Below are 144,179 nucleotides of genomic sequence, written 5' to 3'. Positions count from 1 at the left end.
GTATAGGACCAAAATGTTCAGGACAACTCTTTGCCTGACACCAATAAAAATGTAAAGGCATGCCAAGTTAAATGCAAATGAGGAGCTTGCAGATACTTCATTTGGTTTAAAAGCAAGTAAAAGGCACCTCGTAACTGTATTAAATCAAAGGCCACCACCTTGCAAAGCTTGCATTCATACAGCTGTAGAATACCCTTGGACAATGCAAATACACTGGACTGTCAACCTACAGTAACCGTCATGGGATTGAATGGGATTGTAGAGTCTGAACAGTGTGAGACTCTGAAAAGGGGTTGAATGCCTCACATCATTTAAGGGGATAAAGCCAGACAGACAGCACAGGCTGCTGCAGTGATTAAAGCTTTTTTTTTATTATTTTTTTTTTTTAGCTATTATTATTAATTTTCAACTATTTGCTCGTCACACTTGGTTAACACTTGTAATGGTTAGGAACAATACACAGTCAAATGCAATCTCAATTTCCATTAATCTTGTAATCCCTTTTAATAAACCTGTTCACAAGAACCTGGCGGAGTGTGTCCCAGGAGGCCGGGTCTCATTGTAACGTCCCTTGTATACCCTCAGTACCACCACTGGTACCTTATTTTCACATTTATTATATACTGTACATACCAGTGGGAGCTAATTGTAATACATGTTGTCTGTTGCCTGTACATTATATGTACTTCTGTTAGCTGGAGTTATAGAACAGCCTGCATACCTGCATTACAGGGTGTAATGATGCTGAAGGATGCATGCGTGCATGTTAAGTTTCTCCCAGGAAGCCCTTGATGAAATTACAGCTTATTATACACAGTTGGGTGTAATGTAAAACAGGAAACGTTTACTGCATTTTTTACGTCTATAAAGTATGCATCTACGGTATATAAACTCAATTTAATAATTAAGCTAATTTTGCGGCATGTTTATTTTGCAGATTTGTAATAAAAGCTAAATTAGTGGACATTTCTTGCCAGCAAACATTTGATGATTTACAGTATATCGCCGCATTCTGCTAACACTTTTTAGGCTGCAGTAATTACATATTGCCTCTGTATATTTTTATATGCAGTTCCACTGATTTTTATTTAAATTATACACCTACTGAAACACATGCATATAGCACATAGTTCTTCTTACCAACAGCAATCCCTACTTACTGCACGTGTGTATGCGAGTCGGTGTGTGTTTTGTATTTGTTTGCTTTTCAGTGTAATTCAGTGTTCCTCTCCAGTGCTGGTAGAGGTTCATTGTTAATTACAGTGAGTGCTTTGTTCTGCATAAACTCTCTTTCTTCTAGAAGATGATAGTGGCTCACTGCTCTTGACGTTCACATCAATAGCAGCTTGAGGATGATGGATTCCTCTGCGCTCTCTGTACAAACCACTTCGTGATTATTAATTATACACTTCTTATGATACCAACAGAGCTGGAGAAAGGTCAGGATGTACTTAAAGGAAAGAAAAAAGAAAGAAAGAAAGAAAGAAAGAAAGAAAGAAAGAAAGAAAGAGAAAACACATCAAAAGTCTGCATTTGAAAGACAAAGAAAAACACACACACACACACACACACAGCATGAGATTCTTTTTTTTTTGTTCTTTTACAGCTAGATGTTTGATGAGACCTGGTCAGAGCACATTCAGGTTCCAGCATTTGGCACACAGCTCTCCATTGTAGGGTGTTTATATATTGATGCAGTCAGGAGGGTGCCAGGGTTAAACAGATAAGTGGCTATTATTCCATTATCTTACAATTCCAATTGAATGCTTCCATCATCATTATAAAGGATAGCTATGGCAGCCAGAAGTGCCCACAGTAAATTTGATAAAATGTTACCCTACAGAAAATAGGTCCGATTAACCTACCCTGTGCACCAAAATATACCTTCATTGTCCTGGCTCTTGGCAAACTATCAACTAGGATGAGTCAAAGGATGAACAATAAATATCATGCCTTACTCATAGTCCTATCTTAACACTGATGTTTCCATTGTTCCATAATAGGATGAATGACAGTAACACTTGAAGAAGAGAACTGCATGTTTAGCTGGCCATTTTTACATTTTAAGATTTGTCTTGTGCAGGGAGTTTGACTGTAGGGTATTCAGAGGTTCTAGGGAGATGTTGCTGTACTGCAGAACGGTAATAACTGATAAATCCATCTCATTTTCAGTCTTTCTTCAGCACCGGAATCGACTGTAGTATTGAGAGCTGCTGAAGTCTGAAGTCCTGAAGCACTGTGATATATGGCATCTGAGATTAATTCAATTTACTGAACAGCTTTGTCGAGACCCCCTTATCAACATCAAGGGCTTTGCACATCTGGAAATTATTCCTTGATCGTTTCAGACATCCATACCCTCATCATTTCTGCAGCTCAGAGTGGTGGAGAATTGCACCAGCTACTACTGCGTGAAGGTTGAAAGCAGCAGATAGCAACGGGCTCTAGAGACTGGCTATAAATCATACAGAGGTTCTGCCACTGCTACTAAAAACCTGCATGGTAGTCGACCATATAACTAAGTCTGCAATACTGAAAAATGCATGAACTGTGTTTTATCATGTCAGTATGTGTATATATGGACTAAACTCTAAATTGTTCCTCACTGAGTTCAAATTCAGATGCTTTTATACATGTGGACAGGTTAAATTGGCAATTGATTTTCCAGTCAGCTGTTGACTCTCTTTGGTCGTTTGGTCTGAAGGATGCCTGATTGCCATTGCAGCGAGGTCAGCTGACAAGATTGCAATTGCAGCCTCATGAAAATACATTGTTTGAAAATGGGATTATTGACTTCAAGCACATGTATTCTTTTCACAAAGGCAAATTGTGCTGTTGATGACTTGGAGTAAATAGCTTTGAGAATCTGCCTGTTAATTACAACAGGATCTTACCTAATTAGTTGAAATCCCCCGTATATATTCAGTGAGGTAGATGAACTGTTTTAGTGTACGCCTTGGCCTGGTACACATGTGTAAATAATGTGAAGTTCTGAATGTAATTCCAGTCAAAGCCTGAGCGTGTCATGTCTGTCAGTGTTCACTTTAAAGGGAGTCAGCAGAACCCCCCTCCCCACCCACCCATTCGGTAGAATCAAAGCAGAGGGGGTCAGATGAAGTAACAGGACGACATTGTGTTTTTCTGGCGTGAGATTATTACATTCTAAAAAGTGTGGCTCTGCATCTCCTGGTTTTTCATATCATGAAATATATTTCCTAAACTGCTAGCTGTGCATGGCGGAATGGGTGACAGGTTGAGGACAGACTGGCTCATGTGAACATAAATAAAACAAAAATAACAGCTTTACCTTATGCATGAAATATAGGATAGGAATTTTAAGCAATACTAATACTACTACTACTACTACTACTACTACTACTACTACTAATAATAATAAATAGCTGCTATCCTTGCAAGATTATAGATCATGCCAGCATTCTCAGGGATGGAAATAAGACTCCTATCGCATAGCAGTTTCACTCCCTCCAGGTTTTACTATGAGCTTGATTAGCCACATCGTGTAGGTAACAAGATCAGGTGTGTCTTATTAAACTCTTAGTAAAATCAGGTGTGGATCAAACTGCAATGCAGTGGGATCCTTAATCCCTGCCTTTTCTTGAGTCAGTGTTTCTAGTATGCCAGTAGATAGAATTGGACCAATCTGTGACTTACCCCATTAAACAAGACAGACGTCCAGTTACCATGTGTCATCTGTGCTGCAAAAACAGCCATGCCAGTATTTTAATAAAGACACATCGAGGGAACAAATTAGTCACACTCTCATAAAGAATTTCAAATGTATTTTTTTTTGGCTACACTGTGAAGCATATTTTTATACAGCAGATGGAAATTTTAACTGAATTTGCAATCAAACTTTTTTTTTTGTTAGAATGCCTAGAGGGCAGTTGAGTGAATACTGTTCCAAGAAAACATAATGATGTAGTGAACCGTAAAGGGCAATAAGTAATCATCAAAAAACAAAACAAAACAACAACAAAAAAAAAACACTTTTGTAGGTAGTCTGACTGGAAAATTAATTAAAACTATTGTTGAAGAAAAAGAGCATTTGAAGATTACAAATGTTGTGAACAAGATGATACAGTTTGCACATCATTAAAGGAATATAATTTCACAGGATAGAATCTGAGTTATGTTTTTAGGTCACTGGGCTAGATTCTCAAAGCTATTTACTTCAGAAAAAAAACACACCCAATAAATATACTAAAGCAGAAATAAATAGCTCAGCAGTTTCATTTAGGGACTTGTGGGTTGTCTTAAGTTGTTAATTATTCAATATAAATTTGCTTTTAGTGTTTTATCCTTTCAGAATCATGATTATAAAAAAAAAAGATTGAATTTGGGCCATAGTTTTTTTGATGTTATATTTAGATTTTTGATTTCTAGCATTAATGGTGTTTGTTACTTTAAACAGCTACCAGAAATAAACGCTACTTAAGCGCCCAAAAAACAAAAAGGTTGTGTAGTGACTGGGAGCTGTGTTCCTGGGGGTGACAGCTGGATGGCATGAGACACGTTGACAATATACTGAGCGCAGTACACAACAGTGCATGACAGAGGCCCGGGGCCCTGCCAGGGACCTTGAAACCAGACAGAAGCAACGCTAACAAATACAAGTTCAACTTCCTTAGTCTCAGGATGGATTGAAGATTCAATAGAACCAGCCAGGGAAGACCTAAGGGCTACCAAGGTGGCAGTGTGGCATGAATCACTGCAAGAATGGTACAGCGACTGGCTGCAACTCATCACCTTTAAACTGCTCCCATTCAGTGGCTCCCAGCTTTTATAACCTTCTAAAAAATCACCACCACTTGGTGCTGCAGAACCCACATTACATTTCCCCATCACCACCGCGTTTACCAATGAGTCCTGGTATATTTAGTTTCATAATTTAAAGGCATGAGCGTGAACATTAGTTATATATGTATAACAATGGGGTTCCTGAGGAGGACTGTTGAAATTTTACTTAGCTGTCTTTTATTGATCACATTGTAGAAATTAAAAAAATATATAATGAGAGTATGTATATGGAGTTACTCTTAATTGTCTTTACAAAATGCATACTGCGTGTGTCCTATAAATACCCAACACAAGCAAGGAAACAGTCCCCCGATTCTGACACCAGAAGCAGGATGGAGGATTGCAGAGAGACGTCTGGGGTCACCCCAACACAAGCAAGGAAACAGTACCCCGATTCTGACACCAGAAGCAGGATGGTGGATTGCAGAGAGACGGTGGGGGTCACCCCAACACAAGCAAGGAAACAGCCCCCCGATTCTGACACCAGAAGCAGGATGGAGGATTGCAGAGAGACGGTGGGGGTCACCCCAACACAAGCAAGGAAACAGCCCCCCGATTCTGACTTGAGAATAGTAAGAGCCACAATGCAGCAGGAAGCTGGTATGAATTGATTGGTTCCTCTTTAAGTGAACCTGCTATTTTATTGGGTATCAGCACCTTAACTCCTTTGTGATTGAAACTGCAATTTAGTTCATCTTCTTGTGATTGCCCACATCAGCATTTAGGTTCAGTGAGCAGAAGCGTCTGTTTAATTGCCTGAAATTGCATCCTACTCTCTCAATCCTCATCAATAGAAGGTCACATCATAAAGATGAAAATAATTTTAATGCAGTGTTTGCTTTTTTTGCCCATGTGTTATACCTCTTAAACATGTATGTAACAGCCACTGAGGAAAGAGAGCCTGCAGACTATTAGAATAAGCAGCTAATGGCGTTCTTTATTTCAGGGATTATTGGGAAAAGAGTTTATGGGATGTAGATGGAAGAAATGTCATTCACGAACAGATTCTTGAATTAAACCAGTTCAGGAAAAATGGCATCTTAGATGTGATGTCTATTCATTCATTCTATCGAGGAACCACTTCCTATACAATACGCAATGTACTAAATCATATTACAAAAAATATATACGATATGTTTATATATGTGCATGTATCCACATCTCAGACCAAAGTCCAAGGGAAGATCCTAAAATACAATACAAATAAAAATAAAGCAATCCAATGCTTTTTTTACTTAAAACTTGGTCTGAATTATCAACTGGTCCAACCTCATGGCAAAAGCATAGAGGTCACGGCTACTAATGTGCTTCTTTTTTGGGAGGAGATCATAAAACAGAATGTATTAAAGGGCTTGATCATTTATCATTCTGAGCTGGCCATCTGGAATAGCATTGTGTACCTCAATAAATGTTTCATTAAGAATTATAAGTACTGTACCTGTGGGTTGTAGCCACGCCACACACAACAGTTATTTGGTTTTTTTTTATATTAAAATGCATGCCTGCAATGTTATTCTCTCCAAACATTGGTAAGAAACCTTGGCAATCCCTTTAGACTATGCATAGACTGGAAGTAATAGTCATCAGCTGGGTGTTGGCAATTGCATTCCTTCTTGGCAGTACAATTAGAAGAATGGAAAAAGCTATCAAGAAGACGTTTTATGCTCACTTTTACTGCCAGGATAAGCCTTATCTAGACTGTGGAGGTGGAAAGCAGAAACTCCACTAGCAATGATTGCTGTACATTGCAGTCTGAGTCGTACCCCTGAGCAAAACAAACACAGTGATTCACAGCAGCTAGAAATAAAAAAACACAAAGAAAAATAATTGAAAACAGTCAAGTGAAACATAGGCAAGGTAAACAGCATGTGTGCCTGATTTACCATTCTCCTCTTCTTCTTCTTCTTCTTCTTCTTCTTCTTCTTCTTCTTCTTCTTCTTCTTCTTCTTCTTCTTCTTCTTCTTCTTCTTCTTAACACAATTAGAAGTGTTTGTCCAATAAATTACTACGATGTATTTTGTATACTAAAACTCTTACTTAATCAAGATATCTAATAGTGCTAAATTGAGCCTAGTTCTTAAATTAGACAGTTCTGTCATTGTTATACCTCTAAAAGTTCATCAGTAACACATTCAATCTCATGTTTATAGAGACTCATTAATGGTTCCCCATATCTGGGATTCCCTGAGGTAACCAAAGCCAGCTTCGGTGCACAGCAATCCTATCTCTTAATGGTGTGCATTGTTGTAGGTCTCTAGACAAATGGATTGCTATCAGCTGATTTCTTTTAAAACAGGATGGGCTGTAGTCGTACCTCTTCCAATGCTGTAAGGTATATAAATAAAACACAGGAGATTATTCGTTTACAAAGCAGGACTGATGCACAGTGATATCACAGGATCGATCCCAGCCAGTGATGTAATAAAGTGATATAGCTATGCATGTCCTGTTGTCCTTTCTCCTATCATCATTGCATGTTGATATTTCATAGCTGTGTGTTTCTGTGGCTTTAGTTCCTGTAGCTGCTAATTTAACATATTTGTTTCTTGAGCTCTTCATTTTAATTATATTTCCTTGTCATTGATGGTGATTGTTTTGTATTGTGGCACATCTCTGTGTATTCAGTAATTCTGTGTCTGCTTTCTGGTTATGGTCTATTCTGTACGACAGCAGCCCTCACTATGAGAATGTATACAGTGGGGACCATCTGTGTGCCGTTTGACAGTTATTACTCTTCATTTCAGTGGACAAAAGGGTCATTTGACATTTAAGGTGGAACCAAATGATTGCATCAACGTTATTCATTTATACCTGTTTAAGATTTCAAATAGCGCATTATCTATATCCTATATTGATTAGCTATCAGTAAGAATGAAATCCGACACTGTTACTGCTTGTGAAGTTGATTTTAAAGCATGCCCTGATCTATAGGAGCCTAACTGTGAGGACTTCAACTTATAATCTTTGGTAAATATTGCCCTAGTTGTTTAGTGGTGCAATCTGACGGACTTGATTCAGCCCAATTCATATATATAAAAAAAACAAACAAAATAAAAATCTAATTGCTATATTGTCCAGAAGGGAAGAGTTGAGTTTTACAGGTGTTGTCTGAAGAGGTGTGTCTTGAGGAGGCACCGCAAGGTGGTCAGGGACTGGGCAGTCCTGACATCCATAGGAAGGTCGTTCCACCACTGCGGGGCAAGGGTGGAGAAGGAGCGGGCTCTGGAGGCAGGGGAGCATCACCTTTGCATGCTGTACACCTGTTATGAGGGGATAAAAAGACCTGATCATCACACAAGCTGATCACAATCCAGTAATTATCACCAGGAAAAAAATACTATACATGATAATAAAAAACAAAAAAATACAGACTGTTCCCCAAGTACAGATGAATTGCTTTCAAAGAAAACCCAAGGCTTGTTCTTAAACGGCAGCTCAGCATGAGATTGTGTGCTGCGCTTTCCTCTCCTTCAATGACAGCCCATCTGGCAGGATGTGAGTATTTTTAATGGCTTCATTATAGAACTATAGGAGCTTTTATCTCACAAGCTGTGATGGGAGGGAAGCTTCGCTGCCCATAAAACAAGCAGCATGGTGTTACCCATAATTCAGAGGGTGTAAAAGCAGTGGCCATCTTTCATTAGCACTGCAGAGGCTGTACAGCAGCAAGGCTTGCCTGGATGAAAACACTAACATGACAGCCAGTATCATAATTGTGGCATAACCCATTATGATCATGACTTTGAAATGGCATTGACAACCAAGACTACCAGGCTGTAAACACGAGCGGAAGAAAGAATTATAGACAATTATACTAAATCGTATTTAAAGGGTAACACTGTACTTGTCAGAATGTTGTTTTATTTTGGCAGGTCGAATTTGGTTGTTTTTATCAAGCATTATTCTATGATACATACCAAGGGTTTTTCTCTCTGTTCTCCACCAGGATATGTGCTGTCTGTTTGTTACATTCTTCCACAGTTATACACCACTTTCTTTATCTGAAAGATCACAGCTCTTTTTGATAGACCAGTTTATTTCCCAAAAGACAGTTTTAGCTGCAGGGGCACATGCGTCTTCCCCCTTGATGAGTTCTGATTCAGCACAGGAGGAATAATACATTCAAATTAAAACTGACTGACTAAATAAATACATTATTAAATAATTACTTATTTGTGTAGACTACACCCATTAAACTAGTAACTAGAGTATAAGGATCAAGTAATGTCCTTTATTAAAACATCATTGAAACACAAAGAGGACAATTGTAACTCTTGAGGTCCCTTCTGACATCACAGGTTTAAAAAGTGACCTTGAGTGAGTAATAAACCCATCAGCTTTGGGCATTATTACTCGCTGTCTGGCACTTTTAATATTATGTGCATTCAACTTTGAATAAAACGTAAGTAGGTTGAACTTCCTAAATGATGCCAACATTTTCTATCTATATCTATATCTATATCTATATCTATATCTATATCTATATCTATATCTATATTATTAATGTGTCCTGGTCTGCACCCAGTGAAGATGAATGATTAGAAAGGCTGCATGTACTAAATGACTGAGAGAGTGTGTGACAGGGCAGCTGACTCAGGGACACAGAGACTCATTGAAATAAAGCCTGCCCCCTCCCTCCCCCCACTCCTCCCAGTCCTTGATTTCTTGTCAGACTCATCCAGCCATCTTCCATCCATCAGTTTCTCAGACCTTCATCAGCAGTTGTTTAAAGACTTTGCTGGTATGAAACGGTAAACAAATTCTTCTGCTGTTCCGGTGCAATAGTAATAATCCATTTTAAATGGTTTCATACATCCCAAGGCAATCAAGCACTTCACAAACACAGCACACACTTTCAAATGCACTGACAAACTAGAAAGGAAGCACAAGCCTAAAAAGAGTAGGTTAATTTACTTTTAGAAATACCAAAAGAAGCTTATTAAGTTCAATGACATTCAATGACAAATGTTTCTGACTTGAATTTTAGCAGTCTTCAGTATTTTTTGGGGGGCCATAAACCGTAAAATCCCAATGATAAAAAAAAAGTATTTTGGTTGCAAATGTTTTTTCCCTTCAATATTTAATAATCATCTATTTAAATACATATTGCATTTGTTTCACTAATTATAATTTTTGCTATTTTATCATAAATAAAACCAGAACTCATTAGCTGCTAATTGCATCCAGAGAGCTCTGTTAAAGCCCTTTAGCACCTGCTTCTCTCGATTCACAAAGCCCTTTATATGCATATTTTTCAGTATTTAATTAAATCTACTTCGACCCTGTTTTTAACTGCAGTTATAACCCTCTACAGTAATAAACAACTTTCATAAAACAGATATAGTGCTTGTGATTGCAGTATCACCAAGAGAATCCTTAAATGAAAAAATAGCATTTCAAATCTGAATTTCCACTTGGTTAAAACTTCAGCCGGGTTAAGTGTGAATAGTTAAAAGAAAGAAGGATCAAAAGAGTTTTCCTACGTTGTTGGAGTTTGGAAAGTTTGTATATGAATATGAGATATTTGAACAGTACCACACAGAGTCAAGATAACACACAACATACTGTACATACAACGCATGCATATGACAGCAGTATTCAAAATACATGCGCATTTCCCAATTCTTCCATAAGAACAGAAAATTGTTCACAACGTGAATATAATGTCTATAAATACATTACAACAGATCCTTAATATAGTGTTATCAATGGATAGAAATGTTCAAGGTTTGTTTTACAGACTTGATCATACTGTATGGCAAGCATGAGTGAGAATTACTGTGTAATATTAAAAAGATGACTAAGTGTTTGGTATGACTGCTGCTTGGAGAGCTGAAGCCCCAGTTATTTACTAAACATGGTGTTTGATGTAATCACTGCTGTTGGCAATGAGATTGCATAGCAGATCTTATTTAGAAACCCTTGGCTGGCTGTTAACAGGTAAGGCAGAGACGAAATGCAAAATCCTTCTGTGCAGATTGACTCGTACATTTCATTTTACTTCATAAAGCCACCGGTAACTTCAATTTGGCGTTCCCGTTATTTATTTATTTGAAATTGAGATAAACAGGTGTACTGCCAAAGGAAGCATGTACGAGATTCTCTGAAGAGCTGTCAAAACTGTGAAATCGGTTTTCTTCAGAGAAGTAATTCTTTTTCTTGGGATAAATGTGTCTTTTGGCTTCATAATATGCCCTGGCCTGCTATGTTTCACCTCGGAAGACAGGTGTGTTGACAGGAGCTGTATTGTCTTCCATGGTAAATGTCAGCTTTGTCACCAGTAGAGGACCTGATATTGTTTCCAGTATCTGCTGCGTTTATTAAATTGCTGGACTGCCATGATGTCAGCTAGCACAGTACAGAGCAATATTAAACAGAGGGCATGATGTCAGCTAGCACAGTACAGAGCAATATTAAACACAGGGCATGATGTCAGCTAGCACAGTACAGAGCAATATTAAACACAGGGCATGATGTCAGCTAGCACAGTACAGAGCAATATTAAACACAGGGCATGATGTCAGCTAGCACAGTACAGAGCAATATTAAACACAGGGCATGATGTCAGCTAGCACAGTACAGAGCAATATTAAACACAGGGCATGATGTCAGCTAGCACAGTACAGAGCAATATTAAACACAGGGCATGATGTCAGCTAGCACAGTACAGAGCAATATTAAACACAGGGCATGATGTCAGCTAGCACAGTACAGAGCAATATTAAACACAGGGCATGATGTCAGCTAGCACAGTACAGAGCAATATTAAACACAGGGCATGATGTCAGCTAGCACAGTACAGAGCAATATTAAACACAGGGCATGATGTCAGCTAGCACAGTACAGAGCAATATTAAACACCAGCATGGTGTATAATAGCGGTGCTTTAAAACAAGCACAGGGGCTGTGTTCAACCAAAGCCTGTAAAAATACATTTTTACAAAACTAAAACCAAACTACTGAGCCAGTTCTTTCTTTCTTCCTTTCTTCCTTTCTTTCTTTCTTTCTTTCTTTCTTTCTTTCTTTCTTTCTTTCTAACATGTTATTTTGTTCTCCTTCTCTTCACACAGTGGTAAAAAACAAGAGTTGCAATAAAACAATTCCCTGATCCAGGAATGAAACTCAGTGATGTTCCACCTGAGCGATTTGTTGACAGACATTGTTAATAAACTGAAAAATCTGGAGGTCAGCATCTTAAATCTGTACTCCTGGGCTTGAACCAAAAGGGAATTATTATTATTTTTTTTTTAAACTGCACAGAATGGAATGTAGCCCTCATACAGTTCAGAACTCAGAATGCAGTGTTTAGAATTATTGAAGACAATTTGCGGAAAATAATAGTAGGTAGGTGCAATACAAAAAGTGGTTTCATTTTTATTCCAGTGCACAAGGTTTGGCAGTAAAATCTCTGATGCCCAATATGTTTGAACAGATGTAAAAACAAAGAAAAAAAAGATATTCTGAAGCCTTACAGCCTGCATTCCCATGTTTGCACATTTATAAATATTTAATCAGAGTGGTATCTGACTAGTTAGTAAATTAATATTGACATTTTAATTAATCCACAGCTTAAACCAGTGAAACACAACTGGTGTTCTCTCCAGTAAATAATGTCCTAAAAAAGAAAAATATTTTTAATAAAGTCAATATTTGCTAAAAATATCTGCTAAAAGCTTAAGCTTGAAAGAGTGAGTTACTAACACTGGCTGATTATTCAATGAATTGGTTTTGTGTAGGTTTTCGCAGGATCTTTCTAATGCAGCTTCACGGAAGAAGAACACGAAAAATGGGCCAGTGATCTAATTTGATTTCTTTTATTGTGCCAACAAAAATAAATAGTCATCTCAGAACAGAATGTAAATAGAACCATTTATTACCAGAAAAAAATAGTTGCAGAATGATATATATTTTTTATTTTAATAAAGCCAGTTTTCCATACCACTTTAAGTGCATTTCCAGCATTTCATCATAACATGCTTTAACTGCCTAGGAAGCATTGCTTCCAACATGTGCCGTCATTTGTAACACACCAATTTAATTCTCCATGCTTCAGACTATTCGATTTCACTTTGTCCATAATTTTGCAAAATTGCATTATTGTAAATCAGAGCTGATTCGGATTCCTTTCCATTGAGAGCGTGATTCATCCCTTTGTCCTTCTGTATGATATCATGACTGAAGCACTCAGTCCCTGTTCCTTCTTCCATAAGCCATTGAAAGATAAGCACCTTCACTTTAGAATCCCTTTTACAGTGCAGTAAAACTGTTAGATCAATAGCTCCAGCCAGTATAAAAAATATTACAAAGGAATCACCCTGTATTTACAGTACAGTATGTGCCACCTGGTATCTACTGCACACCCTTTAAAAACGTGCATGAACTTACAAATGGCAAAAGCACCTTTTTATTAAAACTTTAAATCAAAGGAAATTGAAAGGTGTCAGAAATGTAGCCGCATTGCTACTGTAGTCCTTGATACCACTGTTTGGATTTACATGCATTTCAAACTCATTCCTCAGCGTGTAAAGAGCTGATACTGGTGCTCAGTGCATTGTGTCTGAAATGGCTGCCCTGGTATCAAAGTGTTGAAAAAACAACACACACACACACAACATCATTAAAACCAGCCTGTCTCCTGTATTTTAATTGCATGGCAGATTAAAATTTCTCTCTGTACCCATCATTATATTCATGGATCTTGAAGGATTGTAGGAAAATGATGGCTGGTGCATTTGTTAAGCATTTTGAGCAATGTGTACAGTATGATGTAAGATGTCTTGATTCATTGTAAATGTCATTATTTCTGGAGCAGCAGTGTGGAGTAGTGGTTAGGGCTCTGGACTCTTGACCTGAGGGTTGTGGGTTCAAATCCCGGTGGGGACACTGCTGCTGTACCCTTGAGCAAGGTACTTTACCTAGATTGCTCCAGTAAAAACCCAACTGTATAAATGGGTAATTGTATGTAAAAATAATGTGATATCTTGTAACAATTGTAAGTTGCCCTGGATAAGGGCGTCAGCTAAGAAATAAATAAATAAATAATAATAATATTATTACAAGAAGGGTTTTACAAGATTACTAGTGCTTGCTTTCCACTGCATGATTGAATTAATGCTGCTTCTCCTTGCCAGGATTCCTTTGATGCAATATGTCTAAAAAAAGACCAGAGTAAGCTTATGACAAAACGCTTTTAGTCCACAAGGTGGATTAAAGGTTGTTGATGGAATTCTACAATTACATATACAGACATCAAGCATTTTAATTCATTGGGCTGACAAACCGTCTGAAATATCACTCTGTTGTATGGGATGCATTTCTTGAAAATAATTGTGTCCGTCAGCCAAATTTAGACTTGCATATTTCACTTTATTATGAGAATCAAATCAGTTAACATATTCTACAGGAAATACTGACACAGTTGAGTGGATGTTCTTACCTTCTGCATGCTTTGTGGATTCATTTAGGAGGAGACTTTATTGGACACAATTAAAACAAAAAAAAAACAGTTTTGCATGGAAATGAGTGCTTGCTTGTTTGCAATCACATGTGTTATTTGCATAATTGTATTAGGTCAATAGTATGCAAATGTTTGTGCTTCCTCTTAACCATTTGGGTCTAGTCATTCTACTGATTTCACATAAGCTGGAGACTTTGAGGCTCGGAGCATTGCTTTGTAGAATCCCAGTAACCCCGTATTTAGTTTTCATAGGGTTTTCTTCATTCTCACATTCAAGACCAACTGGAATTGCTACATGTCAGTTTGAGTAATTTGCTATTTATGATCAATATTCGTTGCACTAATTAATTATCCTCAGACATCTTACTAGAAACAAAGATAATCACTACCGTGATGAAGATCAAAAATAAATCTGCTCAGTATATTAATAGATTAAGAAAATATCTGAGTAAGATAGATCCTCTGAGATGCAGAGTATCCGAGGACAGAGAGAGCACCCCCTACTGCAGGAGTGTCCAATCACGGTCCTGGAGGGCCATTCCACTCCAGGTTTAACAGGTCAGATGAGACAATGAACTACTTTAGGGTCTGGATGGAGGTTTAATTGGTTCAGTTAAACAATCTAGAACATGGTTGGAGCAAAGAACTGAACTGGAAGTGACTTTGGCCACTGCTGCCCTAGTGAATGATACACGTATAGCAACACCAACCCTTTAGTGTCATCTGTATAGCACCACAAACGCTTCTTTTTATCGGGCTTACTGGCAGTTTCCCAATCACTGTGTCTTTTGGTTTTCATTCCAACTGAGTTCTCAATTACTTCATTGAACCCTTAATTGAACTATTCATTAGCTTACTTAGACCTTTTTTTTAATTGTTTTCAGCTTTTAAACAGTTGGAGATTTCAAGTTAACTATACACTTATAAGTAACTTGAAATTGGTAACTTTTTAGGAGCTGAGAACAATTAAAAAGGTCTAATTAAGCACATTATTAGTTCAATTAAGGGTTTAATTAAGTAATTGAGAACTCAGTTGGAATGAACACCGGAAGATACAGTGGGTCCCCAGGACCAGGATTGGGAAACCCTGCCCTATAGTCTGTGGGTGTTGATTGAATCCTACAATGTGCAAGTGTTTCGTAATACAATTCTTAAATTCCCTCCCACAACATCTATACTGTTAGTTAGAACGTTTGAAATAAAACTGGGGACCCCACCATATATCTTGGAAACACTAACTCTGCAATCTTCAAAACAAGGAGTTTCTATTCCTCTCAGGGCTGAGATTAAAAGACCAAGTTCAGTTATGTTTTGACCTTTAAGGTACAGTACCCAGGGTACTGTACATCAGCCCTGGATCAGGATTTAAGGGTTCTTGATGAATCCAGTTGCTTTTTCCTGTATTTTCTAATTAAAGGAATAAGTCTGCTTTGGCAGAATGAAGCAATAAATTACCTAGCTCTAAGGTGCATTCCCTGCACAGCAGCATTTCGCTGTCAAGGAAACTGATTGAGTTCCACTCGAAATTTCTGTTTAGTAATGCAGGTTCAGGACTTTAGGCTTGTGAAATTAACTGCTGTAAAGAGGCATTCAGTCAACTGGCCAAGCAGCGCATAAAAGCTGTAATGTAAAGTCTGATTCAATTTAACCCTTATAAGACATGTTCCTGTTTGAAATGCAACACAGTCAACTCTGTGAGCTGAAAATGAACAGAAAAACAGAAGAGAGGTTTGTTTTCCTGTATTTTATAGTACTGCCATTTCCCAAATTTAAAGATGAAGAAAGCATGTCGTGAACAACATTCTGAGCAGCTTTGTCAATGCTTCAGAAACAATATTTTACTATTATTATTTCAGTGTGGTAATCAGGAACACTATTTTTCCAGCTTCCCTGGATCTTTATTGTAGTGTAACATGTATCTCTTTAAAGTGTAGCAATCTATGTATCTATTATATTTGGCTCATGGTCCGAAGGACTGTACAATACAGCCTAGCTGTACTAGTTTTGCACACTGTGATGTACAAAAGAATATAATATACCTACCAAAGAACTAACCCAATTTTGTAGTGTTTGGCAGGGCGTGTTGAGGGTAATGCTGGGATTTGTAGTCATCATAGAGGCCGATGGAAAGGACACATTATGGAGGTGAGTTCTGGAACTCTAAGCGTGTCCAAGCTCGTGGGATGTTGCTGAATAACAGCGTACCAGTGGCTGCATACTCCCATTGTAATATCCGCATGTTTGCTTGATTTATTAAGCACTTTGACACACTTCAGTGAATGAAAAGTGCTTCATACTGTTCAAGAGATTATTGTTTGTAATAGGTCCACCATGACCACTCAAGGGTAGATATCACACCAAGTGAAATCTCAGTACAAAAAAGTCATAGAGCTCCCCTATGGGGCTATTTCAAACAGCAGAGCAGTTAAGATAGGTGCAACTGGGAAAGAGTGATTCGATCCTCAGCCTTGATGGTGGTTAAACACTTAGGGTCTTATTGGTGACCTGCTTTCCTTGGTCAATTCTGCATGTTGAGAAGAACCCCCTTTGGAGCCAGGCTTTGCCTACAGATCCCATATAGTTGAGACATGAGTTCTGAGCAGAGTGGCCACCAGTGTTTACTGTATAACTTGACGTAAACAACACTGGAGAAATCCTATGTTACACCGAGCCAAGCAAAGCAGGCATTGTTGTAAATCATCGTTGGAACTTCGTGGCAGTTTCATCGGGGGGGAGATGAATGTGTCGTTTAAACGGTTTGGCATTAATTAAAACTGTTTTATAATGGTATTTCAATTTTAATGATTAAACATCAGTGGCATGCATAATTCACATTGCAAGCAGGGCTTAGATTGGCTCTCTAATGTATTGCTGGAAGTCATAAATGATAGAAAGAGCAGGGCTTTATTATACATGCTTATTATGGCATTCCAATGGCAACAGTTGTGCTTAAAGTGTAAGGTTGTAAATATCTTCATAATTCTGGGAAACATTTTACATTAAGTATCTCTAATTATTGTGTATTTATAAAGTAGTTACTTAGTAAATACACATGTACTTGCGCATAGTTACAATGTCTAAATCTTAGGGGTAGGGTTAAGGTTAGGGTTTTATCATGCAAAAAAGATTACACATAAACTACATTGTAACTGCATAATAACGTTGTAATTATGTGTAAGTACACATGTATTTACTAAGTATTTACTATGTTAATACACAGCAATTAGACACAGTCAATGTAAAGTGTCACCTAATTCTGTATGTTTTAACATGATTGTTTTAGCATGTATAAAGATAAATTCAGATTTTAACTGCAGTGAATTTGAACTTACCTATCTGGGTTCATTGTCAGTCTTTGCATTCCTTCTCCTCTTCCTCATCTTCCTCTTCTTGCTTGGCTCCTCTGTTTGTGTTGTCCTTCCATAAGTTAGAAAGAGAGACATAAGAAAAAGTCCAATAAAAAAAAGTCTATTTGAAATAGACTATTCCTCCTGTGGGACTGTAGAACTTTTTGCTCTGTCATCTAATCTCCCTCTGAGAAAAGCTCTGTTTTCTTCAGGCGACTTATCTGAGCAAACAAGTAAAAGGGAAATCCACATAGAAAATGTTATTTTATGATCTGTCAGTTCAGTTCGTGTCTCTGTGCCTTTAACCAGTTGTGAACATGTTCTTCCTTTAGCTATTTTAATGACAGGGCATGGAATGCACGCTGGTAATGCGCATTTATCTTCATATCTAATAATGTCAACATTTCACAAAGAATCATTCTCTCAGAATGAGCTGGAAGAAATGCAACTTGAATTGCCATTCATCTGTTCTAACATTCGAAAAAGAAGACGTACGATAAACTGTCTCAAAATAATTAAAGTGCATGCGTGATTTCACATCTCTCTATCTATCTGTGTGTGTATTGCATCTATCTATCTGTTTATCTATCTATCCATCAACCTGTTACTGCTCAGCATGAAGGATTGCGGGATTTGCTTTTAAATGAAAGTCTTTCACAATGTATTATTTGTTTTACTGCGCTGTATTAATCAGGATTTGTATTCGCTAGTGTTAATAATACTAGTTATCTTAAGGTTCTTAATTAGTTATCATTAAGGATCTACATTTGTATGGATTTGTGCTGTAATCGTTCCAATTTCTATTCATCTATTGTAATTACTGTAGTTAAATTAGGGATTTTATGTAGTGTGTGTTACTGATTTGCGCAATGAAACTATTTAGACTACTTAGCTGTCAGCCCTAGGACATCTTTGTAACCAAGACATTTGTTTTCCCCCCTCTATGCCGCTTGACTATAGTACCCTTGTATAACAGGATTTACCACCTGTGGTCCAGCAGCCAACGTGCCCCAGAATTCTAATTTCAGAAGAACATATAGGATCAGTCAGCTCCATCTAGGGATCACAGCATTGTGCAGCTTGGTTAGTGTTACATTGCTTGCCAGTGGCAATAACTCAGGGGATGAATAATTAAATGCTGATGAAAGGTTGGAATTCCTCCTGCTGGAAGATGCCTGTGACACCCTCCTGTCACTGAACTGGTCCCATCCTGAAGGCTAGCTGTTGTAATGGAGCCATAAAGGAAGGAGTGAGAAATGTGCTGACGTTGTTCTGTCTAATGGCCAGTACCTGTTATGCTTTTGTATGAGTCATTAGCTAAAGAAAAGGGGCTGCAGTGGTACGAACATTTACTATAATTGAAACATTTATTACACACAGTGTGCTCCAGTTTTTTAGTTTCTTTAATAAATAATTTTTGTCATTATTGCAGTAAAAAGCCAGAGGGCAGAGAGAGAGAGAGAGAGAGAGAGAGAGAGAGAGAGAGAGAGAGAGAGAGAGAGAGATGGGGAGCGTACTAAGGGTTCTCTGATTTTCTGATGAATTGCAAATTGTGAATGCAAACCATTAATGACCTGCTAAGATTATAGGGGCATGGCTACCCCGCTCTGTTGTGTTACAATTATTATTGAAGTGCTTTGTGCACCAATGACATACATTTCATACACAAAGACTCATTTTAAAGGTATCCATAAGGTATGTGTTAAAAATAATCCAGCATACTGGATAGTCAATGATATGAAAGCTACTAATCTTTACTTAATTTCAAAATGAGGCTAATACTCTCATTAGTTCATTTGGCTCTTTTTCCATTCCAGTTCAACGCATGGCAGAGAGATGGTTCATCCTTAATGACTGGGTTCATCTGTAACCTTGAATCAGCAGGGGAGTCATATCGATAATGAATGGAAAATCTGTAATATCTTCAATCTGGGCCTGATAATAAATCATATCAAAACATTGTCGAGAAATGAATTTGCATAATTTATACCAAAAGCTGAACAATTTATTAAAGTGCCTCATTACCCAATGTAGCAGAGTATGGATTTTTATTTTTATTTATTTATTTATTAATTAATCAATTTATTTATTTTATTTATATATATATTTAAAATCAAACGCTGCAAAATTCCAAAGAAAATAACCCCAGAAAGCCAGGGTTCAATAAAATCAGTTCAGAGTCACAGCTACCTGCTGTAAGGCACTTCAGCCACTCTTGTACAAGAAAAAAATATATATACCTATATTAATAATTTGTGTTAATGTTTTCTGTGATAGTAGTACAACAGATTATTTTTGGATATTGCTGCAATATAAACTACTTTGTATCATTTGGTTTGGTTTTAAGGTATGGTGACATATGCTCTTTGTTGTAGTGTATATTTAATAACACTGTATTTTAAGTTTCGCTAATGTAGTAAACTGTGATTACATGTGTTATTACATACATTGTAAAAATATACAGTCTTGTGTACGTACATTTACAAAAGACAACTGTCAACATTTCTCACTAACTACACAACCAGCTGTGTAATTACTGTGTTGTTACAGTGTAATGACAACCAAGATAGGGACAGTCTTACAATGTATATTTTTGGTAAAAAAATAAAAAAATAATGATAATCACATTTGTTGTCACAGAACAATTGTATTTTCTGTAGTACTGCTGTATATTTTATTATGTTTTTCATAGAGTAATATTAATTTACTAGCTGTTTTCTAAGTTCACAGTACAAGGCGATGTAATTATACCTTTCTGATCCCCAGAGCTGAATAGCTCACATAATATACAATAAGGCTCAGGAGCCTCATGGGATAGCATTGGAAAATGAGCAGCTATTGCTCACCACTACGTGTCAATGTCGGCATTTAATCTAAGAACACATTTTCATTTTCAAAGCTAGTGATAAAATAGAGAACTGGATTCTTGCATAGTACTGGAAGAGCAGCACACATTTATTACATATTTTGTTAATTACATTGTTAATTATTAAAACCAATGATTAAACATTCAGGATGCAATCCATGTTTTTTTTTTGTTTTGTTTTATAGTGCTAATTACCTGAAGTGAACTTACAAAATAAATTCCCTATAGCCAGTGGGTAATGGGACACGAGAGAGCCAGACCCTGTGGTACTGCTAATGAATCTAACAGCGCGTTTCCAAAAAATATCTGTATAGTCATTTGTTAAACTGATGTCGAACAATATCTTGGAGCCTTCTGGTTTATATGCATGCATCTTAACAACATTGAAATTCATGCCATCTCAGCACAGAAGCTATATTGTCACACTTGGTAATCTTTTGCTTTGTTGCAAAGTGATCCATTTTATAGCTGGAAAAGCAATATGAAGATTTCCTGGTAACACTTTAAATTCTCTCTAATTACGGTGTATTTACATAGTAAAAACTTTTAAATACATGTGTTATTATGCACAGTTACAATATTCTTAACTTGTACATCTTTTTACACTATATATATAAGTGCACAATTGTATCAGAAAAGGGTTAGGGTTAGGGGGGTTAGGGTTAAGGGGGTTAGGGTTAGGGTTAAGGGGTGTAGGGTTAGGTTTAGAGTTAGGTTTAGAGTTAGGGTTAGGGTTAGGGTTAGCCTTTGGATTAGGGTTATATCATGAAAAAAAACCTACTATGTAAATATATTTGAAATTTGAAAAAGGCTCCTGTGTACCAAAAGGAGCAAATAAATTACAGCATATGAATTATTATTAAACACATAATCTGAATTATTAAACAAGTAATCCAACATGTTTCTTTGTTTTATTTGTGTATATTAAATGGCTGTGCTGTCAACTAGCTGAGCACGCTGCTACAGTTTTGTACGTATAAAAAAACGTGAATACAAAACCGGGACAATTTTACTGTTTAGGCTGAAAACTGGGACCATCCCAGTTAGTCCCAGGATGTCTGGTAACCCTCCTCACAAGTAAATGTGTAGCAAAAACATGTGCTGTGTAATGTGTGACATGTAGTGAAACAAATATAGTGAAACAGCAAGCAAGCAAAAAAAAAAAAAAAAAGCTTAATTATAAAAACAAAACCTAAATCTCTTTTTGAAAGAGTTGTGCCTCCCAACACAACAGCTGTGCTCAACCCAAGCTTTTGGTCCCAGGAAATGGCTTTTGTTCTTCACTGCATGCAAGCACCTGCGATTCTGCTTGGAGGAAATATTTAATTTCATAAATTCAGTTCTATCCACAATGTGAACAGCGTCATTTACTGGAGCATGTATTACAAATATGGCAGCGTGGCAAGTGGAATGAGCTGTAACATCCCTCGCTGAATACAGAGCGACGGTGTAACTCTTGAGAAATTAGATTCTAGTTACATGGTCTTTTTATGTTGATGATGCTGCCAAGGTGTCAGGATATGTCATTTAACAGAGAAACAGTGGAAATACTCAGTGAGGTATATCTGCAAAACCATTTAAAATGCAAAAGAAGCAATTATGACAAATAGCATCAGTGCAGAGAAACTAGTGTAGCGTGCCTATGAAGCACCTCATGATTGAGCGAGACTCTCAGTTAAAAGGACATTTGCTGAAATGGTTTATATAGCTCATTGCACTGCATTTTTATCCATCTCTAGATAGATTCACCCTAACAGAGTCTATCTTACATTTTACAAAAGTAAACAGCAGCGTGACAAATGGTTCATCTGCAGACAGTACACGGGAGTAGTCAAGTCATACCATCTCAGCCGGCTCTGCATACAGTAATATTACAAAACACCAACCTCTGTTTTATCTTAGCAAACTCTTACTTTTGCTGGGATTCATCAAAACATTTCCGATTAATAGCCTGCATTACCGTTTTGTCCTTGAAATTTCAAATGAGTTTTCATTAATACTGTAGTCTACTGGATTTGACCATAACATTCACAACATTTTTGCTATTCAGGGGCATGTTTTGGGCAAGTTCTCCAATTTTAAAGTAGAGAATCAGAAAGTCATGAAGGAAGGTGGAAAAGTTTAGGCAGATGGATGCAGAAAAGCCCCAAGCAATGGCATTTGCTGAGAAAGCCATAGACCACTTGAGTTATAGCCTGCTAATGAATTGACCTTCAGGCCGGCACATACTTAATCAGCAAATTATCTGAATCCAAATGGTATATCATTGTTCGGGATAAGTGTGTACTGTATACATACTAGAGAACGTCTGTCTTTTTTAAATGTGATTAATGCTGGAGCACAGCCATAGGATATAATAGACTTGAGTCTGCTTCACCTGGATTATTAATGAGGATCAGATCGGAAAGGAAGGTCCCTAAAGGAAATCAGATAATATTTTTGAATTAACTCCATGTGTGAGGCGTAATAAAGATATCAGCTGTTTTAGTTGCAGACAGTGATCCTCGTTTTCTATTCCGCATTTTGACTACTGCAGCGCTTTCTGCAGCTTAAACTCCCACAGTCAGCTCCCCAGTCATTTCAAAAGGCTGTACAGGATCAGGTCAGTGAAGTAATACAGCTCTGCATCGTGCACTGGGTTAGAGTGGTACAGTGGAATATAACATGCTGTGCATTTGCAATAAATCTGGGGGCTTTTCTTAGATTACCAATAGCTAACAATTCATAAAATATATAACGGGGGCAGTTTATTTTACTCTCTCTCTTTTTTTAAAAAAGCAACATATGCTAAAAAGTTTTGCGAATCAAGCCCATAAAATAGACATCTTTAGATTGTGATTGTAACTTGGCAACTCCTGATGAAAATATTGTGTAGTTACTTAGAAATGCTACCATGCTGTTACCTGTAGTTGCACCTGGTAACAAGAAGTTATGCACAAAGCCATTTCTATGTAATTACACTGTAGTTACCACAAAAGAGCAGAAACCATTATGCAGTTATTGCAAGGCAATTACACTGTAATTCACGCCCTGTACTATCAACAGCTCTGTAGTTCATTTGCTTGCATATGCTCATCTTTAATCTTGAATCCTGATTGCATAAATTATTAAAGTATTAAAGCATTTCACATGGCTTTCCACGTCTCCTCCCTGAAGTCATGATTTGATTAAACAGATTAACTGACAACCCTTTGCTGTGACACAGTGTCCCAGTCGTGCAGCCTGTTTGTGAAACACACTGTGCTGCTGCTCATTGATGGCAGGCACAGACATTAATGACCGAGCATTTCCAGTGTCATGTGACTTAAAGCTAGTTGTCTCATGAGGTCATAATAATAATCATATTAACTGCACAGGAATGACAAAAACAGCAGTGAAAATGTAAATAGCAATCCACCACAGTTTATACTTATTTATTTGTTTATTTATTGAGATGGTTGAAATGATATACATGTGGAATTTATGCAGCATGTATTTAAAAACAAAAAAGGCAGTCTGATCATCTTGAATTGATACACTGTAAACTCATCCCTGCACTCTGTATTCCTATGGGGTTCAAGGAGGACGAGACACCAATGTGTCATAGAGCATGTACAGTAAATCAAAGAGGACCATTTTTTTTTTTGGATAAAATAGCATTTAAATTCATGGCACATACTCTCAAAAGTAGCAGAACTCACAGGGGGAGAGAAAGAGGAGCACACTCCCTTTGCAGAGAATCTAGGTGTCTGGGGTGATTTATTACCTTTCTCTTGGTGAATGACAAAGAATGACAGCTTCTTTCTTAGGCATGACAGCCTTAGCATACCAAACTGCTGCAGAAAAGAAATGCACATAAAAGGAAGAAAAATGACATTCATTTTCATCCCCCCATTGCAAGGACAGGATATTACTTGGAATGAACAGAAGGAACCCTCCCTGCTTGAATGAGAGAGGGAGGGGGTGGCTGTACTTTATTTCACTGTTAGCTCATTTTTAAGGCAGGGCACTGTGACCAGAGATATGCATCTCAAAGGAACGTTCCTGCTTAAATGATGAGTTTTAAAAAAAACAAAAAAAGCAATGTTTAGCTAATTTTAAACTAGGTCAGTTGCAGAAATGTTAAACCGAGCATGAGAAATACTATGCAATACTACAAAGTGCAGTGTATTTATGGAATCAGTCAGTACTGTTCAGAACTAAACCGCATCATATTGTCAGGTTGTTCTGATCACGTTTTTAATCGTGCTGGCAGTCTGGCTCCACTATATCTAAACCGCATCATACTGTCAGGTTGTTCTGATCACGTTTTTAATCGTTTTGGCAGTCTGGCTCCACTATATCTAAACCGCATCATACTGTCAGGTTGTTCTGATCACGTTTTTAATCGTTTTGGCAGTCTGGCTCCACTGTATACATTTTTGTATATGTGCTCTTTTTGTTTTTGTTCACATTTGAAACATTTGCTCCAATTTCCTCTGGGAAATCAAGATCTATCGGTTCTTTTCCAGTCATTTTCCATTCTTGTTATAATGGAATGGCACAAAGAGTTTGTCAGGCAATCCATCAGTGTTCTCAGTGCACACTTTGACAGCTCTCTCTTTGCTCAGATGTCACAGCAAGGCAGGTTTGACTGTTTGCCACCATGTGCTTGCTGCCTTAAACTTGCCTTCGAGGGGTGCCTTCAGATCCCATTACTGACAGAAAGACGAGCAGCGATCCCTGATCTCCTGATCTGATCTGTAATGAAGGGGAACGGAAAAGTGTCTGTGTGTATCCTTAAGCATAAGCACTGATTTCATTACAAAACTTTACTGTGGTATACCCTGGTAAAAATTATGGAACATCACAGATTAGTTAGGGGAGTAAAAATTTGGATACACTTTTTTTTAAGAGTGCCCAGGTAATTTACCCCTGATTTCCTCCCCAATTTAGAATGTCAAATATTGTGTTCCCCTTCACCACAGCAATTCCGCACACAGCTGAAGGTTCTGTGGACATCCTCTGATCCCACGACCAAGCCAGCTTCTTCTTCTTCACCCAGGAAACTTGAGAGCGGATGTCAGTGAGCTACCGACCTCTGGAGGACAAAGGCCAGCCCTGTAGGTGTCTGCTTTGAGCTCACTTGGCGTCTGGCCATTAGGGTCAGCTGTAGCACGGTGAGGAGAAACAGTCCTGGTTTTGCCTCCCTATCCCAAATTTGTCGCTTGTAAATAGATTATTTTAAAAAAATGTGCAATATTTTATTTAAAGCAAAGAGGTAAGTTTAAGACAAAGTGTATAGACAAGTGATTGTTGGCTAAAAAAAAAGAATGTTTTATGATCTTTGATTGCTTTGGCAGCCTCTGTTTTATTCTTTTTCCATAAGCAGTGTTGTTTAATAACACAGTATGCATTATATATGCTTTCTGTGAAATAATATGGCAGTATGGCAATATGAATAAGGATTCAAGCAGATGTGTTTATTATTATTCAGAAACCACTTATAAATAATATATTAGCCTCAGTAATAATCCAGCTTGTGTATTTCATTGTAAGTAGTGCTATGAATGAATTGATGATACACAAATATAATGCTTATTAATGTTTGATGTTTAAATTTTTTAAAATGCGAGAAACTAAATAAACAAACACAACTGGGAGCTGGCAATTCTGATATGGGAAAATTGAATTGGTAAAAAAAAAATAAAGAGACTACAGGGACATGCTTGAAATGATCCTCTTGTTACAAGCACTTCTGCAGAAACCCTTCTCTTGCAGAGTCTTGCAGTTTCTTTGCCATTGGGGAGGGTAACACTGCGTCCAGACCTCGAGAAAGACTTGCTGTCTCCCAGGGGGTCTTGGGAGCAGTGGCTCTCACTGTCCTTCTCTCTATGAGGGAAGTTAGCAATTTTGTGGAGCTGTCATACCGTGTCATTCAATTTGTGCAAGGCACCACTGCATCCCCAGTAATATTCTTTAATAGGATTTTCAACTGGCTCTGATGGGTTTCGACACAGCTTGTCTCTTCTTAGTGGTATTGGGTGTTTCAGGGCTGCCACTCATCGTTCTTCCCTCTCAGGTAGAGCAGAACATGATCCCCACTGACACTACCAATAGGCCCTTTCCTGTCCTCTTTAGGTATTGATGGCACTGTCCATTTTGCTCCTCCTCGCACCCGTTTGGCTTCCTCTGGTTTCACTTGGTATTCCGGGCCTGTCAGTCCATGGAAAAAATCTGTCATTCCACGTTCGTTCCTCGCGCTGATGGCAGTGGATCATTTCTATTGAAATCCATTTCTATCTTCTTCCTCTGACACCAAGGAGATTGTTTTTGTCCTTCAGCTCCTGCCAGGGGGCATTGAACCTCCATTAATCCTACCCTGTGTTTATTTTTTTCACAGCGACCACGTCTGTTACACCCTCGTTGGACCCGTGCACACTGATAGATCTGTTGAATTTCTGAGCACACTGCGGTAATATCTTATCATTTGCGTGACTTGACTATTTAAATAAAGACACGGTTAACAAACAAAATGTCTTAAACATGAAATGGTTTCTTGTTCGAACTGCATACTGTAGTTGAACGTCTTTACTGCTAGCGGCAGTGCCCTTGTTTGTGCAGGATGAAGATTGGTGTAGTGGGAAAACCAATCTCCCTGAGGTCATTTAACTAACGGTCCATGACAAGCTGTGAGTCATTAGAAAACATTTTCCAAGCTCCCTTATTTGAATACATGCACATTTTTGGGATAGATTTCAAAATGCAGGTAGGCTGCTTTACATTATTCACACTATACTGTATCTAGTCCTTGAGTTACATAGCAGCATCACGTTTGTTACATTATTATACCTCCTTCATTTTTATATTGCCAGATTACTGTTTTGACACTGTCTAAATATATGTCATTTCCTATATTTAGGTGCAATCCAAGCATATTTCCTAGTATGTATGTATACCTCATCTAACTAGAAGCTTAATGTACAGCACTGCATTACTGGAAGTCCTTCCAATAAGTACGGTAACCCAATTCCTGTTGGAAAATAGTGTACAGCATTCCCAGTGGTTTACATTCTGGGACCCAACACCAATACAAAACAAACAAACGCTAACACTTTACATCAAGTGTCTCTAATTACTGTGTATTTGCATAGTAGTTACTTAGTAAATACATGTGTACTTTTGCATAGTTACAATGTACTTAATGTGTGCATTTTTCGCATTGCAATATGTAAGCACACAACTGTATCAGAAAGGTGTTAGGGATATATCTTGCAAAAAGTTGACATTGGACATGTTTTGCCATGTACAGTTGCTTCTAAAAAATGCTGTAACCTCTACACATTGAAGAACCCCCACCCAATCCCATTGTCAGTACCAGAGGGCTAGACTGTGCCTGACTATTTTTAGCCACATAGGAGTCCGATCTGAACTCACTGCCATAGTAGATTTACATGATTTCACCCAGGGGCTGGTGATTTCGTTACATTTCCATGAATGAATTTGCTCTGACATTAAAGTTTCAATCACTTGAAGCAGACAACTTTTGCAGCCTTATTCTTTTTCCATACACAACACCTCCTGGTGAATGTTATGGGTCAGTAAAACCACCGAATCTCTTCAACCACTCCACAGTAGTGTTTTGCATGATATATTGTCTGAGGGAAAACAAACAAAACAAACAAACAGAGATCATTTAAACGGTGCCTGGTAGCTTTAACAATGTTGTTCTGCTGTAGCACTACAAATAAAAAAATGGCGTCTTGGCATCTCTTCATTTTGGCAACCCTTTGCAAAACAAAACAAAAAAAAAAGGTCATGCATGACTTGTCAAGTTCTGCTCTATGCTCCATTATCAACTGTCACCATCCCAACACGTACCCATATTTCCATTCTGTTCCTAATATAGTGTAGGTAGTTTCATGTTACTCAGGGGCTGTCAGCTCCCATTAGCTTTAATGCAGCCGTGTTTCTAAGGTTAATGTGTTTATAAATTAACCTTTTCGGTCAGCTAATTACGTGCCTGATCTCTGACTTTCTCTCTGTTGAAGGAATCATAGTTAAATCATAAGAACCAGGAGGTATTGATGACATTTAGATTAGGAGTAAACATAAGTCTCTGTTGGCTTGGAGCAACTATAGAACAGAAAGCCTTTTCACATCTGTCTGGAATCCACAGTGTACATGTCTTCAAGAAGTCGAGTTGAGTTGATATTGCTGGCTATGCTGCGGTCATCGCTGTCTGTGTGGTGCAACGCTTGGATTGTGGCTCTCTGTGTGGTGCAATGCTTGGATAGTGTTGCCTTGTGGTCATTGTTTCCTGGAAGCAGGCAGTCATTCTGCAGCCTAGGATGTGGGTTTAATTGTTTGTTTGTCTTTGACGAGGCCCTTGCTCATATACACATCCCGCCTCCAGTGATGGTTCCTCTTTAAGGCTGCTGCAGTTCCTTGGAGGGAGTTTTCAAATATGTTTTGACCCTGTGGAGAGAGTTACCCAGGCTGGTTAGCTCACCCAGCATTTTGGATGGATCCTCTGCCTTTATTATGTTGCTATCTGATATAGGCACACATGCAGGACATTAATAAATAAATACACTGTAGACCATACTGAAGTAATGAACCACAGGCATGTTTGACAGCACATATGTCATCCCGGCAATATGATTGATGACTTCATAAAGCAGCTCAGAAAAAGGCTACAGGTGTTTTTTTTGTTTTGCTGTAATGAAACTGTAATCAGCTGCTGTATCCAGGAGGTGGCCCCTTTTCTGCTGCAGTTGTTCATAAGGTGGAAAAGATTTACGGAGGCAGTAATAAAAAATTTAAAAATTATTAAATGAGCTGGCAACACAAAAATGAAACCGGCCTTACCTCTACTTGAAATGTACAAAAAAAATATTTGTAGTGATTTGATTTCTTACATTTCTGTAGTTGTATTGGACTGTACAGTTGTTTTTTTCCAGTCATATTTCTGAAAGCCCACATCACAGAGTAGACTGCTGAACTTTAGTTGCAATATAAATCTTACTGTAGACGGCTGTCATTATGATGTGATGTAACCTTTATAAAGGAAAATATCAGCTCAATTTATTAACTAATATAGCACGCCGTTATAGAATTCTTCAGCAGTAAGACATCATTAACACAGCAGTAATCATCTGGAAGCCAAGATTCCTGGTGGCCCTAACACATTTTAAAACAGAAGTTAGGATCTACTTCATTAGGCCCAATACTGAAAAAAGAAAATAACACAAGTTTCAGTAAACCACAGTTTCAACTAATAATCTTTATTAGGAAAATTGATTTCCAGGAAGATTTGTTATTTTAGCATTACTGAAGATGTTATGATTATGTTTTTGAAGTTAATGACATGGATAATTGCATCTTTAAAATTGCTATTGGGCATACATTCGTTTTTTGAAGCACTGAGGGGAAGTTCATTAGAAAAGTGTGCGTCTAGCTGGGGGATGTCAGTTTAATCACCTCACCATCCAAATGAGAGCATGAGAGACGTCTCCCATGGGTGTTTGTGTGTAGCTATGGGAGGAAGGCCACTGAAACATATTATCTTGTTTTCAAACAAGTATGTGAACATAATAATGTTGTACACTCTAATTTAAAGATGTTATTTTGATCCCTTTTTAAATTCCTTGTATCTGCAGCTGCCATAAGGCACAAGTGCATACTTAATGATAATTAATGAGTTCCCAGAGTGGTCAACAGTAACGTCCAAGACACATAATTGTCTAAAGAAGGTGACCTTGTGTGATTGAAACAAATGGAAACCATCCCTCTTACAACTAAGCATTGTGGTAGAGAGCCGAGAACAGAATATGTATGGGGTGCTGTAGGGCTATCTGAGGTTCAAATGGGGCTTTCTATATCACTTATTATACTGTGGGATGCTGAAGGTCCGCCTCAATGGGAAGGTGTTAAAAATGTAATATTCAATCAAATTACATTTCATGTTTACCTTAATTTCATACTAGGCCAGCTGCAATAGAAATAACACCGTCATTAATGAAAACATCAAACGTGTGACATTCAATTAACTGTAGTAGAATCTAGAGCTTCACACACACACACACACACACACACACACACACACACACACACACAAAAGCTAGCTTTATATTGAAGACGCAATGCTGGACAAAACAAAACACAAAATATATAAAAAATGTGTATTAAAATCAGAAAAAACATAAGAAAAATGTAATCAACACTGCACTCTACTCAACAAAACCTAAAAAAAAAAAAAAAACATAGGTAGTTTATCTCGTAGTTATAAAGAAACCTAATAAATTTAATGACAAACGTGTATTCACGTCTATTCCCTTTACTATGTCTAAATTTAACACGATTGAGCATTTAAATGTTACACATGTGGTTGAATCTTGAATATCCTGTCTAGCAAAACAAATTCTGAATGCTATTGGACATCCTGCATATTTTCTAATCCTGTGAACAATCACTTTTAATTTTGACTGGCAAAACCAATCAAGAATACTGTACATTGGAGCCATGACTGTCATACACATTTTAGAACAAAAGCCATGCTAATTTGTTAATGCAAACCACTGCTCTAAATACTCGGGTCATGCTGGGACTTATTTATTCAGTCACAATAGTACAATATCAGAACAATGCAATAGTAGCTACATAATTACTGCTTAGCAGCTAACCTGATTCCATGAAGCTCACAGCTAAGAAAGCATTACCGAATCTGCTGTTCTGTAGTTTTATACAGATTAGGACTGAAAACTAAACAGCAAAGCAGTATGATGCAAATAAAATTCACTTTAGGAAAATACCTTAAATGTACACTTCATATAAAGCGAATTGTGTTGAAAATGGAAGAGATGTGTTTATGAAGAAATATTTGAGAATTACCATTACAGTGACCACTGACTGGAAAGATGAGATCCATTACCATCCAGACTGCCTCCACGTTTGAGTTCAAGCCTGCTAGTCACGTCAAAAGGAATCAAATTTAATTAAGATTGACTTTTAAGGGCTCCTGGGTTCATAACGATACAGTTTTATTGCATGCACGAGTTTCACCTTTTAACCGGTTATATTGCGACAATTTGGATATCCTACCGGAATTATTTTCTCATGAAGCACACATTAAATATTTATTTAGAATTGTAACCTTTCATCTTCTCTACTCACTTAAAGTTACACCCACATAAAAAAGGGAACAATAAACAAAAGATTACTGTAAATAATTAATCATTTGTACTGCCGCACACTGTGTGTGACGTACACCAATATGTGTGTGAATACAGGTTTTAATATTTGTATTTCAAAAATCTGCAAACTGATCTTTTTGTAGACTTTTCAATAACAGGGCAAAGGCATTTTTCATTTGGTTAACAAAACAACTGCTCAAATTGTCTTCATTTATGATATCTTTTGACCTGTGTATTCTGCTTTAAAAAATGTAATTAAATGTCATATGAAAAAGCAGTGAGAGTTCCTTTCTATTCCCTTCACAATAAATCAAACTAAAACAGGGCAACACACAGAAAATAAGAGTTATGTCAGCACATTTGAAAAGTTTAGTGATTTTTTTATTTGTATTTTCTAGGGTTCCATTTGGAATTACCTGTCAGAGACAGTTTCTTAAATGATATAGTTACATTTAATGTCCTGATGTTCGTTTTGTTCAATATAAGAATTTTATTCTGCAAGAGGGAATTGACACAGTACACTTTTTCATCAAAATATGTTACAGGTAACCATTTACTGCTCTCAGTTACAGACTGCGATTGGCCAACATAATTCGTTAACATTTCTATGATAGGGCAGGAAGAGCCATGCAACAGTGGGGTGTAATAAATATGTAATAAATGGGAAAGTACCAAAGTGTTATACACAGCAACACTATTGTAATTACCTTGACATTGACATTGAAAAACATCTTATTACCTGGTGTAATTACATTTAACAATGCCCATGTAATTAAACACTTACCTCCCTCATCCCGCTCATCTCATTGGTCTAGCTGACTGTTTCGAAATGTTAAGAGAATAATATATAGAGAAAGACAATAAGAAATGAAATAGAAAGAACTTTGCTGATACTTGGTTTAACGTGAAAGTTTAGAAACAGTCATGAGACATTCACAGCTCTTCTGAAAAGCATTTGAAAACAATGTACACAGCAAAGTACTTTCACAGTGCATCCTCGAAGGAGAGCTGCATTCCTTGCTGGCCCTGAAGGAGTTAAGCGGTGTTTTGGAAGTGAACGTGCACGCTGTTGTGTAGCGAGGGAATTAAGCCTTGTTGTGATTTAATGTTCATCTTCTGGAGTCTATGACAATGTGCGGTCTTGGATTTATATCACAGCACCTGATTTACATATTTATTGGTGTGTATCGAGATTGCAGTAGCCCCAAAGTGATCCTACAACTAAAACCCTCTCAATTTATTTTACTGAGGGTATCACAAAAGGTAGGGTGTAAAACGATATGTTATTATTATTATTATTATTATTATTATTATTATTATTATTATTATTATTATTATTATTATGCTAATAAAATACATACATGCTGCATTGATTTTTCGTCAGTGGAGCATTATTTTGTATCTTTCAGTACACTGCATGGGGATGGACAACGGGGAAAACATACCAGATGCAATTTAAAATAACCTATAAAAAATGATATATATAGGGAGGGTAATTTCAAAGACATATGAGGCCCAATTCGGAAGTACGTGTTTCTGAATGCCTACAGAAACTCCCTAAAGATGCATTTACTGAGATGTGCATTTGTTTTCTCAAAAATATTTACCAACTGGGACGTCTAAAGGAATTTGAATTGGAATTTGGTTGTGATGCGATACTGTTGTTTGCCACCCTTTTGTCAGCTGGACTGTAGGTTCAATAGTACTGTGCTGATGCAGTACCCTTTGAAAATGAACTTGAATTCAAATCCTTTTGCTGTGTTTTTTATGATTAAATACTTTCAAGGGGATATTATTTATTGAATTTTCACTTAGGTCCATTCATAGTAAGAGGCCCATGTTCGACAGTGGCACTAATTACATACACCACACCCTTTTTTCTTAGATGCATATGCTGACAACTTTTACGTCCATGAATAGGTTTTGTAGTGACAACCAACATAATTGCTCAATTTCGGTACAATATTCCAGTGTATGTACAGTATTATTTCCATTTTCTATGAGATTCTACCACAGGAGTTAACTGTTGTTTATTTATCATTACCAAAGTGCAAAGTCAAACTGCTGCAGTGTTGTTTTCAGTATTCTGCTCAGCCTCAGAGTCCAAGCCCATTGTGGTTTGCAGATGGTGTCAGAGAGAAATACGAGCAGTGCTGTCATGCTTGGCTGCTGTCCTACCATTTCCCCCCTCTCTCTCTCTCTCTCGCTCTCTCGCGCTCGCTGGCTCTCTCCCCTGATCAAGTGCCACTTAAGCTGCACGTTTCCACAATATAACCCTCTTCATCAACATAATGGGATTCTAACTAGGACGCCACACTGGTTCACTCAACTCCTGAAAGGCACATGTTAAAAACTGTAGCCCCTAAAGTTAGCATATCTTGTTATGTTCCTAGTTCAGAGACAACTGGAAACATGCAGAATCCGCGCTTTTAATCTGTCAAGCTTTTTTTTTTGAAAAGGCAATTTGAAATCTGTTAAGATGTACCAGTGTTACATAGCGAGGTTGAGCGATTATTTGTGAAGATAATATTCAGCCAGAAGGCAGATCGAAAAGTGTCATATTTGGGCTAATCCCAGAGATACAGTATCTCTCGTCTGCTGTGCACTGAGAATTACAGATACCTCATATCTTTCTAATAAATGGAATCATCAATGCACAGGTGCAGAGCGAGTCCTACAGTGCAGTATTCTCTTTCTGATACAAACAGCCTGCGAGAAGCCATCAGGGGCCGTCAGACAACGGGGGGAGAGCAGAAACAAAGAGATTACTGATCTCTCCTTTGAGGTGGTATTGATTTCTTTGGATGCTGATCGTTGTTGTACCTCAATATGCATACAGTGTATACCACAAACAGTATATAGTATGGAAGGATGTAGACACTAACATGGCTTCAGTGATGACATCATGTTTTATTTTATACATGCTTCTGTAAGACACTAAAGCTGGTGGTCCTTTGTTAAATAACCAGCCTTGCTCTGTTTAATCACTGTCATGCTGTGTCATATACTTCAGTCCTGTTCCTTTATTTTGTACTTTATTGTGTCAAGTGATTCTCTTACCCTTGGTTTTATGGGTTATAAGCTCCACAGGGCACCATAGAAATCAATCTTCTATTCTCAGCACCTATTGTCTATGTCCTGGTGCTATGCAGTACAAAAAAAGAAAGAAATATGTTCTATAAATGCAATTGCTAAGTGACATACTGGGACTGCATGTATGCTGTAGGCTGTAAAAGTAAGAGATGAAGAAAGGTTTTCAGATTATTTTGTTATTCCATGACCAAATATTATTCAGGTGTGCTCTCCCTGTAGCACAAGCAAACCAGATAAGCATTCATAAAAGTCTTTTTGTAATGACTCCTGCACACTGTTGCTGGGACTGATATTAAAGTAAAACCCTCTCAGTAATAATAAAGAAGTGATAACACATTGCAATTATGTGTAAGTGCACATATATTTACTAAGTAACTACTATTTAAATACACAGTAATTGGAGAGACTAATGTAAAGAAAAACTAAAAATGTTACAAAAGTAGGAAGAGTCGTAGGTGCATATAGCAAACCTTCATATACGTCCTGAGCTGGCATGTGTAGCATACCGCCATAGAAATTCAGAGCTGTACATGTACATGCATATTCCATGTTTTGCCACATTAAAGCCCAAAGTGTATGGAAATTATATTTGAACTTCTTTGGCACTTTGTGATGTTAGAAATCACCACTCATCTTGGCATCTCTGCAGTCTTTTGTTTTCTTTGCAATAACCGCCAGCAGATTCTAGTATGCCAGTCCATGGTTCTAGAATAGCCAATCAGTAGGGATCCCTTAGCTTTGAACAGACTCGTATCGTAGCTTGAATTCAATAATAAGACTAATTTGATGGAGGGACTGTATAGAACCACTTCTTAACTCACAGGGAACAACATACTAGATTACGAATACAGTGCTGTTCTTCACAGGAGCAAATTCTAAATGAAACCGTCCCTGCATGACACGCTGAGAGGTTGCTTTTGTTTTGTTTGCTTATTTATTTAATCTGCTCAGTGCACTGACATCTCAGTTTTCTACACTGCTGGTTTATTCATTCTCATCAAACATGGGCTGACATTAAAAACATTCTCAATGTCATTCTCCCTACTGTAGAGTTCAAGCCCGTGTGTCACAAATATGCTGCAGTACTGTTTCCTATTCATCTTTCTAGCACAGAGTAACCGTCTTTGAACGCATGTCTGTGTTCTGAGCCAGGACAAAACCAATTGATTTTATTGTCCTCGGTCTCTCGCCTTAGGAGAGGAAGGTGAGCCACCACTAAGACAACACTAAGACTTAAGAGAAACATGTTTCTAAGGACATAGTTTAGAAAATATATCGTTAATGTTATCATATTTCTAATGTTAATTTAAAACCAATAATATACTATTAAATATATGACAGCTAGTGAAATGCCCTGGCCACTTGGCAGCTTGAGAAATGGAATTGAATGTGACTACATTGATAGCAGCAGCTTGGGCTGCTTTGTTTTGGATGAAAAGACAACGGCTTCAGTCTGTGATCATCACTGAGGTTAGGTGCTGTTACCTGGTCCGCAAACTGTGTACCTGGCAGGGTAAAAAGCGCCTGTTATTTTTTGTTGTTTTTTTTCTAAATGTTAATAATAATAATAATAATAATAATAATAATAATAATAATAATTATTATTATTATTATTATTATTATTATTATTATTATTATTATTATTATTATTATTATTATTTCAATGTAGCAAAATGATAAACAACTTGAAATGTTCATTTAATTGCTCTACATGCCTCTGATTGGTTTTCCCACTAGGTTTTTTTTTAAATTAACATTTGTTTTTCTTATTAGAAGTGCAAATACCGAGAAAAAAGAAAAAAAAGAAAAGTAAATTGGGCTAAATCTGTTTATGAAGTCACTGAATAGCTGTGTGTACAGTACTTAGATCCCAGTTGTATGTAATCTAAATGCGAAATACCCTGTACTTGTACTCTTAGCATTCTACAGTATCTGCGATGGTGGCAGTGGACAAATACCAATACATCACTGTGTTCATATGCAGAACAGTACTTCCACTGCCGTCGCTAAAATATTTGTTTCTGCAAGCAAGGCTTTTCAATTTAATTCAGAGGACAAGGACTGATGGATGATGTCTGTTGCACAGCATCTGATAGAAACTCCCATCGTTTCCTTCTCTGCTGTCATACTGTATCTCTAAGCACTGGAGTCTCCCTGAGCGTGTTCCACTCCCTGAAGTCGGCAGTGATGTATTGCTGCTCCCAGAATGGAACACTGCATTGTTTTAGTGAGTGGGCAGGGATAGCTGTGGTGTTGTGGATAGACTTGGGGAAATTAAGTCAGACCTGCCTCACTTCATTCCCCATCCCCTGTATTCAACCACTTATGGATGTATGCCCAGTAAAGACAGTGCTTCTACCAATTCCCAGTCACTGCTAGCGTTCTATAAGCTCTTCAGCAGCGTGGCAGCCAGTCTGTACCTGTCACTTTGCCAGGGTGAATTTGCACAGGTTTTTTTTTTTGGTGCTTTGCTGTTTTTCCATGAATTTCCTATCTGTAGCTATTGCTTCGTCATGCTTTGGCTGCTATTTATTGCATTTCAGCAAAGCTGCATGAAAGGTGGGATACGGAAACACATTTTAATAGCTAGTGGGACATTAAATTAAGCTGACTGAGGCATTTGGTTTGGAAGATTGTTGCATTTGTAAAAAAAAATCCATCACTGGTGTTTATCTTTGGTGAACACTCACAGCCATGGAGAGAATACTGCACACCAACAGGAACAGAGAGAAAAACTGAGCAGCCACCAGAGTTTCTGAAATGTACTTTTAACTCTTACAAAAGAATCCTCCCTCATTCTACTGACAACGTATAGGATATCCTAAGCTACTTTCTCAACAAAGGAGACAATACGTTTGAATCGACTGGGTTTGAATGAATGCTGAGGCCAATAATAATAATAATGTGTGTGTGCGTGTGTGTGTAACGGGGAGTGTTGTGTGATATACTGCAGTTATGGATTGTATCTTTTGTTGGTGAGGTGAGATTAGGTTAAAAGCTCTATAGCCATCGAAGCAGACAAACGTCTCTTTTGCATTGTGGTTGAGAAGCTCACAAAAAAGAAAAGTCCAATTACACTGCTGAGCAATTTCAGAGGCAGGAGAGAAAAAGATTAAATTGCACCACAGCACCTATTATAGGAGTTGGGATTTCAACCCACCACAAAACGAACACTCCAAAAGTCAGAAATGGATCATTTTAATGCCAGTTTAATTTGAGAAAAACAAGCCAAGTGGGCTTTCAAAAACTTCTGAATACAATGCCAAGACATAACATGACGTACCAGAGAGACTAATTTATTAGCCTTGCAACCATCTGCAGCAGAGTTTTATCAGGTTGGCTCTCCTCATGCATGATATTGTAGCAGATCTATTTAATTTTTTTACTGCAGCAGTAACTTCTGCGACATAAATGAATCAAATGAGCGGTTTTCATATTCAATCCTTTCGGATATGAAGAACACATGATAGGTAGCTGTCCATTAAGAGTTCTAATCCACTGCCTGACGCCTGGCTCCATGATTCATCTGCCCTGGGTCTGATTTTAAAAACAACACTGATTTTAAAAGATGGGACTGATTTCACGCTTCTCGCCCCTCAAAGCATGTGACCTACCCCTTTCGAGTGAAACAATAAAGGGAATCTTGGTGATGTAGTGGTTACTGCTAAATCCTTTCACCTTTAAAGACCTGGGTTCAAATCAGGCTTCTGATTTTGGTGGTGCCAAGAAGCTCTTAGCGGGCAGCCGTGTACACAAGAGGATCAATATAGTAATGTGCACATTTATTAGAACGCACCATTGCTTTTGTTGTTTTGATTTGTTGTGCATATTAAATCAAACCACTGTAACTGAAAATCTTGGAAAATTGTCAAAATAGACAAATTAGTGATCTAGTTACTATGTTCTAACCCGAACCTGGAGAGATCCCCTTCCAGCAGATCCAGCAAGATCATAGCGCTCGCCATAATGTTGTTGGATAGTTGGAATTGAGTTTCAGCAGCAATGTTCCAGATCAATGTTTTCACAGTTTATATTGGATAAAGCTTCATCACAGTATGTAGCTCAGAAGACACTACTGTGCACTTGTATGTGAAACGGATTTGACGGTTGATGGTTCATGGAGTGTGTCTCATCTCATTATCCTGAGCGTCAATCCTCTACAGATGTGAAGGATGTTTCATGATTATTGTCCAACAGGATTTGCACTAGAACTCAATTCAAAACGGGCCATGTGCTGCACCAAGGTAGAGAGGGTAGGATTTGTGCTGACACTGGAAAGGGATGTGCGAAAAAACATGGATTTACTGTCTAGAATTCCCTTTTCCTGAAAGTGTTACATAATAAGCAAGTACAAAAATAGCAATTACACTTTTGGAGACATCCTCAATAGTTATACCAAGGTAGTTTACACCTTCCATTATATCCAACAGAGATGCATCTCCTGCCTCTGTGATTTAGTAAGTGGCAGAACAGCTTTTTGGGGTTTCAAGTCATTTTGCAGTTGTTCATTGGTTGAACAGGGGCATGGCTGCCAAAGGCATGACTGCGTCTAACCCAGTGATTGGCATATAGTTCTGTACACATGCCATGCACAGAGATCCCTGGGGAACCCCTAGTTCCATGGCCCACCAAATAAGAGATGGAGTTGTTTTTGCCACGCTTCAGTTCTATGGATATGAATTGAATCATTGAGTCTGTATGTTATGTCAGCAGAGTTAGTATTTCTCTCATTTACTGAGTTGTATAGGAATTGTTTAACCATTTTAAAAGCTGCTTTTAGATCACACAAAATGAACTCAGCTGTAGCTCAGACTGTTTATACAGTGTTCTAACCCACACCTGGACTTCTTACTTGAATTAAGTGTAAAAAAAATATGCAGCATGCAGTCCTTTTTAATCCTTAACTTTACCTACATTTATCCAATGTTCTTCTAAAGGCGATACATAGATTTCATTTTGAAGTGCCTGAGATGGGTCACACTTCAGCATATGATCCATTTATAAAATATCTATTTGTTATAAGGGTTTTGATGAAGTAGAGTATTAACAGTTTATTACAATAACATTGGAATGACTTTAGTAGACTTTAGCAGTTTCCTGTCTTGTTATTAAGTAAATAAGGTTTAGTATAGTCTCTGTTACATATAACACTGTATTGCTCCAGCCTGCTGTTAGAATTAATAACTGTCAAATATTGTTTATAACACCCAAGGTAACTCATTTAAAGATTATTACTTGCTTAAAATGAATCCTAAACACATGTTACCGATTAATTGTGTGGTAAGTGCAGAATGTGTCATTTACTTTCCTGTTCCTTTACATTTCACAGTTCTTGCTGAAGTGCATATTTAAAAGAAGTAGACACAAAAAATCTGGTATGAATTTCTAGGCGTTGAGACAAAGGAGCAGGTTTAGAAAATGCTGTCTATAAACCGCCCAGTAAAATAAGCTACAGTACATCTCATCTCATCTCACAATGTGCAGGTGTGATAATGCATTAACACCAATTCTGACCAATCACTACTGTAGGAAATGGTTAGGATGTGAAGCCCTAACACAGGTAGGTGTGAAAAGTTGAAATCTGCACAGTAAAGAAGTAACCCAATGACCTCTCCATTGGGAGAAAACATCCAAATTCAGAAAAGTGTATAATCATGATGTGGGATTCAATCACTTGCTGTACAGTAAATTATGCGCAATGTTACTTGGTGATAGCAATGAGACATCTTGTAAACCAATAAAGTGTCTGTCAGCTGGGGGGTTCACAAAAAGGATTTATTTAAAGGTTTCTCACAAACACATTTTCTGTGACATTAAGCCCTGACTTCTGATTCAGTGGATTCAGTGAATTATCCATGGGATAAAAACTGTTGAATCTTAATGTCATTGAGGTATCACAGACCTGGGCCGTTCTCATTGATAAATAGAACAGGATTACAGACAGCTTTCTGGTACATTCTCTAATTCTGACATGGATAAGAACACTAGTTTAACTCAAGGAAATATTGCTTGATATTACTGGAAATTGCTTCTGAGTACAACTCTTCATGTTTTGCTTGTTTAATTAACGGAATAGGTTGACAGCCATAAATGTTAGTTGTTTCTGTTGATCAGAAAAGTAAATTGAATGCACAGAGGACATCTTTCCCACACCGCTGTTTTACATGTATACAAAATATACTACACTAACCAATTGGCTTGTGTGACAGAGCACTATTTTAAACTGAATACAAGTGTAAATCATATAGATACAATGGCCTTGCAGCCTTGCTAGACAGTAGTGAATGTCTTATTTTTTTCACTGAAGGAAATGGTTATTAAATTGGGATTAATTTTCAATTTAAAAATATCCAAACAACATATATATATATATATATATATATATATATATATATATATATATATATATATATATATATATATTGACAATAATCCTCTGTGCAAGCTTGGTGATTGCAGAATGGGAATTATTTACCAGGAGCTGATTAGAGCAGCAAAATGCTTCCATGCACAGTCAGCACTTTCCACAAACAATAAATTGATAAAACTGAAGCAGGTTTATTAGCTAGTGTTCTACTGCATTATATTGCATTAAATACCCTCCCAGTTGCATTTTTTAAAATTGTTTCTCATGACCATATATAGTAATAAAATGCCATGCTATTGCCACTGTACTTAAATAATGCATATTGAAACCATGGGCTTGCCATTCATTGACCTAATTCAAAATTACATTAAACCGCGATGATCACGCTCTATTAAGGTGTGGATATGTTATTAAAATCTCAGCCAGCCTCCATAAGCACCTGGGTCGATGAAACATGATTCATGATGTGTAGTGGAACCCAGATTCAGATCTGCAGAATTAATATGTAATAGTTTTAGATGACCCAGTACACTGCCAGCGAGCATCTGAACCTCTGTGCATTCATGGTTACAGAGCTTTTAACCTCATCTCATCTCACAGACAGGGGACAGGACAGAATCTGTAAGGACAGTGCATCACACAACACTGCCCGTTACACAAACATATGTGACTATGTAAATTATCCTATGTACATTGAGAAAGAATGTATTTAATGACCTGCTAACATTAGAAACATTGGCTGAAGTAAAGCAGAGTAATAACATAATATACTATAAAATACATAGTTCTGTCCTGAAATATAAATGGTTTTCACAAGCATGTCTTACCTGTCACTATTGATCTCAACTAAGATACCCATTTTCATCAATGTTTAAACAGTGGCATTAAGCATTTTGCTCTTTCCAAGTACTGGAGTCCTTCAGGATACAAAGTGTCTGTTTATGGTCTTAACAAGACTGGAAACCATCACAGCTCCCTTGGGTAAAACCTGAGCATGTTTGGCTTTTTCTTTTTGCATTGAAGGAAATGGCAGCTTTATAGGTGTGGAATTGGGAGTAAAGAGCTATCTGCTTTCTGTTCCATGCAGAACATTTTATAGCTAGAGGTTTATAGTCTGTCAGGGCTGCCCTACATATGTTTTCATAAAGGGATGAGTGGTGGAGGATTTTTGATTCCATGAAGGTGAGATTTAGGTCAGCAGCAACATCGTGTAAACCAATTATAAACCCCTTGCAGCATATGTTTAAGGAAAGGATGACAAAGCAAGATTCGGAAATACAGCTATGGCCAAAAGTTTTGCATCTCCCTACAGAATTAACTCATTGTGCTTCATAAAGTCGAATGAAACCTGTTAAATAATGTTACGTTAACATATTGAATTCCATACTGCTTTGTAGAGTTCCATATACTGAATGAAAAACTGACAAAAATTGAATAATGTGAAGATTCAAAATCTAGCACGAAATGCTGTACTACTATTATGGCTTCTGGTAGACTGTTGAGATATAATTTTGTAGTTTCTTGTGTTGCATGATGTTAAATAATATATATATATATATATATATATATATATATATATATATATATATATATATATATATATATATATACCACAATGCTAAAATTCTAGGTGATGCAAAACGTTTGGCCATAGCTGTACAATGTATTAAATTACAAATAACATGAAGACTTGTGTCATGTTATGAAGTAATTATAACATTCTGTATCACTGTTTATATAAGTCATTATTATTAATAATCATATTGTTCATAACACCCTTTTATAACATATTTATAATAATAATAATAATAATAATAATAATAATAATAATAATAATAATAATAATAATAATCGGAACATGCTTCATGAAATTTGTGTAAAAATTGTGCTTTCAAAAGGATGTTGGATGTTGCTGTTTCAGTGTCAGTGGATTGTGTGGTTTGCAGTGCTGGCAAACCAGCTGAGTGAATCCTTCCGATCTGTCTGGGGAAGGCATGCCAATTGCATTGCTTTTCATCATCACTGCATGTTCCAAACTCATCTTCCGTGGCACTCAGTATAGTATAACCCAACTGCAAACAGCTTGGGATTTGTCCATTAGCATGAATTTGCATAGGTTAATTTGGGATTACCATGAAAGGAATTGCAAGGGGTAAATATTATTCTAATTAAGATAGCAATGCTGTATAAAATATTTCTTCATTTTTTTAATGTTTATGTTTCAGTTTCCCGGGCCCGACAGGAGCAACAGCAAAAGACAAAGGTTAATATGTGGTCAGCCACATCAATATTTCCAGTTAAAGTCAGTACACATGAAAAGTGTGCAGGACAAATGAGAGAGCAAGCAAGTGCTACATTCTGAAGTGCATTGTATGTCAGTTAGAAACAAGTAAAACAGATTGACCTTAGAAAATAAGCAATATTAAACCATTCTACAGTGGGCCATTATCAACTAACTTTCACTTAATAATCAGAATAATGTAAAACTCGCTTGAATAATTTTAACAATATACACAAAGATGTGCCTTTTTGATACTTATTAATATGATAGTTTGAGCATGTTAGATTATGGAGCATGTAATTACATAGTAATAACTGGATAGCTACCAATGATTCCTATTCTTACGTGTAACTGCTGCTTGAATAAGTGTGTAATAACATGTACATAGCCTGTACTATAATTCTACTCTATAATTGTGTCAGATAACAAGCTGTTGTTCACAAAGGCCATTGCCATCTGATTAAACAGTAGTTACAGTACTGTGTAAGAGCAGGAACCACCTGTGATTACACATTTATTACAATGTAATTACGTGCTTATGCATGACCTGGGCTAAAATCACATATTTTTCCATAAACATTTCTAAAGATTTGTTGGATTTAAAAAAAAAACATAAATATAGTACTGGGCTTCATTTATTTTTAAACCATTTTAATTTGTCAAATTAAATATATGTCAAGGATTGTGCAAAATGTTTATTATACTAGATTGACCATTTTATCACTAAACAAAAAAAGGAGGCTGTAAAGTAACATCTAATGAAAAGCTGAAAGAAAGCAATAGAAGAATCCGTTTTCTGAGTGTCGTTCTCTAAATGCCATTATCAGACTGCTTCTGCTAACATATGTAGTGAAGCTGCAGGTTTAGAAGTTCTCGCGCTGAGGATATTATATTAGTCCCAACCCTGAGTGGTCATCAGTCTCCTAATTACCACTGCCGTTTTGCCTGTGTAACTAGCAATTCATTGCATGAATACCAGCAAAGAACTTTCAAAGTTTATAATACATTATTTGGGTTCAGAAGTGAACATTTTCAGCTGTCAAATCTCTAAATGCAAACTGAGAAACAAACTTTGATTCACTGGTAATGCAACTAATACCTGGAGGGCAAACGAGTTTCTTATCTTGAAACACTATTGTTACAGCCCAATGAATTTAATGAACGTTTGCATCTTCTAATAGAATGTACCGTGTGCTTTGAATACTGAATGTTTGAGTAAATAAAGGCACCGCCATTAATGCACAACAGCCTAACTGGATAACTAAAACATATGCACACTTATCTGTAGCCCACCCCACTCAGCACTGCACCAGAAGCACAGAACGGTTGAGATGTTTTGTAAACACAGCATGAAGTTGTTCAATCTTCATTCGGTGCTCCTCTGATTCAGTTCTGGATGTGCGCAGGGTTAACCGTGTAGCTGTGAGGGTTGCAGAAACTTTTCAAGTTGTTAATCCCAGGCTTTGGGAAGAATTTAATAACCTCTGGCCGAGGCTTATCAGTTTGACTAGAAGCCGATTTCCTGTATAAATAAGGAAGATTGCACCTGCCAACATGTTTAATTTCACACACCGATTCAGATCAATGGAGAAAAGAGTTGTGTTTTATAATGTATCTGAAAATGTGCAAGACAATTCAACAGTTCAGCTGAATGATAATACAAGAAGAATAGCAACATTTTTCTGCATATTTTATTTCCCAAATTTGGGAAAGAGAAGCTGCAGGTCCCCAACATATCTCAGCTGTCAGGTTCAATCAAGGCAATGCCACCATTTGCCATGAATGTTTAAATACTACTATTAATCATCTTGGGATCTCTCAGACTTGACAATGACACATCTTCATTGAGAGCTTTCTCTGTTCAGATGAGCGGTCGATGTAAATGCAGCAAAGAAATGATTTCCCATGTTTAATAACTGAGTACCTCAGATGCAGTCTTGCGTCCATTCCTTTAAAATCAGACTAGACTAACCAAGACCACAGAAGGGATGTCGCAAAATAGGACTTCTTGATCATGGTAACTGTTTCATAACCGCTTTCCATTGGGATGCCACTGACAGTTGAAGGTGATATTGAAAGCCTCATTGTAATGTTTCCCTTTAAAGCTTTTTTTAACTCAAGAAGGTCACTTTTGGAAGCAGGTATCACATCCTAGACGTGAATTGAGATCTACAGGTGCTGGGGACAGATTGTGAAAAACAAATCCACTATGACTGCGTGTGAAGCGCTTTGGGACCCTGATGAAAGGCACTATATGAATGGAAATAGTATTGTATTGTATGATACTATTATTACTGCATAATAACAAGTTGAAATTAACTTAGCATTTTAGTTGCATGGTTTCTCAGTTTCTGTCTTGTTTCTCAGTTAATTCATGATTCACGCATTAGGTGCAAACCTGTAATTTTCAAGGTACACATTCAGGCCAATTGTTCCTGTTGTTAAACCATGTATCACCTGTTTCACTTGATTTATTTAGCTGCCTGCCTGAGCACTTCATTATGCTATGTTTGAGTTATAGTCACAGCCAGCTCAACACTGGTTTCCACTTAGCACTGTTTTTAAACCAGTATTAAAAATGCACAACAAACACGCCTTACAGAACACTAAATATACAGTATATTTACTAACATAGCGGCTTTGTTTTGGTCAAATGGATGTTTTTGTCAGCAGTACAGTAGTCAAGTCATTGTTAGCTGAGTGTGGTAGAGGTACTGGAAATGACTCCTAAGAATGTTCTGTGAATGAATCGTTAACTGCAAAAGGGTCTCCCCAGGCGAGGCTGTGATGCAGACAAACAGGTTTCATACACAACCAAGGAATGTCTGTAAGCTTAGTTTCTGAATTTGGAAGAGAAACAATTGGCAAAGTTCCTCAGCCTTCAGGTAGGATTTTCCCATCTGATCAGACATGCTTCAGAACTTTTTCAAGCTAGCCGGCTTCCTCTATTGACTGAGATTGAAGCCTCCCAGAGTTTTAAATACAGATTCCTTAAATGCCACAGACATCAATCACAGTCTCTGAAAATGCAGACAGTCATGTGGGGTATTAAATACGCAACAGAACCTTAATAACCATCCACTATCCAAGATTTTCAGTTCCAGTAGATTTCATATGCATAGCAAATCAAAACAACAGAAGCAATGGGGTGTTCAAATAAACTTACTCACTACATACATATACAATGAATCCTACAATAGGAATAAAGCTAACGAAACAGTTTTAAAATTGTTTAAATCCGATTGGCAACAAAGGTTAGTAATAATACAGTATTCTAGAGTTTATTTGTACGACATTCAAATAAAAAAATGAAGAAATACGTTTCGTAAAGGTTCATAATCTCCACAAGTTTTGTTGAGGTCAATGAACTTTAAAATATTCAAGTATAATTCACTGCTTGAGTCACCTTTTCATTTTCAGATGACAAATTGATCCGTAATTTAGTATCGCACAGTTGTTCAGGACGCTGAGGTTTATCTAAAACATTAGCAGGGAATTTGTTTTTCAATATTCATATCTTCAGAAAATGAATCAAGCTTAAATGAATAAAGTCGTTATTTAAATGCACTGTAATTAAATTCCCAATTAAACCTTACATCTTAACAAAGATTATTGATTGGATACGGACAAACTGCAACCAAATACCTCAACTTTATAGCTTGGCGGTCTGTTCCATTGGCCTCTATATTATTAGCTTTCTGCAGTCTCCACAATAGAACATGCTTTGGTTAGCTCAGTTTGCTGTTTTTTTTTGGTTTATACCTTTTTACTATTCAGTTGTGTTGTCCAGAAGGTCCCGTATAAGATGATTTATTGAGATAATTAAAATGTCCCATTTGCATGCACTTTGATGGAAACACAATCAATAAAGCCATTAAGTTCACTGACGCAGGATTCCAAACATGTGAGCTCTTTGTAAATGACCTAGGCAAGTAAATCATTCAAACATATATTTGTAGACATCCCACTCCTGAAGCAAAAGGGTTCTGATTTCCCGAGAGCAGAGCCAAGGCAATACTCTAAAGGGTGCAGATAAACCACATAGATTATTATTTTTGTCATCTAGTGTACCTTTGGAATCCTCTTAATCCCATTAATGTCAGTGTTTGTGTGCTTAAGGGGTGTGGGGGGGGGGGGGCACACCAGTTTCTAAAAAGGAATCATTGCTCTGTTTTTATTGTGCAGTTACACTGTGCATCCTCCAATTTCACCTGACGAAAATGCAGCAAACACACGAACGAGACCAGCTACAGTAATGTAAAACAATGAATCATTAAACAGTTTTAGATACTGTGATGCATTTTTTAAAAATCTTTAATTGCTTTTGTGCATTTTCATTTTCAAGTGAACTGTGACATTAGGGCCTTATCGAGCACTATAATCTGCAATTTTGAATACTGACTTTGGATACTGATTTAATTCTGGAAACTGGTGTTGTTGTTTTTTTAATCTTTTGCTAAATTGCATTGCCTTTTACGTTTTACACAGTTCTGTGCATGGGTAAAATTTTGATTTCATTTTGCTGCTGGGTCATTAATGGGGAATTTTACATACTGCTACAATACATACCAGATTTAAAAGTATGTACTGTATTATAGTAAACTTGTCCAGTCATCTCTTTTAGCAAGTGATATTTTCAGAATGACTTCTTCTGTTGAAATTATAGTACTGTACCAACAAAACCAACTACAGTACATCTAAATGAAAGCCTAGTTATTTTAGGCTGTGTTCCCTGAAAAAACGGACAAGGGTTGGAACGGGCCAAAATGAAATAATCAGAATGCGTCACACTCGTTTAACCGTCAGTGAAGTCAAAATTGTATAGGGTTGGATATGTGAGTGCTGACTGTGTATATATAGGCATGTCTTGAAAGAATTTTAAACTGCAGTAAACTCATTGTGAACTCATTCTGAATGCTAGGCAAGTATACACTACTGGGTCCAATCTTTAAAAAGAGAAAGGTGTTATTTTTGTTGTCATCTAGTGTGCCTTTTGAATCCCCTTAATCCCATTAATGTCAGTGTTTGCGTGTTTAAGGGGTGGGGGGTGGGGGGGGGTGGGGGGGGGACAGTGTATTTATTTGTAGGATTGAGTTCTACAGAGCATGGCAAGTGCAGTTTCATGAAGCTGTTAAGAGTTTTTTTTTTTTTTTTTTTTAAACAATTTTGCCTGATAGACCTTGACAGTTTATGTACTTAATCCATAAAGATATTATTCTGAGATGATTCAACTGGAGTGTGAAAGAAAGGATTATATTTCAAATGCAATCCACTGCTCCCCTGACCTGTTCTCAATATACAACAGCATATCCAGCCTGATAAAACACCCTACTTGTATCACTCTGATTTAGCACTGAAGATTCGTTCAAGCTTGCTAAAGGTAACAATAAATATACAGAACGTGAGTTCAAAACCTCAAGTACAAAAACAAAAAGGGGTTGAGAATTGTTTCGTAGTGTATCGTAGTTGCTGATCTCATTACTTGGGCACAATGTTTTAAATAACTCATTAGTAGCACTCTATTCCCACTGGAGATATAGCACGGAGAGAGAGAGTTAATTTGATTAAAGCAGAGGCATACCCAATGAGACCACTGATGTAATTCAAACTCATTTTTCAAGGCTATGAAAACGATGCATTTAACAGTGTATGTGAGCTCTTGTATGTATTTCTTCCCGTTATTACTAGTTACACGCTAGGGAGGGTCCAGTGTGACAGTTTAAGGACAGCAGTGTCTGTTACTGTTGAGATCGATGTGCTAGATCCTACAATCTTTACCTAGCGACTGCAGAGATATGACTCTGAATCGATCACACTTGCCTGTCTGAAATATAACAGGTTCTCATCTTCCAAATTGCTATGTTTTATCTTGTTGCCGTGCCACTGCCAGTATCGTATCAATTTATCATCTCACAGTGGAGAAAGGACTGCTGTGCCCACGCATTTTTTTAATATTAAACTTTCTCCCTATGGCATGTAAAAAAAAGAAAGTAAAGAAAGGTGCAAAGAAGATACTGAAATGCTTTGCACCAGCTAGAGAGAAAATGGTTCAAACATCTTCCAAGTGGTGTGGCTGATTGGTCTGCTAAACAAATATGCCAGGGAGTTCAGCCTTTTTTTAAAATTTCATTCCTGCAATATAAATATGTCTCGTCACTAAACAGAGGCTAATCCACCAGTGGCTTCTCATTACAATGTAAAGCTTTGATAGGATTTGGAGTCTCCTTTATTCCCTGTGATGAAGTCCCCTGGCAGGGATCAGAATACATATGGAAATTATAGCCATACTCCAATACTTGGGGGTCAGTTTATCTATTTAGATAATTTTTACAGGACCATATGTTTGCAAAGGTTATACAAAAATCAAACAGTGTGTACGACTCTTCAGGGTATTTCTGTAAAACAGATGAGAGGATCCTATTTTAATTATTTAAAGAGCGGCGCTATTAAGATCCTCCTCTTCGTAGATCCATTGAATAGCCCCCCTGGTCTCAATTATAGTTTTATTGTGTAAAAATGGATGCAGGGCTGAATAGTAAAGACTGGTTCAATAGATAATTAAATTTATTAAATCAGAAAGTGGAATAAACTGCAGCAATAGAGGTGACCTCGGAACACTTCCCAGCTTTAGAGTGCTAATCAAGGTTTTGAATTTCATGTTCTTACCTCTTATCAGCTTTACCTCTTGTACTGTGCTGAACAATCCATTTGGTTCTTCACTTCACTTTGTGTTCATTCAAGAGACGTAGATCTTTAAGGCTATAAACTGCTGCATCTTGGACATATGGTCTTAAAGCAGCTAGACCATTAATGTGAGTCTGAACCAGGATTCATTAAAGGAAGCAGCAACTTTAATAGAGATATCTTATAAATATCTGCAATCTGCATCTTCCGAACTGAAGTGTGTATAAAGACGTCTAAAGATGTTTATTTTAAAGAAAAAGAATAATGTATTGGTAGCACCAACAAGAGGTAAGAAAAAGGAGAGCAAAACCTTGGTTTGCACTCCTTCAATTAAAATCAACACAGTTTTTCATCCAGCAAAAAAGGAAATCGTCAAAAATCCCGATAGGTTCTGTATTTATTTTGAAAACTTATCTTCCTGTCAGTTTGTGTTTAGTGCAGAAAATGCACTGTGACTGCACTGTAATTCACCTGACAGAAGAGTGGCATGCAGGGCACTCCCAGAATTTACCATAAATATGCACAACAGCGCCACCTATCGAGCATTTAACATACAACACTGAAAAGTCAAAATCCAAATTAATGGTGGAATTTAATGGCTTTAATGGATGATAGTAGGGTTTGAAATTTAATTGACTAACCATTTACAATACCAGAGTATTAGCCAAAAGAAAATCCAGCAGAACCATCAGCATTACACAGTGTTAACAGTATGCTGCAGCAACAACATGCAGAAATACCTGGCACTGACGTGGTGCCATCGTATGACATTTGAATATCAGTGTGTATTTGTTCCTACCATCTCAATAAACACCTTCTTGTTAATATAGCAGCAACATATAAGTCCTTTAATACGCGTACAGTATTAAAACCATCTACCAAGACTTCAGTTTGCAAATACAGTTGCTGTTCTAATTTTTAACACATATGCATTGATTTTTTCATGAGCTGGGAAAATGTACAATATGCATGAGAATTAAACATACAATTCAATGCATAATTTCTCATCAAATTTCTCACCTCACCTATGTTTAATTGCCCTTGACTGTTCACTGCAATGCAATTAGCAGAGTCCCATCCTGCAACGGCTCTGGAATCCTAATATGAAAGCCCATTGTCTTCAGTGTTTGACTTTCGGAGGTAGAGCAGGTCACATCATGCTTCACACAACAACAATGGCACATTGGATCCTTGTGCAATACCAATGCAATAATTATACACTCTAATTTAATTCAGTTGTGGCAGGAAATATTTATAGCATTAGTTAACGCAGGCAACTGTGTAAAAATGATTCCTGTGGTCTGGCAGTGACTCCGAATTTTTTAATCCATAAATAAGGCAGTGCTTTTGAACAAAGAAAATAAATACTCAGAGACAGTGCTAGGATAAACAACAGATTTCAAAGCAACAAAGCTGGAATAGAACCAACCGTATTTCCAAATAAGGACAATTGTAACTAAAGTAATTTTTGGTACGGTACACATGCCCTACGGCTGCCTCAAATAACATTAAATAATGCATCTTCAGTAAATTGTTTACATGCTGGCAATCTCAATATTTTGTCGGCATGAATAGAATAATCAGAGACAGTAGCAGCCCTTTCCCATGAATTATTTAACTCCCCCAAGTTTGTTTGTTAACACTTGGGTGGTTCATTGTTGGAATCAATGATGCATGAGTACATATGGGTAAAAGTTCACGTTTAGCATAACAAATGCTTTCGAGGCTGTCCTTCAATTAATAATGATACAGAACAATAATGATACTGAATGTTCACAGTTTAATCTATTGCATGTTTCCTTACACAAGAACCTGGAGGCACAAGATCCAGGGCTGGTGTTGGGAATACCCCCACTGTAACTGAGAGAGCCTGCAGAGCTGAGATCGACGGCAGCGATGGAGCCTACAAGAAGAGCTGAGAAAGCAATCCTAGTCCTGAGGTTACCCCTGGCATATGGCACACAGCAGAGGGTTTTGAGATGTTTAGACACACAAGAGGAACACTCCTTAATGAAGCAATCCTTGGCAGGAAATGTGTCAGGATTCCTTCTGCTGAGGGCTGCATCCCATTACGTCCCATCCCGTCCCCCGAGTACACAAAAGCCATTCAAAGAAGCTACATCTGAAACAGTAAGGAAAGCCATCTCTAAATCTCCAGTGAATGCCTCCTGCAAACCTGACATGCAGTTAAATTGGTCATGAGAGGCAAATTAAAACTTGCAGGTTTCTTTTCCAGATGCCAGGTGCTGTTATTTGATGTATCATAAATTGAACACTTTACATACAGTCTACATTAATCATGTTCTACTGTATATAGTTCATGGAGAGCACAAATTGAATGTGTCATCCAATGAAAAAAACTACAGTTATCACTCTCTCCCTAAATTCTTAGATTTGAATATAATTACAGTACTATGTAACTACACATGCAATTACACTGCAGTTAGAGACCAATTGTAAAGTGGGTAACACTTTACTTTAAGTGCCTCTAATTATTGTGTATTTGCTTAGTAGTTCCTTAGGAAATATATGTGTACTTACACACAATTACAATTTCATTATGCACAGTTACAATGGACTTAATGTGTACATCTTTTTGCATGATATGTGTAAGTATACAATTGGATCAGAAAAGGGTTAGGGTTTTGGTTAGGGTTATATCGTGCAAAAAGATTTACACTTTAAGTCCATTGTAACTATGCATAACAACATGTAATTACGTGTAAGTACATATGTATTTACTATGTAACTAATATGTAAATACACAGTAATTAGAGACACTCAATGTAAAGTGCTACTATAAAGTGTTGCCTTAACTAATAATTAATAATGTTCAAATCCTCTTTCCTTATTTTCTTGGCTTAGTTTTATATTTGTATTTTCTTACTGAGCAGGTAAAGTCCTGCTCAGCATCCCAATGGATGAGGTATAAACATCCAGACTGTGTGGACACAAGACTCACTGATCCCTCTTGGGACTGGACCTACAACCAGCAGTGCCAATGAGTTCTTCATCATTAGTTTGGTAAGCTTTATTTACACATGCTACTAACATAACCTTGGGGATGAAAGATCCCAGGGGCTTTAAGACTGAGTAGCGTTCAGGTGTTAATAATAAGCACAGCGTGTACTGGATTCTGTTTGTGTTCCTCTCTGTGCATAGCATTTGTTTTATGAAACCAGGTTGTTTTGGGGAAAGGTCACCCAAGTCAAATAATTTCCACCCTCGAAATTTGCAGTTTAGAAAATACGGGGGTTGCTAATGAGGGGTATTACTGGTACTAATTTGTAAAAAATATACAACCTTGGAAATGTTTCAGAAATAATGCATATAAAAGTTAGATTATTGTGTTTAACTTTTATTAATGACTTGACATAGATTTTTATTTGGGATCTAAATTGAGGGTGGGGGGGGCACAGCCCTATACGCCCCCCCCCCCCCCCCCCGGCACAGGCCCCTATTGATACAGTTTAAACTGCTTTAATAGCTACCTGATACTTCTGTACAGTCAGAGTTACACTGTTACAAAAGATCAGGGCTATGGATATGAAACGACTTATCACGCCTTAATGATGTGCTTTCTATACGGGACTGTGAGGTTCCAGCACATGCCATTATTGATTGTAGGATTTGGTTTTTAATCACTTCACTCTCAATGCTGTATTAATATGTTCTAGAAGGGGTATTATTCCAGGATTCCCATTAGCTGTGTAAATTGTAAAAGGTTTTCTGCTCCAATCTTTTCTTTACCCCAGGCGTAATCAATACTAAACACAGTGATGGATCTGCCTGCTCGGCTCCAAGCCCAGAAGGAAAGATATTGTTAATTTTTTTTTTATGTTTGATGTTCTCCCCATCACACAGCTTCCTTTATAGAAACAGCAGTGACTTGTAGCAGTCTAGAAATTACTGTACATCACAATGAAGAAAAGTTTAAGTCGATACAAAATGCATTCTGTGGACCAATCGCGTCTTTCCTGTTTATTGGCTGTCCAGTAGCTGCGAATTGAGCCTTCATTATGGAGTCCTGTCACATACATGATTTCCCTCGTCTCTAGACCAGCATCAGAAAGTATGTTTAAGTAGCTTTTTATGTTATCAGATTAGTTATAGATTAGAATGTTTAGGTAAATTGGCTGTTCACACTCAATTGTTATATATATATATATATATATATATATATATATATATATATATATAGATATAGATATATATATAGATATAGATATATATATATATCTATATATATATATATATATATATATATATATTGTAACCCGGCCGGCACTCACGGTCGTTCGTTTGCCCCTTTCAAAGCAGACCCAGGACACTGGAAATGGAGTTTCAAGCGCGGTTGCGCTATTTTTAATAAACACAAAAATAAACACAAACACAAACAAAACCTGACTCCGTTTTGGAGTACTTACTAAACGGGTTATTCCCTGACTAACTTGCAGGACGGCTAAGCCGTTTACCTGGCACCACGGAACATAAACCAAAACCACACAGGTTTAACACAGCACATACTTCTTTTCTGACTGCTCGGAAGCAGAGCACCTCTCTTCTGCTTCCTTCTACTCAGCAGCCCCGTGCAGACTGACTGCACATCTTAAATACCCCTGCACCTAGTACTAATTGATAATAACTACCAGGTGCGGGTGATACTTAAACAAATAAAACAATTAATTTAAACAAAATGTGCATTTGCACATGGTTTTGGCAGGGAAGATTTTAACCCCCTCCCTGCCGTGTTACAATATATATATATATATTTATATTTATGAAACGATAGTGACCTCAGGCTATGCTAAAAAAAGTTGTGTCTTGCTCACTCAGTTTGACTTTGGGGTAAAGTCAGTTAACTTCCACAGCTCTATTGTATATTAAACACAGTCTTTCACACAGCATTTTCCAGTTATTTTACTCCAAGCTGTATTTAGAAACATGATACATCAAACCAAGATATCTAATAGAAGTATCTTTCCATGACAGCACATTCTTAGATCTTTCTGTGGCACATTTTTAGTGAGGCATTGTTAATGAAAAGATGCATGAACATTTTGTGAATTATTCAGAATGTGTTTTTTTGTTTTATTTTATGTATACACCTTAGCCTATTATTATTATTATTATTATTATTATTATTATTATTATTATTATTATTATTATTATTATTATTAGTAGTAGTAGTAGTAGTAGTAGTAGTAGTAGTAGTAGTAGTAGTAATAATACTACTTCTACGACTACTACTAATCAATAATAATAATAATAATAATAACAATAACTGTCTAATATTGCTTATGCCATAATGTATACAGTAAAATAGATGCATTATTAATGGTTTATAACTGACATGTAAACTAAAATGTTACGGCAGTATGTTGTGAAGTATTTTAGGTGCACTAACTGCCAGTAAGTTTCTTCTGATGACCATTAACTTTTGTCCATCTTTTCGTCCACCAGCCCCTATGCCTTGGGGACAGATTTCTGCTTTCTGTCCATCTTGTTGAACAGCAGCCTTTGACCACTCCAGCTGTGAGCTCAGCTCATATCATCCATCGCTCTTGCTGCTAACTCACCCTGAAAATGATACTGGGGAGAGCAGAAAGAAGCATGAATTGCCTTTGTCTCTGCTGCACCTCACAGAACATGCAAGCCTTGCTAAAGTGGAATGCACAAGCAGATTACAGCAGGCAGGCACAAACCTCAATTAAAATAGAGTCATCCCCACCCACCCTGCTGTCCTTTTCACTTCACTCGATCATAGAAAGCACTTTTTACAAGACAAGGATGCACCAGTCCCTTTGATCAGTCCTTTAGCAGGCTTTCATGCTCAGCTGTTCATGTCTTGTCATCAGAGTGCTAACATGAGTTGCACTGAAACACGCTGCCAGTGCTTTCTCCATGAACAGCACTCACTTTGAAGCTTACATGCATATTCTGGCTGACAATGAAGCAGTTTCTGAAGAGGACCTGGGACTACACCTGGCCTGTTCTTTGAAGAAAGCACCATATGGCTGTGTTCATCCGGGGTTCGTATCACGCCAGTAAAAGCAGAACACTTCAACCATAAAATCATCATTTTTAGCAACATGCTAATTTTGCTTTTTCAAGTTAGATTTTTAATATGATTAGTCAAACTAAAACTACTGCTAATATTTATTAAGAGTTTAGAGCTTTTCAACTTCTTTTTTTCTTGGTTAATTAAAGATCGATTTCTTGTGGCACATTTATACCGAGTTATTCTTGACATGAAGCAGAATCCCAGTGTATTTAGAGAAGAGGTTTACAGAATAGCACTGTTGTTTTTTTTGCTCTAGATGTGTCCCTGAGATGTTTTTAATATGTAACTATTAACCACTTCAATTCCAGATGTAAAACTGAAACCCCTTCCCAGGTACCATATTTTGAAAATAATAATTAATAATAGTAATTAATAATTAGTGTCTCTAATTACTGTGTATTTACATAGTAGTTACTTAGTAAATGCATGTGTGCTTACACATAATTACAGGGTTATTTTGCATAGTTTCAATGTACTTAATGTGAAAATGTTTTTGCACCCTATAACCCTAAACCTATCCCTCAACCTTTTCTGACACAATTGTATACTTAGATATATCGTGCAAAACGATTTGCACATTAATTAGAGACACAATATAAAGTGTTACCCAGTCTATTAAAACTCAAAACCAGGCTTCTGTCTGCCACTTTGGTACCCTAGTCCATTTGCATCAACAACATTATAATTTTCCTATTTCGGTCCTATCAAGCCTAAATATGGTCTCCCTGCTTTTCATTGTTCTCATGTAAAAAAAAAAATTAAAAAATTAAAACATTTAAAAAGAGAAAGAAATGAAAGCCAGTAGACTGAGCCAGCCTCTACTGCTGTCTTTTAAAAAGCTGCAAATCAGCCTGCCATCAGAGCGGCTCTGCAATGCAGCCTTGAAGGAAAGCTCCCCATGCTTTGCACTTGAGCAGCTCTTCATGTGTCACTGTTTTCAAAGGAAGGGGACCTTCTTATTAGGAAGGTTTGGAAGAATCACTTAAACCGCATTCGTTTCATGTTTTATTTGAATTAAGTCGTGAAAACCATTAGATCTAAAATCAATTTTGTATTATTATTATTATTATTATTATTATTATTATTATTATTATTATTATTATTATTATTAATAATAATAATAATAATAATAATAATAATAATAATAATAATAGGATACCAGGATCCCTATTCATTATATAGCATGATCATGGACAATTTGCTCAAACATTTTGCTAGTATGTATAATATGCCTTTAGGAGGGACTGTATATGTTTGGCTTGTGTGTTAAATGCTCAAATACTTGCAGTAACATGGCACTAGATCTGTGCCAGACTGTGTGTTCCCATAGCTGGAGCTGCACTGTATGTGCAAATGTATTGTTTTGCAGCTTGTAAAAGGTATACTTTCTGTAGCGGAGATGCCCTGGTGGTAGATGAAGGGTTAAGAACATGCTGTTTCTTTAAAGACATAACCCTGTGCCCTTTTCTCCTACTATCCTCATTTTTCTCCTCAGTACCACAGAGTATAATCTGGGCAGCATTGCAATCAGAGAATCAAATCTCCGCTCAGCATATTCCCCAGCCCAGTGACTTAATCGTGCAGTTAATATGCATCAGAATAGAGCTGGCCGCTGCAGTACTTTTCAGTGTCAGGAATCAATAAAGCCCTTTTCTAAAACACAGCCGTGCAATTTATAGCTTCTTCAGGACTGAATGTTGATAGGTCAGTATGTGTGTTGCTTTGGGAAATAGCTTAGAACAGCACTTCAAATACTTGGCTATAAAATCTCTCTCTCTCTCTCTCTCTCTCTCTCTCTCTCTCTCTCTCTCTCTCTCTCTCTCTCTCTCTCTCTCTCTCTCTCTCTCATTTAATATATGCGACATTGGAACAAAGTTATGAAGCCACTGATTTCAGGAGGCAGTTATAACATACATTTCATCAGCTAGCTGCTTCTGTTCTATCCAGCGAAAAAAAAATGTTTTAACTAATTTTAACTCATATCTATCTATCTATCTATCTATCTATCTATCTATCTATCTATCTATATATATATATATATATATATATATATATATATATATATATATATATATATATATATATATTGATATACTTCACAGCAAAATATAAATCTGTGTTTGAAGCCGAAGCAGCACCAGCATGTGAAAGAGAAGGTGAATAAGTACGCATTGGAGATCGTAAATTTGAAAATCTTCGCCATCTTCCAGGACAGGAAGATGGCGAAGATTTTCTATGCCGCTATGTTTCTGCATAGTCAGCAGAAACATCGCTGTAATTATCCCAGGCTGGGCTTCCAGAATGACAGGTTGATTTGACTCAAGAACACTTCTGTGTGTTTTTTTAAATCCATTTATTTATTTATTTCAGCAGGACTTGCTTGAAGGGATTGTTAGGGACCCTGGCTACATAGAACCACAGGCGTAATTGTAATTGCTGGTGTAATTGTCTATTAAGCAGTTTTAATCTATACTTAATAGAGTAATAAGCTCTGGTTTTTTTAATGGATGATACATATATATATATATATATATATATTCCTACCATTATAAAAGTTTATCATAGTAAAAACATAGCACAGTGATAAAACATAGGTAAGAGTTGTAAAGCCCAGGAAGGCATGGTAAAGCTTATGAAATAACACAGCAAACCATGATAAAATATGGCAAAACATGGTAAACTATGGCAAAATATGGCAAGCTATTGCAAAAAATGGTAAACTATGGTAAATGCAAAGTATAACCATTGGAAAACTGCAATATTTACAGTGATAAACTTTTATAAGGGTATATTCTAGATGTTTTTTTGTTATTTTTCCTTAGATGCAAATCCTACTTTCTTTTTAATATATCACAAGTTATCTGAGAGAAACTGCTTCTCATCTTGAAACTGCAATTGTATGTGTAACAGGGCCAGCACTGTTAAAATTACACTGTTGAAACTGGACTGCAGTAGATCGATGCTTTGCTTCCAACATTCTGAAATAAGACTAAAATGTGAAAGTAGACTCTTACAAAAAATATCAATGTGTGAACAGGCTAGTATATTACAAATAAGATTATGTTGCCTGTTTCTTAAAAATGCATTGGCTATGCACATAAACTGTAACACAATTGGATTTATTGGATTTCTGGGTTTGCAAGTTATGTAAATGCAATACTTATACTGTTGGTTATATCTGTATTCATGTAAAAATGTTAAGACACTGCTCCTAATATTGACTTGGAGACATGTCAAATCTGCAGCCAGCATTTAATTTAAATGTATATGTATGACTCCAGCCAGGCCTCAATGTCAGATATATAGAACATGCATCACCAGTGTTACTGGGTTCACTTTACATTAGCTAAAGAAACCCACTGTAACTTTGCTAAGTAACTCTGTGGAAATGCAGAAAAGGGCAGGATGCCAAAAAAAACCACTTGAGCTTAATAATAAAATTGAATTTTGGAGAGAGTATTTGCAATTGCGTTTCCTTTTTGAAATGGCAACTCTTAAAGGAATTCCTGGTATCCTGTTGTGCGTGTTCTGAATGATTCTAAATGGTTGTTTCCGCTGAGAACAATGATATGACATTATTTGCCATGACTAATCTACAAGAAAAAACGTGAGGAGAGGAAGCATATTCGTTTTTCGCAGTGTCATGGCAAGTGTTCCTGGTACCAATTAATTTGTATCTTGAAAATGAGACATATGCACATGCACGGACATGAGCATCAATTATATGCTACAGTAGCATTTGTCAAGATGATGAAAACAGATTCAGGCACAGATTTAACACAGAGCTATTTCATCATGGATCTGAGAAATAAAATGTTATCGCAAATTCAAAGGAGGAGTTCTCTGTTCAACTCTTTATGCTTTGGGCAAATGAGATCCTTGATATCTTAACAGAAAGGCTCAAGTTCAACAGCTGAGTCGACTCCTAATTTTCTAAATCACTGAACAATATTTGCCTTGCTCCCCCTGAAGACCAGTCAGTGGCAGCATGCTGAAAAGAAATGTGTGCTTCCGAGATGGCTCGGAAAACATTTTTCAAATTCAGAAACAGCTTTTGGGCAGCAGGTTAACTTTAAAAGCATTGATTCAAATCAAAAGAGTGTTAGAATGCATGGTCTACATAATAAAAAGCTTCCATCAAAAAGCTTTTGAAAAAATGCAAAAACGAGATGGTTGCTGACAAACAATCTGAGGATTATTTGGGATTTACTGGGTTGATAGTTTTCTTAGGTTTGATGCTGTTGCAACAGTATCAAAAGCCCTGGGGAGGTCAACATAAATGTGCAATAGAAAATGGTCCTTTATGGGATATATGTTAAACGAATAGCAAAATAATAAGAGAAAATTGCACTTGTTATTCGTAATCTTTCTTTCTTATTTAATTTTGTTACACTAGTGGACACTGCATTAACGGCGTCTTTATAAAGAGTGTTAGTCATTATCTGTTAACAAATGAATGACGTTGGAGAATCTCACAGACAGCACTTACCCTTGACTTGGCTCATTAGGAGACTCTGGCTTGGAAATGCATTGTGTTAAATAGATTCCTTCCACATGGCTGGTTGGCATTTGCATAGCCCGCCATTTGCTTGTGATGTGACAGGTTTAATACGCAAGTGAAATGTGTGCAGTGGCACTTCCTCTGCTGATTCTAACAGCTCTCGCTAACAGGACAATACTTTGTGACAGAACAGGCAGCTACGATATATTTATATTCTGACACTTATGAAATTCATTTTAATTGAAAAGATGGCTCATGAGGCTTGTTTTCTGTTATATATGTAGCAATTACATAGATGTGGAAATGCTCTGTTTTAATATAATTATAATCATTACTATTTTATAAAATAAGTTATTAGTAATAATATTTGGCTCTGTATCTGTCAGTATTATTATTTTATTAACTATGTTATAACAGATATAATAAAAGAGGATGTGAAATTGCAAACTGTTGAAAAAGAGCGTATGAAAAAAGTAGCAATTTTCTGCAATATTGTTAATATAACTCCCCCCCCCCCCTTTTTTTTGAAAGATGAAATGAGAATAGGTGTCCTATATTTGGATTGCATGTTATGTTATTTGTATCTCAAACAATTGGTTTAAAATGCACAGTGATAAAGGAAATAAAGGAATCACTTGCTAATCGCTTACTAATCTAGCTAATCCTGACAGGCAGATTGAGTAAATAAAAGCTGTGGCTAATTTACCTTTATATTACAGTACTTAAGCAGCTGGATGGAACCTCAGGGAATCCACCTCACATTTCTAGGGACACTGCCATGTTTACAGGGATTTGGAAAAAAAGAAAATACATTGGCAGTAAGTGTGTATGTGACTAGATTTACTTGGGTTTTATACAAAAGATGCACATTATATAAAAACTGCTCAGTACTTGTAATGCAGCAGGTTTGGGTTATAAAAAGGGTGCGTGTTATAGTCTTAAAATTATTGTAATTTAGAGAAAGCCTTTGTGAGAACATATTATTGTTTCAGCACTGTCCATACCAAATAAGGTGGAACAGCAGGTATTTATATGAATGCATAAAGTTCTCATCTCGCTGAATTGTAGTTGAAGTTTTTTTTTTTTTTAGTTTTTTTTTTATCAAAACGTGAAATGAAATGAAATAACAAATGAATTCTTTGTCATTGGAAAAGTGTTCAATAGAAGACAGACGGAGGTTAGATAATGTCCATCGTCCTCTCCCCTCCTCAAGTCCTGGCTTACTCAGTAAAATGCGTTTTTTGTTTACGCACATGAATTAGCATTGGTATTCCAGGAACATCCAGTACTTTAGCTGATTGTGGGAAGTGTGTCTTACCATTGTGGCAATTAAAAATACTGCTGTAATACGAACAGTTTGATGGAAATGACAGTTAAGCATCGTGTCTAAACTGCACATCAACACACAATTTGCAAAAGAAGCAAATATGCAATTATGAAATATCCAGGCAGACATGAAAAATGTAATATTGGTGTTTATCAGTGTTCTCAACCACAGTAGTTGCATGAGAACAGCACAGTCAACCAAATGGCTTATATAAGTTTTGCAGACAGGTGTTGCAGTACATCTGTGAACACAGCTACTGGACCCTGATTTGTTTGGAGAGGCAATTTTATATCAGGATGGGTTCACCTGGATTACTTTTAACCCTGGAGACAGATTGAAACATCTGATTTGGAGCTGGGTTAGCTAGCAGGATTAAAACATGTGTTGCCAAGCTTATCCCCTGCGCAGAGAACAGTTTGTGTTTCAGCTGCAGATTAGCAGACTGTGGGAAGCTTATGGTGACCTGGAGTGTAGCGAGCTTGGAAATTCTGCCAAAAAATATGCAGTTTTCTTTTTAAGAACAGCTTTGAAATGAACACAACAATTCATAACATCTCAAATGAATGCACTGTAACTTTAATGTAGCAGCTAACTAATCTGTGAAAATATTCAAGCTCATGTTTTCAAGACAGGTCTTAAGAGGACCATTTAATATTGCTGACCTTTCTGTTGTATTAAACACTGTTAGACATGGATCCTGGCCAGATCTTATTGAGATTGGGTGAACAACCCAGCTACTGCCAGAACTACTAACTGTGAACAGACTGCCTAATTAAATCAAGGGAATGGGTGCATTGTTGCCTTTTCAGAGAGGACTCTATGATTAATGTAGTGACTAAAAGTAATGTATTTGTGTTTGTTTTAAAGAACCATGGTAGACTATGGTAAATGCATAGTGTAACCATGGGAAAAGCATGGGAAAACTGAAAAAATACCATCGTAAACTTTTATAAGTTTAATAGCAGTATGTAATGGTCATTTCTTTTTTAAATTAGTCGTCGCCAATTTTTTACCCCGGTTTTCTCCCCAATTTAGCATGCCCAATTATTATCTGTATCCTCGGCTCACTGCTTGCAACCCCCCCGCCGACTTGGGAAATGGAGGCTGGAACACGCGTCCTCCGAAACGTGCTCCTGCCAAGCCGTCATTTTTCGCACTGCAGATCCACAGCAATGCCACCAGACCTATAGTGCCGGAGGACAACACAGATCTGGCGGCTCCACTGCAGAACCACAGGCGCGCTATCGGCCACAGGGGTCGCTGATGCGCGGTGAGCCGTGGATTCCCCTGCCGACCTAAGCCCGGGCGGCGCTCAGCCAATTGTGCGCTGCCCCCTAGGAACTCCTGGTCACAGTCGGCTGTGACATAGCCTGGATTCGAACCTGCGATCTCCAGGCTATAGGGCATATCCTGCACTCCGCGCGGAGCGCCTTTACTGGATGTGCCACTCGGGAGCCCCATGTAATGGTCTTTAAATAACTTAAGAGTGAAAGCGCTTTGTCTGTGTAAAGACCTTTTTCCCAAGAGCAACATTGTAAGCATAGGTCCATTGTAAGCTCTGTTGTTTTCTGGGCCCCAAGGTTCTAATTTATTATACTATTTCTTGAAAAATAAAAAAGATTGAGCTTAAATGCATAAATATATACAAATCTGTTTGCTTTACATAGAGATGAGGATGAAATACTCTGCAACAGTGGCATTTTAAAAAATGACATGACTGTGGAGGAGGGCTTATAAAAAAAACATCAGCCCTCTTATAATTCTGAACATGCTTCCTCTCCGCTCCGTGACCACATTTGGTCTGACGAGCTGAATTTCAGTTTCCTTTCGTTACTGGTTTTCCAGTAGCGCATTTGCCATTTTCTTTTCAGATTCCTTTACTGCTTTATTTATTTTATTTACACTGAAGAAAAGGCTGGAGCATATCTGAGCCCAACACGTCTCTCTCTGTTCTTTGGAGATGTAGATGTTAGAGATTTGGAAAGCAAGCTTGAGTGTGTCAAATACCTTGTTTCTACAAGACATCCCGAGCTGAACTGCTGGTTCCCCTGTCATTGCCTTTATTCCCAGGTAGAGCTGAATTACCCAGCCCTCTGTTTAAAGGTGTCACAACAGGAACTCATCACAGTGGGCACTGGAAGGACATCAGAATATAAAGTGATAAACTGCAGAACAATGTCATCCGTTACATTGTTCTGCAGTTTATTTCAGTGAAAATCCTTTAAAAAAGAGGACTGTGACAGTTCAGATCCCAGATTGGGATTAAAATCTATGACAAAGTATTCATAAAATCAGTTAAACACAGCACTATCTCTATTGCCTCTCTCTGAGAAAAAATAAAAAAATAAAAGCAGCGCAAAATATATGTTTTGCTTCATGAGGCTCAGGGCTGTTCTTTTTTGTTTTGCTTTGTTTTCCTCAGCATGCTGTGCTGCTCGTTCCCTTGCAGCTTAGAGCCTCCATAGCATCTCTCTGCTTCGGCAGGTGAATTTGTTTTTCTTGACAGTACCCGTGGCCATACATTTTCAAGCAGAACTGTGAGTACATTTCCACCCAACTCTAAGCCATTATTTCCTCATCAGTACTCTGTTTCCCCCTCTGATGCAAGGCTTCCTCACAGCACCCACACCGGTACCCAACCCGGTACCCACTGGCAGCAACCAGGCTCTTATTCAACACAGCTGGGAGGAATTCCTCAAAGGGCTGAGCCTTGAGTCACAGTGCAGACTGACTACACTGTAGAGAACTGAGACTCTTATGGAAGGAATACAGTAAAGAGTACAGTATGAGCAGACTACTGGGTACCTGGTGGATAGGAAAAGGGAGGCAGACGTAACTAATATTAGTTACTAATATCTTAACCCCTTTTTGAAATATAAAGTATACCATACTATACTTCTGAAACACAAGTATCTGTAATAAGCGTTAATAATAATATTGTGTGTCCCGGTACACACCTTCTCTATGCATATGCTGTGCATGTGACTGCAGAGTTTGTAGCAGACCATTCCATAGGGTACCGAATCAGCCACACTGACAAAATCGCCAGGGGATCCCCACAGCCATTCAGTCTTCTTCAAGAAGTCCGGTGGGATCTGGAGCCATTGCTGGATTTTGATCTTGTCAGACCACATTTTGGTCAGTACATACATGGGTGTCATTCAAGGATCTTCAGGTGCTGTAAGAAGTAGTGCTTGTGGCTATACCTGTACTCTCCTTGGGCTAAAACTCAACCAATATCCCTGTGTCAGCACTGAGCTGCTGCATATAGGTGCTGAATATCATTTTTTGTACCCATGTTTAAAAGCATTATTGTTTAAGCTTAAGCTTAAAAGCTAGGATCTCCCTGCCTTTAGCCATCACATCAACCCACTTTACTAAAACATGGCCCTTCTTGATTACACCCAGAATTAACCAGAAGTATCCAGTCCAGCTCCACCTGCTGGAATTCCATCTCGTTGAAAAGAATGAAAACTACAAAATCTCGATTGCCACAGCTGTGATTCATTAATTTAATCCTCATTATTGCCTGTAGTTATCACCTGCCAGTACATATCTAGTTTTGATCCAGAGATGGGCACGAGTGCCAAAATAAGTGCCAAAGAAACACAAGTGCGAATGACAGCACATGCGTCCTGGATCTGTACCAGCAATAGAAAAACCTTTAAACGAAACTGTGTAAAACAACATGACACTTTGCTGTGATTTTTCTCTATAAAAGGGTAACAGGATTTGTTGTTTGTAAAACCAAATGGCAGGATGTAAACAGTTGAGCGACTCTTGGGAGTGAGCGGTATTATTCGGACTGCCCCGCACCACTGCAGTATCAGCAATGAAGAATTACTCAGTGGCTCGTGATAGTCACTCTCTCTCTCTAATGCAATCCTGTGGAGTTAATAGCAGGTTTTCAGTGACTCTACATTGTAGCGGCATAATGAATCTGCTCTTTCTTTTCCCAACCCCATTCTGTCATTCCCCCTGCACCCTTGTGAAATACTCATCAAGCTATGCTATAAAGACTGTGTGCAGCCAGCATGGCAATGCTATTGGCAGAGCTATAATGGAGACAGAGATTTATTGCCGTATCCAGGTGTATGTTTGAGGGATTGTACCTGATATAATAGCTTTTTGCCATACTGTGGAAAAGGAGCTATGAAGGTTAGATGCGAAAAGGCATTGACTATATACAGCACTAGCCCTACTATATCATCTGAATCAAAGAGCATTATACTTATTTTTAATAAAATGAATGTGTCAGGTACTTTTGTCAACTCCATGCAACAGTATCAGAACAAGCCACAAGCCAACAGTTACAAAACAATGTCAACCAGTTTCATTGAGTTTCCTGTTGACAGTGATGATAATAGCATTCTAGTATACTCCATCAACACAAATGCTGTACCAGTGTCTCTCAGTGCAGTAATCTTTGGTGAGGATAAAAGTGTAGCTTTATTTACAATATATAACTGTATATGTGATGTGTTAGTAAAATATTTACATGATGTGAAAGTGATGTGAAACCCTTCGAAATGGGGATGGATGGGGTTTGTAATCTGGCTTTTTATCCCTAAATTGGATCTGTTTTTTATTGTTTGTTTGTTTGTTTGTTTTTTTCATGTGTCAGTTTTGCCATTAATTATTACAGACATAACTAACGGAGATTGGACTGCTAAAAAAAATAGAGCCATATTGTACAAGCTCTCTCTCTCTCTCTCTCTCTCTCTCTCTCTCTCTCTCTCTCTCTCTCTCTCTCTCTCTCTTTATCTATATATAAAAGTTGGTTAGGAACAGAGTTGGCCACTGTGTTCTACTGTTGTGGAAAGCCATTTGTGCAACAGGAAAGAGGAGACACTGGCCACTGGGCAACAATATCCTATAAATATGTATAAGGGTGGTGCTGTAGCTGATGCCTGATATGTATTATTGCATCAATGAGGCCACCATTCGTATCAACGAGGACTTCTATCCTTGGGTTATCTCAAAAAAACGGTCATTGAAATTTGCTGTCTTTTACAATGGTGGGATTATATACCTGTAGATCATTTGAACAGCTGATGTTTTCCGATGTTTTCCGGCTGCCAATGTATTTCAGTAGAACATGTTATATGTCATTTTTCTATATATTGTTCTCCCCTAGGCCCCAGTCTGTTGACCGAGATTCATACTTTTCTATGGCTGAGACAGACAGGGTTAAGATGTGTATGGTCTCTTATAAGCACTAGCTGCCAAGGCTCAGTCCTGATTTTGCAGTCAGCAGAGAGAGAGAGAGAGAGAGAGAGAGAGAGAGAGAGAGAGAGAGAGAGAGAGAGAGAGAGAGAGACTTTACAAGTTTGAAAACTGCACTGGGGCTCAATTATAATCCCAGTGTATTACCCTTAAGAAATCCCAGCAGAACCATTAGTGAACCACAGCATTACTAACCCGCAGTGATCAATGTTAATGATCTAAACAGCTAGGTTGAGGACTACATTTATATTCTTTAATAAAGTTTTAAGTTCAATATCTTCCACTTCTGTGAGTGTGCATTAATAATGGATTATACAATCTCCTGTCATGTAAACGTCTTATGTTCCTAATAGTCACACCCAACTAAGAATCCACAAAACTGATCAAAATTGTGATTGCAATTTTATAACTCCACTATCTGTGTGTATACATACCCAACAAACAGACCAAGCTCATTGTCAGGCTCAATAATACAATAATCCTGTATCGAGTCAATGTCTGGAACACTTTTAAATAATGCATTCATATGGAATGTATACACTGCAGCAGCTCTTACAAAACGTATTCTGTATTAGGGAAGGCACGTATAAAGAGAGCCCATACTGTATAAGAGTGTTGGTGTGAACAGCTTGAGCACTTATTTACAGGATATGAGCGCTACTAGAAGTGTCAAGTAATCTTTAAAAAAAAAAAAAAAAATGTCCTGGGGTGCAAAGATCTTGCTGCTACAAGAAACACAATGAATTCATGAACACGGTCCTATTTACCATTGTTAATGCGTGTGTCAGGTAGGCATACTCTCTACTGCATAATCTCTTACCTAATGTGGACCAACAAAAGCATGCACCTTTATGTGGGGCCATATGGGTTGGTTGTATTGAAGCTGTTTAACATACGACAGAACTAGGCTACATTAGAGGACACTTGCATTTTGTATAATAAACACGCATGTAGAAAGTGGTATTTTAAAAACCAAAGCCAAAATGGGTTTCCCAATGTTATTAGGTATGTATCCTTGCAATAGGTGTCTCCTTGCACATTTTGCTTTGTAAAAGTTGAGCCTGATTACAAACAGAATGCATCCTCATGGAATCACATGCCCATTTTAAACATTTTAAAAATCACCACAAACGATATGAATATGGGCCTGGTGTCTGTCCACGATGAAAATGATCTGAAACAACCCATATCCATCTCTGTGAGCTTCCTTTCTTTGCCAGGGTTTGTAAGTGCTGAGAAAAGAATTAACAAAGAAGTGCTGTGAATAAAGCTGGTGAATGAATTGTGAAAAGAGAAGTAAGGTGTTTTCTATCCACTTACTTAATGAAACTGCATGAGGGATGGGAATACGCTTGAAAACAAATGTCATTGTTGCTGCTGGCTGTCATTCAGAGGACAAGATAATGAATATTCAGCAGGGCTAGAAACACTCTGCTATTCAGAAGAACAAAATAAGTAGAACATTCACAAAGTGCTCAGGGGAATGAACTTAATCCTGGGGTTCGTTTCATCTATATATGTAGGAATCAAAAGAACACGCAGTACAGTATGTCCCAAATAAAACATATTGGTGGTGCTAATTTCATATATATGAATACAGATTCATTTTGCACAAACATGCATTGTTAAGGTGATTCCCCCAAGTTCCAGTATCCTACCATGCCATTCCCCTAATAGTGCTACAGACTGGATGTGTGGAATGAGGTCCAGGTTGTGAAGGCATGGTTCTAATCCCTGCCTAGGTGTTCATTGAGTTGAGGATGCTGTATTGGGGAGCCATGCAAGCTGAGACAGTTACCGTATGGAAAGCCAAAGATACACATCATTTGAAGCCTGTTAGGTACTTTTCTGTTTGTGAATTTCTTGGAATGTCAAACTGTAGGAGCAGCTCTTCACTGTTCATGCATATGTAATGCATCACAGCCCATGGTCCACCCTTCATGCCTGGTATGCATGCATTCCCCAGATTATTTATGAACAACATGGCCTTTCTTAATAGAAACATTCTGAACTGGTGGCTGACGCTGCATTGCACATTTCCCATTCCTCTTCCCCTTCCCTAAGCAGCGATTGTGTATTTCCCGGTAGCCTCATTTATTGATTCAGCACAGGTAATGACTGGATATTTCAGAGAAAGTGTGACAGTTGCACTGGCATGCAAATGAGACAGTTCAGTGTAAGACAATGACAGGGAGATGTATTGAGCTGCGTTGCAGAGCTCTAAGGAGGAAAGTGTTGTCCCAGGGATAGAACAGTCATTTACTCAAGCTTAACCAAAACATCAGATTTAGTCACTCTATACGAGCATGGAGCTGGTTTCTAATGAAGGATTTCAGTAGCAGTGACTCAAAGGATTGACAGAAAGTGTTAAAACCAAAGCTCTTCAGAGGGCTGTCATTTCAGGTTGCTAATGAAACGATTAAGGAGCTAGAGAGCAAAGATGTGCTCTATAAAGTACTACGAAGGAGGTCACAAAAGGTGAAAGAGACACAGATGTTCAGAATAAAACTACTCTTACCAGGAGCTTTATAATATTTATTTACAAACCTTCAAACTGAAGAGGAGATGATGATAATAATAATAATAATAATAATAATAATAATAATAATAATAATAATAATAATAATAATAATAATAATTTATATATTGTACACATGACCGTTGCTTGCTTTAATATCATACATATTTAACTTCCACAACAAAATAAAATACTAGCAGGTTTACAAACTGCAGCGTCAATCTGCAAAGAAGTTTAAGAACTAACGGTTATTTCGAGAAGCAAACATGTTTGCAGAAATCTTGTAAATGTACATTATACTTGTAATGAATCTCCTCCTAGTGGCTGATGAGTTAACAGTACTGACATCAGCATAAGAACCTACTTACCTCTCCACTGCAGAGCTTGCTTGTTGGTTGAATGGTTTACATTCGTCTTTGAACCATATGGCTTGCAGTTCGTGTCATGCCCTTGTCTTTCTATTCAATTCAAAGGGCTGAGGTGCCAATTCATTACATACTCTATGCACAATGGAGCTGCTCAGAAGGTAATATAATCTATTCAGCAGTTTCTGCTGTTATTATTCTTTTATGTTTTTATCTGTAAAATATTTCAGTTGAGATTTGAATACAAAAGGTCTCATATTTAGCTTGTAAAGCTAATAGAAAATAGACCCCAGAATATCTCAGTCTTCAAAGAAGTGCCGCAAGGTAATTTTAAAATTATGTCTTTAGATGTTGGCTACTATGAAGGTGGAGGCTATAGCACAGTACATAAAAAGCTTGTCAGATCTTTAATTCAAGTGTTGCAACAGCAACTTCATAAAATTATAAATGAACATGGAATTCTGCCAGATGTTGACGGCCAGAGGGTAGGAAAAATGTTTCATTAAAATGTACCGTGATTAATTGCAAACAACACACACCAATTTGTATTTTTAAAAAATGACCCTGAAATGTTGGTAATGCTGTAATATTTGTGCATGTTATTTCCAGGAATTCAAACAAAAAAAATATATGATTCTGCAGTGTGATGCTTTGTCGGGTTTCACTGTGCTTTGTTCACCAAGTCCTCTCTCTATCTGGAGAACACAGGCCTCTGCTTTCATCCTCACACAGAGAGTCCAACTGTTGTAGAAAGAGCTATGGTGCTTTCTGAAGGCGTTTCACAGCCTCATAGACCTCACAGCCCCAACAAGCTGCTGTTTTTGCATTATTACTGTAAGCAGGTGTGCGAGCTTCACAGAGTCCTTTATGCATGAAACAACACACTTCATAGCCATGATATTGGCAAATTCCACTAGAGTCAGGACACCGCTGTCTCAAAATGGGGTATTTCTAGAGAGATTCATGTAAGACCTGTTGTTGTCAGTGCTGAATATTCTGGTGCACATGATCCATGCATACTATTTTACATAATTAAGTCTCTGATTACAAACTTGTTTCCTAGTCTTGGGAGCTATAAAGGATTTTTTTTGCAAAGTAGCTGTTTGCATAAATGTCTCAGGCAAGTTTAATAATGGGCATGCTTGATGTGCACAGACCCCCACAGGATTTGCATTTGCATTAAATTGCAAACAGCTTAGTAAATGCTGATCCTCTGTAAATTCTTCACTCAGCACTTTTCTATAGTGGATGGCGTGGCATTCTTGATTCACAATGGCAGCTTTGGTATTCATATTCCTTTCTCTATGCTTTTCTGTTACTACCAGGATCTTTTTCCTAAAGGTAGCTATGTTTAAACCAAAGAAACACATACTGGTGTATTTAACAGTATCACAGAGTTTGGGGATTTGTTTAATTGTGTGTTTTCACCTTGACCTCCAGGGTTTTCTTTGCGATATCAGGACAGCGCTAACCTTTATTTGAGGCAAAAAGCATATACTCTGTGTAAAAAGTACTTGAAGGACAAGTGTCTGTAACTCATAGGGAGCTCCAAGACCTTCTAGCCAACCAACTGCCTTCATTTATATAGTAACCAAATCAGCTTTGATCACAAAATGAGATGGATTTACAAATCTAGTAAAGTGTATATATTAATAAAAGCATAACAAAGTGTGAGAAAGAATAGCAAAATTAAAAATTAAAAACAAGAGAAGTATGATGAAGCACGATGGTAAGGGAATAGGAGAATCATGGGAAAAGCTTGCTAGACTGAAAAAACTGACTGAGGACTTAACTTCAAGATTAAACAGGGGAAATGATGCAACTGAAGGCTCCTGACCAAATGTTGTTGTTTTTTTTTTTTTAAATGCAGTCAATATGTCCAGTATATCAAGATCGGATTCTTTCATTGAAATGTATCACGAGTATTCTAAATGCAAAAAGGTGACCATGTGTGCATGTACAGAAAACAAAGGACCCTGTTCCAACAACATGCAGGGCCTCTGGAGGACTGATCTCTCAGAGTCATCATCCCGTTATGCCTCCAGGCGCATGGCATTGATCTCAACCATTTCCAAGTCCGGGAGTCTGGAGCTACCTGTATAATAGCATTCAGTTTGCTTACATTATTTGGTGAGACAGTATCTGCTCAATGGGTATTAAATTACCATAAAGAAGGGTAGAGTACTGACCGCAGTGCAGAGTTAACCAAGTTCAATATTGGTGTCCAGGCTTACGACAGAACAACATGGTAAAAATGTAATGCATGTATTCAAGTTGAGGATCATCTCAGTATCTTTGTCACACAGCAGCCTCTGATAGTCTTCAGAACACTGTCCTGTGCATTTTTACTGGGTTTTGATGATGCTAAGAGTCACAACTTGAAAAATTATAAAAGGTAGTCCATGTAAAGACTATCTTTAAAAAGTCAACAGAATCAGTTACAATAGGATTACAAACATTTTTTCTTGCTGCAAAATATCCACGGCTTGCCTTTTGGTTTCATCTGGTCGGATACTACTTTAGCCGTTTTTGATTGAAGTCAGAAGAATTAACTCAAGCTTTGTAACTCAGCACTGAGCCTTCAAGGGTGCTGCCCCATTGAAATATTAATAACAATAATTCAACACAATACAAGTCTCCGGTTGTGTGACACATGGCATTGGGCATCTCTGGAGAATGTGCAGGGGAATTATTCATTTGTTTTTCTTTACCAGGCCACTAAGTCCCTTCTCTATCAAGCTGAAAAACAGTAGCAACAGCAGCTAAGCCTTGTGTCAAAGCTGTGCTTCAGCAAAGACAACATTTTATTTGTTACAAAACCACTTGTTTAGTGGTTGCGTTCTTTTTTTCCCCTGGGCATTCAGTTATGCCTTTGGCAAAACTGTACAAAGAGGACAGCGAAGCTGAGGAGTTGTAGTGATTAGAGAGAGCAAAGTATTTGTTCATCCGTGAAACTGCTGCTGATGCAAAGTGATGTGCACAGATTAAGCTTGATTTAATAGCTGGTAAATGTCTGTTTCTACATCCCTGAACTTCTAGTTGTAAAACACAAAATATGCAATAATAAATTATAGACTTTGCATACTTAAAACATATTACAAATATGCCTATTCCTTTTGAAATCTTATCTTGAGACGATCCTGCACGATGTGACAGAGTACCATAGGGGGATACTGGAGAAGTAATTCCCAGAAATGTGGACGTGCTGAACTCCGTTACCTGTGTAAATGTCAGGTTCTTTGCTGCATGAGTGAGCATGCTCCAGTTACATCACCTTGTTCGCAAGGCAGAATGAATGTCTGCGTTTATGTAGATTTTGATATTTAGCTCAAGAGTCTTTCATAGGTGTCAATTTGTTCAGTGAAAAAGCCTGTGGGAGCCCCCATGACTCCAGCAGCATCTACACACAGTAAGGGCTCAGGGCCCATGCCTTTAGCTTTAGTTTGCTCTTCCATTGTTGCTTTAAACCTTTGATTGCCACAGAAGTTGGGTGTGTTGAGGACTAGCTACACTGCCCATCCAAGAAACAAGAAACAATAGACTCCCATTGCTGATGGCACATACTGCCCCTTTGAATTCTGGGGCAAACCGGGCGTGATACAGCACTGAATACAATTGTCAAACAGCCTGGAGTGCTTCAATTGCTGTAGTGTGATCAGGTGGACAATAAATGCACGTTGTTTTACCTGGACATTTTACAAGGTACTGTCTCCCTCTAGAGGACAACTAAGGAAAATATAACCGGGCAACTGCATGCAATTAGTTACAGGTACCCCCTTTCCAGAACTTTTTCTTCTTTATCAAAAAAAAAAATCATTTGAAATTAAATTTCTGGTTAGTGCAGGATAAATAGTTCTGAATGATCAACACAAATTATATATATATATTTAGAGAACTGCTCTACTTGAAGATGGATTTGAGAGTGTTGTTGGCTCCCAGCTGTCCCATTGGTTATACTGACATCTGCTGGCAAGATATATATATATATATTGACACAGACACTCGATTCCTGTTGATAAGATTAAAGTAGGGTTAAGCAATCTCAGTAATTCAACTTCCAACCGTTTATAATGATTACATCGTACCAGTTAACCTCTGAATTTAGTCAGCTAATCGCTTGTGATTACAATGTAATTGTGAAGCGTGAGGTTCCAGGTGGATGGAAGTGTAGTTTTAAAATACACTGCAGAAACAACAGTTCACTAATAGAGCACCAGACATGATTTATTCATTTTTGGCAACTAATCTAGTCGACATATTCAACTTTTTTTTTACCTCAAATATTTGACTCAAATTGGTAGTTGTTCTAAAAGTTATGGTAATGGGCCAATTTTATAAAAGTTGTATGTCTGTGGCACATATAGACCCTAGCAGGAGTACTAAACTGTACTGGATTCCTAAAAACAGACTTTCTACAATGTTGTTTTATTGTCACAGTGAAAGGATAATACTAAGACAGTCACCTACAGTACACTCAGACTTGACTGAGTAAACTGGATGTTTTATTCAGCTTTGTGGCAGTGTGGCCCCGACCCTGTGTGTATTTTGTGTTTTATGTTGTCAGCTATATGTGGATATAGTGGTGCACGGGATATACATGGGTCTGTGTAGCACGAGTGATTTAAAATATATATGCTTGTATTTAGGCACAGATAAAATGTGTATTAATATGTGAGCACGGGGAGTGCACAAATTAGTTAACGTGCTGGGATTCAAGTGAATAATTAATTAGTAATTAAATCCCAGCACAGCTGTATAAATAGTTGCACAATTCACTCATTCAGGGTCGGGTGTTCGTGAGTGGAGAACGGGTGTGGAGAGGAGATTAAAATAACACAGTAATTAACATTAACAATAAAAATAACATTAACATTAACAATAACAAATGCTAGTCCTCTCGCATGATACTTGTTTAGTGTTTGACCACAGTTTGTTTGTTTGTCTGTCTGTCTGTTCGTTTTGGCCACCGTACCATTTTGTTTTGTGTCAGTGTTTGTGTTTTTGTTAAAACCTTTTATTTGTTCATTAAACAGCGCAAGCGCCCTTTCTTTCATTTTACTCACAGTGCTGTGTGTGTTTGTTCCAGGTCTGACGTCACCACTCAAGCCATCCTGTGACACGCTTACTTTGCCTGTTTGTCTTGTCCTGTAAAGATTACAAAACAGTGTGTCATGTGCTCAAGGTTAACTGCGTGTAGGTGTCAAACATCAGACTTATCTTAACTGACAGTCCTCTTATTCACTTTGAATCATTTTCTGTTTCAGTCATCATATAAAAACATAAGGACATGAGAATATGTAGCAACACCAGAGGGCTTGTTCAGCCCATCTAAGCTGGTCTGGTTCCTAGTAGCTGATTGATCTTTGTCAAGTTGATCTTGCAAGATCCAATGGGGTTCTACCTTAACCACATGACTTGGTAGCCCATTCCAGATCCTCTCCATTCTGTGTTCAAAGAAGTGTCTCCTTCCTTCTGACCCAAGTCTATCTGCACTTAGTTTCCAACGGTCAACTCTGGTCCTGGTTTCTGTACTGTGCTTAAAGTATTGCTCAGGGTTAACTGCTGCATGTCAACTCCTTTTAAGATTTTAAAAACTTAAAAACTTTTAAAAACATGTCCCTGGCGATTTCTTATAACTCAATATGCTTTCAGAACCTCTCAGTACAGGGGCAATGGATTGAGTTAAGATATAAATCCTGTTAGTGCTGATCATTGGATGTATTATTTATCGAAGGACAAAAAAGATACCAGCTATTCTTCTGATGATTCGATCTGTTTTTTTTTAAGTGCCTAAAATATGCCTGATGTTTATGTGATTTGATCTAAAGCTAAAGTGAGTTACCTGCCAGAACCACTGCTTTGCTTAATTTAAATACTCATGTATGTCGTTCAAAAGAAAGCATTACCTGTATAGTTAATATTTGCAGAAAAAAGCATACTGTACCTTGCCTTGTTAAACAAGTAATATCTAAATACAGCAGCAGTGAAACGGTTAAATATAGACCCAGGTGGTTTAATTTATCTCACAGATTCAAGTGCAATAGTAAAGCAGCTTATGTTATGTTATTTTATGTCATTTTGACAATGCAGCACTGTTCAGTTACTAATCGAGGTCAATGACATTTCAGTGCAAGTTCACCTTAGGTCTTCTTAAAATCAGACACCATTAAGCTTTAACCACAGTCCTTGAAAAACAAACACTGAATTTCACCAACAAGCTACCGATTACAAAAGAGGAGGGGGATATAAAGTTCAGTGTCTGCTATGGTCTGGGAGCCAAGATCACATAATCAGGATGTATGTTTATATTGTTTGTGTTGTTTTTATAAACTTTCCACTGTCAAGCCAATGATCAAGGTCTTCTTAAGCATACAGGTTTGCCTGAGCATACCGTACAGCCGTACACTCCAGCAAATTATTTCAATTGAATATATTAAGAGTAGAGATGTTTATTCATCAATGAAGACTATATGAAGAATTATCAGCCTTACACTACTAATGCAGCTCAGCCTTCACGCAAAGATAAACTGAGGTCCTCTACTTGGGTTTGCAGAGGCTAGATATCAAGGACTGATATGGGAAAATCATCTGGTGCATATTCAATTCTTAACTATTTACATATGGGTTACTTTCAAATATTTACGTTACATCGCATTAGACCTTCGTTTAATTTGGAATTGGATTTCACAGACCCAGTGAAACTTTTCTTTGAATGTCTATACTTTGATTTGGACAAAAACAACACTTTGTTAATATTCCAGCGGCAAATAAACTCTTCTGCAGTTAAGCCAGGCAGCTGAACTGTTGCCAGCATGACACCAGGCCAAAGTCGGTTAGCCTGCCTCTCTCCTAGTGATTGGATTCATACGAGCTCCCTAGATACCAGACCCACCGAATGAAATAAATACACTTTGTAAATTGAATTGCATGTGTCACGCCTAATCCTTTTTGTGTACTGCCAATAAAAAAATAAAAAAATTAATCATTCATTGTTTGTTCATTGCAAGATTTGTTTTCCAATGTTTGCCAAACATGCATGAATGGCAAAGGTCAACTGGAGAAAAGATAAACCCTTCTGGATGTCATTGGACCCAGAGCGTTTCTAAAGTTGACCCCAGTAGGATTGCGTTGGACCCTGCCAATGTACAGAGTTTACTGCTCTTTATGTCTCATTGTTCCTATTCTCTTATTTATTTATTTTTTTGGAAAGTGTAAATAAATATCCAGTAAAATTGAAAGAGTCCAAGACTACACGGATATGGCATGAGCACTTGCTAAAGTATTTAATTTCAGTTATAAAATGCTTTACTTACTGTACTGAAGTCCAAACACAAACTAATTGCAGCCTTTGCTAGCAAAACGACATAACCTTTCCAGGGATCATCCTGCAATCCCTGCATGCATATTCTGTAACATTTCAACATGACCCCCTGGTATTCTATATGGGCAAGTGGGGCAACGCATTCAGTTACTGTACAAGTCATGGAGATGTGCAAGTAAGTAAACAAGCTAACACTGACATGTGACGCTACTGTGATGCTGAGTGGAATTCCCTGTGTCATAAGGAGTTCCTATAGTCTATGTCTGTGTTTATAAATTCAAGCTATTTCAAATAAATGGACAATGTGTTTTTCTTATGGCGCAGAGGGCAGTGGTTGCCTTTATAGTGAAAAGAAAAGATTGTGTTCAAGAATATTTAACTACAGCAAGAATGTGATCCCAATCCACAGTTATACATACACAATGACAAGGCAGGTTTCATTTTGTTCAAGAGCTGTTCCTTTTTTTACTGGGAAAAAATATAACAATATTTAGTACAGAACACTGTAGTCCCTGGTAGGAACTGCATTAACGCTTCCAGCAATTACAAACACATTCTCCCTTCCACTGCTAACAGGCTGTGTTTCGTTAAAGTTTTATTTAAACCGATTTTCTTTGCCTCCCCCTGTGGTTTGCCCTTGCCTGCACTATCCCAGATCTGGAGTATCAAAACCTGAAGTACATCCTCTGCATTTCAAACTGAAAAAAAAAAACATCCACTCGTTATCAGTATCGCCATCTAACCCTTCTCACCGAGCGACTGCCTGGTTACGTTGGTACCTTGCATCAAACTCAGATGCCAGTGCAATGGACAGTGTTAACCTCATCTCACCTGTCCCCTGTCGGTGAGATGAGGTTAAAATCTCTAAAACCACGAATGCAGACGAGCCCGGCCTTTTTGCATTGTGATTAAGACACTCGTTTGCAGTGCGCGGGGTCACCAGTTCGCGATGCACAGACCAATGCTGTTCAACTGAACCTCTTGGTCTTCACTTGCAACATGATTGCAAGTTTGCAGCAAGTACTTTTAGCACTTCATAATTATGCACCCAATCTCCCATACATGCACCTCTTTCCACTGTGTGCTATTGGAGGTGTAGTACACTGTGGTATTTAAGCAGCATTTATGGGAAATGGAGGAACATCTTGTCTTTTATTTGTGGTTTGGATCCAGTGTGTGTCATCAAGTTGAAATGTGGCTGGATCCCAAGGGCAGACAATTATTAAGCCTGACAAACTTTTTTTTTTTTTTAGCTAGTTTCACAGACTCTGATGAGCACTAATCTTGGACTACCTAATGTTACTTTAGGTAAGGTAATCCAGGATTAGTGCTGACGAGGGTCTGTGAAACCAGCCGTATAAACGCTTTATATATGAATGCTACTGGAGCCACTGGTAGAGATCTGTACTCAGCTGACATTACAACCCTACTTAAGGAAATGGAGATACAGTTGAGAGTATGCTCCAAGTATAATGTATATGCACTATCGCAATGATCCAAAATCAGGCATCAGGGAGATTTTTTTTTTTTTTAAGCTCCCAACACATAATTGTGTTAACTGGAAAGTAGAACAAAGGTTCATATGCAATTTTGCACAGTGAAAAGTCTTATACAAATTTTAAACACTACAAATGTGATTTGTTCCTTTAATTTTAGTTTAATAAGGCAATATAATGCATTTACTTAGATACCAGGTGATAACACAACAGTGCAGAACTTCTTCCTCGGAAGCGGCCTCGTCACAGCCAACTGTAACTGTACGCCTGGGTAAACAAAACCACTGGAGTCAGTCAGCATGACAGCAAGCCCTGAAAATTAACTGCAAACGTCCAGCGGTTGAAAAACTTGAAAAAGAAAAGAAAATGTCAACATCTCGCCATACTGCGTTAAATGAAAGCAGGTCTCGTGATAACACACACTGTCGTATATTACTGCTTAAATATCACACCTGTAACTAGTTTCTGTAACTTATGTTTTGTAACTCTTTCCACGAAATTCCTCGCAAAAAATGCTTTATCAGCCCTTCTCTCTCTCTCTCTCTCTCTCTCTCTCTCTCTCTCTCTCTCTCTCTCTCTCTCTCTCTCTCTCTCTCTCTCTCTCTCATTGGACGAGCAAGGATAAGCCTATCTTTACTTCTATTCGACGAACCCACCGCAACGCCTCTAGCGTAACACTTCAGCATCAACTCTTTAAGAAACAGTCAGTCCTTTTCACTGCGGCGCTTAACCCAGATTGAGTTTTGTTTGTGCGGTGTGCTGTACACCACAGCAGGAGACCAAGTGTCAGCACCAGAAAGGGGAGTGGGTGGAGTTTTCTGCAAAAGTTAACCAAAGCAAAACAAAACTATTTATTTATTTTTTATTTATTTATTTATTTATTTATTTATTTATTATCAATACTTTTGAAAATGAATCTATTTGAGAGAATTAATTGGAAAAAGTTGCTTTTTCTTACTAGAAGTTTTTTTTTTTTTTTTTTTAACTATTTGAATCTTTTTTTTTTTTTTTTTCATTTAGTCTTTAAGTTATGGACGAATAATCAAAACCAGAATGGAAAGGTCTGATCGAAACAAGAAGAAACTGTTTTTTTCAGACACTGAACAAAAAAAAAATAGTCAAAACGTCTGTCTAGTGCTAGTGCACTAAATAAAAGGTTCTATACTATTAATCTGCTTGGATGGGGCAATGAACGGCTTTGAAGTCGATGCCTTTCTAGCTGGGTGGATAGGGGGTAAGTTGTTTTTACTGAACGTTAAAATAAATGACCATACTTTCTTAATGTTTGATGATAATAACAATAACAATAACAATAACAATAACAATAACAATAACAATAACAATAACAATAACAATAATAATAACAAATACCTCAGTACTTGTGTTCTGACTCGCAGGTTCAATTTCCTGGGTCATGGCCACACCAGCAGATGTTGTAAAAAGTCGTCTTCAGGCAGATTCAGTTTATCAAAGAAAATATAAAGGGATTGTCCATTGCATCCTGCAGAGTTACAAGACTGACGGGCTACAGGTAACTTCCCCTTCAATAATAAAAGCACACCAGGCCTGCAGCTCTCAGAAGCTGAGCAGTTGCACCTCGTCAGTCCAGGCATGTCTAAAGTAACACTTTGAATGCCTAATGTACCTGAAACACTTGTGTAATTCACCCAAGGCCTTATTTCCAAAACCTTTACTCTTTAATTAAAATCACCTGCAATCAACAAACAATATAATTTAATATATTTTTTTTTTAACATTAACACAGGACTTTTCTCCTAATTGATTTAAAAACTAAGAGACAAGTTTATGGCTCATAGTTTATTATAATTAAACTCATTTGTATCACCAGGTATTTTTCCGCGGGGTCACTGTAAATGCCATCCGGGGGTTCCCCATGAGTGCCACCATGTTCCTGGCCTACGAGCTTTCCCTCAGGTTCTTCAGGGGTCTGTAGTGGACTGGGAGCACCCGCTGGCCTCCCTGAGTCTACCTCAGTCTCTCACATTGCTGAGGACTGGGTGGAGCTTCTCCTCCCCAGGCTTGCAGAATGGAACACACTGGAGAGAGAGAGACTACGTGCTGGATGACTTGAGATTTTATAACTGCAGGTTTAAAGACTGCGGAGGAGATTGTGGATATCTCTGAACAGTATAGACCCTGTATATATATAGTCTTAGCTGGCTACAGGATGTTTCCATTACAATAACTCTATAGGAACTTAATAAAGACACTTTGAGAAGAAAATAGTCTTTGAAAAATAAAGTTACATCTAAAACAGGCATTCTTTCACTTCGTAGGGCGGATGGACAGACAGAGATTAAGGAACTCTGATGAGCCACCATACGAACAGACTGGAGTAATTAGTATAAATTAAGACCTACTTTACTGAGCAATAGAGGAAAGATCCAAGTAATTTGGTTTTAGATTTAGTAACAGACACATATATTTATAGTACAAAAAACACTGACAGATAGATTCAAATAAAATCATGCATAGCTTCAAAACAACGGCCGAATTTGAAAGTATAGAATGGTAATGTTAAAGTGTACCAGCAGAGGGACCCTGTGTTCCACAATGCAGAACCAGGGTCCTGTGCTGTGGGTGCCACTGCGGCTTGGGGAAAGGAAACCAGTTCTATTACATTGAAACTAGAGGGCGCTATTTCTTTACAGTATTCGAGAATAAAAAAAACAAAACAGGCACACAGATCTTTTAGTAAACTGCAAAATGCACAGGGATAATACCGATCACAAACCTTTAACCATTAACATCAACATCACTTTTGCAATATTTTCTATGTACTTGTGGAGGGCTGATAGTCGGATACAGTTCTCATGCACTTCGTATAATGTGTCTGGCTTCAGGACGAGTGTGTGATCCGCTTCTGTGTGATATAATGGGACTGTGGAAGGAAGAACCTTCACACTGCATTAGTCAGAAAGTGGTCTTCAGCGCCTTTGTTTTCAGGGGTTTATTCTGGTGGGGTGGGGTGTGGAATCTCATCATTGCAGAGGAGCAGGGGGGCATTGTAAGCAGTGACTGCAGTTACATTATTTTAAGCCCATTCGTCTTGATTTTGAATTTGTTTCAGGATAAAACGGTTAGGGGGTTTGAGAAGTTGCCCTGCCAAGACTTTGAAAAGGCATACATGCATTATAGCATACATAGGAAACTTCTAATGGTACAGTGACTAAAGTGGATGAAAGAGACAGTGAAGTTGCCCTTCATGTTTTACTGCTGTGATGTATTTTGTATCATTTATTTGATTGGTTTGTCTTTATACCATATATTATGGCGCCTTGAAATCACATCATACAAGAAATATATATATATATATATACCCACATATATATATATATATATATATATATATATATATATATATATATATATATATATATTAGCTCAAAGAGCCAGCTGCCCATATATATGGTGACAGCTTAAGGTGATGTCTGTCCCTTGGGATCCTCTTGAAATTAGATGTTGTAGCTCACTTGATATATCCTGGATAATGATACATAAATAAACTCAATTATGACATGTAAATGGAAAAAAAATCAGTATACATTAATAGACTTTAGGATTAATAAAATGCCCTGTTTCACTGCATATAAGAAAGGCTTAAACAGCAGAGTGTGGCTCCATGCCTCTGATTCTACAGAGACAAGGACCTCTGTTAGCAGCTGCCCTGCAAGATTCCACTTGCAGGAGCTCTGACGAGAAATAATCTAGGGTCTGAATATTACAGGGCTTCTAACCTAACCGCTGAAAATGAATTTCCTGCTGCATTCCATTCCATGCTGAGCTATTTACTACAAGAAATGTTCCCAGCTCACAGTGATGGGATTTAATGGAGCTTATAGGGAACGCAAGCAGACACATGTCCACATTGCATAGGTGAGAGCCTATCTTGAAGACAAACAGGATTGATTTAAACACCGGGCTTCGAGTTTTGAGTGAATCTTTTTTTTTTTTTAAATCTCCTTGCTCACATATCAGTTCTTACAGGGTGGCATGGCTTGGAAACTGTCCTGCGGAAAAGAGAACCACTCTTTTTGCTAATAGCTTATTGATAATAAAATGCATCCTTGAGGATCAGGAATTGACGACAATGCCCATTTGTACTGGATTACTGCTCTTTCACTGCAGTCCAAAGCTTTTGCTTTCATTTGGGTTTAAACTAGCAAGCAAGCTAACAGTATTGCTGAAACAGCAGCCTGTGTTAAAACACATTTTCTCTGTGCTACTGGTGCACTAGAATCCTGACACACACCTGCCATATCTGATCTGCTGCTGTTTGCTGGAGCAGAAAACAAGGATGAGCACCGCACACCTGAGTCTGCGAGCTGCTCCAAATAGAAAGGGCTCCACGCTGAGCCCTTATCCCATTCGCCGTGCTCCACAGCTCCTGTTGTTTCTGACCAGCCGCCGCTAACTATTGCAGTTCTGCCTCTGAGCAGCAATCCGATTCTGTGATGAAACCTGTCTGCCTTCTTAGCCACCCTCCTGATAATAACAAATGCTCTTTTGCACTGTCTGTGCGTGCATGCCCTCCTGCATGCACATAGCCGCTCACGATCATGCTGTCCCTTTACATTTTACCTACGGGATCTAATATGAATGAATTTATTGTTGAATTGATTTTATTTAGAAACGTGTATATTCCAAAGGCTTCTTTAGTTGATTTTAAATATTTGTAAATTCCTGTAATAATTTAATATGCTGGTATTTGATCCTCTCCCACCCACCCTGCACCAGGGAATTATATCGATTTTCTTTCCCCTTTTAAGGCAGATGTGCAATGAACTGAAAAGCATGTACCAGTATGCTACAGTATGTTTGCCCTTCAATGTGAATTTGTGGCCCAGCACTGCAAATATCTTCAGGGACCCCCGCACGCAACATGCGGTGAAACCCGTTTGCGCTGGAAGGTGAAAGGAAGTGCAGCACGGCACATGTCAGATGTTCTCACGATCAGAGAAGCTGATTCTCAGCCTGTCAGCCTGGGTGCCACTGAATCCGAGTCCAGAACACCACTGGATGTTTTTGTTTTTAAAAATAACAGAGGCTGTATTCAAACAAGCTATGTGTTTCTGCAGCATTTTAAACAACAAAATGCTGTAAATCAATATAAAAAATAATAAAAAAAAAAATTGACATTTTTCTTCTAGATTTCAAATGTGAGAGTGATTCTGTTCCCTGTAGGTGAGATGAGTTTAAACGCTCTAAAATCTCTAAAGCAGACGAGCCCAGATCTTTTGCATCATGGTTAAGAAGATCGCTTGTGGTGCACGCGGTCGCCGGGTTGTGCCCAGCCTCTACTGTGTTACACACACTAACCTGTCTGACAACACACCTTGGACATTAAAGGGTTACTTTAGACTGTATATGCAGAACAGATTTAAAAAAATACATCTGCTTTCAACTGCAAAACATTAAAGATCCACAATTGTGTTTAAACCAGCTCATTAAACCATGTTCAAGACTAGAATGGGAAAAATAGGACTCCTTTAACTGAAGCTGCCTGGCTATTCTTGTGGTCAATAACATAACAAGCCAAAAAGCTGCAGTTTTCCAATTTCCCCTATAGATGTCACTGTGGCTATTAAATAGGCCCTTTCTGAATTTTAAATAAAGCAACCAATTTGCAAAACTTTGTGTCCAAACTCTTTTTACAATTGACTCTGCCGTCTTTGCCAGTGTTTAACAATCAAAACAAAACAAGACCCAGACATGGTATTGCGATTGCTTTGATATTAGCCTGACCAAATAAACTGCTGCCTGTCTTTATGTTTTGTATAGGATTTGGGATACAGCCAGTAATTCCAGTTTCATCAGGGGCAAAACATTCATATCACAGTTGAATGTGTTTATCTTTGTCTGTCTATCAGTCAATGTGTGTGTGTGTGTGTGTGTGTGTGTGTGTGTGTGTGAGCATGTGTGAGTGTATGAGTGTATTTGTTTTTGTGTCTGCTTTCTGTGTGTGTGTGTGTGTAAGCCTGTCTGTCTCTGTGTTTGTGTGTGTGCGTGCACCTGCATTGTAAAACAAGTCTCCACAGTATTCAGTTCCACCTCGGCCTTGTGCTCAGTCAAGTAAATGACGTAATATTTAAATTGCAATTAGCAAGTCTTTGTCATTCTGATCGGATGAGGGATGCATAAACTGTTGTGACATTTTCTTATCCCAAATGTAGCATGAAATTGTGTTAGAAATGCAGACACGGCCTGCTCTAAAGGCTAGGATAGCAATCACATCCCTGTTTAAGAGCATTATAGTTCTTATCGGTACTGAGGGGTCAGGAGGATACAAATGATGGGATGATACAAACTACAATGCCCGAAGATTTGCAACGTCATTTTTTTCTATCGTCGATAAATTTAAATGAATCTTAGTGAATACATACACACTCACCAAATACTAATTTTCATTTGAAACAAGTTTAATTTAAAATCTATGTTCCAAAAAAGGGTTGTGTTTATTATGCTGCAGTATCTCATCTTTTTATTGGGTTGAAAGTGACAGATATCTTTTCAGTTTAAAATTCCCCCAACCCTCTGAATAAAAGGCCTTATTTGTTCTTATACAAGTATTAGTTTGAATTCATTAATAATATGATCTTTTGTGCAGCTGTCTACCCATTTGTACATCAGTAAGTCATGCAGTATGTTTGGCCGAGTTGAGTTGTTTTCAATCTAATTTTTGGTGCGTTAAAAACAGCAGCAGAATGGAGCCAGTATGCAATGGCCAGGATGGATAAGACTGCAGAAACTATTTTACACCCTGGCCTGTATATACAGTCCCAGAGTTTCCCCAGCACCAGAACAAGATTAGCCTCTCTCCACTCATTTATGGTGTAGTGCCAACCAGACTATGACGTGTCTAGAAATAATTCAGCAATCCCCAAACTCAAAAATATTCAGCTTGTTTATATTTCCCATAAAGACAGTAAATTATGTAAAATAAAGCTAGGTTGTAGGATGATTGATTATATATAACGTGTATTGTTTTTATAATCGATCATTCCTGTGGACCTGTCTCCTTGCAAAATGAAACTTCAGGAGGCTCGTCCAAAAATGACAAATGGAACTTCTTTCCGTGGCAGTGATGGCTAGTCAGGATTTACTACATCACTGGTCAAATTCAAGCGCATTTCCCTGCTTACACATGTATGAGATGAATATTAAAAGCCGAAAAGAAACACCATATTTATTTTGGATTTCCAGGACTTTCCATAACTTTAGTTTTTATGGTTTAATGTCTGAACAGTTATACTGCCGCAATAACATAATATGAAGAATCTCTGAAGCTTTGCTGTTAGAAAATACAACATTCAAAATATTTGTTTGAATGTATGCATGCATTTATAATTTATGCAGCTTTTACTTAACAAGGGTCCCACAGAGATTAAAATCTATTAAAGGAAAAGCCTGGCAAGGGTAGTGTCAATCAGATTGATTTTTCCACGTATAGATTTTTAGACCCAAGAGGACCAGCCTGAATGAGCAAGATTGTCAGTATGCACAATGGTGTGTTATTACTGCTTAATGTGCTGTCTTCAGCTGTGCATGGCACACTCAATTAGGAATTTCAATACAGCCAGGACTGAATAAGAACTCCCTGTGGCTGCCCTAGCATTAACATGGCTTGGGTCCAGTTATCATCATGGGGTAGCCCCTCATCAACACATCTCCTCATATAGTTTTCAAACTCTAGTCTTGTTGAAATCAGAAGCACATATCACTTTAAACTACCTGGCTAGCTGTGTACTGTGACTGTAACCACTAAGGGTTAAGAGTAAACATTTGCTCCAAAGTGCTCGATCCAAAGGTATCTGCTAACATGCCAGGGACCCCCGTCTCTCATTAAATAGGTTGTCACTTTGGTGTTGCTGTATCTGGTTTGGCACATTCCAGTCAGATGGGGTGAGTGCAGATTCTGTGCTGGAGCCTGATGTTTAATGGCCTATGATTCAAATAGACAGCCCATAAATACAGTATATATATTTTTAATGAATTCAGTAATTGGAAAAAGTGAAGAAAAAAATACCCTCCGGTTCCCTACATTTCCCTGGATATTTATTTCAGGAAATGTACTGGCCTGGAGTCGGCCATACATCATGTCCCTCCTACACTGGCGAGCTAGCTGCCACAACACTCTCAATAGATGTCACTGAGAAAAGAGGTTGATGTTGAAACCACTGCTGTTCACTAACAGCCCCATTGTAATTAAAGTCTGAACCCTTTCCATCTATAAGCCAATACTGGCCTGATTGAGAGTGGGAGTGAATTTCCCTTTGATGAATTTAGTAGTAGTTACATACAGGTGTCTCTGCTTCACCTGTCAGTACTGCGGAGGGCTCACAAAGACATGAGAAGAAGCTGCTGTGGCACCTGCCTGCTTCCCTTACCCATCATATGCACTACATTTACAAGCGCTATCAATGAAAAAACAAATGACAATGAAAAACTTTCTGTTCTTACCACCGTCTTGGATGATATATACAGACAATGAAATGAAGCTAGCACATGGCACTCCTTGATTAATACTAGCCCTAGATGAATAGGGGGTCTATCTGTCATTGAGATTACTGCTTCATAAAAATCAGTAAAAACAGCCCCCCCTCAGCAGAGAATCATGAAATATTCAAACTTCTTCATTTGGCGATCAGCTCTCTCTGATGCTCCTATGATGAATGTGTCTCCCTCGCTGTTCCATTGCAGAAACAGAATATAGAATTATACTTTTTTTGAGCAGGCTTCTTTGAGCGCTCAGTTTTTTTTTCATTGACACCATCTCTGCAGCTCAGGATTTTCCATGGGGCTTGGACTTCTGGGCAAGCTATAGATGGTGGTACTTGCATTGCTAAATGCACAGAGCATTTAGCTGTCCTGTACTCTCCCCATGATGACAGCTAAGGGACAGAGCAACACCAGTGCAGGGTTTGTCTGCTAGGAAGGTTATCTGTCTCCCTTTTCTTTCCTGTTAGCTGAGATTATCACTACCTCTGGGCCTCACCAAGAATATAGCTGTGGAAGCAGGCTTTTAAATTGGCTGTGAGCTTTGGTATGTGTTATCCTTGTCAATGCTTATTGCTATACACTGATCCCTAGTCTCTGCTGCAACTCAGGAAACATGATGGCTCCCTAGAGTGAAGGGTGGCTCATTTAGTTTCAAGGTCATCTCTGAAACAATTCATTCATTCTTTCATTTATTTATGCATTCGTGTTATTGTTCACTTGATGTGGTGCCACTCATGAAAGCCATAATTTAAGTCCCATCTATTTGTTTTGCATTGGTAGTTAATGACCATTATTTGGGATGTGCTTTTGCATGTATTTGGTTACATGTAATAATTTGAGAGTGTGTGTATGTATGTGTGTGCGTGTGCTCATTCATAGTGCTTGCTGGCTCAAAAAAGTCCCTACAAGGAAGCAAACTCTGACAAAACCTACATTATGAGGACACCGGCCATGTTCCTGTAATATTTAAACAGATATTTCAAACATAACAATGCAGCGGTATTGCCTTTAGCCTCTGTAACTTTCATGATTGTATTAGTGTGTTGACCAGCTGGGCAATCTGTAACCTTTTCCACTCCCTTCATTAAGTAAAACAAGAAGATCAATCAGATCTCCTGCGACAAAGTCCTGTGGCGTGGAGCCCTCATTATTAAGAGTGGCCCCGGGTGACTGTGCTTGGCAGGGATGTCATAGCTGTGCAGACTGGGGCACAGGAATAAACTCACCCAGGCCCACACACACACATTCATGCACATCCCACTGGTCAGGGTGTTGTTGTTCTCCACGCTGACACAGTCACCCCTCCTTTTCTTTTTCTTTCCTTTCAATGCTGCAAAAGGAATGCTTCAAGTCTGTGCTGTCCTTTCCTGTAAGTTTCTAGTTTATTTAATTTTGTGAAAATGCACAAAAAGCTCTGCTTTCTACCATGCTCTGCCTTTCAGTTGACTACTTTTTAGTTAGAATCCACGTTTAAACCCTCACACTCCTCTTCTCCTGTTTCTTTTTTTTATTCACAAAGTTTCTCTGCTCTTTTTCTCAGTCTGTAACAAAGTGCCCCCAGGGTTCAGTAAATTAAAGTCTGTCTGTCTGTTGCTCAAATGGCTATTTTGGCATGGCAGATGGTCTCTGAACCGGGTCACCAGGGTTCACTACACCTATACATTATTAATGACATGGGCATACTTCCTCAGATTCACTCATTCGATCTCTTTCAACAAAGCAAACATCTCACAAGGTCTGCTGAAGAAATCCTAATATGAGTTTACAACGGTATATTTGCCCAGTAGTTTTGCATTTAACCATGCTTTTTATCCATGTATGCTGCATTGTTTTGCTTTTCCATGGTTAACCATGTTTATTTTTCCATGCTTTAGTTTCCAATGATTTCATTGTTTGCCTGTGTTCACCATGCTTTCACAATGCTTTTACTATTCTTTATTACATTATGCTGTGCTTCTACCACTGTTTATCACACTAAACCTTTACAAGGGAACACTTCAGCAACCAAGTCATTAGATCAGAATCTTTTTTAGCAGAAACTTGCCTGACAACCGTATTCTAATTTGTAATCGAATCCCATTTCCAGTTGCCGGTGGGTACTGTATTAATTAAAACGGCAATTCTCTTCACTGATTGATGATTTTTAATTAGACCCCAGCACGACCTTTCCACCTGAGTTCCAAAATGCTGCTGCTTTAAGACCTGGCTGCTGGAACAGGACCTGAAAGTGAGCTAATAGAGGACAGATCCTGATTGTCATAACAAATGGCCTCATGACTGCCATTAGCTAATCAGGCTTGCAGTCAGAGTAGCAGCGAATGAGGGAGTAGGGCTGTTTCAGTAAATGTGTGGAGAGTGAAGAAATCAGAGAGGAATTTTTGCAATTATATATCTTTTTGTATCAAGCCATTTTATAAATGCAAACAAAAAATCATAATTCTGCCACATTTGGTAATATTTCTTTGGACTTACTATACAACATATGTGGTCAAATTATAAACATAATAGGAGTTGATATGTAATATTTAGCTTTTACATTGCATATTAAAGGCCAATTTGCAGGATGGTAAAAAAAAAAAAAACACTTTATTTTTTCTATTTTAAATGTTCGCTGAACAGCACAGCTGTTAACCTTGGCATCCTCCAATCTTCTTTCCTTCTGTCTGCTGGTCACCAGCTTCTGTCTGCTGGTCATAAATCTGCTGCAACTGGCTGTGTGGAAATTGGGCCATTTCTCTTGGATTGGGCTGCTATTTTCCTTGAAAATAAGTTCCAATGCATTCTGCTAATTGTTTTCCTCTCTGCTTGAATCGTATTATTCTAAATGGATCAGAACCAGCACGTGTGGCTGGTAGCTTCAGCACCTTTGCTCTGGAAGGATCTGGATTTGACAAAGGTGCTTGGGAACCTCGGTAAACTCAGCTGCTATTGAAAGCGCAGAGAATTGCTGCAATAGAGTTAATATAACACTACAGCAGAGTTTAAATGTTATCATAGGAGCATAAAACAAAAGGTCACAATAGTCCACATGTCAATTAAAGCCAACTGAAGTGTAGGTCAATGCATTCAGCATCACTTCCCCTGCAAGTTCTGATCACTAATTCCCTCTCAAGTTTTCTCCTTGTTGTTTCCATAATAAATTACATGCTTCCTGTAGTCCATCAAGGTCTGGAAGATTTGAACAAATCTCTCATCAGTATTACAAGCTCTGGTAGAACACAAAAAAGCAATTATGTACAGTTTCATGAAGAAAGGCCAACACAAGACAACAGGCAGAGGGCTTCGTCTGGGTTGATTTCCTTTCTTTATTAAACAAGCCTGCCTCTGCAATACTGTATGTTACCAAAGAGCCCAGGACTGAGCAGCCTCTTAAATATTTCAGCGCCCAGCCCTCAGCTCTGTATAATTACAGTCTCCTTCACTGGCAGGCTAGCTGACTGATTTAAAGCTCTCCGTCTCTGATCTCTTGCTGGGGCTTTGAGCTGCAGTCGATTTTCAGCCTGCAGGGCCCAAGGCTCCCATTCCCCCATGCAGGTGCCCCCCACTGCTTTAATAAATTCATGCTAATGGAAGTGACAACACAATCAAAATACAAAATGAAAGCAATTAATTGCCAGCAGTGACGCGTGCTTGCACTGTACGCCACGCTTGTATGTTAGATTAAGTGGGTTTAGTAAACAGCAGGAACACAGTGCCCGGGCTTGTACGCCATGCTGGGCTCTGGCTGAAGGAGTCACTTCAGAGACCCAGGTTCCAGTTATAGACAGGATCTGATAAGAAACTTATTACTGTAAGAAACCTATTACACCAGCATGATACAACGATTCCAAAGTAAATGTGGGTGACATTTTAAATGAACTGCGGCTGATTCCATTTCCACTGCGAGGTTAGTCACTTCATTGGAAAGTATATCAAGTGGCACCTTTCTTCAGTCATTTCTTTGGTGATTGCGTCACAGTTTGATCAGCCAGAACCTCTTGCCCAAACTGCACGAGCTGACATCTCTACTACAGTATGAGACACCCTACACATGAGCTATTAACTTAGAACCTCACACTACCAAGCAGCCTGGAAGCATGAAGGCAGACTCCCTGTCAGAGCTCTCCACTGTTAAACATGTTCTTTCTTTCACATCTTACCATATTCAATTCAATTGGGTGGTCATTGTTTTCCATTTTTAGACACAGGTTGTATGGTGCATTAACATCAGTTAGTTGTTGTTGTTCAGTACTATTCTCTAAGGCTCTTAATAACACAGAGCGATGAATACATGTGCTACAAAGACTGAACAGGTTCCAGCAATTACTGTGTTCTTTGCATTCTATATTGAGGCTATTAAGGCTCCACAAAAACATGCTTTTCTGTATGGAGTGGCTTCTAACTAGAGGGCACGTTCCACTTCTCTTACAGCATAAATAACAATGGCAATGTAAGATATATCTGTGGTGTTTGAATGTAGACTCTTCTGTATACATTGATTTTATTATTTTTGTTTTTTATCTGTATATAAGCAGATCTATTGTATAAGTCCCAATGTCTTCTGTTGTATAAATTAAGAAAATCCAACTGAGTACAACGTGGACAAAATCTCTACTGGCGTCTCAGAATCAACCATCAGAAATGTCCTGGAAACCATCAGAAATGTCCTGGAGCCCGAACGCTTCTATCACACAGAGATGACGTAGGCTTCCAAAGGCTTCCAATGACGATGAAATGGAGGCTGTGTGGTCCAGTGGTTAAAGAAAAGGGCTTGTAAACAGGTTCAAATCCCACCTCAGCCACTGACTCATTGTGTGACCCTGAGCAAATCACTTAACCTCCTTGTGCTCCGTCTTTCGGGTGAGACGTAATTGTAAGTGACTCTGCAGCTGATGCATAGTTCACACACCCTAGTCTCTGTAAGTCGCCTTGGATAAAGGCGTCTGCTAAATAAACAAATAATAATAATAATAATAATGACGTCACCATATTGATCACAGCTGTAGAAGGAAGCAACAAGACACAATTAAGCCAGGGAACCTAGTTCTGCTATTTGGATCCTCAGAGGTTTGAATCAATTCAATGGACCCTGCAATCCCCTTATATCAAAAGTATTAAAAAGTAAAAAAAAAAATGAAAAGCAAACCTGTGAAGGAGGTGTCACGGGATTGAATTTCTTACAACAAAAAGCAACATTAAAATGCATTGTTTGGTAATTAATGAGGTGCAAATTAATGATTAAAAATCTGGAATACCTTCATCCGAGGTGAGATAAAGCGTGTAAACAGCTCTCTTTCCTATATGCTTGTGACAATACGAAGCTGTTTCATTTCCTGAGCTGCAATCACACTTATCAGCATGTGAAATACTCCACTGTTTTCTGAAAAGGCTATGACTTGGTTCCGTTCTACCTTCCTCCCTTGCTTCTTTACTTTGCTATACATTTAATGTAACATGGTATTATTGCATAGTACTGTACTTGTACATTGTTAGGAAAGCATGGTGAATGCAGCTATAGATTGAATGCTGGTACAATCTCACAGTTTATTTTTAAGACTGGAAATTCTTTTGTCCCAATAGTCATTGTCGAATTGGCCAGCCTGGCAGCGTGTTGTCTCTGTAATTGGACGGGGACTTGTCAAGTTTGTCAATGGATGTGTTTGTTGTAACCCTGCTTGCATTACAGCTAGAACACAGTGCATATTAATTGGGGAGACTTGTCGACATACAGTACATAGACCTGCTGATGACTCTGAGAGAATGCTGATAATCTAACACACACCCCCACACACACGCTGCTGGGGTGTGTGTAGATAGATCGCGTGTCTTTTATTCTTAAACAGCACATCACGCCCACATGTAATCCACAACTGTTCTGAACAAAAAAAAATCATTTTCAGAATGTAGGTTTTTTTTTGTTTTATCCATCAGAAAGTGATTAACTATGCATATACTTTCACTAATTGAAGCCACTGGTAGCCTCTTCAAGTTTATTTCTCTCATTGAGTATTCAGCACTGTACGATTGTTCACACCTGTTTGCTAGTGAGATGATATGAAATTGTATTGCAAGACAATTACATGTAAGAAAAAGAAAAAATCAACTTACTTGCAACTAAGATGACAATAAACTTGTAGGGTAACGGAAGCAATGCACACGTGGAAGCTTGAGTGTAAAACCATTTTTAGGTAAGTTTGTATAACTTCTCGGCTTGGAAAATCAGTTGTAGGTGTACATGAATAGTTTCAGTTTGCTCTGGACAATGCACTGTGATGATAGCAGAACCTCATGACTATAAATCTAAGAGTTAAAGCATAGGTTAATAACAGGGTTTTTTTTTTAGTCTGCCCAAACATTTGATTGGTATTTATGCGGCAAGTTGCCCCCTCCCATATTGGGGAAGCCGGCCCTAAGGGCATATTTCCCCAAATTGTGTATTGTACCCTAGTTGTGCACTTAATGTATGGCTAATGATCAGAAGAAATTATTTACATTCATAATTTATATTTGAAAACAGGTAATGTCAAGAGCCAGACCTGGATATTTTTAGATACCATCGAATCATTGGCTAAGGGTATATGGGTGGATGAATGCATAGATGATAGGCTATATGCATGCATGTATTTGATATTTTCCTGCACATATGTGGATGTCCACTCAAAAAAGAATGTTGTACACTCAAAATGACACAACCTCGAAAAAGAAACAACAAAAGGTGTCTGATGCACTGCACGTTTTAGTGCCTTGGGTAGAGCAAATGCGATTTGTTTAATTTTGTAAAAAATAAATAAATAAACAAATACATTTGTAAATCTATTAATTAAAAGTATAATTAAAGGTCTTGCACGGCACTCGGAGAGTTGAATGTGTGAAGTGTTTTTTTAAAAACTCAATTTAATTAGCTGGGTACAGAGCGGTACCGTGGCATTGTGAATCCCTGCTTGTTAAGCCCACGGGAGTTAGCTGAAGAGTGACAAACCTGACACCTGTTTATATATTTCACAATAGCGCCAGCACAGGTGCTGCGCTTTCAATAGCAGAATCAACACAATGAGCACCCCTTATCCATCACAGAGCTACTCTTAATTCACAGATGCCTTGGAGCACAGCCAGCACTGTGTTAGCACAACATCTATATCATTTTATTTCAGACGGGAAATTATAACCCGTCTCAATCGAGTACAACATTGTACCACATATTCTGGGCTGTATAGTTACACACACACTGAGGCAAAGCAGTCTCTATTTAGGTTAGTAAATAAGAGGACTGTGTGAGATGGTTGGTGTGGAAAATGAAAATGCGTCAGCTAGCTGTGTGTGTGTGTATATATATATATATATATATATATATATATATATATAGTGGCAGGGCAAACCCCTGCCTGTAAAAAATGTGTTGGTGGTTGGCAGGGATAGGGTTAATTTCTGTCCTTGACAGATAAATGTGGCTGTGTGGCTGTGTTAGCACAACTACAGGTGTAATTGTTTAATTGAATGTAATTGATGTCACCTGTCTGTAATCAGCAGGCAGGTATTTAAACAGTAACCAAATGTTTGTACTGGCCAGTCTGTAGAAGAACAAGGCACTGTGTAAACCTCTGTGTGTGCTGTAACGTGTAAAAAAAGTGTTTTGTAATCCGTGAACGGTTTAGCTGTGTAACGTAAGAACAAAAAAAAGTGTAGTTAGTACACCGTGGGGAGTTGGGTTTTTGTTTTGTTTATTTTGTTTGTGTGTAATAAAAGTCCACCACCACACAACACTTCAATTTATGAGTCTGGGTCTGCTTAAAAAGGGGCAAACGAACCTGAGAACAAGTGAAATCCTTCACAATGTATATATCAGACAAAAGCCCTTCAGCTGTGTAGAAAGAAAAGTAAACACAGTGCAGTAAAACTAAAAATATGTTGCAAGTCTCTGAGCTTCAATAACAGCTGCTCCCTGTATTATCTTTACTGGATTTAATGCTGTTTCTCACATGCAGTTACATTTTATTTTTAAAGCTGCTACAGAAACCCGAATCCTTACCCAAGGGATCTCAAGTGGAGTTCAATTGAAAGTCCTATTTGGAAAGCAATTAGTCTTTTTAAACAGGAGTGGTCTTTACCCCGCCCGCGCTCCACTCCCCACTCCCCACCCCCCACTCCCCACTCAGTCGTTTGTTTCGCTTTGCTTTGGAGTGATTCACAGACAAATGGTTACTATGTGAAACAGAATCATCAGCCCCTGACATCCAGTGTTAGTGCAATACTGTAATTACTTTTGTGTTGATAATAAAACAATTAGCTGGAAGACCCGGAGGGCAGGGAAATGCTGGCAGAGCGAGATGTTGTGAATGTGAAATAATCTCGGCACTCTAAATGGAAGCACCGTGTCTGCAATATATCTGGCTTCAAGACACAGTTCTTATCTGGAAACAGGAAGTGAAAGGGCAGGAAGTAATATCAGGGGAAATGTCTAAATGGTACCTTCCAGTCCACAAAACGTGCACGTCTGAAGCTGAAGGGAAATTATAAAACATGAAATACAGATATCTACATTAATAGATAGAGTGTAACTGCAGTTTAGTTACATTCAGAGTTTACATAAGTAGTCAAATAAAAAAGGCCAGTTGTTCTGTAACATTGTTGCCCATTTGACTTTCTGAACAACGTCAAACTTGCCAAATGGAAAAAATAGAATATGCTGTGTTTGCCTTTTACGGGTTTTTTTTTTTTTTTTGCTAGTCTAAACATTAATACTTGAGTGCTGCCTAATGTATTCATAAAACAAAGAGCTGCTTTTTCATTGCGACATGTTTTTTTTTTAATTTCAAGAAGAATGGATGGATCTGGCAGCGTCCCAAGCACTGCTTCATAGAGAGCGGAGTATAAGGTCCCGCGTCTGGGAGCTGGGGAGGGTCCGGGATGGGTCTCAATCCCAGCTGACTATGTGGACCATGAGTGCAAGATACTGACTGCAATCCCACCCAAAATGTAAATGAGACAGCTCCACATGATTGGCTCATCATAAAGAGTCAAACACGTGTAATTTTACGACTGTGAGAGACGACTAAGATCACAAGTATGGCAGGCGTGTGCTTCAGATTTTAATCAAGGTTTACCCATTGCAGATCATTATTACTCTTTCAGTGCACTATGTGCAAATACAGCGCTATCATTATGTGTGCAGTATGGCATTGCCATTGTATCTGTGTAATATATAACGCATTAGTTTGCACCAGCTGTATCTTATTACTTTTGATTTACAAATTTGATTTTTAGATTTAACCCCAGTGTGTTGGGGTAAACTAGGAATATTAAAACATGTGTAAATTAAAATAAAAACGATAAATGTGGTATTTGAATAATAATTAAATACAACTAATCCCAGATGAAGTATCCCCTTAGCTAAACACACACCCCGACACCCACACATAGGCTAACAAAAAACAGCAGCCCCCGAGTTCATGAGCTCACAGTACGTGCCAACGCGGTGTTTATTCAGTGCTAAACGTTTTGTTTTTTGCAGTGAGGCAGGTGTTTCCCTTTGACAAACAGATTCATTTCCCATATGTCTTTGTTATTATTTTTGTGACACCGTGGACATTTGACAAACTACATTTTTTGATAAAAACACAGTGAAACAATAGCAAACGTTTAATACGATGTAGAGCAATATTGCAAAATAGCAGTAAAGTCTAGTAAAGCACGTTGCATACGATATACCATGAAACAGTTAGCATAAAACTCTGCTCGCATATAGTCGGCATGTATTGGTACCTTTGGCAAAAGTAATTAAGCTACAACAAAAAAGTCAAATGAATGTTTGTTTCATGCAGAATTATTTTTAAAAACCATTTTCCATCTCAGCAATGTGATGCCTCACTGCAAATGGTCCAGTTCTTTGATTTTTATTTTAACCTCTTATATGATAATAAATCATCGTGTATGCGGGTGAATTATTATCAGCTGAATTGCATGTCCTTACCTACAGAACTGGTCATATGCTGGTTTACATTTAAATTGGTTACACACGGGGGTATAAATCCAGTAAACGTACAAGTATGTATGAATGCGTGACCAAATGATTGAATGAATGCATGTGCTTATGTACTGTACGTGGGGATGCCAGTCTTTCGGCTTTTGTGCTATTCTTAGAAGTCATTCCTTGCAAAAGCTTGAAGTGGCAGAGCTTGGATAGTGGAAGAAAAATAAGGGGGTAGACACACACACACAGGCACACGCGCACACGCACACACACGCACACGCACACACTCATTGGATGAACAGTTTTAAGGAACAAAAAAGGCGTCTACTGAATTGCATCTTCCCTTATGGGCCCGTTTTGATCAAGGTTTGTAAAAACAAATATTTTTGTACTGGTAACGGTTTCACTGGTTGCATGCTTGAGAGATTGATTGGGATCATACTTAGTGCTGCTGTCCAGACAATGCTGAAGATCGTTGCCACAGCTGAGCAAAATAAGGCTGTTGAGAAAGACGCTTGTTGAGCAGGCGTGAGCTACCGGTTTCAGCACCATTTCGTAAGGACAGCGCCAGAGTGTCTTGCATCTGAGCGCGGGCATGCTAATGGCTCCTGCTCGTTTTCTTAGCCGCGTGTGTGTTCTTATCAGCTGTATTTAGTAGATAAATACTGATTTACACACCCCTTGTAACTGCCTTGTTTGTTTGTTTGTTTGTTTGTTTGTTTGTTTGTTTCAAGGTAATATCAGAACACCCCTTTTGCAATAAAACCGATAGTATAAATATTTTATAAGTATATAAAACTATGACATAAGGTTTCTAGCAATCCCTCTGTGTCCGTTTTTACTAAATATTACTAATATGCAGGTTATTGCGATGGGTACCATTCTGGTATCGGGTGTTCCTCATTTTAATATGTTATATACAGCCGTCACTTTTATTTCAAACTTCTTTTTCTTTCATTGTCATTATTCTTCGGTAGCCATCCTGTTGCATTCAATGATTCGGCACACCAGTGTGTGCTTGAAAGTGTTTACTTCTCCCCTTCACATAACTGAGCTTACAAAGATTACATTTCTTAAATTAAAAACTTTTTTGCATTGACTGTGATTCGTGTGACCCGCTGCTCTTTGTTACCCCGTGCCATGGTCCAGAAGTATTAAATAATATAGATAAGATAAGAGGCCACAATGACAACCGGCATATGCTTACTATACTGTGTTAACAGTAGAAACGGTGTGTGGTCATTTTATTTCCTCCCCATGCATGTAAATTGGAGACACATAATACAGAAATATCAAAAATGTGTTCTAAATGACCTCCCTACCCCACAAATGGTGTCGTGTCAGATATACAAAATGTTGTGTTGCCCCCAAAAATAAACGAAAACATGCATCAGCCCTATTAGAGCAGCAACGGGTATTTCAATCTGGAAGTAACGGCTGGCACTGTAGAGCTTGCATTTTTACCGCCCCTATCTAAATCCTACATAGGCTTTAGCCATCGTTGATTACACTAATGGACTATATGCATCTCAGGGACATGCTTAGACTAAAGATGAAAGCTGTGTTGCTAACTGACAGCAAACAGCGAGAGAGGACAGAGAGGCACGGATGCTGCAGCAGAGATAAGGTATATATTATTAACAATTTCCCGTTTGGTCGTACAGTATGCAGTGAAAGGCTAACAAGTGCAAAATGTGATCACGAATGATTTACAGTGTTTGCAGATGGCAGTGTTTGGTGCGGGACATGCCAGCGTGTCTCCATGACACCGGCTGTCTGTATTTTTTGTGCAGCCAGTAAGTGTTTCTAGCTGGATTTTTTATTTATTTTTTTCTTATTTTATTGTGGAGGCGCACACTTTAGATGTAATACACTGGCCTCTATCCAATTGTGATTAAACTTGTACATATAGGCGCTATATAAAAATAAAGATTGATTGATTGATATACGTCGATCTTTTTAGTGCGGTTTTTCCTGATTTTACAGGAGATATGTGTTACTAGCATACCTGTTATTTTATATGTGTTTCATCTTTTGAAAATGTCACGGAACAGAATTCTGAATTCCACGAATCCGTGGCATACATCTATAGCATGCTTATCTTCTCTCGTTTGGTACATGACTTGGTAAAACACCCAGTTTGGTTCAGCTTTCTCTTCTGGATTTAGTTCCACAGGTCCTATAAAAAACAACATAACAACAGGGTATTCTCTGCTGATTAGCTCTGTTATTACAGTATATTGTATACTAAGTTATATATAAAAGGGATATTTTTCTTCTTTTTAGATTGTGTTTCACTTTTATACTACTTCTGGGTCAACAAAGGCTAGCTTTCTACCCAATGGACATCTATGCATTAAAAGGATTGAGTGCCCTCTTCTATGTCAGTGAAAGAGTCAACAGCACTCTAAAACTCATTAAAAACACATTAAGGAACAGCATGTAATGTGGGATATAAGATCTGCATCATTGTCTGCTCTTTAAGGCCATAGGGGCCACTGAATAACAAGTGCAATATTGTGCAAAGACTAGTTGGTTCTGGTGCTAATGCTAATGCAGCTGTAATAACATGGGCTTATCCTGTCAACTAGTTTACTGACTGGAATGTATTTTAAAATGTAAAGCGTCATATACACATATATGTTAGTCAATATTTTAATAAAGAAATATTGGATGTGTCTGGATCCCTAATGATCTTCCCAAGAATAGTAAGAAAAGCCTACAGTTTCTGATTTCATTTTCTCTACCAGCCATTTTAAGTGAAAGTTCAGTGATGCATAGAGCTATTGATGACACCTGCTGCACAAATGCATTGCATGTAATTATCCCAGGGATTCAGATAATTGTTTACAGGTAGACACCTAAGATAACAGCAAGGTTGCAAGAGCATAATTGTGGTTATATAACATGAATCTGTACAGCCAGGCATTTAAAAGAGACAGAATGTTAGGTCTTTAAAAGCATGCAGCAGTACTGGATTGACTTTATCAGTAAACAGGATTCTCTCCTGATTGATAGGGAATGTTTCTGAATGTAACGCTGTTTTAAATGGTATAAACACAGCATTGTGTAGTTTGTGTTGTGCATCTGAACTGCATTTTAACAGCAGGCCAGTTCATAAATGATCAATCAATCAGACTGATGGTAAATGCAGCACTTCCTGATAATCAGACATATGTGTGTGCGGATGCACCACCCCCCGTTGAACCTTTCTTATAGATAGTCCTGGTTATGCATTTCTGAAGCCTTTGTAATAAAAATATATTTATTCCCTGCAAAGTGATTTTGGGTTAGATGCACTAAAGGTGCAGCGTCCCGTTCGTTGTATTGCTAAGGCTTACACATTCCTGCAGGAATATTAGGCACAGATGGATCATGATTTTGTTAATGGTTGTACGTGGTTGTTTTCTTCTCTTGTATTCCTTTTGCGATTCCATGCTTATGGAAAGAATGCCACTTGTAATCTATCAAGCATAATTTTTTTTATGGCAGAATCAGAATCTGTCTGTTGAAGTAATGCAAGACATCTGCAAACTGGTATCAGAACTGAATAATTAATAAGCTGTTAAACTGAAATGTGTCTTCTTATTATTTTATAGTGGTCCAAACAAGGCGTGCTGGATTTAACAATTGGTTTTTTGCAAGAATGCCAGGGTTCTGTATCTGTCTGGCTATGCTGGTGTAATCCAGGGAGTCATGGGAGGATTGCATGGACAGTGTACAAATAATGATACAAATAATATAGTAGTGTCTCTTTACACAAAGGCATATCTACCATAGGGGTGCTGGGATCCTGGGTATTCTATGAGTTCTGTGTGTTGGTTTTCAACACGCTGTTCTGGAAGTAATGAACAGAGAGACTACAACAAGGATTGCATGGAAGAATCAGATTCATTCTTTATCACTGCTCAGAAATAACCTCAATCTCAGTGCTGTGTAGCGTTTTGTGTTTATTTAGGAAGAAGTAAATGTACTTCCATTCAAAATATGAGTCAGGCAATTACCAGCAAATAGCTTGCTCATTTAGGAGGGAAGTTTTAATGTCATCCATTCCAATCTGATATTTAGACAAAACTGCTAGATGGATTTATTGAAGCTCCAAAAATGTTCTATCAGCAATTTACTGTACTTTAAATGATTTTGTATATACAGTATAGTGACACGATTAAAATCCCTATATCAAGTTTGAGTGTTATATTTTCTACTGGTTACTACTGTACTTGGTAATTAGGTCTGATCATTTTTTTTAAATTTTTTACTAAGATAATTAATATATAGGTGAAGATGACAGATAATATTGTGCTGTACGTCCTACAATGCTACAGGATGGAAGAGTGTTTAGGTCTCAGGGTTGTGGTTTTGTCATTCTGGGGAGACATTTGCAATTCGGTTTAGGTGGGCAGATACTTACAGGCTCTGGCCTCTGGGACACCCGCTGCAGCCAGTATCTGTGCAGCAGGTCTACCTGAGGACCTGTTAGGGCCTTGTGGGAAGGCTGCTCTCCTCTGTGCTAATTAACCTTTTGTCCCTTGGATACATGAGATCAATTTCTAACCCGTGTGTGTGTGCGTGCGTGCGTGCCTGCATGTGTGTGTGTGTGCCAGAAAACAGTAATAAAAGCACAGGCCAGTCAGGGGAGTGAAGATAAACCCACAGCCAACATGCTTACAGCCAGGCTGCCCATTTAAGAGCATTATCTGCATCCTATTTCTGCAGGATTAGAGGGGCAATCCTATAACAGACAACAGCTGGGTATGTGGCAACCACATCTGGAAATCTGGACAGAGACCGAGCCAAGCCTTTTCCAGTTTGATCTTTGGACACAAGAGATGTGTGGGATTCTGGATTGCTGTGGTGTTGCAACATACCACTGTTTTTTTTTTTTACATGGTCCCTTGGTCCCTCAGGCCATTTATATTTGCATTCATTCATTCATTTAATAGAAGTGTTTCTATTATTATGATTATTATGTATTCACCTTTCCATAAGCTTTTTAAGTTCTGATACTCTAATATTTGTTTTACTTTTTTCTGTGTGTTGGAATCCACCATGTGATTCAGTGACCTTTAAACTGTTTTGCTCCCAGTGAGATGGGGACAGCAAGGGCTGAAAGGTCACAGCACCAAGTGATTGGTTTGGAATGAGGAAGAAGTATTCAAAAGGAGCCTGCAACAAGAGGATTCTGATGCAGTTACATCAACTGATTCATTTCCAACTGCAACCGAGTGACTCAAACGTGTGACGCTATGCTGGCTAGTCTAGACAGTTGATAGGGTGCTTGAGATATTGCCAGGAATAAAATGGTCTGAGAAACTAAGACAGATATCCTGAAAAGGACTCCAGACACCAGGGGAAAGAGGCCAATATTCCCACAAGAGGTCCTCCTGCAGTTCAGGGTGAGCCAGCCCAGTTTGACCCCCCTGTACCCCTTTAGTTTCTGGGACAGTTCCCTGCTCGCTCACAGTGGAGTGCTAACTCATTGCTCTCTTCCAGCCATGTTGTTGTGCTGTTTTCTGGGCTCACCCGCTGATTCAAACCCACATTTCTCATAATGAGGGGTTGCCTTGGAAACTTCTCTCTCCACCTGTTGCTGTAATGCTTGGAAATTGCACTGAGCCAGCTGGAAAGGATGATCCTTTTTATAGAAAGACATTAATTAGACACCAAGGAGCAAGCATGACATATTACAAATGTTAAAAATGAAGTCTGGCAAAGATAATAATTAAATGATAATAATAATAATAATAATAATAATAATAATAATAATAATAATAATAATAATAATAATAATAATAATAAGTATTTTTTTTTAAAATAATAATACTGAAGAATAATGACAATTATTATTATTATTATTATTATTATTATTATTATTATTATTATTATTATTATTATTATTATTACCTCATGGTTCATGGTGCACTATACAGCAGACTGTATGCATGATTTCTTGCTTGTGATTGCCAGTCAAAAGAAAGCTAATTTATTGGGAACTGTTCGTCTGAATTTGATCAAATTTTACATTCACATTTTGTTACAGTAAGTTGTTTCATAGACTAACATTCAGGGCTACAATCCAGGATTACTATTTGTTTTATAACACCTCCTTTTAGATCCTTTGTGGGGTCATGTACAGTAGAGTGCTATCTAGAAAGCCATGGAGCATGAGTGAGCTTTGACTGCATGTTGGCCCTGGCGCTGTTCTGAAGCCCTGTGACAGCTAAAGATTGGCCGCTCTGGAGAGCACTGCTCCCTCATCTATCAGACTGCCTGGAGTGGTGGGGGTTTCAGGGCCACTTGTAAAAGGTGATTGATGGCCCTGTGCTGGGTGCAGAAAGACTCTATCCGATTCCCTGGAAACCTCCGTCACTCATTGAAGTAGAATATTTCAATTGCATCTTTTCAAATGCAAATACCATGAAACTTTAATAATGGTTTGGTGTTGTCATCAAAGACAAGTTAAAGACACCTGGACATTTTTTACTTCTCTTTTGTAAGAAATATTAAACTGCTGCAGAATTATTTGATGGTGTAATTCAAATATGTTGCCTGTAATCTATTAGGACGGCATTTCAGTTCAAGTGACATTCTGAAATCTGTTACTTTTCACAAGGTTCAAAAATCAAAAAATATTTAGCAGACGCTTTGACTAGTCTTTCTCAGTGTCACCAATCTGGGTTGTTTTGTGTGTTTGTTTATTTATTTATTTATTTATTTATTTATTTATTTATTTTTTAGTCTGTAGTATTTTTTAAGTGGGTTGATTTCTAAAAGACCTACATGAAGAAAAAAATGTTGTTCGTCTGAGAAATAAATTATGGGGAAACAATACGTAAATACTGTACAAGATAGTGTACAAAAAGTGAAAGCCCCCCAGTGTTATTAAAGAGTCACTTTAAGACTCTGTTCCATAGGGATTCTCACAGGAGTGTAACAGGTTTCTGCTGTATTGTCCTCAGACTGTCATTGCTTCAGTAGGGCTGTGCGGCGCACCTGGTTCACAATGAAAGAGGAAGAAGCCCACTTTGTCAGACACCGGTCCTCTTTCAATAATGATTGTCATTTCCAGCAGGCTCTTTAGGAAACCAATTTTAATGCTAATGAAGACAGATTGGAAACGTCTTCCCCATTGTGTTAGAAAATAACTTTTTAAAGAAGAAGAAAAAAAACAGCACAAAGAACCACTGAACTGTGTGAGCGCTGAAAACATGATTAGCTAATTACTCTTTTGTACCAGTCAGGGAGCCGGTTGGTTTTCCTGGGTTTTTCTAGAGGTCACATGTGGGATTAGGCAGGGGGTGGGTGGTTCCAGATAATTCTCTTACCCAATTTATTTTTTGTTATATTTTGAATCTTAATTTCCAACTAGAGTGGCTAAGTTCTCTAACCACAAGACCACACTGTCTCCCAGTCCCTCAGCTCAAACCATCAGGCCACACTGCCTCCCAGTCTCTCCAGTCTAACCACTAAGCCACACTGCACCCCAACTCAAACCATTAGGCCAAATTGCCTCAGAGTCCTCAATTCTAACCATGACACCAAACTGCCTCCCAGCCCCTCAGCTCAAACCATTAATCCATACTGCCTCATAGTCTCTCTAACCACTAAAACACTGCCTCCCAATTCTAAACACAAGACCACACTGCCTCCCAGTCCCTCGATTCTAACCACAAGACCACACTGCCTCCCAGTCCCTCGATTCTAAACACAAGACCACACTGCCTCCCAGTCCCTCGATTCTAAACACAAGACCACACTGCCTCTGTCCTTCGATTCTAAACACAAGACCACATTGCCTCCCAGTCCCTCGATTCTAAACACAAGACCACACTGCCTCCCAGTCCCTCGATTCTAAACACAAGACCACACTGCCTCTGTCCCTCGATTCTAAACACAAGACCACACTGCCTCCCAGTCCCTCGATTCTAAACACAAGACCACACTGCCTCCCAGCCCCTCGATTCTAAACACAAGACCACACTGCCTCTGTCCCTCGATTCTAAACACAAGACCACACTGCCTCCCAGTCCCTCGATTCTAAACACAAGACCACATTGCCTCCCAGTCCCTCGATTCTAAACACAAGACCACACTGCCTCCCTGTCCCTCGATTCTAAACACAAGACCACACTGCCTCCCAGTCCCTCCACTTTAACCACTGCCCACACACTGCCTCTGACCACAAGGTTCACATACCTTGCAGTCCCATGTCTCACTCTTGTCTGTACTTGTCAGAATGTGCCGAGCAGTAGAACTCACATTTCCATTCTTTACAGATGACCTGCAGTCTAAGACCCCCGCATTGCAGTCTCCGTATTGAGCAGCAGCCCATTTGGTAACCTAATTACCCATTACAGGCTTGTGCTGGCTGTCCAAGTTGCTTTGTAAGGCAGGCAGAGCTGTACTGAGCACTGCCTAATTAGCCTCCATCCATCTGTAAAAGGAGGGAGTACAGCGAGTACAGTAGATGGGATCGCCACCCGGAAATACTGTATAGGTTGGATCCCCTTTGCAAAGCAATTGGTTGCTACAGCATATGAATGTAAAGTGCTAGTAAAAACATATTAGAGATACATTATCCAAAAAGAGAGCAAAGTAATGAAAAATGGATAGCAGTCATATATCTTTTTTTTGTTCAGAGTGAAAGCTTTTATTTGCCTTGGATGTTTTATTTTATTTTATTTTTATTGATAACTTATTGTTCCTTCTAATCTACTGGCGGTACATCAAGAAGAGCTACATAAAATGAAGTTATATTGAATTGCATATCAAAACCCCTCCTTTGCTGGAAATGTAATGGGTCACAGTTTTTTCCTTTTTGGTATAATTGTTTGACCTTTTTGTTTTTGTGATATAGCAACCATGTTTAGTGTTTTAGTCTTTTGATGGGATTCTGGTGTATTTATTTATTTAATTAAAGATTTCATTATTATTTATTTATTATTATTTATTTCTTAGCAGACGCCCTTATCCAGGGCGACTTACAATTGTTACAAGATATCACATTATTTATTTATTTTTTTATACAATTACCCATTTATACAGTTGGGTTTTTACTGGAGCAATCTAGGTAAAGTACATTGCTCAAGGGTACAGCAGCAGTGTCCCCCATCCAGGGATTGAACCCCCGACCCTCCGGTCAAGAGTCCAAGAGTCCAGAGCCCTAACCACTACTCCACACTGCTGCCCCTGCTTCATAAAACAGCCTGTGACTATTCAAACCTCCAGGGCAATAGTAATCTACTAGAAGCCTCAAGTCCAGTGGATATTTGTTCATGGGTTTGACTAGAACCTAAGGGTGGGAGCCCTGTCAAGCTGCCTGCCCAGGTCTACAAAAAAAAAAAAGAAAAACTGTACCGAGAAAGTATGGAAACTTGAAATAAATGTATTCCCTTTACAGTGGCATTAAACATTTATACTTTTTGAACCAATCATCCAAAAATGAACCCAATAATTTCTCTCAAGGGCAGCTTCCATTTACTAATCTGTGTTTGTTTAAATTGCAGAGGCCTGCTGTAATAGGGATTCTGCATTTTGCAATCAAGTTCACATTTGAACTGGACCTCTCTTCGTGACCTGGGTTTTGAGCAGAATCATCAGCATAATGGGATATATGAAAAATAAAGAAACTATTTTATATGGTAATAGTGTACCTGCTGCTGGGGAGAGTCTGCTAACATCACCGCTGCAGAGACAGCCGGATCAGCACACAACTTACACCTCTTTTGCTCAGCAGGTGGTCTCACAGTGTAAATTCATTCTCCTTATGATAATGACCTTTAAAACAGAATTGAGATTTGCAAAATGATTGGATATTCTGGCTTGCAAACCGATGCTTTAAAAATCCATTTTCTGACCTGCTATTTGCAGGAGTCACATTATCGCTGGCCCGCTTTTTGTTATGAAGACCTCTTGATACTTTACTTGGTTATTCTACTTTATTGTAGATATATGCAGATTATTTTACAATCTATTAAAAGTAGTTGTTGTTTCCTGGTGCCTGATGAATTTGTTTAATGCTTATTTAATTCAATGGTAGATCTGAATACAGACAATGTGGCCGGCAAGCTATAACGCTGTATACGGCATATCCTGCATTATCCTTAAAAAAAGAAAGCAATGCAGTGCTGACAGTATGGCAGCCATTAATCATGGAATATCCATGCTGAGAATCTGGCAGAGACCGGGGTCGAGGGACACAGCAGGAGCCAGGCTGGTGTGTGGAGGATCAGGGCTTGGAAGATGTCAGGCCAAGCAGTGTGGTCTGGATGACAGATCACTTCCCAGAGCTTGTGCCTGAGGCAGAGCAGAAAACCTTAATGCATGGGTGAAGGGGTCGAGAGCAGTCTTATCGCAGGAGCAGTGCCAAGTGCAGATCACATTGCCCAGGTGGTTTGACATATGTTTGAAAGCTGAAACGTCAGGAGTCGGGGAGGGTGATGTATCTCTGTTTATCTATGTAGAAGGTTCATCAAATTCAAATATTTCTTCCATGCGCTTGTGGTTTATTTTGTATAGCTTTAGAGCAGAGAGCATATCAAGCACAGCCTTGTATAAGATGCTGCTTTACATCAAGGAACCTTTGGGTGAAGGTATGAGTGGACAGAAGCCAACCGAGAAAGTAGCCGGGATACATACAGGACACGGTTTCTCTATTGAAATGGCCCACGGCTTTTCTTCACCGGGTTGACCTGTAAGCTCCACCCATTCTTTAGGGTGCCTCTGTGTTTTAGAGCATGTATCTGCCTGTGGTTAATTTCTAATGACTGACAAAGGGTGACTGGCTGACTTCCTCACATCACTGCCCACAAGTCTATATAATTAAAGCATACATGTGCTAGTTCTGTTTTCTATTACAATTATTATTAGAATATTTTATGGAAGTGAATTGGATTTAGCAGATCGCTACCTAGAAGTGCTTTGTGAAATGATCCCCTGATTGAGTGTTTGGCAGGTATGGATGGCCACTAGGATTCCAATGTAATCAGATCTCAGAGTCCCTGCAGAATGAGAGCTGGCTAGTGCTTGGGTGGGTGTTGTTTGTTCAGTGAGGGGTCTCTGGACCGATGCTGTCCATAGTGAGGTATCACTGTGTTGCACATGGTCATTCTGGCTCTCTGGACAATGGCACTTATAAAAAATTCCTTGGATGCCTTCACTTGTCTTCCACGAGCATTAATGTATCTGTACTGTATATCTTTCTTTATCTTAATGAATAAATGCATAAATACATAAACACATAAATAAGTCCCTCGTATCTGTGCTCCCACCCCAAGAACAGTGAGGCTATATTTTTGTTTATTTATTTATGTTTTTTCAGAACAACAGCTTTTATTTGCCTTGGATTTTTATTGGATTTTATTTTTATTGATAACTTTTATTGTTCCTTCTAATCTACTGGAAGCACATTGAGCTGCTTCTCACGGGAAGAGCTATACAAAATGAAGTATTATTGCATTATATTGCATTGCATATTAAAGGAGAAACCCTCCTTTGCTGGAAATATAATGGGTCAATATTTCAGTTCTTACCTTGTTGGTATAACTTATTGATTCTTTTTTGGGGGGGCGGTGGAATGTACTTATCGGATACACTTTAAATGAAGAGTCTCTTAATTGCACTTAATTACACTGCAATAGCACAGTAATCACACAGAGGGTTGTGCAGTTACAATACAACTACATGTTTATCTGTAACCCATGCTCTGTGATCTAATGTTACACAGGCAAGGTTCAATGCACTGAGAGACTTCATCGGCAATGTTACTCATCAGTACTTCTTTCCATTCTTTCACATTCTGCCTGCTGGCCAAAAAGCAGCAGATTTCCAATCCTATCTATCTTTTTCTTACATGTGGTTGCCAGTAGATATTTAGTAGCTTTGCATGCCAAGTTTCTGTGTGTTTATAGTGCTGGGGGCGGCTACACTCCTCAGCTGTTCAGCTAACTGAGATCTGAGTTTTTATGGGGATTAAACTGTTTGGAGCCATCCATCTCTGATTAACAGAAATACAGAAGCTAACGCAGCTCCAAGCTTTGACAGGACTGATACTGCTGGGGCAGGAGGGTTATTGTATAGAGCTGCAAGCAACTGGGTTTAAACTATCTTCATCTGATTGTCAGGCATACAGTGTCAAAAACGTCTTTGATTGTAATAATTAAGAAGAAAATGGAGGTGTGAAAAAACATGCTATTCAAATTGGTGTTGTATCCCCATTTTAAAAATAGTTTGTACTTACAGCTGTTTACGTAAAGCCCTGTAACTGTGGCAGGTGGATTTTGATAAATATGATTAAAGTTCAATATATAAACCAAAGAACTCGGGTTTTGGTAAATGAAGCTATTATTCTTGAAGACTTATTTAAATCTCCCATATAATTTAAATCTCTGCATATAAGGTCACACATAAATGATACACAATACCGTACGAATACTTTTTACAGTCTATCAAGTGTCACTAAAATATCAAAGTTTTGTCAGGACAACATCTCAAACAGAGTTCACACAAACTGTTTTAAAATGTTCTAAAAATGTAATTTAAAATTCATGACCGAAGGGGATGCGTATAAAAATGTAAGTAATTGTTAGCATGTGTGAGATATCAGTAGAGTTGTGTGCCCCCAGAGTAAGCACATATTTGCAGTTATTCTGTGTATCTCAGCCTTGAGTGTACTGGATTTATCTCTTTTGTATGTCCAGGTCAATACTTATATCTGTAGGTATATTAATCTAATCCTGTCCGTTTGTAAATCTGTCCTTATTAGATCTGTTTGGCAATATATAAATATTTCTGTCTATATTTGGGTTTGTGACAAGATCGATACCTCTTTGGAAAGGATTCGGAAAGTGGCTTATTATTATTATTATTATTATTATTATTATTATTATTATTATTATTATTATTATTATTATTATTCCTACCTTGCATCCTTCTTGGGAGTGTATTAGTGTATGAAATCAAGCTGGCATCACTCAGATCCAATAAATAATGTATTATATGCAGTACATAGTGTTCTTAGTGGTGAGCATGAAACGAGCAGTTGGTAAATGCTGCATTCGAATGGGTGCTTTGGGTGTGTATGAATATAACACACGTTCTTAATATGCGGGGCCAATCTATAGACAACAAGACCCAACTCCCCCATTCAGAATATTCAAAATGTAATGATAATGAGAAATACGTGCTTATATAAACAGTGTACTGAGAGTCAGAGCGATGCTGTTTCACTGTAACCGTGCTTATTCCTGTTCGGTAATTACTAAATAATTAGGATTAATATTATAATGCGGTGCGGGCATGGAGGAAGACTAGACTAAATGTAATGAAGTGTCTCGTTAGTACTCAGTGGCAGGATCAGACTGGCAGAAGCTGTTTGTTTTTGCTAGTTTTACTACTCCAGTTTCGCTGTTCACGCTGACATTGTAAAAGAAGATGACCTTTGATTCAGGCAGGGTGTCCATCACTTGTGGGTGAAAGAAAGAGGGGGAAGGGCGGTGTGAACCGTAGCCGGGTGGGTCTGAAGGTTAAAACATTGCCACTGCTCAGTCGATGTATTTGAAAGTAAGATTGATACACAGTTCCCATTTGCAAAGCGAGAGGAGGGGGAGAGAGAGAGAGAGAGAGAGAGAGAGAGAGAGAGAGAGAGAGAGAGAGAGAGAGAGAGAGAAACACAGCAAGAAAGCAAAAAGAGAGAGAGAGGCGCTTGTGGCTAAGGAAAGCGATTGGGCGAGTTTGCTTTTAGGCGGCGGTTATCATTCTCGGTAGCAGAATAACTTGTATCCTGTCGATTTGAAACCCGCTGCGTCGCGGAAACCTGGCTATTTGTAAGATTGAGAAGAAGACGGTCTTAAGAACACTGGAAAGGTCTATTTTTAAGGTTAGTAAAAGAAAAAGAAATGCGTTTTATGGTTATCGATTGGACGGAGAAAACACGCCTGCCACTCTTTCAATTTTTGCAGCTGCAGCATGCCTGATGTCATCTGAGCTGTTCATTGGTTTATCATGCATTACCTAGCTTTGTTTTGCGATTTAAATAGCGTGGTTATTAATTACTAAAAGTCCATAAACAAACAAGCAAATACATAAGTTGACTTTAAAAGTGAATCGCGGAGTTGTAATAGAAACACGTTTTAGATTGTGTGTGTGTGTGTGTGTGCGTGTGCGTGTGCGTGTGCGTGTGCGTGTGTGTGTGTGTGTGTGTGTGTGTATGTGTTAATACTGTTTTTTCGAACTTTAAATGTATGGTGAAAAATATCCCATAAGTCAGAAGAATAACATAAAATATATTGTGTGGCAATCAAATTATTTTTGATGCATGTGGTGCTGAATGGACAGCTCAGACAAAGGCATTCGGCGTTTACTGTGGAGCGGAGAGCACGTGTAATGTGCTGTAAGGATTTCAGTATGATCGGAAATTAAAGGTGCGCTTTGCTATTTTCTCCCCACCCTTTTAAAGCGCGTTTTCTCAAATAGTTGAAAACTGGGTAAAATAATGTTATGATAAGTGTCGGTCTGGATCCGTAGGCTACAAGAAAACGTGCTCCTGCTGCCGGGGGAACAAGCCACAATGCGCGGCGCTGATAGGGCGTCTCTACGGCTACGCACTGTATTGCTCCGGAGACACAGCCTCGCGGTGTCTGTGAGTAGAGTTGCAGAGCAGGAGAAAGGCATCTCATTGTAATCCAGCCCGGTTCTTTCAAACACGCCTTTTAAACGACTAAAATACCCTCCAAATTCCCATCCACTCGCCTCTCCCGCTGTATAGACGCCGGGTGTGTTTGTTGTCGTTACAAAATATATGTGTTTATTGATTTATTTATTATGTTTATTATTTGTATTGCAAGGATAAAAAAAAAAAAAACGTGATGGTGATGTTAGTCGCCGTTTCTGGAAATTACACCAAATAAAATAAAATGTAGGTCAAAGGTTTGTTTGCTGTAAAAAAAAAACAACAAAAAAAAAACACCCCTAGAAACTATCGGATCTTTTTTTTTTTTTTTCTGAACACCCGCCGTCATTGTGAATTTTACCAACTTGTGTAAATTGTGTAGATAATTGCTATCGTGTGTAGGTGCGTGCGTTTGTGTGTGTGTGTGTGTGTGTGTGTGTGATTTAGGATACTTTGCCTTAGGATACTTCCTTGAAGCAATAAAAATAATAATAATAATAATAATAATAATAATAATAATAATAATAATAATAATAATAATAATAATAATAATTGGTCAAGCCGCAAAACGAATTGCTTTTGTATTTTGTAAATATAACACCTTGGTGTAGCTGCCTTCCTATTGTTGTTTGTATGAGGACTGACGTGTCTACTGTCTCTATAAATATTAGGCGTGTTTGTGAGGTGGTTTGTGCTCTTTTAATAGATGTCCTTAGTGCTGTTGGTTCCCCAGGCAGAGCTCTCCATGGTACATTGGTTACTGCTGCGTGCGCGCCGGGGGAGTTAGCCCGGGTCCTGAAATATTGCGGTTCCGAGTGTGTTGGTAAGAATGAGTAAGACGGTTTTTTCACCGGAGTACACATTGCAAATAGTGAGCGTGCTTTTCGCCGGGACACGCTGGGGTTTGTTCTGTGGCAGGCACTTCTTTGTTTGGTATGTTTTTCGAAAGGACAGAGCTGTGTTGCTCTTTGCAATGTAAGAAGTGTGTGAGCGGATTATTATTATTATTATTTTGTACTTCTGCTGGGCGCCTGAGGCGAGTTCCTTCTTATTCTGAGAATACCAAACAAAATGCAAATCACTGAAAGAGAACTTAATTTAATTTGCATCGACACGTATCTCCGCTTTGCTACAGTATTTAATATCATTTCTTTGAAGTCTCAGCCAGTGGCTGTCAGATGTTTTTACTCGTTTTAAGTATAATGTGTTTTTTTTTTTTTCTGGGTCCAGTCAAGTCTGTTTTGTCTCAATAAACCAAAGACCGCTATTATTATTATTATTATTATTATTATTATTATTATTATTATTATTATTATTATTATTATTATTATTATTGTTTCACAAGTTTAATCAGAATAATACATCTATAATAATAATATTATAGATGTATGCTGAGGAGTTTGCTTTATATTCAAACTCAAAACATATATATATATATATATATATATTAATAATTTCCACTGGCTTCATCTGTGTACACTGTGCTGTGTGTTTGCTCCTTTTTTCCGCTTGTGGAGTTTTGAGCCAAGCTTTAATATTAAGTGTCTATTCCTAATACCAGTTTTAATGCGTTCATGATTTCCCTGTGTACACTGGCATCGCAGTCTTTTGGCACACGGCCTTACTGTTAAACAGCAATGTAAACAAGGTGCATTCTACTTTCATTATCTCAATTTCAGACGTTGAATCCATAGTTAAACTATAGTTGTCTTGAGTGATGTTTATAGCATCGCCATCCAGGGTTAATTCAGTATTGCTAGAAACTGAAATTGAATACTATTGATGAAATATCTTGTGCTACATGTGGTCCTGGAATTCCCTGGCCCTTTGGGTTATACCTACAGTAGGCTTTGCTAGTCCCTTTGCACAGTCTTGTTTCAAGTAGGATCACTACGGGTGCAAACATACCTCCCAATGTGTGTGTGCATGTGTGCGTGCATATGTGCGTGCATGTGTTTTGAATGGAAGTTGACATGCAAAGCCAGAAACAGTGTGTGTCTGTGCATAAGCTTGTTTGCAGCAACAAGGATGTCAAAGCCTTACTAGTCGACTAATAGTGGGATGCTATACATCACAACCTCAAGAAGCTGTAGGTGAAAAAACAGACACACTTTTTTATCCTTTGAGACAGCACTGCATACCTTGTTGTGATGGTCACCTGCGCTCTTCAGGCCTCGTTGTTTATTCGAATTTGGAGTTTACCCCTTTGTACGCTACACATCAAAACAAATTGTCATTTAAATATATGGGACCAAAGATGTCATCTGCTGACCTGCATTTGCAAACTATTTCTTTAGTTCAAGCAAAAGAGATCTTATTTTTAGTCGCTGGCTCAACCTCTGCTATCCAGCCCTGTAAAGTTAATATACAGTACACAACAGGAGGAAAACTTCATTGATGGAGTGAAAGGGTATATATATACACAGCACAGTAAATATGCAATTTAAGATATATTCAGATGCGCTAAATGTCTGAGCTGAGTCCACAGCTGTGCATTGAGCAAGAAGCCCCTCCTAGAAGCTGGCTCTTATCATTCTAACAAGCCATTAAGTTTGACCCAGGCAAGAACATCTGTTTCTAGATAAAACCAAATACAGCTAATTACTAGAACACAGTGTAGCCGAATTCTAGGGATCTATTCCTATTTGTGATATTTGTGCTGTAATAATATAATAATATAATAATAATAATAATAATAATAATATATCCTGCCATATACACTCGCTTGATAGTCAGGTCTGCTCTTGGAATAAATCTCCTCTGATTTCAGAGTAAAATTCCTTATTTTTGTCACAGCCCCTTGAGTGCTTTTGATTAAAGTTTACTATTGAACATAAAGGAGGCAATAAAAGTGCTTTGAGGTACCGCAGCATCTGATTGTATTTTTTATTTTTATGATTTTCATTTAAATATGATGAAATATAGTGGGTCCGCTTTTACACATTTTTGTAGATTTAAAGAAGGTGTATCAGGGTCCAGGCACCCTACCTGAGCACCAAAACAAATCATTAACAAAGAGAGAAAGAGTAAAATTTGAACCTTTTTTCACGAAAGGTGTGGTTTATAATGACTGCGCCAGATCTCTAGGGCTTCACTTTCACTCTCTGTGATGTTAGCGTGGGACAGTGAAAAATCCACTGATAATGAGATATTGACCTGGACTGGGGGAGCACATCACCTCGGTGACTGATGGCATACTCACCCAAGTCCTTGTCTGACAGTTGTTTCATTTCTTCTGCGGTTTGCAATCAATCTTGCGAGATGAACTCCTGAATACCCATAATCTCCTCTCTCCTCTCTCTCTCTCTTCTCTCTCTCTCTCTCTCTCTCTCTCTCTCTCTCTCTCTCTCTCTAAGGTGTTAAATCTTGGAAAGGTCCCTGTGGAAAGTGAAGAAGCTGCATGTGCATTCTCTCACCTGCTTTGAAAAGGCTTAAAGGAGCACCATGGATTTTGTGATGAAGCAAGCTTTAGGTGGTAAGTACAAGAGATAAACAGTTTCATTAATATGTGACTGTTGCTGTTGATTAAGACTTCATAGTGCCAATCACTCCTTGCACACCTAGTAGACTGCAGATCCTGGTCTACTTGTTGCCCCAAAATAACAGTTGTAGCCCCGTGAGATGCACGCATCATCCCCATGCATTTGGAGAAATTGGAGATTTCTCAACCATACATAGAAGGTGCACTATTTTTTCTAATATTAAGCTTAATGTTTAGATTTCTTATGAGAATATGTTGAGATATGTTTATTTTCTTGTTTTGTGTCTTTCAATCCTTTATGACTGGTACAACCCTAAGTGAGTTAGTATGCTGCTGTTTCTGTTTGTGTTTCTGTGTACAGCACCCATAACCATCAAACACTCACTAGTGCTGACTTTAGAAACACTAAAAGACACGTATTACATTCAATGACAAACGCTTTGACTTTTTAAATGTCCTAAAAATGTATCAAGCTTGTTTTATTATTTCTGTGCGCATTAAAATTGTGGCTCTGTTTCCAGGCACAGTGAAGAGCGTCCCTCCACCCTAGCGGAATAACATAATGAGATTCAGACTCAGGAACTGCGATTGTTCATTTCCAGCAGTAATTTAGAGCTAACGTGGGAGGGGTCCTGACACCAATTTGTAAGATTTTTATAGAATTATTAATATGTGTAGGAGAGGAGGTTACTAAGTGATGGGGAGACAGCAGCTGCACTCATATCTTTTAACTCTCCAGGGCCAATTTTAATAATTACTCTGTACATATGTGCGTTTGTGCCTGTATGAAGAGATTGGACATCTATTATTATTATTATTATTATTATTATTATTATTATTATTATTATTATTATTATTATTATTATTATTATAGTCCTATAGTTGCAGTAACACAGGAAGTTATTTGTAAATTGAAGGAATTGGGGAATATCAGCATGAAGGAGAGGAGAAATATGGAGTTGAGAACATCGAGAACATTTTTCAACATGAAAAACAAAGCTCCCTATCTAATGATCAGTGCTGTGTGATGCCCTGCCATCACAGACTCTGCCCCCTGTCGGTGAGATGAAGCTCTTTTGCAGAGTAAAACGATCACTTGCGGTGTGCGTCTTCGCCGGTCTGTGCCCAGCCTCCGCCATGCTACATTGTAAAAGTAGGTGGTAGGTATCAGGTAAGGTAATGAAATGCCCACCAGTATACATTAATAACTAAACAAGCACCTCGGTCGATCGTGAGGCTGGAGTCCTGTAAGGGGCTGTTGCCCAGTTGCTGTGAGAGAGGGCTGGGCAGCGGTTTTGCATCGGGGCAAGAGAACTCGTATATCACAAGATGGCAGGCAATCAGCAGCCTCGCTGGCACACTGCATTTTGTCCCGAGGAAATGCAAACAGCATAAATATTTAATGGGGTGTCAGATGGTCAATACACTTCTAGTACTGTAATAAAAAAAACAATAACCCCATGCCTTGACAGCCAAAGCTTTATTATAGAAAGGCAGAAAGCAAGAGATAGAGACTCATTATAAGGTACTGATTGAGAAAGACAAAGCAATACCTAAACAGCACACAGAGCTTGCATTTTGCTATTACCCGCTGCAATGCTTGTCAACTTGACTTTTTTCCATGGTGCGGGTCTATAGTCCAATCCACACACAAACACATACGCTATGCAAGCACTGTCAAGTCAAGGCACAAGGTTTGATAACAGAAGCCATTGCATTTCTTAATTTATACAATATATTGTCCAGCGTGCATGCAAATCAGTTTAAGCTCTTTAATATTCTCTCATTTGATGCTGTCATATTAATGTGCTAATTGACTAAATAGAGAGCGGAGATTGGAAGTTGGTTAGTGGCTATTAGAGCTAATGTGGAATTAAGGAAAGAAATGGGCACTTCATTTGATAAATAATGATGGAAAATCAGAGTGCATAAATAAATGGAGTTATTGGAATCCGCCAGTTATTGGTTACATAACCAACAAAACAATGAGACAAGCAGGTATTTGTTCCAGTTTAAAAATGTGTATTTATCCACGGGAACATGGTAGGATAGCAACTGATGTTAAGTACCTAGTTTTTTTATTAGTTTAATATTCATGAAATTACTAAAAGAAACTGTTTTGAATGAAAGTCTCTCTCAAAGACGTTGAAAGGCTTTTAGTCATTGACGCTTGTCATTGAATTTACTAAGTTTCTAAGAGCAGTTCTGCTATTGAGTGTTTTTAGTTATTATGAAATTGTTTAACAGCAGTCTAATGTTTATTATTGGAAACTGACGCTTTTGGGGACCAAGAACACATACTGAAATTCAAGGACAGCAACCTTCAGCTATCCAGGGAAAACCAGAAATGAGCAATTATTCCAAAATAAACCACACATGCACGTTTAATATGGAACAGCACATGGATATAGAAATGAAAAATCCCCTCTAGGCACCACACTCCGGGTTCTGGCGCACAAAAGAACTGGTAGCTGTTCAGTTCTTTCTAATAACAAATGAGGAGAAAAAGTGTAAACAAGAAAAGCCATTTAGGCATCCCGGAATGCATTAGGAAAGCTTTCAGGAAATATTTGTCAGTCCTAGTGAACCAAGCTGGGCAAATTGCTGTTGGGACCAGAATGCTTTAGCAGTAATTTAGATTTGTATAGAACTCTCTCTTTCTGTTTCTCTGTCTATGGGGCTGCAGTGCTGAATAGGGCAGGTAGTGGGTAGCTCTCTGTGAGAAACACAGAATAACAGAATGAATGAATGGGGTGTTAGACGGCCAATGCAATGCTAGTGCTATAATAAAGAACAAGCACACCCACGCCTCAACCACTTTTGATAGGAAGCTTGAGATGATATAAAAGCAGGGGTTGATTGTAAGGTGCTGACAGAGGTGTTGCTACCGCTTAACAGAACAGCCTGCATTGTAGAATTGGAATTGGGGCTTTTAATATATATAGTGTCTGCAGAGGACGCAGTAATCTTGAGCAGGTACCCTCTCCCAGAACCACTCAGAGAGATTTTCAATATCTAAAAAAGAGAGCTGGGATGCAGTGTGAAAAGTAGTTGGTTTGAGTAGCTCAGTGGTTAACGTGCTGTGCTGCAGTGAGAAACGTAGTGGGTTTGAGTATCAGTGGTTAGATTGCTGGGCTGCATTGTGGAAGACAGTGGGTTTGAGTAGCTCAGTGGTTAGTGTGCTGGGCTGCATTGTGGGTTTGGGAATCTCAGCAATCAATGGAAAGGTGGCTACAGTGTGGATGCTAGGCTGTGCTTTTATAAATGTTTATCGTGGTAAATAAGCACAATAATTGTGCTTTTAGCAGGAATTTACTGTGCCTCAGCTGTGTGTCTGGTTTGTCGACGACTCAGAGCAGACAGAAATAATTTAGTGTGTCTCAGTAATAAAGACTATAGGTGCAACCTTATTACTTGACCAGGACTGTGCAGACTGTACAGTCACTCCTTCCATGAAACAAATCAATATTGCTTAAAGGTTTCATTCTGACGCCATATACATAATTCATATTCACTCAGGCGGTCTTGTATTTCTGCTGATTGGCCACAGCAACAACAACAGAATCAATAGAAAGCTCTGGCTCCTGCTACAGTCGTGTGTATGTGAGTTTCTAATCAGTAAAGCTAATTATACCGGTTTGATTTCTGGAGGGATGGAAAAAAAACAAGCCTTGATAGGGACAGTACTGATAACGTCTACAGCTAGACTGATACTGTATACGTATTTCATTGTCTGCTCCTGATATCCTCAGTAGTACTGTGCAGGATTTCAATTTCATACTGTGGATTACTCAGTTAAACAAATTGACTATGTAGTTAGCTCTCAGAATCAATGTTGACATTTCTGGCTGTTGACAGAACACAGGGGTGGGCAGATCAGGGCCCAGTGGTGAGAGCTGAGGGCTGAGAACAGGGGACTAGTTCATAGTATGAATCAGATATCAACAGGTTAGGACTATGGACAATGCCATCCCAACTCATTTGAATACTATACAAAAATATTATGCATTTCGCTAAAGTTGCTCTCTATGTTGGAGCATGTTCTCTGTCAATCAAAACCCCATACTAGCCTTCCTTTATGAATCTGTGATATGTGCTTCTGTCTACAATCTGTGACATTCCCCCCAGTCCATAGAAAAGCTACATTTGGAGAGTGGAGCTCCCTATAAAAGTTTACCATGGTGTTTTTGCATATATTTTTGTAGTTTTACCAAGCTTTTCCCATGCATATTCGCAATATCACCAAAGTGTCATCTTACTATTTGCGAAACATTGCTAAAATTAGGTCATTTCTGTCATTGTCTGATGCTGAGAAACTAATTCATACTGTTGTGTCTTCTTGACTTGACTCTTGCAATGGTTACCGTGATTTCACTGTGCTCTTTTACACTTTGTTATGCTTTTACTACAGGGTTAGTAGAAACCACTCTGAATCAAAAGAACTCCTAGTAAAGAGAAACATGTTGGCTCAGTCGAGCTTTAAACAATCTATCCTGCATTTTAATAAAGGAAAAACCAAAAACAATTAAAGAATTGTTGTGTAAATTGCTCGCTATTCATCAGCCGATCTCCAGACAGGAACTATTGTGCTAATAGGTGTTAATCAGTTATATTCTGAACACAGCTGAAGGAGGTCATTTGGGTTATATATGTATATTTTTTTTGCTTTTACAAAAATAGAAATAGATTTACTTTGGATAGACTGATAATGAATAAGTCAAGAGCCTTCAGAGATAAATAGAGAACAAGAGAGGAGAAGGGTACTTTATTTACTATAACTATAGAAATGAGAGGAGAAGGGTACTTTATTTACTATAACTATAGAAATGAGTACCACTATATTACATTCCATGCATATTCTACATTAATGACTGTACCTATATTAAACCACGTGCATTACCATAGTTCCTGGTACAGTAATTCACCATGCTTGACAGTGCTTATCCATGCTTTCACTAAACTTAACTACACTTTTCTAGGATTTTACCATGCTTTCACTATGCTTTACGTAACACTCTCCTATGCTTTTATGTTTTTTCACAGTAAACTTTTATAAGGGCAGCACAATGTTTTTGGAACAATTATTGCACATCATTACTGATATGGTGCAATAATGGTATGACATTGGTACTGTACTAGTGGGCAATGAAAGAGTTAATCTCTGATAGTGCTGTTTTAGGAAGTACTGACCTTCCTGTAGTTGTTCCGGTTCAATGGTGAATAAACAAGTTGCTTACCTCAACGTGCATCTCTGTGTGTCCTGTCTCTTTGCCGTCTATCAAAATACTACAGGTACCACATGGGTGTCCCTGCAATATAATTCAACCAAGTAGTTGATACCATTTTAGTGCATTTGTGCCTCTTAGTACAAAACCACTGCACAGTTGTATTGCATATCTGTACAAGGTGTAAAAAGGTACCAGTGGAGCTTCAAGGTTGCTGGCAGTTCAGACTGGGCAGTTTCTTTGGTGTGAGCAGAGACTTGGCTCTCGGAGGGTGTGCTGGCATTGTTGTCTGTGGGGCAGATGGCACCAAGTGGAAAAGTGTGCTGAGTTCCTGTAACTGTGGTTCCCTCCAGCTGTCCCTTTCTCTCAATATAGCTCTCTCTTTGTCTGTCTCTGCTCGTCCACTTCTTATCTCTAACTCCATCCCACTGGACATCTTTCTGATTGTCTTAATTTCTCCTACCCTCCCTCTTAATTAGCTGGAGTACACAGAACCGGATGCATTGTCCAGAATTAGTATCCTAAAGGTTGGACAGCAGCACTACTTATGATATGATAATAAAGTAATAATGAAACTGACCTGGCCGACATCTATAGTACTACTTTCACACATACACACACACACACGCACGTGCACAGACACACATGCCATCAACATTACAAATGATGGGCTCAATTTAACAAACGTATATCTAATAAGAATGTGTCAACTGATTCTTCTTCTTCTTCTTCTTCTTCTTCTTCTTCTTCTTCTTCTTCTTCTTCAATGCAGTCCATTTGTATCACTGCCTTTTTAATCTGCATTTGTCTTCCATGTAAGTGAGGGTGTAAGTGAGAGTCAAGCAAATCACTCACAACCAGCAGATAGAATATTCTCCACCTTCACTCCCACAACAACTGCCTTAACAGCTTTTACTTGAGCACTCATCTTACGATCTGATAGTCTTTCTCTAGCAGGGAAATTATTTCCTCGAACAACACATTTTCTATCAAGTATATGCCTTTGCACATGTGAGCCTCATGCCCTTGTTTATGCACAAGGCAGGTACAACACAGGTCACCGCAATGCAAGTTTGCTCTGCCCTGCCCTGCCCTGGATAATCCCTTTAGGGATTGAAAGGGTAATTCAGTCTATGTCCATTGTTGGAGAGACTGTCTGTAAAGTTTCTCTTTAGTGAGGGTTTATTTGTGATGTGTAAAGGGAACCAATTTTCTCTGCTATCCTAGAAGAGACAGACTCTGTTTACAGAGCAAACAGACGCCTCTCTAAAGACACGTATATGCTTGCAAGTGAGCTGAGGGTTCCAGAACAGGCCCCAGATAAGACTTTCAAATTGAACACACTGCGGTTACAGTAAATACCTCCATAATATCATAAAATTCTCCTATGAACATTTCATGAAAGCTTTTTCTAGCACTCTATAATACACCCTTGATGTTTTAGTAATAGATACTGAAATGATGACATTGGATATATTGGAGGTATTTGCTAAGCAATTTGAACCACTGTCTTGAAGAAACCTTGTTATCCTAGAGGAAAAAGATTTGTATATGTGTATATATATATATATATATATATATATATATATATATATATATATATATATATATAAGAACCCCAATTCCACAACCCTTAACCCCCAACACTGAAACCCATAATACGTTCAAGTAAATAATAAAAGCTCTTATCTAAAAAGCTCCTTACCTAGTTGAGTGGAGCCCTTCACATCATAGACTTTTTGGTATTTTTGTTACCCTCCTTTTATAATTAAACTATGTAATTATCTATCGATGAATGATCCTACTTTGTGCATTCAGGACACTTAGGATTGCTATTAAGAATAGATTCAGGAAGGACAATGTTCTTTATAATCACAGCAATCCTGTAAGTTCATGGGTTTATAAAAAGACATACCGTTTCCTTTGAAAACCCAGTCACGCCTCTCATACAGGAGGAAAAAAGAAAAGGTAAATTGTGGGTAATTTACCAAAGCGTACAGAAGATGTGAAAATAGATATGTGGATTTCTAATACATTTTCACAGACTCATTATCACATTAAGAGCATTTGCCTGGTTTGTTTAACAGATGCACCCTGCCATACACGAGTGCATGCCTGATTCATGTAATGAAACGTGAATGATAAAGAGCGCGTGCGTGTTTTGCAGGGGCCACCAAAGACATGGGGAAGATGCTGGGTGGGGAGGAGGAGAAGGACCCCGATGCTCAGAAGAAAGAGGAGGAGAGGCAGGAGGCGCTGAGGCAGCAGGAGGAGGAGAGGAAGGACAAGCACGCCCGCATGGAGGCAGAAAGGGAGAAAGTACGACAGCAGATCCGAGACAAGGTCAGTCCAGTCCAGGAACCTCCTCCTGTTACATTAACACATTGAATCACTAACCACTTTGTAGTTTTCCATATACTTAACAAAAACTGAAGACATTTCGAAAAATCGAACATGAAATACTTTACTAGCATTATGGCTCCAAGTAGACTTTTGCAATATCATTTTGTGGTTTCTTTATCTAAATAATGTTCATACAGTTTTTTTTTTTTTAATTGTCTCAATCCTAAAATTCTCGCTGATGCAAAACTTTATGCCATAGGTCTTATAGTTTTACAAAAAAAATGTTTAGCATCATTGCATGCAGTGATATATAAGTGCTGGTATTTCTTGTCAAACAAGATGCGTTCTTGCAGAGCTTGATTTGAGAAAAACACAGTTTCTTCTGGTGACCTTTTGGTGCACCAGGAAAATGACATCAAAAGAAGAATTTGCAGTTTACTACTAAATTTACTAAAGGAAACGTGTGTTTGGATGCAAGGGAGATATATTATGATTTTAATGTTCAAACGACAAGTAAGAGACTAAACATCACATCTGAAAAAAAGGGAAAGGTGCCCAAAACAGAGATAAGCACAACAAAAGCAAACTGTCATCCCTATCAATATTCACTTTAAAAGCTCCATAACAGCTAGTGCAAACCAGCCTGATGCTTGCTAGCTTGCGTCTTGGCTCCTCCCTGTCACATGAGCCTTTACATGGTCTCACTGTTTAACAAAAGGACCTTTACAATACAGTAGCACACCTGTACTGATATGGTACAGTGGTAATGCATTGGATTAGAAATAGGAATGGATTCATTCCATGGCGATATCATCAGTATGTCACAATATAAAAAGGTTAATACTGGGGCACCATCCTACCATTGGCCCATAACATTGTATCTACCCATCTTCTCATCTTCTCCCTAGAGCTGAGTTAAGAGAAAGTTGATTTGCTTTTTACAGTTCAGTACATGCTACAGTTCCCTGAGCTGATGGGAACACACCTCTGTGTTTTATTGCAGCGATGCCTGTCTGTTCCAGGTCATTAAAAGAGTGACACATTGAGCAGAGCACTAATGAGATCCTAAAGAACTTAAAAAAATGCAGCGCTGGTTTTTATTTTCCGTTCCAAGCAATTGAATAAAGAGCCTGACAAGCCCAAAGACTGCTGCCAAATGGCTGTCCAGAGTTGTTAATCATCCAGCCTGGCTAGATAAACTCTAACTGTGATTGCATTAATATTATGAGAATACGCTGAGCATCTCCTTAACAGGGTTGCCTCTGGGCTACATAAAGGGCCTCCCCACCCCAGCACAGTGACAGAACATCTCTGAAAGGGGATACAGTTCTTAAACACATTCTTTACAATACGCACAGACAGTGCAGCACAGTTAATTCACTCGTTTACATTTTTTTCTAGCTGGATATCCTTGGCATGTTTCCAGGGTGTGTAAGGGGCAGCTGATGTCAGTGTTTATTGCTGTTCCAATGTGACGTTATTGCCACAGAGGTAGCAGTTCCTGTAAGACGACAGCTAATTCCATTGTAACACAATTAGCTTTATTATACTGTCATTGCATCACTGCATGGTTATCATTCTATAACATTAAAGTTGTTCCCTGCGTGGCACCATTGCTTTTTACAGCATCAAGAACATTGATTTGTCACTTTGTTTATTAAGTTTATTAATAAGAAAAGCTCATTAAACTTTATGGAGAGGGACATGGATTATAAACTGCATGAAAGCAGAGCCAGGTGTCTCGCCAGTTACCAAAATCATGGGTATACAAGAGCTGGGCTTTTCTTCTAATTTCATTTCTGATAATAATTTCTTCTGGTTTTCTTCTTCACGTTGCTATGCTTTTACCGCAGTATACCTCTGCAAACTAGTTGCATGTGGCACTGCAATTTCCTTCATATTTCTTTAAAAACAATACACCAACATGATAGCCATCATTGCATCATTTTTTTATCATTATTTTGCTGCTTGAGAATTACCTTTCATCTGGAGAATGGTCGGGAAAGATCAGTTACACCGCCATAAAAGAAAGAAAACAAAATATTTATCAAGGCTGTAATGATTGTCTTGGCAACAGTGACTGCCTTTGATATTGCCCGAGATGAGACAGGATATTATTTCTGTTTTGGGCTCAGCGTTCTCCTTCTCCTGTGCAGCTGTATTCACCATTAACTTTGTACCTCTCTGCACCGCAAAACACTCTGCTATCTGCCATCTTTAATAATCTACTGGTGTGGTTATTGCCGAGATCTCACTAAGCACTGAATTTCCTTTGTCCTACTTTATTTTATAATCTCCATTATGGATTCTGATTGCATCTCTGAGGCAACAGCAGGGGCTATAGAATTCTCTAGAAAAATAAATAGAATAAGAATGCTAAAAGAAGGATGTGACTTCTAAGGGAAAACTCTAAGAAGAGATCAGATCCCTCTTTAGCAGTTTCAGTTTATAACAAGGAGATGTAACATACAGAATATGACATCTGCTTGGATTAAATGTGCTTGCACCAAATTTATAGTATTGTTATTACAGTATTTGTTTTGTTATTTGGTTCTAAGAGTATAGCAGCGTCATACTTTGCCATAATGATCCTTGCTGTTGTTATCAAGTGAGGCGGTACACACCCAGTCTAACAGCGACGCCCCCTCCTTGTGTTCCCAGTACGGCTTGAAGAAGAAGGAGGAGAAGGAGGCGGAGGAGAAGGCAGCGATGGAGCAGGCGTGCGAGGGCTCGCTCACACGCCCCAAAAAGGCGATCCCTGCGGGCTGTGGGGACGAAGATGAGGAGGACGAGGAGAGCATCCTGGACACCGTGCTCAAGTTCCTGCCCGGGCCACTGCAGGACATGTTTAAGAAGTAATGGGGGTGTGGGGGGAGAGGGGGCAACCAGGCCAACCACAGCGCAAATCCCTTTCTGTTTTTAACCTGTCGATTTTGGTCCATAAAAATCGAAACAATCTAAATCTAATATCTCAAGATAGTGCTTGCATATCTTTTCTTTTCTTTCTTTATTTTTTTCTTTCTTGATCTCAGAATTTCTGTCCTCACGAATCAAGTAAGATGGTTGAGCTGCATAAAAGTATAGAACTGCAATGCTTGTTTCAGAATGAATCTGTGGACCATTGCGTAGGCATTGCAGAAGCTTTCCATACACACTGACCAAACATATAGAACTAAACTGTATATGTATGTGTATATGTTTATGTATATGTATATGTATATGTATACAAAACACAGCAATTTTGTTCTTAAGAACTGACCTGTTTTGGTGTGTGCGTTGTGGAAAGCCATTTTTTTTTCCCAGCATAAAAGATAATTCTGAGATCTTTTTTTTACCACTAACTTCAATACATTTTTAAAGAACATGTAATTTTTTTTTTAAATGTGCCTCTATTTATTGTAAGCCATGTTGAAGTGGCCACTGCACTGAATACATTGAGCTTGGAGGGCTGTGCAGTCCGATAAACACTTACACCCCCCCCCCCCCCCCCCCAAGCTCTGTGTAGTCAGGTGTTACTCTTAGTCTTCAGCTTAACATGCCATGTTGCAGATAGTTATCTCCTTTTTCTTTTTCCACCTTTTTGCTTAATAATATTTTCTTTTTTTTCTTTTTTTTTTTTTTAATTGCCTCTAAACTGCCGAAGTGAACATTGAACTGAGATCATAAATTGGCTTCCACCAATTGGCTTTGTGCTAATCCTAAAACAGTCTGGACAACGGTCGTAATTTGACATGGGTGCAAGAAAGCTTTCGGGTTTGGTTAGGTCTGGTCATTCATCCTTTGTCTGATATTCTCTGTACAAATACATCACCATATTATGCATTGCATCCATTTGATCTTTTTAGATAGTTTTTGATATATTTTAATTACTGGTGCATTATATATATATAAACCTGAAATGAGTACAGTTTTATTGTACCAAAAAAACTAATTGGCAAAATGATTAATGGACATACAGTATGAGCAGACAGAGAGCGCTTAGCTCCCTGCACTATACGCCAGGAGAGAGCCTCCAAGGGTTTGCTTATTGCCTGGAGTTCATGGAATTCAAAAGACTGCCACACATAGCTATACCTTTGAGTGTCCATAGCCAGTAAATCATAACAGTCTTTGTTTGTCATGCTATGCTCATATGTTTGTAGTATTATTATTATTATCATTGACAGTAACAGAAAGCTTGTTAGCACTTTCACACAGTCTCTTTCTTTTTGAAAGCTCTGAATACTTTTTGCCACAGGCTCCACTCTTCACTTGTTTGGTTTCATGCCGTATCTCTTGATAGCACTTTCTTAGCAAACTGGTTCCATCGATTCTGACGACTGTCCTAAGTTAGGTTAGTCAACAAATGTGACTGTTAAAATGTCTGCGTGAGCTGCAATTCTTTTTTCTCTCCTGAAATGTCTGATTGTGAGCCAAGGGACCAACAACAGGAAATGACATCAATCAGGCTTAAATGGGGACCAATGATTTGTGTAAGAGGAACCATGTGTAAGATGTAATGTAATCTCCCACATCGCTTTCTGTTCTTGAAATCGCCATGGAAACATTTGCAAAAACACAACCTACTCAAAAGAAATCTCATACATTTGTAAGATGTATTTTTTATATATATATTTGGATACATACACAGCAGATTTATTTTGCAGCTATAACTGCCCAGTTCCCACCTGTTTCTAAACGGTTTACCTTAATGAGTAGAAAATGTTATACAGTGATATCTAGAGGGACTTCAGCATATAGATTGATATCATTCAGATGCACCTAAATACCGGGCCTGGTCGCCACTGATCCTTTTAAAGGAAGGTTCCAGATATGCACAAGCTCCTCATATAAAAAAGGGGGTTATATATGAAATCATATGTGAATATAAAATATCATTGCCTTTTTTATTCTAACTGCAATAGTTTAAACACATGTTTTTGTGAGATAACTGATTTTCTCAATTATCAACTGTTTGGCTTGTTACGCTTGGACAGACTTACTGATAAGCCAGTTTGGCAAGCCTCTGTCACTGTAGGAGCTCCCTTAATAGTGGCCCTGTACATAATAATAATAATAATAATAATAATAATAATAATAATAATAATAATAATAATAATGCACCCTGATTATTCCATGAGGTTCCATATTATTTGTGGGTTGTCGATTTCCTTTAACCTCAAGTTAACTTTTACCATAACAATGCATGTTTTGATAGTGCTGGGACTAACATGGCCTGAACATTTGAATCCATTAACATGAAGACCAAAGAGAAGGAGTTCCCCCACTGATACTATATCAGATGTTCAGTTTCACCATTCAGGCTTGGTTTCGTTGACTCACACAGGACATAGGCATCTATTTTAATGATCTAATTCTGCCACAGTTTAGATCAGCAGAAAAAAAAACCCTATAGACTTAGCTCTGGAATATTTCATTTCAAAATCTCAGGTACTGGTTCTCAGTATTTTAAACACTCTGCGGGAGGTTTGCTTGTATTTAATCAGCTTACTCTTTCCCAACCGCTGTCCTGAGAGACAGAAGGATATATTGAGAGACAATACTGTGTGTGTAAAACGTGCTGATTATTGGGCAAGCTCAAAGTTAGGGGCTACGCAAACTGTGGTACATGATAACAATACAAAATCATCCCTTATTTGTTTGTAGTAACTTGCAGCCACCAGTTGTGCTAGTGTTATAACTGAGGCTGCTGTGTCACTGGGAAAAAACTAGCATGACGCCAGCCACTGATTAGAGAACTGAGAAGCTCCTGTACCGACAGATGCACACAGTAATATATACTGTCAGTTGCTAAACTGATTTGCCTGAAGAGGAAGAGCCTTCTGCAGCATCTGCTTTCTGAATGCGCAGACACAAAGCAAGCCTGACAAAGTTCATCCAGTTAGCTGCTGTGTGGAAGTGTGCACTCTAAAAGCTCAAAAAGGTCCTGGTTGTCTATCGCTGCCATTGTAAGGGTGACACAGACTCATCCACTCATATTTATTTATTTCTGTTTTAGTCTTATTTTTAGAAAGAAAACATGACCAGGTAAATGCTGAAATGTACAACTGCTGGGTGCGATGCAATGTTGGGGTCTCTTGTTGGACACCATCTTGGTGGCTTGCTGCAGCTTTTTTTCTGTTGAGCAAAAAGTCATCATTTCCTGTCAGAGAAAGTGACACTTTTCTAATGAATACCTTTTCATGAGCTTTCTTAATGAGTGTGGAACTTTCCGGTAACGTATTAAAACTTGTCAGGAACCCACTGAGACAGAATGTGTGATTCATGCTAACTTTCACAGTTATCCTGAAGAGGCACTTATTGGGAAGTGTTGCTTACAGAATGCCTTTGTGCCTTTCCTGATTTTTCATTGTGGGCATTAACAGCTCACAGGGAGCATGCCTATCCTCTCACTTTGTATGGCAAATAATAGGAGCAGCACTGAAAGATTCAAATGAAAGAACTATGAATTATTATTCTGTATTACATGGAAGTACTGTACTCTATAGAAATTGCTTTAGCGGTCTCCTTGTCAAAAGTGTCCTGGGAAACATTATAGAGAAAAGCAGTTCCGGAATCAGAATATCAATGTAGTTACATTGCACTTAAATAGCAGTGTCAGCCAGACTACAAATACAGTAGGACTTGCAACCAGGTTCTTATGCCGTTTTAAGACTTCTAGTGATGAGGGAACGCATTACAACTAGAAGAAGGTATACCCGTAGGTTATTCTTACAGAATTATAGCCTTTTCTGGTCCAAGAACCCTAATAAACATTATCTCTCTGCCTAAAGAATCAGATCTGGTCAGAGGCAGGACTTGGATAACACCACAACATTGATGAGCCAGAGTCTAGTCACAGGTCTTTGACTTGTTGGGTTGTTTTGCTTTGTAAAATCTAATTTTAATTGTTTTGCTCTGTGGAACTTTTTTCAATAGTTATTAAAGCCATATCGTTTTAGAGTGCAATACTAAATCTAAGAAGACAAAATGGGTAAAAAAAATAATAATAATAAATAGTTGTTCCTTGTTATTTTTTGTTCTATGTAAAAAAAAAAATATATATATATATATATGAAATGTCTGACAGAAATGTTCTTTCTAAAAGCCACAGTAATGATGTCTACATGTGCGTACACGTGTGCTTGTATATGTGTGTGTCTCCGTGTCTGTCCGTGATGTTAGCTGTCGTTTCACCTTGTCCCTGTCATAGGTGTCTCTCTCTATCTGACCCATGTGCTTGATTCCAATTGTTAGTCTCCATAAGCAAGGAAGTCTACATGAAGGGTAGTCACAAAATGGGGTATTCTTCAGCAGTTAGCAGTCATTTAAGGGATGGATGTTCTTAACCTGTTAGGCTTTTGGGCAGCCATTAAAAAGCATGAAATAATGCTACTCAAAGTACCTTTGAATAGTGAGTTACCTTACACTGTATGTGTATGGCTACACTTTTTATTGCTGTAGTGTACAGTGTTGGTAATAGTTGTGAGGGACAGGAAGAAATACAGCAGCATTACTCAAATCATTTTCAGCTTGGCTTGGTTTTACTTATCAGGGGTTGGGGGATCGCAACTGTCTGGTCCACAGAACCCTGAGATCTTACAGTGTGGCTAAAAAATCCTGGAAGAATGATACGGTGGAGGTTCCTTTGAGAAACTGATATTCAAATCTCATGTTTACTCCAAGTCGAAAGAAGCAGAAAAACAAAGTTAGTCTGAATCACTTTTAAGCATGTTTAACACCTTGATTTCCTTGTGGAGCGCTTCCTAGGCACGTCTAGTAGGCTAGTAAATATATTTCATTATAAAATAAAAACAATGAGAAAGTTGCAAATAATGTAGCACATTGAGAAGAAAAAAAACAACACTCATTCAAAATTATAAACTTTTGCTAATACTTTACATTAAATGTCTCTAATTACTGTGTAAATCTTTTTGCATGCTATATGTAAGTACAAGTTTGTATCAGAAAAGTATTTGAGTTAGGGTTAGGTTTAGAGTTAGGGTTACGGTTATATCATAGAAAAATCTTTACACGTTAAGTACATTGTAACTCTGCATAATAGCAGTGTAACTATGTGTAAGTACACATGTATTTACTAAGTAACTACTATGTAAATGCACAGTAATTGTAGACAATTCATGTAAAGAGTTAGCACAGTTTGTGTTTGTAAATTGTCAGAGCTAACTGAACTCTTGTCAGATCCCTGAGTCCAGTGTCTGTCTCTAAACAGTTGCTCTTCGGTAGGGTGGCATGCAGCAGCAGTCATTCTGCCACTTTAATGTATTAAACGTCTAACGGGACAAAAGGGCTGAACGAGCCACAGAGACACCTGGCTGGTAAAGCTTGGAGGTTTTTGGCTCAGATGAAATTCAATTCAACACATTCTAACACAATGTGGTCTACTTAGAAATCATTATTAATATTGTTAGAATTATTATTATTATGTATAGATGATAGATCTAAGATGTCTTTTTTTCCCAGTTGAGAGGTATATATAAAAATAATATGCTTTTGAAATAGACAGAAACTTGTTTTATTAGCCCCTTCCAAAGGCAGCCCCTGACTCAGAATCGTGTTCCCCGAACACCATGCTGGGGGCTCCACACTTCTGGAGTTTCACAGCAAAGTGACAACCAATATTAACCCTGTTTAACACAGGAGATCTAATAAGGTAATAGTACAAGGTGGGCTGCAGACTGTGCAGGCTGAATTATTGCTATTAAGTTGTACGCTAACAAGCAGAGCAGAGCAGGGCAGGGCAGGGCAGGGCAGGGCAGGGCAGAGCAGAGCAGGGCAGGGCAGGATAGGGCAGGGCAGGGCAGGGCAGGGCAGAGCAGGTAAACCGGCGCTGGCCTGGGTGGGATTCATCGACATGCTGGTATTGAGTGACTCGGAATGTTTTTACCTATTTTTAAATTGTGTACTGAGCACTAAGTAGACTACATTTTGTAAAGGGCTATTTCCATTCATTATCACCAAAATTATTAGTATGTATCTATCTATCTAACTAGCTCTATATATATATATATTTAGATAGATAGATGGATAGATATAAACACACTTTCCCTTGACAAAGGTATGTAAATGTACTGAAACGCTGGGAAGTTGTGATAATCCTATAGATCCAGTGGTAGATTCTCTTTGTTTCTCGCCCCTGCTTAGATTTATATATAAGACCACATGGCCCAATAGTGTGCATCTCCAGTGGGGACCAAAAACAAAGTGAAATAAAAAGACAAAGCTAGAATGGCAGGTGAAGCTACAGTATATATAGACAGGTGGGGGGGTTATAGCCAGGTTATTAAACATTTATAGATGGCATTGAAGATTGAAAGGCTCAGAGTTTTGGAAAGTTTCAAGGCAATCACATCGCACCTTTCCAGAAGTTTAAATTCCCTGCAGGGTGTTCATTTTTCCTCCTAAAAGAAACATGCATCTGTATCAGGGATGTGTGTAGGGGGAGGGGTAGCGCATTGAGATTTAGGAACGGAAAACCGTACAAAAGGGGTGGGTTGCAAAAAAATAAATAAACCTTGTGTTATTTTTTGATAGTCCTTTTTAATCAACCTTGCAAACGTAAGAAAAGACTCTGATTAAATCACAGAATATTTCCATATAACACAGACATGCGATAAAGTGGTTCAGGCAGGGACTCTATTTATTGATGAGGGAGATGAGCTCTGATATCTGGCAGGAGCAGTAGGGAGTGGACAGCTGTCAATGCTGATGAACTAGGAGCCATATTTGTGACTACCCCCATGTAACATAACCATTTTGAAAATATTAAGCCTACAATAACATTTGGAGAGAGATACAAATATATATATATATATATATATATATATAATGTGATAAGAAAAGCATTTTTAACTGCACAGCAAAATGGTACACGTGTTGAGTGTATGAGCTGTATAACTGGAAGCCATGGTTGTTTCTCTAATGTTTGTAAACACTTTAAAACTGTAAAATATAATAATAAAAGGAAGAAAGACACACACACACACACACACACACACACACACACACACACACACACAAACAAGATGAGACCTGCACAAATGGTTATACTTTCGTGTTGAGAATTATCAAGCATTATGTTACACTGGGGAGAGAATCGCTGCAGAGGAATGCTTTAAGGCGGATCCTAAAAGAATTGAACGCTTTCAACTTTATCGCCAGCGGGAATGTTATTGATGCTCTTGCTACACACTTTGAACCTGGAGTTTTAAAAAAAAAAGTACATTTTCACACATCTTTCGAGTCGAATCAAATAGCTTTCTGATCAACTGCTTAAAATATAGTTCTGTTCCAACAATACGAAACAAAAAGAAAAAAAGATCTGCTTAACTGCAGTAGTAAGACAGTTTATAGCAAACCTTTTGTTTGATGATAAATAATATATTACGTAGAAATGCAAGGTACATTCAAAGTTTAGTTTCTAACTGCTAAACACAGGTATTATTTTTTTTAAAGAAAAAAAAAACAGCAGAAAACTAGCCATGCTGAAGTCCTGCCTAAATTACCTTGATGTGTCTTTGAAGCACTGTATTGCCAGCGCCAGTATCTCATTGGTGCAGATGTGTAAGAACTTTGCACTCTGACCCACATTCCATGTGCATCTGCCCTTTGCACCGGATGGAGTCTTCATCAAACTCCCAAACAGCTTGCTGTGTATCTTACTGGTGCAAAATTAAGCAATTTGCACACAAGCAAATCCTTAAGTACATTCCAATATGGCGCTGTTTACACTAAAATGCCTCTTTGAACCCTGACAAAAAGCGTGAAATGTGCAACGGACTGTCAATGCTTCTAAAATGATTTTAATGAGATTTTTGCTGGAGTTGAAAGGTGTTCAGTAAAATGTCTGCTTTTAGATCGGCCTATAAAACATTTTCTTTTGTTCTGCAGTTTGTTTGTTTTTTGTTTTTTGGAGGGGTTGGGGGTTGAAACTGTAAAGTGTAAATTCTAATAGAAACCTTCCTTCATTGCATGTCCTATACTCTATGTGGAACCACAACTGTAGAATTGTCAGAACTGGAAAATCATACTTCTTGGGAATTATAATAAATGAATAAAATGGTTTGTTAAAACCTGTCTTGCTTATTCATTGCTTATTCTCTGTTTGTACACACATTACACCCATGTATACACAGCTGTGGCCAAAAGTTTTGCATCACCTTATAGAATTAACTATACATTGCAAACACCCTAGAAGTGAAGAGAATGGCAGCTTTTAAAACAAATACAAATGACATTTCAACCCTTTAACAAACTGCAGAGTTTTTAAATAAAAATCTTCAGAGGGATAATGAAAAGGGAGCTCAAAGGACCCAGTTTCTCCAGTCGCAATGCCCCCTCCCAACGGAAACCTTCTCTGCGGCTGAATTATCATATAAAAGAGGAACGTTTTTCTTTTATGTCTTTCTCACCTGAGACCTTCAAAACCCTCCAAAGGGTATTCTGTCTTTTTCATTTTTTTCTTCAGACTTTCTTAAAGAATTGGCCCAGCAAGCTGAAGAGTTTCCTGCCAGGCTGGTTTAAAAGGGTCGGGGAAACGATATTATGTCAGGAATAGAAAATGCTAGATCGTTCCCTCGACTTCTTTGAAAATGAACGTACAGCTTTACAAATCAGCACCTGCATGATATTTCATGCATTGTTTTTATTCATTTCTCCTTTAGAATTTGAAATATTCCCTACCCGCGTTCAAATAAAAGAGTTTGTTTAAAACAATAGCCCATGATTGCTGTCAGTTTGTAACGGGTCAGAGTGTAATTACACAGAGGAGCATACAGGGTGCTGATATAATAGCGCCTGTCAATCCAAGTGGAAATATGTTCGCCGTGAAATTAGATTTTAAAGAAAGAAAATCATTTTCGTAATTACAGTCATTGTGAACGGGGAAAAAAAAAGATATGATCTGTGCATCCCTTCCTTTTATAAAACAAAATTGATTTGGACTTTTTCAGCTCTCATTTCGGTTTGCATTTGCAAGCCTAAGTGATGGTGGAAATAGACTAGCGGCTAGTTTCACATGCCTCAATTACAAGGTGAGGTAGGTTAGCAGTGCACAGAGCTTCACCTGTGGGTTTCAGTGCACAGCGCAATGCTAATATGCTTCCACGCCAAGCAAGCATGGCAAACAAGGGTCTGAGCAGAAACGACAATAGAAAACCATAGACAGCAGACATAATAGGATATTAGATAGGCAATAAATGATGTATTAGGAAAATGTAGAACATATTAATTTTACTGATGTATAATAGTAGGTAACCTGCAAATCAGAACATCTGTATCTCAGACTGCAGTCAGAAATCAGTGCCGGGGGAGTTCTGATGATCCTTCTGCAGGTGGCATAGTGACAAGTGACCGTGACCTCTGGAAGGAGTTGGTCAATGCACGCCATACCCTGAAAACTAAAAGTACTGTAAAAGACTAAGCTGCATGAAGCCAAGTTGCAAAGTTTTTATGGCTCACTGCATGCTGCGGAATGCCACCTCCACTTCAGAAAGAAATACATTTAAAAAGAAGTGTGGTCCCTGACGCTCCAAACACTAGTATTACCAGCCCCGCAACAACCACCACTCCCTCTTCTATCGCTTCTTAGCCAGTACAATACAGAAAGTGACCAGCAGGCGAAGGCCAGAAGGGATTCACTTCCTCACAGCTGGAAATGCCTCCATAGATCTTGGGGCAGAAGGAATTGATTTTATTACTAAAGGACTGGTGGAAGGGATTTTATGCCCTGGGGCCTCTGCTTTTACTTCCTGACTTGTCCTCTCCACTCTGTGTGGTGCATACGGCTTCAAAAGGGCACTGGGACGCCCGTTGAGCTTTGCCCCACTTTAGCTCTTGCTGCAACATCCAGCACAAGGTCATGAATGTCATCGGCATCATCTTTCTTTAAAATGTTAACGTGCAGTACCTGTAATGTGTTTCTGTAATGCAGCACTTATTTCAACTGAAGGTTACAGTAGCTACAGCAGTGCATTTTACAGCAGGATTGCCATTATGATACATAATTAAGTTGAGCTGAAATCCTACAAGTATCCTGCTTTAGAATAAATAAACCACTACCTTCCACACTGCAGCCCAGCACTGTAACCACTGAGCTACTCAAACCCACTGCATTCCACACTGCAGCCCAGTACTCTAATCACTCTAACTCTAACATTATTATTTGAAATAGAGGCTGCCTGAAAAAGCTGTGAAATACCCTTCACTTAGGTGGCTCGGGTTCCAGAATAACACCCTACAGTTTTGAACACATATGAAGTGCTCACCACATGAGCACTTCTCATAATAACAACACAAAGTCTGCCTTTTGTTCAGCCACAATAATAGAGATGATGAGCTGTACTGTACTAGAGGCTGCTGGGACCATTCCAAACTGCACCCAGCCTGCCAGATGAGACTCCAGGGAGCAGCTTGGATCCAGTGTACCAGAATCTTTCCCAATTGTAGCCTGGGGAATACCTCTAGTTATCTCCCGTTTTCAGCCTATTTGAACTTTTTGTTCTGCTGTCTTCTGTTTGGTCAGAAACAGCTGGTGCTTATCAAGCTGCACAAGCCCCCCTTCCACCCGGATCATCCCTCAAAGCTTTGAGAAGCTCTGCTGTTCATGGTTGAGACATGGTTATGTTATGCACATTCCAATACAATGGGTTTTATATTTAATTTTTATATTTTTATATTTAATTCACAAACAACATTTTCTTTAGTTTCTTCTTTTCTTTTTGGTATATTGCCATACACATACAATATATATATGATACTTCAGACAGCCATCAGAGCTTTAATTGTTTGTAAGTGATTCTCCTGCCTGCCTGAGAGCTCCCCGGCTGTGTCTCTTCTCGCTCTCCTGTCACTCCAGGCACGCCGGCCCCTCTGGACTCTGCTCTCCCACTGACAGCTGTCACGAGCCATCAGTCCCAGCAATCTCCTTTTACAAATCACCACAGCACTGACAGCTCATCACAAGCCACATTTTTGAATCCTTGTGTTCTAATTCTGCCAAGGGAAACATTGGTGCCATTAGGAGACAGATGACCGCTTTTTGACGGTGGCATTGCTGGTATATTCGGGCTGGGGGATACCAGGGGATGCCATGCTGCCCATCAAGGGGGCAAAGCACATTTCAAGGAGGAGGATTACCAGGTTCCAGGTTTCAGAGACCCACGCTTTCGCTAAAAGAGCCAAGCTCCATTTCCTCTGACTTGAATTGGCCAGCTGTGTGACCTTGAGAAGATGGACAGAATTTAATTGACAAAATCAATGAATTAACATGGGGCCAAGAATCCATGATTGCAACACCTGCTCCCACACACAATGACCTAGAACAAGATCAACACATCACCTCTCCATGAGGCTACTGTACAGTATGGTCTGAGCTTTCCACAGGACCCATCCCAGTGATGTAATGGTAGTGTATACTGGTTCATGTAGTCAATTAATCTGATATTGCAAGTTCATTGCACTTCCTCATCACTGCTCCCCGGCCCCAATATCCATAAATCTCTTCCCACTCTACTATGAGAGCAAAATACTTAATTAGCTCCTTGATTCTGATTGGCCTCTAATGAGCTCACACCAGGAGTACCATTTATACTGTTACATTAGGAGATGACAAATAAGTCACTGAAAAAAATATGGCAGTAAATTACAGCCAGCACAGTGCTTACGGTTATGATCTCATTCCAGCAATGGCAAAGTCTGAAACGGCCTGTGTGCCTGTGTGTGTGTGATTTTCATTCTGATAGATTTAATACAGTTTTGTATTTATTAAAGTGTTCTAGACTGTTGTTGGCATCTTTAACAACAGTACAGAGTATTAAAGTTAATAGCTCACAAGTTAAAGCTTGGTTATTATGACCCTGTGTTTGGAAATGGAAAAACAAAACAAAACAAAACAACAAAAGCTATCTGGAATCTAGATTTGCACCTGTGTTTGTCTTTCTCTTCAGCAGCTTCACAACTGTGCTTGTCAACTGGGTACTGCATTCAACACCCTGTCACATACAGTCATGAAAGTGGATTTGAATTAGCTGACAGAAAGAATCACTCTCCTTACCATACCCACACACCCACACATAATATTAATAATAATGCTTGACAATTAGAAACTCCATTTTTATTCACGAATGAACATATGTAATGTGCAGATTAACATAAAATAGATGTTTACTTGTGTCAACATCAATTAAACACTGTAAGAGAAATGTACTTGGTAATAGAAAATTGACAAAATTGACTTGTTTCAAGTTGCACAATTCACAATTTAGGAGTTACTAAAGGAAATATATATATATATATATACATATATTAAAAATGGGCTTACATATTTAATGAGATATTTAATGGGATACCTATTTATACATTATGCAATTAAGGTTTTCGTAGACTTAAAGTGACATTAATGACATCATACAATTTTTATTTACTCACTCCCAGAACCAGTCTGTGACTCCTCACAGAGATATACATATAAATGCATCAGTGTGATGGGGAGTGCACTGAAGTTAAATAGTAAGGCTACTGTAATACATTTACATATCCAGAAGGCATGCCAAGTGTAAGAGGGTAGAGGCTGGGGACCCCGCGCACTGAAAGCAAGCATCATAACCACAATGCAAAAGAGCCGGGCTCATCTGCATTGGTGTATCACACAACACTGCATTGAATCTGTGCCACCCCCAGCTCCATACAGACTTGCAACAGCAAGTGAATCTAACTTTCTGTCTAACCCTTGAGCATGGGTTGGCTTGAGCCAGCAGATTACAACATTCTAATAGTACTGATCAAGGGGGACCCCCATCCCTGAGTTGGGAACAATATGTGATCGCTGGACAGAGCGTTCTTTTAGCAGCTAGTTTAGAAGCTCTGCAGAACACTGGGGAACAATAAGACAGTCAAGTAAACTGCGTTTTATTAAGAAATCCTGTAGACGTTGCAGGTTTAGAAGGAATATTAAAAGGCACTGCCAATAATGATAAACATTGAGGCACACAAGGAAACATTAAAGCACACTTTTGTATGGCTATAAACCAGGGGATTTACTTTATGCCTCTGTAATTAAAATGTGTTGACACTAAGAGAGAAAATATTGAATTAAAATTCCCTTGAAGGGATTCATTTTGAAAAAAAAATATCAATTAAATCCAGCTGACAACATCATTCCTTAAATTTTTCTTAATTGTAAGCTTCAAACTAAGATGTTGGTCCTGGTAGTTAATAAGGAATGAATTGCATGATGAGGTACTCTGTACACAGAGGATAACTCTAACTGACGCTCTAATGAAATGCATGCGTGGAAAGTGTATTTCATACGGAGGGAGGGAGGGGGGTGTATTTCATACGGAGGGAGGGAGGGGGGTATATTAATCCTCCAGAACAAGTCTTCTGGGATCAGAATAAATTAAAGGCGCTCTGCAGACACGGAATGGGCAGCTTCTTTATTTCAAATGGGCAGGATGCTGCACCTAAACATTTAAACCCCCAGCTCACGCAGAGTACATTAATTCCCCTGGCTTGCATACAGCATTAATCTATGTGCCACGCTAATAAATGACATTGAATTGAACTCGCCTTTCAGTCTCGATAAATAATTATGAATATTAGATTACTTCAATTTTCTTCCCCCGCAGTTTCTAATCAGCTTTTCTTACCCAGATTTCACACTGGTTCTATGAAAACTCAAACAGCAGCAATGCATCCTGATTCAAGAGAAGAGGATTTTGGACATTATTTGCTGGGGGAAGGAAAGAGTGTGGCGAGAGTGGGTGCGGGGGTACTTAAAGATGATGCCCTCAAGGAACAGCAGAACAATGAGAGAAAGAAACAGCTTTTGGTCCTGGTGGAGGAGGGATTTGACATTCTGTTATCTATTTCTGTTCTGTTGATTGGCGCTGCTGCTCAGCATGAAGAGGATTTTTTGAGCGCTCCCTGCTGCCAGTGACCGTCTCCTCTCCAGCAGGAGAGCTGTGGGAGCCCAAAGCTATCTCGACTCCCCCCGTGGAGACTGTGTTCTAACCAAGCAGGCTTTTACCTGCTCAACAAGCAGGTGGCTAATGCGAAAGCCAACCGTGGTAAATTAGGCCGAGTGAAGTGTGAGGCAGGGCAGCAATTTGATTGCAGTGTAATTATTGGCACCGTTACGCTTAGGGCTCTTCATCTGCTTCTTCATCTGGGTCCATGTATTTTTCAACAGGTTAACTGGTCAAGCGTTATATATGGGATATTTTTATGCAATAAAAAGAGCAGCTCCAACCTCTGCCTGCTCACATTAATGCATGCATGGACACTGGTAGGTTGTCAAAGTCAAAGTAAGCCCAAAATAGTACAGCACATGTTTCTTTAGATACAGGGTAAAACATTGGTTAACTCTTTACATTGTCTCCGACTACACCATATTTGCACCTGAGGTTACATAGTTGTTATATTGTAAATGCAGTAACACGTGTAAATATGGTGTCTTTTCAACAGAGTGATTTGCCATTTAACGTTGCAGTTCAACATGTAGTTGCAATGTAACTACAGAATGGTATGTGTACTTACTGTGCTATTACCGTGTAATTAAATGTATTAAATAGACACTTAATGTACCAAATATTGTAAAGAATAGTCAGAGCATGGTAAAGTTGTAAGGGTATTAAAATACATGTGTAAGGATTACATCATGCAGAGATATGGAAAGGTGCGCCAGATTACCATGTAGAAGATTTCCCTTTCAAGGGAATAACACTGATTTAAAACATCAGTTCAATTAACTGAATACATGTGCTGAATAACAACGAGAAAGGAATGCCAGTAATCACCTAAGAACAGCAGCAGAGAAGGTCATTATTAACCTGAACAGGCATTACAGTAAGTCATTCTTAAAGCACGGAATGTTGCTAAGAAGCCAGAAAGACATTTTAACTATGGATTTCATGAGGCTCGAATAAAATAAATGATTTGCATTAAATAACCCAGGCCAGATATTGGGGAGGAATGAATAACCCACCTCAGCAGTTAATTAGGTTGGAATGCCAAGGGTTGAAATAGTGGACTGGGGATATTTGTGGCCAGTTGAATAGAGCTGATAACTGGCAAATTGGCCTTGTGGTTTTAGCTGAAGCAACCAGCTGCTGTGTGGTATAGTGATTCGAACTCTTAGCTTGATTGAACACTTAAAATACAGAGAGAGAGAGAGAGAGAGAGAGAGAGAGAGAGAGAGAGAGAGAGAGAGAAACAAGGAAACAGTTCTATATCCAAGGAAAATCATGATCCAACAGAATACTCGTCAACCACTAGAAATACTTCATGAATAAGAAAGTAATTGATAAACCTAAAACGCACTATTTTTATAATTAGCTACAACATTTGTGCTTCCAGTATTTCTTTAAATAACATGGTAAAAAAAAGGCGGAAGCCAAAACGTTATAGCTAATTATTAAAATAGTGTATTTTCAGATTATCAAGTACTTTTCTTCTTCATTTTATATATATATATATGAATATATATATATATATATATATATATATATATATATATATATATATATTAACAAGCCATGCATAGATTGCTTCCTCTTTTTCTTTGTCCCCAGTGAAGGTAACATGTAGTGTTCATTGTAGTTGCAACAAAATATATTTGCCTTGTTTTTTTTTTCTTTTCATCTTGGCATAAAAAGGGATTTCCATCCCAGTGCCAATTGGATTTGCTCTGACTGCGAGAGTAAACTGTAGCCTGTGCTTTTGAGATTACTATATTATAGGGGAGCTTAGGGAATACTGTGAGCAAAAACCTTAATTAAAGACTAGTGTAGTTAATTAGAGAAGGGAGGGAGCACTGCTGGAGCGGGGCAAGCCTGGGGAAAATGAAAGAGCCATGCTCAGAGAGAAAGAGTCAGGAAGACATGCAGTACAAAGCATGAGTGCTGCCTTCAAGCCCCGAGACAATCGCATGATGACAAATACAAACCTGTTCACAGCAGGTCTGGACGATACCTTAAAAACAAGAATGCGAGCATTATGTGAAATCGAACATTTAGAATGTCCAGTTATGTTTGCTCAGCGCAGCAGTTCACCACAACACAGGAGAACTGAAGATCCTTGTCGGTCTTCAGAGCAGTCAGTAAATGGAGATCTCTTTTGAGTTGTCTGTCTTCTTTTTATATGCAGTATATATGTTTTTTGTTTTGTTCCACTAAGGTCATGTTCAATGAATGAATTCTTCAGTCTGGAATCCCTGAGAGTAAAGTGAACTTCAAGTGCTTTTGAAGCTGCTGAAACAATCTTCTGCACATAAAGATGGCTCCTTAATTATTCATATCTTCCCCTACCCCAGTTCTTATCCACCAAGCCCAATGAATCCCCTGGACCTTGACTTTAAATAACACAGCTTGGGTTTGGCTGTTTCCTTTCTGCACGGTGACATTTAATTTAAAAAGCAAACAATGCTAGGATGATCAAACCCAGTATGAGATGCGTTTTTTCCTTCAGGAACCGTCAAATGAGACAATATTGAATTGAACCAGAATAGAAAAGTAAAGAATAGCAGCTGCCAGGTTTGCTTCTACAAGGAGTTAGCACACTAAGGCAGGTTTACTGAGTTTGCTTGGCTTTCAAAGAAAAAGGTTGAGCTGGTAACACTAATGGTAACACTTTAAATACAATGGGAATAACACAAAATGTATTTCTCTTGGTAATGCTTTACACCTGCAATGTAAAACAGCCCGTCAGTGATTACTGGAACGTTAATTTGGTTTCCTCTTAATAGATAATAAGTAGTCTTGCATTCTAATTAAAAATCTAATAAAACCCAAAGCAGTGCGACTCTTAAAGGGAGGACAGTATTCTGTTAGCGAGCACTGTCAAGTATTCCCCTGGACTGTGAGTAGGGTTACCATATGACTCCATGTACACTAGGACAGTTTGGGACAGCTGAAGCTTTTCAAATCGCATCACAATGCATTCTGGTATGTTTTACCTGTCTCAGGTACCTTTCACAGCAGGCCTACACTTACCAGAATGCATTGCAGCCTGAGCAGGGGTGAGGAATCTCTGCGACACAGACTATCAAGTCAGGGGCTGCACCGCTGCTGCTGAAGCTGGCAGCTCCGATGCGAGCAATCAAAGCCACAGAAGGGTTTAAAATTCAAGGCACAGGCATGCTACTGTGCGAGAGTGCATGACAATGATATCACTGCACCGTTTCAGCTAAATCAGCATATCATCTGAGGCAAACATATTTGAACTACCATCTCATCCATCTCCTTTTTAAGAGCTGATACATCTTTAGTTTTATGATAACAGAAGCGCGTGAGTTCCAAGACTCTGGGGGCTGAATCAGTCATGGTGCGGTTTGTTTTTTTCTTTTAAAGTGCCTCTGGCTCTACGTGAAAAGTAGAAGTGTTTGCTCCCTCCAGAGCCTATTCTACAAAGAATGAAGCATTTTGAAAAATAAAGAAATCCTCCCTCTTGTTAGCTTAACAATACAAGCCCCTTATTGAGTGTTTGTGGATATTTTTGTTTTCCAGCATTGTCATAACCTTCATTGTGTCCTCCTGTGTTACAGGTACTCCACTGAGCCTCAGACCCACCTTGAAGGCTGCACATGAGATTGGATGCAAAGTCAGGTGTCTTATTGCTAGAAAGACAGGAAGTAAATGTGAAACTATAATTTACCAGTATAAACATCCCACATTTCTTACTGACGTGTTGCTATGTTGTTTTTTTTTTCTCTTTGCCAACACTCACAAATTGTCAAGCTTTCTACAACTGTTGCTACAACTGTTCAAGTTTGAGTGTTTGTTGGGGATAATTATGATCTTGCTGTAAACAGAAGGATAGAAAGCACAGTGCTGTCTCTTGATCGTGTTTCTTCTACGGTCTTCTTGCTGTTGCTTGTACTCTAGTCCTCTTTTGATGGCTGTCTGTCGCATTATTATTATTTATTTATTAGCAGACGCCCTTATCCAGGGCGACTTACAGTCGTAAATAAAAATATATTTCAAGAATCACAGTACAAGTATTAATAAAATTAAGAGCAAGATAAAATACACACCATTGTGTAACAATGTCAGTAGGTATTGTTTTTCTTATTTGTGTATTTTTAAACAAAAGGGCTAGATCTGATATCATTGAAACC

The 144,179-nt window shown here is 38.3% G+C and overlaps 2 protein-coding genes across 6 annotated transcripts; both read left to right on the top strand.

The window, feature by feature from the left end:
- Positions 1 to 79,888: 79,888 nt before the first annotated feature.
- Positions 79,889 to 82,194, top strand: LOC117962820 (solute carrier family 25 member 48-like). The gene is made up of 3 exons (XM_058997072.1): positions 79,889 to 80,118; positions 80,282 to 80,415; positions 80,734 to 82,194. The coding sequence occupies exons 1-3, from the start codon at positions 80,073 to 80,075 to the stop codon at positions 80,836 to 80,838; spliced, it is 285 nt and encodes a 94-aa protein (XP_058853055.1). The 5' UTR covers positions 79,889 to 80,072; the 3' UTR covers positions 80,839 to 82,194.
- A 15,408-nt stretch (positions 82,195 to 97,602) lies between these two features.
- LOC117413313 (complexin-2) lies at positions 97,603 to 143,741 on the top strand. Of its 5 annotated transcripts, none has more exons than XM_058997069.1 (5): positions 97,603 to 97,716; positions 115,375 to 115,493; positions 122,892 to 123,067; positions 125,729 to 125,922; positions 143,607 to 143,741. In XM_058997069.1, the coding sequence occupies exons 2-5, from the start codon at positions 115,463 to 115,465 to the stop codon at positions 143,647 to 143,649; spliced, it is 444 nt and encodes a 147-aa protein (XP_058853052.1). In that variant the 5' UTR covers positions 97,603 to 97,716; positions 115,375 to 115,462; the 3' UTR covers positions 143,650 to 143,741. The 5 variants fall into 5 exon arrangements, with proteins under 5 accessions (XP_058853052.1, XP_058853054.1, XP_033878199.1 ...); XM_058997071.1 differs by lacking the exon at positions 97,603 to 97,716 and adding an exon at positions 98,838 to 98,977; XM_034022308.3 differs by lacking the exon at positions 97,603 to 97,716 and adding an exon at positions 110,965 to 111,226.
- Positions 143,742 to 144,179: the final 438 nt, after the last annotated feature.

Source organism: Acipenser ruthenus, chromosome 23, assembly GCF_902713425.1.
Source record: "Acipenser ruthenus chromosome 23, fAciRut3.2 maternal haplotype, whole genome shotgun sequence".
NCBI classification, from domain to species: Eukaryota; Metazoa; Chordata; class Actinopteri; order Acipenseriformes; family Acipenseridae; genus Acipenser; species Acipenser ruthenus.
This window is presented reverse-complemented; position numbering and strand designations above follow the sequence as displayed.

What these genes read in the sequence shown, in the direction of transcription:
- LOC117962820 (XM_058997072.1), top strand. Translation starts at nt 80,073, where the DNA reads ATGAACGGCTTTGAAGTCGATGCCTTTCTAGCTGGGTGGATAGGGG. An exon ending in TCTAGCTGGGTGGATAGGGG is followed by an intron (nt 80,119 to 80,281) that starts GTAAGTTGTTTT and finishes TCTGACTCGCAG; the next exon opens with GTTCAATTTCCTGGGTCATG. An exon ending in ACAAGACTGACGGGCTACAG is followed by an intron (nt 80,416 to 80,733) that starts GTAACTTCCCCT and finishes TTGTATCACCAG; the next exon opens with GTATTTTTCCGCGGGGTCAC.
- LOC117413313 (XM_058997069.1), top strand. Translation starts at nt 115,463, where the DNA reads ATGGATTTTGTGATGAAGCAAGCTTTAGGTG. An exon ending in GATGAAGCAAGCTTTAGGTG is followed by an intron (nt 115,494 to 122,891) that starts GTAAGTACAAGA and finishes CGTGTTTTGCAG; the next exon opens with GGGCCACCAAAGACATGGGG. An exon ending in GACAGCAGATCCGAGACAAG is followed by an intron (nt 123,068 to 125,728) that starts GTCAGTCCAGTC and finishes TTGTGTTCCCAG; the next exon opens with TACGGCTTGAAGAAGAAGGA.